This window comes from Nipponia nippon, unplaced genomic scaffold (genome assembly GCF_047370975.1).
Source record: "Nipponia nippon isolate SJK-2023a ecotype South Korea unplaced genomic scaffold, ASM4737097v1 scaffold_20, whole genome shotgun sequence".
NCBI lineage: Eukaryota > Metazoa > Chordata > Aves > Pelecaniformes > Threskiornithidae > Nipponia > Nipponia nippon.
In genome coordinates, this window is record NW_028262337.1 from 2,346,546 (window position 1) to 2,490,724 (window position 144,179).

At 38.1% G+C, this 144,179-nt stretch overlaps 1 protein-coding gene across 2 annotated transcripts; it reads right to left on the reverse strand.

Annotated features, from left to right (window-relative positions):
- Positions 1-319: 319 nt before the first annotated feature.
- On the reverse strand, positions 320-68,184 carry FGF10 (fibroblast growth factor 10). Of its 2 annotated transcripts, none has more exons than XM_087759759.1 (5): positions 67,929-68,184; positions 67,442-67,516; positions 66,783-67,346; positions 7,343-7,446; positions 320-3,316 (listed from the first exon to the last, which is right to left on the reverse strand). In XM_087759759.1, exons 3-5 carry the CDS (start codon positions 67,117-67,119, stop codon positions 3,119-3,121), a joined length of 639 nt encoding a protein of 212 aa, XP_087615885.1. In that variant the 5' UTR covers positions 67,120-67,346; positions 67,442-67,516; positions 67,929-68,184; the 3' UTR covers positions 320-3,118. The 2 variants fall into 2 exon arrangements, with proteins under 2 accessions (XP_087615885.1, XP_087615886.1); XM_087759760.1 differs by lacking the exon at positions 67,929-68,184 and adding an exon at positions 67,637-67,751.
- Positions 68,185-144,179: the final 75,995 nt, after the last annotated feature.

Below are 144,179 nucleotides of genomic sequence, written 5' to 3' on the forward strand. Positions count from 1 at the left end.
CACTGTATAAACTAGGTGGATTTGAATACTTACAGGAAGAATCTAAAGCATTTGGTTGTTATTAATATGGAGATAGCTGACTCGCACATGCAAAAAATTAAAGAAACTTACAAATGTTCAAGTGATTTTTGTTTTGTTTTGGGGTTACACAGCACCAAACCACATCCTGTAGTACACTGGATCTTTTTCCTTTTTATTTTTATTGTGCAGTATTATTTCAGGTTAATAAAACAGACAAGGACAATACTCTTATTGTCTATCCCCATATTTTATTATTTTTATTTAAATATAACATAATATACATTGTTGCTCAGTGATTTTTGTTTCCCTTTTTTAAATTCCTCCCCATTTTCCTTTTACCCAGGAGTCTCTTATGCTGAGGGTGACAGAAAACAGAGCTTATGGTTGAGGATCTGAGATACTCTAGATAGAGTGTCTGCAGTTTGCTCCCACTGCAGTGGGCATTACAGTATACCAAACACACAGGAATCATTGATTCCTTCAAGTTTTTTTTAATTTTGGTTAATTTTCAGAAACCACTATTCATGTCACAAATGGCTCCTGACTTACTTTGGAAAAGTGGTATTTCCCAATTTTAGCCTCTGCGCAGCACTGTATTTTGAGTCCTATGACAATATTTATGCATAATCCCTCCCCAGACCAAGTCATCTAGGTAATTCTGCCAACAGAGAATTTCATTTGTACCCTAAATTTTCTTTAAGTGGTCATCCAATGCTATATTTGCCCAAGCTCACATTGAATGTTCACCGCAGGTGATCCATTTTGTCTTGTCAGTTTTAATTATTGGTTACAAATTTTAAACAACAGCAACTCACTTTTACCATTGTAGTTAAGTTTTGCTGTGACCTGCAATTACATTTAAAATCTGAAATTCTTATTTCCCTTTCTAGAAAAATCTCATTTGTGAAGAAGCAAGCTGGAGATAAAGTACCATGAAATACAATGTCAGCTATCAGCTAAAATACTGTCTCTCAATGAGCTCCTGGTTTTAAAACAGTTGACTTAATTTAAGGACAGGAAATACAATCTGATCAGTTTGTATTTTATGGGAAACCTATTATTTTTTGCTTTTTTTTAAAAACAGCTAATATTTAAATAACAGATTAAGATTGAAGTGCTGGTTAAACATCGACTTAAATAAGTTATAGAAGATTCCAACAACACCAGCCTTTATAGAGGTTAAACATTCTCAAAAAGACACATTAAGCAAGGCTCTCCTTTGTACCAAAATACAGTTTCCAAACAATAAAAATAAAACAAACTTTTTCACAACAAGAAATATTGAAGATAAAACTGCAGCATCAATATAATCTCATAGTTATCACTTAAAGTATTTAGAACAAAATAATATTATACTACTTTTGTTTCTTACTAAAGACACTGCAAACGCTTATTTATTTAGTGGAATACAATGTGAAGACAGTGGTACAAATTGTTTGATGTACTGTTTTCTATTTATCTGCTCTAACAAAATGAATCTCAATATGGTTACATTGGTGAGCTATCCAGAGCTCTCTAAAATTAGAAAGTAAAGCAAAACATAAAACAAACCTTATGTACCTTTAATTGAACAGACTTCATATTATGCTTGACTTTGTTATGCTGCAGTTGCTCAAGTTAAGCCATGGGACTAGTAACACTTCGTAAAAATGTGCTGGATATTATGTATTTTGAGCCTTCAGTTACTATGATGGATATGAAAGGCATGCTAAAGCTGGATACCAGCACAGCTTTTTGGTTGGCTCTCATATATAATATACATGTGAGTAATAATCTCTGATAAATGCATGAGCATGATTTTGGATCTCCTGTCCCTCAGTTCTTAGTTAGGTATTGCTCCCACTATATGTCTGTGATTCTACCAGCTGGTAACAAGCACAAACGTACTGAATGGGCGTATTAACTGTATAAGGAGTGCAGGACTGTGTTGCCTTCTTACTTACCTTTCAGAGGCCAAATTTTACACTTGGGAATTACACATTGTTTAATTTTAACATTTGCAATCTTGGTGACTTTAACAGGGCTGTCCACATCTAGGTTCCAGCCTCATGCCTGTTGCAGAATATCGCACTGATTGCAATGCATTAGATCTTAGTTCCAAATTGAAATCAAAGTCAGATGAATATACACACAGATGCATTGACACCCAAGTACAGATGTGGCCCCTTCTCTCAATTTCAAAATAGCAGAAAGACCCTTTGAACCAAGTATTTCTTGAAGTTTGTTCTTGAGTGCTGATAAGTAAAAAAATTTCTCCAACATAAAGACACCCAGTATCATAAATCCAAGCACTGCTTGTTTGGTCTTTTTGCTTAAGTGCAAGACAGTTTAGGAAAAAAATGGATTATACACATTAAATTCTGCCTTTAAAGCCTTATCTAATACCTATTCTCAGAGTACTTCTGAGGTTTTGACATTTTAACCTATCAACCTCTGTGTGAAGTACTGAGAAAAAAGGAAAATAACAAAGAAGCAAATGAGGAAAACATTTCAAATCAAAAAGATATTTAACATCCTATTAAATAAATAACTTAGAGAGAAATAAAAAGAAATGAAGTTAGAACATACAAGCAAACCATACTATTCGTTTTGTTAGAACAGTTTTACACTACTTCGCTTATATTCCTTAATCCTATCCATTCTTCCACAAGGCTTCTCTAGAAATGTCATTATTTGTGCATATGACCCAAGTGCTTCCAGTAAATGCTTGCGTGTCTAACTGTTCATTGGATCATTAGGCTTGAATGAGCAATTAAGGTCTTTGATATGAGTTAGTATTCCATAAATAACTTTCCCCACGAAGATCACTCAACAGATTGTCTCATGTTGCAGAGATAAAAAAAATTGTTCACACTGGCAATAACTTCCATCCCATTTGATCCAGCTTGTATCTTGATTATAAGATATGACACTGAACTAAATAAAAGTATTTCATGTGCCAGCAATGAGTACAAAACCTTCAAAGGCTTCCCCTGCTCTCTTTTCAAACAAGCAGATGTCTGCACTATTTCTTTACATTTACTCTTCAAGAGGATTACCAAATATTCTTGACATAAGAGCCTTTGGTTCAACTTCATCAATAAAATTGTTCCTTCATCTATGACATTACTACCATTGGAAGAAAGTGAGCTGAAGTGTTTTTCCTTCTTGTTTTCTGCCCTCTCTTTGTGGCTCCTCTTCCATTCAGGGCCACAAACATTTGCCTTCCATTGTGCTTCCAATTTAAGGATGCATATGTGTTATACCCATTTTCTTCTATTCTTTCCTTCAATTTGCAATCACTGTTAAATTCCTTCTGTTAAAAAGAAAACAAATACACAAATTCAGAATAAACATAATCTTTCAGAGTTGCAGCATACTGAAGGTAAATAGTTTTTAAAAATGTTTTGGAAGATTTCAGTGTTCTGTATGTGACATCCTTTTAGGATTCTAGTGTATTTAAGGAAAAGTTTCACTGTGTCCACGAGATTTAAAGCAACATCAGTTAGACTGCAAAAAGTGCAGATGAAGAAGAAATCAACAAAAGACATAATCAATTATTCAGTGCGTAATTATAGCAGTGGAATTATATAATTCACTCACAGCTGAAATTAAACTTCTCTGTGTTGGAGTATGGCAAAAATATTAAATCAAATTCTCAGTCATAAACTTAAAGTATGAGGTAGCAATCTTGGAATCATTCATCATATTATAGTTCTAATAAATACAACCCTTAAATATCTGAAACCAGATTATTGACACCATATGTTAAACAAATATGCATGTCATAGGCCTACTTCTTATTTAAAGTAAGATCCTTTACAGCACACTGCCCATGAAAAAGGGCTTTTTCGGATGGGTACAAATCACTGTTATACTGCTGTTGCAATGGAGGTGAGGCCTGTTTACTTTGCTGACCTGAAGAGGGGCCTAGCCTAAAAAAAAATCATGTATGATCCAGTATCTTATTGACTAAATAAACTTGAAAGCAATTTTGTGTATGGTACCAGGGATTAAGGCTTTCTATTTTTAAAGGAGAACCAGTTGTCAGTTTGTTAGAAAGAATAAAAAATACAAGCATGTGGAAGCATGTAGGGGGAGACTATTTTTTTTCTATAATGTTAAATGCACTTTTACTGAGATCTCCTTCTCTATAATGAAGACAAGAATGCTTTGTTTTCACACACAAGTAACTCCTACATATGAAAACCCCCCAGTTTTATCAAGATACTTAGATTCCATTTAGAAGGCTTTTGGAAGTGGGACATTTACAACATAACTAAATTGCATCCAAAAATCAGCATTTTATTGTTTCTGCATTTCAGAAAATAAGATGTTATTTCACAGCTCAGGCAGAAGCATGTCAGAATCTCAGAGTCTGATATACTAACTACATGTGGTATTTTTAACATGTCTGCGAACCAGAAAAGAAATATGTCTGAATAATAAAACAATTTTCATAGTACAGATAAGAATTTCAGGGATGTTTTATCTTTTATTACAATCAAAATCCTTAGCTAGTAAATTCAGCTAGTAAAGATATAAAAAGTATCCACATTAATAAAAAAGGACATAAGAATATTAAAAAAATGTATTTTCCATTCCTATTACTTTAAATTTGATTTTTTAAACTAGTTAATGTTCGGTATTTTGATACAGTAAGAATTTTTGTGTCTATAATTAATGTTTTACTTAGTTGCTGTTAAGACCACAGAACACATGCTTACAGAACTGCACATATTCAAATTCAATTTGGCTCCCAAAATGCTCTTTGACTTTGGGATTAGTAGTTAGTTGAGCAATGACTGTTGGGGAAGACACTACCAAGAGAAGATTCTCTATGAAATGACTCTTGATACTTCCTGTATTCACAAAGCTACATACAGATCATTTAATACTTATTTTCTGTAATGTGCCACCTCTGGCGTCAAGGTATTAAAAGGCAGGTGACTATCAATCACAGCAAAAAAAAAAAACAAACGCAGTAACTTCTCCTATCTGCCAGCAGCTTACTTTATTAAAGAAACCAAATAGTGAGTCTTCTTTTGCTGCCTTGTTCTAAACAAAGTCAGTCAAATGGAAACTTATTTGATAAACATAGAAACAGTCTTACTTGACTTGTTTTCCCAGATGCAGAATTGTACTTGAATCCAAACTTTTATCTCCATTCTTAGATAATACAGAGAGAACAGATGATGTTGTGATGTGGTTAAGAAGTTTTCTTGGAAGGGGTCTGAGTCTTAGCCCAGGACTGCTTTGCTCATTTCAAACAAATTTCTGCATAACCCTGCACCAATGTCTATTGTGCACATGCTTAAGAGTGTTTTCACAATTTTTATTGGTTCTGTTTTTCATATCCATCTGCAAGCTGTCACACTGTAGTAATATGAGTCTAACTGCAAGTCTTGGGAGGATGGGAAAAATAATAACAGAAGCATTCTTGAAATCTCTGAAGTATTATGGAATAGGTTTTGATAAGTCATTAAGTTGTGATTTTATGATGTGAATATTGAAAAATTATCTCAGCTGGAATTAAAAAAAAGGCTGTCCACATTCTTATCCTCCTGTCAACACTATTTCTAATACACTATGAATTACTGAATCTTATGGCAGCAGTTTCCACCTATGGTACATGAAAGCTGCTTTGACTTCTTTTGTGTGTATATAGGGTTGGGATGGAGTCTCACCACACCAGATGCAGCTAACAACTTGGGTAGGAAAACTTATCTCATGCTTTGGGATGGATCATCAAAAATGACTAAATTAAATGCTGTAAACTGAGATGTGTGAATTGAAGATAGTGATTTATGCTAACACCTTCACATATGTACAGAAGCATACCCATGATCCATGAGCGTAGCTTAACTGAGAAATGGTAACTTTGTCAGCAACTCAGTATACCCTTATACCTCTCAATGGTGCACGACTGAGTACTGCTTATCCTGTATTTCAGACCAGTGTAATCCTATAAGTTAAAATCCACATTTACAGGAATTTAAGAAATATTTCTCTGTTCTGGTCTTCTTTAATGTGATTCTCCAACACTGCCCAGGAGTTTAGAAAGTCAGGAGTAACTGAACCAGGAGTGACTAGCCACAGTGCAGATGAGGGAGGACAGTTTATAGTTTGTATGAACTAAACCCACTCTGTAGGAATGCTTCCTTAAAAAAGAAGGCCAAATGACTTCAAGCCCCTTCAGTCTCAGTTGAAACTGGCATTACTTCATTATTTTCAGCAGAGGTAGGAAGCTTAGCTACATTGTCCAAGAATAAATGCAGCCCCAGTACCTGTCTGTGACTTGCTCTCTTTAAAGCCTATGGATGTTCTGAATACTGAGCAATCTGAAGGTTGGCTCATAACCTTTGCAGATGACTTGAATATATTTACATTTATGTGGGCTCATACTCACTGGAACTGGCAAAAAGGTGCAAAATTACAAAGCAAACCAGATGTAAAACCAGAAAAATTTGGTGTTTGTGTAATAACGTGGTTGTGTGAGGGTACACTTGAGTTTAGTAGTCAGATTTATAGATCATATTGCTTCCTATTAAAAATATTTGGATAGTTACTGGGTTTTATTGTTGGTTTTTTGTGTTGTTTTTTTTGTGTGTTTTTTTTGTTGTTTTTTGTGTGTGTGTGTGTTTTGTTTTTTGTTTTGTTTTTTTGTTTGTTTGTTTGCTTGGTTTGGTTTTGTTTGGTTATTTTTTTTCCCCTGAAAGTATCACTAGCCCCAAACTTACACAAATACAAATATACAAATAGAGTATATATGGACAATTTTCAAATGATACTCAAATTCTGCTCAGTCAAAGCTTGTCTATGTGCTGATATAAGTCTATATCTCTCTGTACTGTCCATAATCTTGTGCATTAATTAATACAGTCAATTTAAAGCTGGCTACTCTAGAAATCTTCTTGGAAGACATAGTTTGATAACTTGGTGTGTCTGCTCCATCAGTTGAAGTTTCCAAGATTTCATTTGCAGTTTATCCTCCCCCAGAATCACTGCTAACTGTGACTGTACTGCAGAAAAATGGAAAAACAGCCCTAAAGACTACATTTTGTAGGACCCTCACCATCTTATTAAGTTTCTTATTACTTAATAAGAAACGCGGCTGAAGCAGTAAGCATGATAAATCTCAGAAGCTGCTTTGGTAGGATATGAGCTTAACCATCAACAGGGAGCTTGTGGAGAGGGGAGCTGCTGGTTTGCCAGAGGATGAAATTTTGATGAACACCTCATTGCAGCTCTAATTACTAGTAATACAGACAACTGGGGTTTTCAGTAGGTAAGAGAGGGAACTATGCGGACTACTACATTTGGAAGGTAAAAAAATACTTACAGAGCCGTAGACTTTTCCTTTCTTGTTCATGGCTAAATAATAGTTGCTCTTAATGGACTTAACTGCCACAACTCCAATTTCTACAGATGTTATCTCCAATATGCCTAAAAAATAAAAATTGAGCTATTTAATCACTTCATTAGAGGATTTTCTCACTGCAGAAATCACAATAAACCTGAAAAATACTAAAATAATATTCAGAACCAACAGACCAACAAACTTTAGCAAAATTCTTCTCTAAACCATTGCAACAATATACACAATCATTGTTTCAATTAATGTTTCCTTTGCTAACCCTGAATTTTAAACCCCATAAATGCTGAAACAGCTCCATTCTTCTTAGCATAGATTTTGCTAAAATTTATCAGAAGAGACATCTGAACCACAGCATTAAATTAAATCTATAGCACATGTCAATAGAATTTTAGATTCACCCTCATCTTCAAAAACAGTGGTAAACTATTTATTTTTTGTAAGACATTTAGATAAACTAAATCTCTTGGCTGCACTGAGCTGATAAATCCACTTTTGGCAAGTGTGTTGACATTTTGGGATATAGTAAGACTAACCCTAATGGCCACATTATCTTTGTCTTTCAGATATCAGAAACATTTTGCTCTGTTTGTAATAAATATGATTAATTTTTTTTCTTTGAAACAAACTCTTTCTGCGATACTGGATGGCTAAAGGGGCCAATAATGGGAGACAGAGCTTTTGATCTCTATGTTTTCTGCCCAAGAACATACTGATTTGGGAGTAGTAGAAGTTACTACAACTTACACAGTGACTTTAGAGATCTCTTTTCAGCTATTACTAGACTAACTGGATGGCTATGTTGTTTGCACATCATGCCGTAATACAGGGTAAATATGGCTCCAACCAAATAACTTCTAAATGGTTGATGCGGGTAGTATGCCTGGCTCCAACATTTCTCCTGATATTAAAGTAGATATTATAGTAGCCAGAACAATAGCCCATCTCACTCAGTGGTCACTAAGGGTCTACCAATGGGGAAATTACAGGAGAGACAAAAATGTTGAGAAATTGTAAAGAACATCCTAGACCAAACCAACAAATAATGTGATCAATAGATCAGCTGGAAAAACCATTGGTGAGTTGCTACCTGCTTGAAAAAAAGAATCTGGAATAATTTCCTCCTAAATATGTTATATGTTTTTTGTCTGAGCAGGTTAGTGTTGGAAAATCCCTATGTTTTTTTATTTACTTAAAAATTCCTTATGGTAACCACACATCAACTGAAGCCAAGAGTGTAACTTGGTATTCAGTGTGTTTTCTGGAAATGCTGATTTTGTGTCCCTGAAAACTGAATGCAGTCTGTTCAGACTGTGGAACCATGTGGACTTTAGTGTGCAAAGGAGGAGGAAGTCCTTTCACTGTAAATTTTTTTTAAAATGGCTGCTTTATATACAATGCAAAAGCCATTCTCTAAGGCCATTCAACTGGTCTATGCAACTCAGGATGGAGGGTGTTACTTGTTCTGTGACTAGAAGTAGAGGCTTTGCTGTTAGCTGGGCAGTGGCTGTGAATCAAGCATGAAAAAATAATAGCTGATTTTTATCGGGAAGTAAACTGATGGCATAGTTTATGCACGTGAAGAAGAGAGAGAACATCAAACTAGGCAATTTAACATGAAAGACCTCCTTTTATTATCAAGAAAGGAGAAGTGGCCTTTCCTGGATGCATTTTTAAATACATATAAAATTCTATACTTTTATAAACTACATACATTTTGATATGAAGAGATATAAATTCCAGTGCAATTACCAGACGTTTTGTGTTTACTTAGCAAGAAGCATTATGTTGGCCACAGCTACAAGGTCTATAGTCCTTGCATGTGAGAAAGACTTCAGTGAGAACTGCAAGATAAACAACAGTAGGTCTAGGATCTAGTAAAGCTGTTCAGAAAATGGACCATATTAAACCAGAAATAATAATACTAAAAAAAAGGTGTCTCATCCAAACCTATAAAGAGCTGAAAGTGGAGGATTATTTTGTTTAAATATTGATATCAAAATGCAAATGTAAATGTTGATAGACACAAACAATCATGTATTACTAAAAAAAAACCCCAACATGATAAAGCCTTCTGCCATAAGATTTTCATTGTAAGATTCTTAAATGCAGTATGAAAAATCAGCAGTGCTAAGGATGGTGTTGCACATATAAACTAAGAAAGCTTCAACCGTGCTGCGAAAGATCTGAATAGCCACTGAGCTTCTTACAGCCGTGTGAGAACAATGCTGCACTAATCGCCTCTCAAGCTTGAAACCCAGATTTGAACAAAATGAATACACAGTTACATATGGCACTGCAAGTCTGCTACCTGTGAGGGGATAAAAGCAACGGTTCCCAGATAAATTCACTCCATCATCAGCAGTATCCAGCTCAGTAGCAGCAAAGGCCCCTCTGATATCTGGAGCTGCCTAACTACTGTCAAGCAGAAAAGATACAGCCAGTTATTTAAATGAAAACTTTAAACACAGCTTCCATTAGTTACTTATATGTAATGTTAGCTTGAGAATTAGCACAAGGTTCTTAGGTGGAAGTAAGAGGAGCTATAACTTAGGGCAACTCTGTAATCTAGGAAGACCGAGAGAATGTGAAGGAAGTCAGTTAAGACCCATGACCTACTTTTAAGGCCATCTTGTCTCCTGTTGCAATGAGCCATATATCATTTTCCTTATGTAAGATGAAGGGAATTATACTCTCTAATCTCAAGAAAAGTTGTGAGAGCTCTTTAATTAGGTCTTGATAGTCAGCTCATATATATCAGTGTCATGCCATGGATACAAGCAGATCAGTGAGTCCATACTAGCCAAGGCCTATCATGCTTGTATTACTCTTAAATGTTGCTCATTTTCACAGCAAAAAAAAGCTGAAAATGCTTTCTTGATTTTCTGCAAGACCATTAATACAGAGCAGCGGTCTTTAGTATTTCTCTCCCATGGGACATCTCCTAAAGTCTTTGTGCTCAAAATGGGAGTTAAGTGGAGTGCCTTAAGTGATGTGGATGACAAACTATTAGAGTAACAATGTGATGCGAACACTGCTACAATGCCCACTTCTTTTTACATGAGTGACATGGTTTTTTGTATTTTCCATGCCAAAAAGTGATGAGAAGAATTTAGTTAAGTCTTTTTACAGAAATTAATTGCCGTAACCCAAACTGTGGCACCAGTAAAACTAGGCTGGGTCCATTTCTAACAACACCAGCAGTAACAAAAAAAAAAAAAAAAAAGATACTGGCATAACGTGCCATTATTAATTTTTATGTTGAAATGGATTAAACTGAGTTATATTTTGTCATATTATCCTTGTAACAATAACACCATATTCAATGTTATATGTTATAGAATATGTGCTTAAATAAGAAACTTGCACTGAATTAACCCATTTTAAGTGTTTTGCACTTGAATGATGGAGATACACTGCTCTTCAGTACAATACGTAAGTTAAAGTAACAGAAGTATTCATATAATTAATGAAAATAGAGTAATTTTTTTCTGGTAAAGTTTGTTTGCCGTCTCACACTTCATTACATCCCTGGTGGGGCAGCTGAAGGGAGGTCACGAGGAGAAATGTTACTACATTTACATCATATCCACACTAACTAGCTTGATTATACCTAGTTATGCTATTTAACTTGAGCCAAGTGTAGCTGAATTCTTCAGAACTATCATCAGTTTGATCTCATCACCAGCGATCCTGGTTTTATTCTCACTGAGTGTGTTTTGTGTATTTGGAAGTTGAAAAATGCATAATTTTCAGTTACAATTTTGCATATTCTAACCTCTGCAGTATTTTGGCAGGAGAAGGGGACACTTTAATGGCTGTTTTTCTTTCAAACGAATTTAATACTCTTGATCTACTACCCCTTGGGTAACAGGGACCTAATTTGGTACTTATCTACCCTGCTACTCTCTGTACACCCCAGAGACTTCACTGGAGTTACATGCTTGTTACAAGCACAGAACTAGCTTTTGTCTAGATTACAAATTATTCAGTATTATTTACATATTTTCTCAGGAGGAGATTTTCTCATGAGTTTGATAGTAATCTACTGAAGGCAATCGGAATCTTTTCATAGGTGTCAGTGATGTAGACACGAATTGCCAAGGTCAGCATGAGAGCACCAACTCATTTGACATGGATCTACAAGCAGAAGTCACAAGAACTTTTCAGAACTTTGAAATAGACTGGATTTAAATCAAATGCTTTTTGTGTAAGGGTGAAAATACGTATTTGATTATTCTTGAGTCATTATTAAATTCACCAGGAATGTATATAAAAAAAAAGAAAGACATACAGTATGAAGCTCAAAACTGTAATGTTTTCACCATCTAATGAAACTGACTTCTTTGAGGGCACAAAAAATTTTGTATTTTCCTCAAGGTTTATGTAGTAGAGTCACAGGCTGTGATTGGACTTCTATACTACTGCAATAAAAAATAAAATTTCCATGGGCTCTCAAGATTAACTCTAAAATGCCATATTCTTCAAGTGCTGCAGGCTTGGAGGTAGGAGCCTATGTGTAGTCATAGACAATACGGCTGAAAAGATGCCAGACCACTGTGGGTACTCCACTGGCCATAGTGAGGAAAGGTATTTTTGACAGATGATTGTTCTCAGACACCTTCAAAAAATGAGATTCTATGGCCTCCTGGGTAACCTAGTCCACTATATACATTAGAAAGTTTTCCTAGTATCCCATTTAAATGGCTTTGTTGTAATTTGAGCCCATTAATTCTTGTTTAAACTGTAAACTTACATGAAAAAGAGATTTTTTTCTTTGCAGAAACCTTTTACATATTCAGGAATTATCATCACACCTACCTATCTACGTACCAACTTTTGCTCTTCAAACAAGCCCAGTTTTTCAACACTTTCCTTAAAGCTTTCAGCTTTGTCTAGTCTTTTGAACACTTGTTGCTCATGCCCACAGCATGGCCATAATACTGTTACTAAAATCTTACCAGTGTTGATACATGAAGGAACATTTTGTATTTCCTGCAAAGGATATGTGCATACTCATACATTTATGCATGCTTCCTGTTTTTTTTACAGTACTATGATAATACTGATTCATGTTTGACTTGTGATCCACCACCCTCGGATACAAGGAAGAAATGTAAGCAATCATTCCTCATTCTATAGTTGTGAATTTGTTTACTCCTAATTAAAGGTCATGCTTCACACATGCCTCAGTTAAGTGGCCCCTTGTTTATTTCATAATTTCTCTAATTTGTCAATGTTGTTTTGAGTTCTTATTCAGTCCTCCACAATACTTGCAACTATTCAAAGTTTCATATTGCCTGCAACTTTTATAAACATTTTTTCAATTCCTTCATTCAAGTTATTTATGAATTTTTGATTAGGAGATACCTTGAAGAGACTCTTGTGGAACTTGATGCCTCTATTCAGATTGTCAGTGAAAAACTGCTGATTCCTGAGTATGGCTTTCCATACTGTAAGACTTTCACTTAGATTTTGCTTGCTGATCTTGGTTAAAAGAATATCATTAGACATATTAGTTTCAAAAATCTTTCCCAAATTTATGGTAACTGCTGCTTCTCTCTTATACATGAAGATTTTTATCTCATCACAGTTGAAAATCAGCTTGGTTTGGTATTACTTCTCTTTGATTAATTCTTTGATTAATTCTTTTTGGTTGATAATTTTTTAGGTGTTTACAAACATATATTTAAAAATTACTTTTCCCATATTTTTTCTCAGGAAATACTGACTTGTCTCTAGGTCTTTTTTCCCTTTCTAAAGACAGGTATTATATTTACTACTTCCTCAGTTATCTGGGGAGTCGTTTTTCTTCTCAGGTTTTCAGAATGAATCTCTAGAGGCTTGGCCAACCTACTCCATAGAGCGAGTAAATTTTATCAAGTGAAAAACAGACAAATCATCCAACTGATTTTAATTTTGTTCTTTTTCTATTCCAATCAACGTTACCTTCTCTTTGGAGTATGTTTCTTGTATCTGATTTTATACCATTGCTTGGGCTCAGGCATTTCCATGCCTTAAAACATTTCACTCCAAGAAAATGTGTAAAATAAATAATTTCCATGATATAATGTGACTTGTAATTAGGCTTCATAATAAGCACTACAAAAAATTAATATTCTTGGGGGGAAAAATTCTCATTAGTAGTTACTTATTTCTGGTTTTGTGCTTTTTAGGAACTTGGCAAGGAAAATACAAGAATTAAAAAAAACCCAACCAAAAACACTGTGGCCTCCATTATGGGTTTAAAACAGATAGCACACTATTATTTTACAGCCATAACTCTGTAAACTTCAACAATTACAGCTAATCGCCTTTGACCACATCCACTGTAAAAGCATAGTTTTCAAGACCCAAACCATTTCCAACTCATTATAATTAGAAACATTTTAAATATCAACTTGAGATGTGCCCTGTAGCTATGCATGTACTCTCTTTACAGGTCCCAAAGGCTAGAAACATATTCCCAATAGAAACCAATAATATTTAACTTAAATAAACTGTTTTTTTATAGTTTATAAAAATGATCATTATATAAATGACAAGGCAACAGAAAGCTGACTGGCTGTCTTACTCTGCACAGAGAAGGACTGTAAAAAACACAAGTGAAAAACTGCACTTAACATAATTCTGTATGCTAATTCCAAATGTCCTATGTTTTTATAAAAATGCCAGTAATATGAAGCAAAAAATTTACAAAATATCCTAGAACTCGAGTGAAAAAATGTCAAGCAATTTGTTAGGAAAGACAACTTGACAGAGTACCAGATGTATTATTAAGGCAATACTGCAATGGATCCAAACATACCCTGCAATGAGAACCACTTGATTCTGGGACCAAATTCAACTTCTTTGCAGTGTGAGGCAGTGACCATTTTTATATAACTGCGTCATTTGTGTAATAAGTTCTTAAAACACTTTAAATTTCTGCAACTCTAGTTGCAGTCCTCTTAATGTAAAGGAACAGGACCACCTTGCATCTTCCTCCCCCTTTCAGAGATTATCCACGTATATGGATACGTGGCAATCCACAGGCAGTCCCTCCCTCCCTTGACTCTTCTTCTGTCTGCAGAAATATCGCAGATGAAGAGTGAGTTCAGCTGGATGGAATGTGATAATGACTGAGAACTTCCGAAACTTTCCAGTTTCCCAAATGGTGACAAGAAGCTGTTGGGCCTGTGAAGGCAGCTGCTGTTCTTGGTAGGTAACTGGAGAGGGCAGACTTTTCAGAACTTTGGCTTGCGCACCCTCCAGGGAGCTTCTCTGAAAGGGTACCTTTGACTGGCATTTGCTTGGGTCACACAAAGTTGGTGATAAGGCATAACGTGAAAGATTTGGTAGTTCAAAAAGCTGCTCTTAGTAGGTGGCTTGAAAAAGGGTGGTTTGAAGAAATGAGAAGACTGGTTGGATGTAGTCATGAAAGAGTGAAGTGCTAAGAAATATGAGGCCAGTGACTCTGTTTCCACTCTGTTTCACCATTTACATCTGTGCAAAGCAAGTTGAAAACATCCCAAATGAGAAGTTACACTGTTACTCCTTTCTTTTATTTGTTTGGCATAAGAATTATTGACAACAGAAAGAGGAAGATGGTGGAGTAGAAGACAAAGCAAATCTAGGAAACTGAAGATTGGCTAAGGAAGACTTGCCTTTGGAAGCTTTTTCAATGGAGCAAAGTAGTTCCACTAAAATGTAATCTTACAGACACTGCAGTTGTCTTTGGAAGGCAGCTTAAGATACAGATCTCACAACCCATGATGCCACAGTTATGGGCAGAAATCTCAAATAATAATCAACCTGAACCATAACCTGAGCTTTGACTCAAAACTAAAACCTTATTTGAAGTTAAAATCAGTTTGGTGCTTTTTATTATTATTTAATATTTTCTGAGACCTCCAACCTTCCTGCTCTAAATCAGAAGTGGAAGTACTGAAAGACCACAAAGCAAGCTGCTAATGTGTCACATTTAGATCAACTATAACCAAAATGTGAATGTCCCATGAGATTTCCAGTCCAATTCCCACATCTGATGCATTTGGATAAGCCTGAGATATGTATCCAAACTTCTGGAAGGCTGTGGGAACCGGACCTCTGAGCCTCCTGCATTAGCACAATATCAGCATATGATGTGAAATCTCCATGGTGCATAAAGACCATGTAAAAGACTAATTATTAGAGCCCTTTCTCAGACCCAGAAGGGGATAAAGGAAAATAAACTGCTTCTCCTTTCCTTGTCTACTGTTTTTATGGCTTTAATTTCAGAGCAGAGCAAGGCCTACTCAACCAACGGTCCTCTGTAGACCAAGTAAATGGAAGGGTGGCAGCAGTAGGGTACATGGAAAGAGAGAACCTCATCAGTGATGCAATAGTGAGAGCTGTTGGTTAGCAAAGGAGGAGTTTAAATTTAGCTACAAGAATGGCAGGAATCAATTTAGCTAGTGTACATCCTGACATGTAACAGAAACAATTAGTTAGTCTACATTTTTCCCTCTTGTCAGCGAAGGAAGGCAACTCCAAAGAACAGTTCTAAACACCACCACTCCTTCTGCTGAATGTCCAAAGTTAGATGGGTTAAACTTAAGCAAAGGAAATGCAGGAAGTTATTTTGAAGACACATCTATGCTGTCAGTTGAGTTCTGACGTGCCCTCATGGAAAACCTTGTCCATTACTGTCATGCAAGCATGTCATCAGATTTAGCCAAAGCGTTGGAACTATCTTGCAGGAGGGAAGATAAACATAGAATCATAGAATCATAGAATCGTTAAGGTTGGAAAAGACCCTTAAGATCATTGAGTCCAACTGTCAACCTATCACTGCCAAGTTCATCTATACCATGTCTTCAAGCACCGTATCTATCCGTTCTTTAAATACCTCCAGGGATGGAGACTCAACCACTTCCCTGGGCAGCCTGGTCCAATGCTTGACCACCCTCTCGGTGAAGAAGTTTTTCCTAATATCTAACCTAAACCTCCCCTGGCGCAGCTTGAGGCCATTTCCTCTCATTCTATCACTCCTAGGGAGAAGAGATCGACCCCCACCTCGCTACAACCTCCTTTCAGGTAGTTGTAGAGAGCAATAAGGTCTCTCCTCAGCCTCCTCTTCTCCAGGCTAAACAACCCCAGTTCCCTCAGCCTTTCCTCATAAGACTTCTGCTCCAGACCCTTCACCAGCTTCGTTGCCCTCCTCTGGACACGCTCCAGCACCTCGATGTCTTTCCTGTAGCGAGGGGCCCAAAACTGAACACAGTACTTGAGGTGCAGCCTCACCAGTGCTGAGTACAGGGGCACTATCACCTCCCTGGTCCTGCTGGCCACCCTATTCTTGATACAGGCCAGGATGCCATTGGCCCTCTTGGCCACCTGGGCACACTGCTGGCTCATGTTCAGCAGGCTGTCAACCAACACCCCCAGGTCCTTTTCCGCCAGGCAGCTCTCCAGCCACTCCTCCCCCAGCCTGTAGCGTTGCATGTTTGCTTCCTTCACACAGATTTAATTCATGCTGTGGAGATGGGATGGCTTCAGGTAGAGCTAACTGTGCCTAGCTCTGATAATGACAGCTCAGATTTCTTGAGCTCCATGTTTTGATCCAAGATAGGAAGACATATAGCCAGCTACATGAATGTTGATGGAAAATATAAGGATCTGAACATCTCAGTGTGCTTGACCCCAACATTGCAAGATTTGCAAACTTGTAGATTAGATACAGACAGTGTCAGAATTCATTATCTGATCTGTTTCTGGGATGGAGGAGTTATAACTGATGACTAATACTGATCAAGGAATGGCAGCAATTCATATGCCAAGAGAAAAAAAGGAAAACAAAACACCCCCACCCCCACCTAGTATCTATAGTTAGATGCAGGGTTGTAGTTATTTGATTCATTAGATGTCTTGACAAAGATGGCTTAAGGAGTTTCAGCCCTTCCTTTCCCCAGATACTCTTTCCTGCCTCTGTGCTGAAGTTCACTAGCTCTTCAAATATAACTGTTTGTGGATCAGCACTATAAACAAAATCATTGGAATGATCTGGCTTGGAAATAACTCTCAATAGAAAAGATATCAACCTAAAACCCTAAGGACTAAACAATCCAAGTTTTTGCAGTCAATCCTAGTAGTATATGTTTTCTAGACCTCCGGTTGCTCTCTTTCTGGTCTCTTTCCAATTGGCTAATTTTTTTGAAGTGAGGTGCCCAACACTGGACTGATGTTCTAACTAAGCCCTGATGGGTACTGAATTGAGCAGAAAGATTACTTCATGTGTTTATAAGGAAACTTGGATCCCTATCCAAATCCTAATCGAAACTTGGCAGTCCATATAAGTTTCCATTTAGTAGACAGGACCAGGCACTCAGGACTTCTGCCAGATCTTAAATTTCTAGGTCTCCACAGAAATACACAGGAGAACGCAAAGCTTAAGAGAGACTGGTACAGCTCCATAAATTTTCTCAGAGGTGTGTGGAGCTGCCTATTTCAACTTGGGTGGAATCCTGAGTTATATTTCACATGCATGATCATTGTGTTCACCTCCTGCATTTTACCATTTGCATAAGTTTCAATGTGAATAATTGCAAATTGGAAGAAACTGGATGGAGTTAAGGCTCTTACATTTATTGCCCATCCAAACACACAAGGAAGGGATAATACATAGGCAGTGGCACTGCAGGAGAAACAGTCAAAATGCATGGTGACTGTCAGAAGTAGCTGTCCATCACCTGCAATTGCAGGAAAGGCAGGTCTTCACTGCTCAGGCAGTCAGCTGCTGCTCAGTCAGTAGCTTCCATCAGATACAGTACATATATTTGCAAATGGGACACAAATTATAATTAAATGGATCCAATTGCTACTTAGGCACTGACAGGTATGAGCAGATGGAAATGAGCCTGGGTGCTGAAGTGGTCAGAGTATGTACAAACAGATGAAAAAAGGTATCCCTATGAGACACTGTACGGAAGATGTGAGACTTATGAAACTCAGTGTGCTGCAGATGGCCTCTGCTACTTGTCTGTCAACAATATTTATCCAAATGACAGGTTTGTCACCTCCTACTGAGTCTGTCTGACACATACTGTAGCTGTTGTTCTAGCTAAGGCTGCTCAGCTGCACATCAAAATGAGACAACTGTTTCTTTTTACAGTTACGTTTAATTTTGGGCCTCAATTTGTTCTTATGATGGATCTCAAATTTGTGCAAGTTGACTCCCCATTGTGCAAGCCAACAGGACTGGAAAAATATGGTCTCTCATTTGCTAGTCTCAAATACTTATCTTCTTGTGGAAGGTAGGAGACAGAAGGAAACTCATTGTACTACAAAGCTTGGCAATGTGCATTGCACTGCCTGTGGCAGGTAGGATCCGCTCTTAAATCTGTATGGGCATAATGACCTAATAATGGGGTAAAACAGAAAAATCACAAAGTTCTACAGGCTCCTCTTTAAGGGACCATAACTAGGTACAGTTCCTAGCAGTATCCTGGTACTGCTATGTTTCTCTAAAAAAAAAAAAAAAAAAAAAAAAAAAGGATATTTCAGTGTTTCCTTGCAAATCAGAAAGTTGCCAAACAATCCACCACATCAATTAGTTGTTGCTTCTAATGATTTATGTCTGTCTTTGCTTCACACAGGAAAAAGGAATCCATGGTATTTTAAAATATGGGATCCACATGTTTATAATGCAAGACTACTCCTGGACGGCTATAACGATCACTCTTTTTCACATAATTATCTTTGGTGGCAGTTACTCATCAACACTTTCAGCAGTTTTCTTCTACAATGCCACAAATATTCCTAATATTGCTTTGTCACAATAATCACTTTTTTTAAGGAAACTTTATAATGACTGTGGTAACAGAATGAACATCTGAGAAGCATAGATTAGGGCAGCTGTATGGTATGGGTGATTAGTATTAAGAAAATGACTGCAAACAGTATTTCAGTATATCTTAACATTCCCAACTGCTGTTTGTCCCATGTAGCTTTTTTCCTCCACAAATTCTTTTCTTAACTGACTTGGATGTGATCAAATAAAAGGCAGGTCATAGACCTTAATACTCATATTTACATAGTTTGGGTCAATCTTGTATATGATTTAAGATGACCAGTCATAGATTGTCAGTAGCTCATAACCCTGTGAGTACTTTGCAAACAAACTACTGTCTAAACTTTTTCAGCCAAAATACTTACTGAAAGACATAATTATTGTAACAATTGTTATTGGAGAGTCTTGCAGTAAATAAAGAGAAATTAATTGCAAGTTGTTACTATATGAGAAGATGTTAAGGCCAACAAGTTAGCAGCTGAAAAGAACTCCATGACCTCTAATCACCAGTTCATTGCTTTGTCCATTCATTTTTTGTTTTCTCTGACATAAATAATTTTGTGTACTTAATTAATCCTAAATTACAACCAATCAAAAGGACACCATTCAATAACTGTATTATTCTTACTATAATGCTATGTGATCAGCTTCTCATGTTTTAATGCTGGATTTGTACTTTGTCTTACATATTCTGTACAATTCTTTCATCATCAAAGGTATGCTGAAACACTAAAGCAAGTAACAAGGTCTGTACTCTTGCACACAGATGTAAACTATTGCCTGCTATAGTGCAAGCACCTGATATATGTCTTTCACAGTGTTTTCATCTTTAATACTTGACTGTCTCCCAACCTGGCCGGACCTGGTATCTTCAGTCTTCTAGTACAAACAGGTTTTTTTTAAACTTTGATGAGCAGTGATAAGTGCTGTCTTCTTAAACATTCATTCAACACCTCTTCAAAAAGCAGGATGACAAAATCGTCAATCTTGCACAGAAACTTAAAAGGCTGATCTGCAGAGCACAATCACTTCACACCCTTCTGCTTTCATTATCTTCAAGTCTCCTTCTATATTGTTTCCCATCTTCCCTGCTGACATCCTCAGATAGCAGCTAACAAGCATGTTTTGCACACAGGATTATGTAATCTAATTGCACGTGCTTGCGCCTCATGTCTTGTCCATTTATACAAACTCTGATTCCCTAGCCTGGGTTGTTGAAATCTTTTCAGTTTTCCCTTTCCTTGAACTATGTAAGTCTCTTGCACAAATACTCACAAAACTACGCTTGGGACACTTAACGGACAATACAATTCAGAAGGTTTGATATATTCTTTCCAGCTTTTCTACTCAACCTTCTGTATTTATATTGGGGTTTCTGCTCACTGGAGTCTAACAGCACAAAACCCCACCCAGCCAACCAATCCCAATCAACCACTCAACTGACAGTGAGTGGGATTTCTGCTGGGATCCCAGCAGAATCCTTGTCAGGAGACATGTAGAGGGCAGGCAAAGACCCTCCCATCTTCTCTACGTACTTTTATGTCAGGCTCAGAGATACCTTTGCTTACACTACTGTCTAACATTGCAAAGAGCACCTGGAGCCTACGCCATTTGGTGAAAACTGGCTGACAATCATATTTGCACCTTCTAGGGTGGTCTGGTGCACCCCTGAGAGTGCTTGGTTCAATTTTCCTCAGACTATTACCTCTAGAGACTTTACCCATAGCCCTCAGACACATCTGTGTTTTTTTTGTTCTGAGTGTCTGACATATTGTGAAGACTTTGTGGCAGCCCACCAGTTTGCTGTTTGTTTGTATAGTCTGATGCCAAGGTCATATAGACATCCTCTTGCAGGGCCTGGCATGAGAGTGTATAAAACCAAAGGAACCAAGCCTGCCTTGGTCTTGTCCATATTCCCTTTTAGGAGCAGTCCCTGCAGTGAACTATCCTGAGAATTTTGTGGAGGTTCATCTCAGGGGGAAATAGTTCATGCCAAAACAAGCTAAGTGTGAACTAACATGTGCAAAGGGAAGGGTCAGGAGTGCTGGATCCAAAAGCCACCCGGGGACTTAGCTTATTTGACAATGGAGACCTAGCCTTAGACAGCTATGGAGATGAGTAGCTGAAGAACAAAGCTACCATATTTCTGTCTGGGATTTTGCATGTGGAGACAGACATTTCTGAGCAATATCAGAGCAATGGTGCGTGTGCTGCTTGTACAGCCTGGGCACAGACAATGAATATAAAACTGTCTATGTACAATGCCTTAACGCTTGTGCATGAACCAACTAACTCCATATTACGTTCCAGGAAGTATCAACTTTTCTACATGCATGTTGTGTATCTGATGTATAGATAACAATAAATAAATAAGTAATGGGTTTAAAATAGGGAACAAAAGTAATCAGTTTTCTCAGGAAAGTAATCAGCAAAGTCCTGGTGTTGTCTGTGCTCAACATATCCATTAATGATCCAGAGTAATGCCATGACAAACCCTGTTGATTATACTAAACTATTCAGGGTAGTAAATCTGAAGGAACTGGGAGTAACTGCAGAAGAATCTCAGGATCCAAGCTGACAAGGCAATAAAATACCAGATAAAACTGAATGTAGGTGAATGTTGTAGAAAGTGGTGCACACAGGGAAAGTAATTGTAGGCTTATAAACATGGAATGTGTTACAGAATCACTTATGGCCCAGCTATCAATTCTTAGTCTTATAATAGCAAAACAAAAATTAAGAATGGACAGAACAGGAGTAGGTAATGTTTAAGAAATGAAAAATACAGCAACAAAGTTTAAATCCATCTGAGCTTGCATTTTGAACATGCACGCTACGCTAGTCTCTCATCTCATAAAAGATGGAGCAGAACTGGAAAAAGCTACAGGAGGGCAACATGCATGGTCAGAAATAAGGATCGACTGTTGTTTGAGGAATAACTAAAACTTAGGGCTTTGCAGGGTGCAACAGAAACGGCTTGAGGAGGGGGCAACCTTGAGAAAGTGAAGAAGGAACAACTATGCACTGAATCTCAAATGAAATTATTGGCCAGATGTTTAAAACAAAAGAAGGTATTTTTCACACTTGCTAGACTACAGCAGTCATTGGTGGGATGTCATTTTACATGAACTGAAAAGCAACCAGAACAATTAATTTCAAAAATGTGTTCCTAGGACAAGTAAATAGATACCATCATTAGTCTCTGAATTGCATACTGATGGACACTAGGGAAGTATAATAGGCAGCTACCACTATATGCTTATTCTACTCCTCTTCAGGCTTCTGCTACTGCTACTGTCAGAGACAGGAAACCAGACTGACCTTTAGTCTGAAGCAGTCTAGTTGCCCTTTAATTCTTACATATACATCCCCTCGTATAGAGAAATGGAAGAAAGCAGAGAAACAGCAAACAAAGACATGTCAAGAGCAAATTCTGTTAAATCTAATTTCATTTTATGACAACGTAACAGGTCATATCATGAAAAGAGTTACATAGTTAGGCTTTTGACACTATCCTATCACATTACCATAAATACACTAGTTTCATATAAGACTGTATTTTAAGTAGGATGAAAAACAGGCTAGAAAACCGTATTTAGAGAATCATTCTCAATGATTCACAGTGAAAATGGAACAAAGTATTGAGGAAATGGAAATACAGAATGAAGAAGAATGAGATATCCATTTTGCAGGAAAGTGTCTGGGTGGCTAGTAGTCCACAACCTGGGCTTGAGTGAACAACATGAAAAGCAAACATCTTCTTAACATGTCTAAACATCAATATAGTGTGTGAAATACAAAAGAAAATCTTTCCACATTATCCAGCACTTGGAAAGCTTCATCTGAGCTCTATGCTCATTTCAATATATGTCTAAGGAAGGCAACCAGCATGGCCATAGGTCTAGAAAATATGATTTGCAATGGCAAATTAAATAAATTCATCCTGTTTATCTTAAGAAGATGAGATTTAAGAAGAGAAAGCATATCAGTAACTTTCAAATAGTTAAAAAATATTGGGAAAGAGGAGGGGAATATTCCATGCAAGAGGCAACAGAAATAATGGGCTCAACAGCACAGAAGAGTAAGAGAGGATATTAAGAATAATAAGATTTTAATAAGGGTGGTAAAAGCTCTCTGTATTCATTAAAGATTCTTCAGAGTGTATGCAGTCCTTAAGGGCAGGTAATGAAAGTGTCCAGCAGAGCTAACAATAGGTATCATCCATTATGTACATTGTGGGACAAGGGGATGCACCACATTATCTCTTGAGATTTCTTCCAAGCCTGTAAAGCTGTGTTTCCACACACAAGAAGTCAATCAAATATTTCTGAAAATGTTGGACTTAGTATGCTACAGAGCAGTATTCTGTACAGTATTTGCATAGGAAGTCAAACACTTCCAGAAAGGTACAGACTTACAGTGTGCATCATGTGCAGCTGATGTCCTGAAATATTCAGGATTACACAGAAACCAGTCGGAACTACTGTATGATATTTCTGATCAATGCATGGAAATTCCAGAAGAAATCCGAAGAATCGTTAAAGGCCCAGGCAGCAGAAGAGGTCAGTTCAGATATGTGGTAGCTCTCGGTGACAGTAGGAGTATGATTATTTAGATTTTGCTTACAAAAACTTCAGGACCATAAATTGTTTCACAGTGCATCATCTTTACAGATTATGTATAAACTTTGGAGATCTTGCTTCTAAATTGTAAACTTCATGTCCCTCGTCCTCATGTTCCTAATTTGCAGGTTTGTGCTTATTGATCCTAATTGATATCTGATCAAATACAACACTAACCATAATTCCTTTTTGTTTTATTAGAAACCATTCAAACACTGTAGTCAGTGGTGTTTGGAAATGAGACACCTATTTATTTCTGTGATGAAAAGCATAATTACGACAACAGTACTAGGCCTGTTATACTGAAATTGGAAGGGACTTCTACTTAAAAAAAAATAAAAAATAAGCTTGCATACTGGTACCTCCTACAGAACTTGGGATTCAGTATCTGAAAGCTGGACTCCCAACTGTAGTTCCTAAAAGACTTACAAATTTGTGGGACTCCTTTCACAAATCAGGCTCATAGACAGTAAGTATTCTACAAAGCAAAGAATGAAGATAGCAGAACCTCTTCTGAAAATTTGATTCCTAATGTCCATGTTCCTCTGCCCACCTCTAGTGAATGATATTCTTTCTACTCATCATTTTCCTGGTGGCTCTTTTTCCCCTCAAGCCCACACTTTAATCTCCTCCTCTCCCCTTGTGGCAGACACTAACAAAAGAACTTGATAGAAAAAGAGTAAGTTGAAACATATGACTAAGAATGACAGTGGCTGCCTTTAAACTGCCAGTCTATTTATTTAATTTATTTATTTTGCTGTTTTGAAATCTGTGTGCCAAGACCACGCTCTGGGAGCTTCTTGCTGTGTATAAACTAACATAATAATCAACAGTAACAAGACACCGCTAAATCTATTGTTATGCATCTGCACAATCATAATTCACTTCCATGCAACTACAAAGCAATTGGACTGACTTACCCCACTCAGTCCCACCAGTTGCATTGTCAGCTGCTTATGAAAAAATGAAAGCCCTCAGAGAAAGCAGAAGATAATAAACCAGTCTCTGGTAGGGAAGATGGAAGACATTTTTGTGTCAGGATAGAAATTATATTGCAAATATTTCCTTTGTTATGTCAATAGAGTAACATCAATATATTACTGACAGTATTTGCAGGTGATTTTTAATTTCTATATCCCATATGTTTCATGTGCATACTGAGCAACAGCTAGTGCTCTGTAACATCTTTAATAAGACAGAGATGGTGAAACCCCAGTTGGCAAAATACCTTCTCAGTTCTCTAGTATCAAAGTGGAACCGTTCTGGTGCAAGGAGTTCTAGCATGTTCCCTGGAGGATCCCAAAGCTGTCAGTGCCACTGCTGCAAACGTCAGCTGACAAGACCCAGTGCCCACTGACCTCAGCAATTGCTTCTAACTAATCTTAACTCTTTGAATATCAGTCTCTGATTTCTAATGTAACAATTCCAGTGCTGTGGGACGCATAAAAGGGAGATCTGTGGCCACATTCCCAAATTGAAGCAGACTACCCACAGTCAGGAAGACTGGAATTTTCCAAAGGCTCACCTAAGTTTATGCCAGATCTATCGTTCTTCCTTAAGGAGGAGATGTCAGACAAATTGATAAGTGACCAGTCTGGCACAGTTTCCAGCTGGTTCACCATTATTTGCTCAAAAACATCTAAAGCTCAGAAATAGAAAGATTTTAATAACCAGTATGCTCTAATTTATGAAGCCTTATCTCTTCTTCTTAGTTAATGTATAACACGTAGAGCCAGTGATCAGTACCGTCCTGAAATATACTGTAATCATCAGCTGATACTTCAACAATTCCTTATTTCTGTGCTGCCTCTGACAAAATATACACAGCTCTGAAAACTAACAAAAAACATTTTTGCAGATCTGTGGCCTGTGGTTGATTAAATCTACCATTTTTCTTAGCATAGAACTAATAATTTGTTACTTATTTGCTTGCCTATTATTTCATAAGAGCTATATCTTTGCTTACATGAAAACTCTGAGCAAACCTGAACATTAACAAACCTGAATGAAAATTCCCAGCAGATGCAAAGGTTATTAGGAGAAGACAACTAGTATGAATACTTAAGCCTTACTTAATCAAGAAACCTGTCTTACCTCTTAGTAACAAGTGGGCTAAGGCAAATCACTGATGGATTTGTTATAGGACCACTCTATAATGTCTTCCCACTCTGCCCTCATAAAATATTTTTTATCATGTACATTAAAAACAGGCTATTACCTGTTTACTGTTAACAGACATGCCCCTGAATGCCATTTCCCCTTTATGTACATATTAGTACATATATTACAATACTCAGAAAGAACTGTGACCCTCGTTCCAGGATCATTAGGTATCAGAGCCAAGAAGATCAGTTTGAGAAGCCAGTAAACTGTTGATTCAGGAGACTGATAGCTTTGCAGCAGACCTGACAGAATAATAGCAAAGCTTGAAATAGGACTCTGCTATCTGAGTTCCATTTTGGTGTTTTATCCAGTGAGGCTATATTGAGCTGATTCCCAGCTTAACAATTCCAGTGTTGTGGGATACAGAAAAGATTTCTAGATGGCTTTTCAATTCATACAATAATTTATGTTGGAAAAGGCCTTTGGAGGTCATCTGGTACAAACCCCAGGGGCCAAATGCAAATTTTTGTTAAGCTGTTCTATTTCTTCTTTTTGATATCTATGTTATCTCTGATGTGGATGTCCTGGAAAAGAGTTAAGTGACTCCCATGACTGTGGATATTTAGAATCCATCTCTATCAATGATCTCTTCCAAAACTGCATCTGCCATATGCAAACTGAAACCTCAGTGGAAGTCACTGAGGTAGAACTGGCATCAGATTCAGAATCTGGTCCTCATTCCACTGTAAATGAATTAGAAGCATTAAGCTTGGAGATGATCACTGACTTTTGACAAGAAGGTGGCTAATGGAGCACTGTAAAACATATGCAAGAAGACAGTGACAGCTGATTCTGATTTCTCTTCCAACATGTGGATTATGTTACATCCACCCAAGCGCTAAGCTTTCATCTCAAACAGTTGTGAAGGTGAAGGCTTCTGTGGGTCTCATTCTCTAATTATGCCTGACTTAGAATTCACTTAACTTAGACTAACACGGATAGGAAGTCAAGTTCTGTTAGCTGTTCCACCTTTCACCTTACCACACATCTGGGAAATATTCAGATCAAGATCATAACCTTGCATTTTGGCATTAGCTACCTAAAAAAACATTAAGATATCACCAACAATTTGCCTTTGACTGGGAAAATTAGAAGCATATTTGAGATGTAAACACTGTTGTGGCACTAATATTGCTGGTAATGATTAAAGGCTGCTACTTTAACTATAATGGAATAAACCAAAACTGACAGTCTTAATCCATGCCCATTTACAGTGTAAACAAGATAAGGAAATCCCAGTGGTATATCATATTCTGAATGAGAGGGAGAGCTGGGAATATTTAGAGATGAGTATTTTCAATGAGGTCTACAAATGGAAAGCAGTATGCATAAAGTACTGTAACAAATTTGTGGTTACAAAGCAGAACTGGGGATAGGACCCAGCTCTTTCTTCTCTAACAGGCTTCTCTACCACTTGAACTTAGGAAGAATTGTCTTTAATTGTAAACAGGCTAGACCTATACATACCCTAGAGTCGATGCAGTAGAGGGAAGCATTCATTAGCCAATTTATTTCATATTCATTAGCCAATTTATTAGATTATCATCACCATCATTATTGTTTTACTTCAAGAAAAAATATCAGAAATCAGAAGCTGGTAATACAGGAGTTTGAGGGGAAGAGCAGGTGGGGCTATCCACATGCAGGAACGGGGAGATCCAAACTCCCTTTCCCCTACTGTTTCCAACTTAAACTTCAGAACTCAAGTCTGAAATTGGGCCTATGTTAGGAAGGATTTACTGTTACAATCATACTGAAAACCTTGCTCACTTCTAGGATTATTTCTGTCTTGAGGTTTCTGGTCATTTAAAACAAACAAACAACGACTGCGTAATGTAAAATACTCGGCAACTCAGCAGAGATCAAATGGTAGAAGCTGAAGCCAGGAAAATGCATTAAGAATGAAAGCACAACATTTTGATGAAAAATTGTGATGAGGTTTTGGTACCAGCTATCAAAGAAAAAAATGAAGATTCTCTGTATATTGATGTGTCTAAACCAAGACTAATGCCTATCTGGGATATATGATTAGTCAAATATTAGTTATGCTCAATGTGGAAGTTACTATTCTCTTTGCAGTGTTAACTGTAAGAAATGCAATAGGCTGGGATATATAAGCAGTCAGTCTAGATGCTAAGGAACTTCCCATACAATTAAGAACTTTAAGAATTGCTGTATACTAGCAATTTATTTTCTATTTATTTATTTTTTCTTTTTCTTCGAAGTTGTATTTTAGAATTGTTTTAAAAAATGAGAGTTCCCTCCAGAAACAAGTGTTTCCTACTGTATCAAATTTTCACATCAATAAGCAGCAAAATAGTAATTCTGTCAAATCATGAAGCTGTATATGCTGCTAAAGATGGTGAAATGAGATACAGCACACGTTAACAAAAGCATCTGTCTCGCATGTTTAGTTTCTTAAGCCTTTGATGTGTTTCAAATACTAGCAGAGCCTTTTCCTCATCTTCCCCATTGCAGTGCAAGTTCAAAGAAAATATATTATAAAAAATCTGAATTGTACCAAAAGCTACCTAGCAGCTTTGAACTGCCCCATACAGTTTCAGCATTTATAAGAAACCCTATAATATCTGAGCTAACATATTTTGTTAGTTGGTGACCATTTATCTATCACAGGAAAATTAAATGAGGGTGGTGGAAATAAAGTATAGATGCTTGGGGACATCAAGAATATACGGGCGGTATACTGGCTACAGGATTTATTGTGAAAAATTCAGTTCTATAAATCAAATGTAACAAACAAGTTTAGTCAGAAGAAAGCAGAAAACCGTAAGCATGCAAAAATTTGGTTCAAGATAAAAATAATTCTTTTCCCTGGAACCATATTTGAATATCATTGCTCCTCACAAAAGTGATACACATAGATCATGTATAAAGAAACTACTAAATGTAGGTAACACTGCAGGAAAGGTAAAAATAGATGCTAAAATTTGAAGCCACTGTCCAATACCACCCTACAAAAGGAGGTGGAGGGGGATAGAGAGAACATAATTTGCAGAATCCAAAAGGCAAGGCATTTTCACAGTCTCCTTGCCCACGTGTACATATTTTTAAGTTAATTAAGTTAATCAATAACTTATTACATTTATCTAGTCAGTATATGCTTTAATTTTAATATTAAAAATTAATACATTTGCTCCTTTGATATAAAAAGAAAGTGTGCCTAATTCTGCCATCTTTACTCCTTAAGATTCTCCTCCATTCTCCCTCTGTTGCTTTGCCTGAAACCACAGGATAAATCAGTATCGTAAACAAAGCAGCACATCTACAATTACTTCTAGGTACGCAAGGCTAAAATAGTGAATACTGACTTACACTTAAACTAAAGTAACTTTGGAATTCATTTCCTTCAAACAAGCATTGGTTTCAAATACAATGTTTTGAACATCTGTAACAATACAATTCTAAGTAACACATATGTAAGATGTGCAGAAACAACATGTATCATTGCATGTGTAGGTGCTGGAGGTAGGAGTTTACCTGTTAGAGAGAAATGAAAATATCAAAGTGTAAACTGAAAACAGCTCTTCTGAAATACTTGGACTTCATTACTATTTGTGACTAGAGAAACTTTGGTAATGTCACTTACCAGAACAATTAAAAAAAAACTACAGAGGTTTTGCAACAGTTGAGGTAGTTCAGAGAAATTTTTAAAAGGCATTGTGATTTGTCGGCTTGTTAAGATATCTCAGCATCTGAGAGCAGCCCTGCCTGTGTGACAAACTCCCACCCAGGCTAGGAGCCTGCACTAATTTATTTAAATAATTTGATTTGAATGTAACGCCTTTAGAGGCCTTACACTGTATCTGATAAAAAAATAAAACCCAAGCAAATAATATGTTTAACGCCACCACATTGTTCAGAGGAACTGTCTCTGATTTTGTACTTGCACTGTGTTTAGCGTAACGTGATTAGCACCGTGGATTTCTAGGTGCTCAGCACACAGTGTGTTAGCTCTGCAGAGTGATTCAGCCCAGTGGTTTGACTGCTGCTGATACTCAGGTCAGCTAGTTTAAAGCTAGTTTGAACAGCTCCGTAATACTATGGTGAAGAAATACATTGTCCCTTCTCCAGAATAAGCCTCACCCTTTCTGTTTGACTCATGCTGATTCTCTGTGCTTAGCCATTCTCCTGCATTAGATACTATCTTTCTGTGGACCATTGGTCCAGTTGACCAGTGAAGTTTCCACTTTTGTTCCTATCTTATCATGTCTTCAGACAATATTTATAAACTGGCATCTGGTTGTAAAGGCTAAGTTGTTGTGAACAGTTTTACATGTCCCTTTACTTAAAAGACACCGGAAAAACAGATGACTTTTAAGTTCAGAAACAAAACTGAACTGATAGAGGTCATATCTTTACCTATGCACGTGCAAGTATCTGCAGTCGTTGTTCGCAACATTAAACTGCACGTAGGAAAAGGTCTTTTTCACATGTATATTTTTATTATGTACTAAACATATATATCATTGTATATATATGTACCTCACTGTGTCTCTTACGTAAAAATATAGATCCAACCATATGAACATTAGCTACTGAAATACTGTTTATGAAGACTTCTTATACATATATTGAGCATTTCACATATAATTTAGAAATGTACTCCTAACTCTGAAGTACATCTAACTGGATGTGAAATCTCTGGTGTATTTCCCATCAGAAGCCAAATTGCTGCATAGCTATCAAATTGTTCATACTCTGAAATTATATTGAACATGTATAAAGTGCACTAACGAGTAATGAATATTTCTTATACAGAAAATGATGTAGAAAAAGAAAAGTTACAGGATTCTACATACAGGCAAAACGATAGTGACCTCTTGTAAATACTTCATGTAATCCAAGGGCACAGGGTGAATTTGCTTTTCTTAAAACTTGATATATTTCAGCACAGGCATGAGACACCATTCATCTTCCCTTCTCATATTTCTACCCACAAGACAGATGTCAATGTTGTCTAATGGATTGATCTCGTCTAAGCTATTTCCCATCTGGAGGCAGGCCAAACAAAAGAAATAACAGCAAGAACCAGAGAAGGATGTCTTTCAGAAAGTATTTCAAGCTTTTCACTAATTATGGGTATCTTTTTGGCTCAGCTGTGTTTAGCCAACTTTTAGCGAACATCTATGAAAAACACGATTTGTTTTTGGTGACATCAGATAACACACATGTTCACACTGATATATCCCTAAAGATAATTATATCTACTACTAATAACCTAGTTGATGAATATTAAGCTCATTAATGCACGTGTTTGCATTTCCCTCCACACCACAGAAATTTTCTGCCATTTGTCCCAATGCATGGTTTTTCAGTATAAGTATATTATAAGTAAGGAGAAACATTGTCAAGTGACATAAAAGAGAATAAATACTGAAAACTGAAATTGATGAATTACATTGCAGTGTGCACTTCATCACAGGGCTGAGGTGTATTCATGCAGTGTGCTCACAGGCTAATCCCAAATACATCACAAATGCATCAAAAATTATGTCTGTACAGGGACACTTCATTAATAAAGAAGAGATCACAATGAAACATTTGGCTGGCTTTGCTGAAAAGGAATGGTGAAATGTAATTATGAAATTCAGTGTCTGAAAAAAGGTGCACAAAATGGCTGGAGTGTATAGTTTTTCCTCCTGTGAGCCATGAGCAGCACTGGCAAATACAGTGGTGACAGCAGTTTCAGTAGAGATGTGTCAGCTATAGTTAAATCTCAAGTTTGCTCTCTGACTTCTCCACATAAAATACTTTCACTTTACAGCCTGGAAGCCTTGCCAACACTGGAAAAAAATCTACTGCTTGAAAAAAGGCTCAGGTCCCTGGAAACATCATGAATAATAAAAATCAGAGTTTAGTGAATATTGCAGAATTAGTAGATATCATAGTAAACAAGAACATTTAAAGTTCATCATACAACTTCCAAGGCAATATTATTTTGGCTTTTTTATTGCAGTAATATTTTATTTGTGCCAGTAAAGCGGGCAAATAAGATAAATGCACAGTGACATTTAAGATTGGACTAAATCTAAAAAGTTCATTCTTGTGCTAAATGAGCTTCCACTAAAATCAATGTTGAATTTCTTTCAACCCTTCATCCCTCTTTCCCTTTATAATATTATGCCTCCTCAGTATCTACTGATTGAGCATTTGGCTCTTAGATACATAAACAGGTATTACTTTGATTGTAGTGGAAAGTCTGAATACAATATTGGTTTTTTTACTGGTTTTGGCTGGCATGGAGTTAAATTTCTTCACAGTAGCTAGTATGGGGCTATGTTTTGGATTTGTGCTGGAAACAGTGTTGGTAACACAGGGATGTTTTGGCTACTGCTGAGCAGTGCTTACATGGAGTCAAGGCCTTTTCTGCTTCTCACCCCACCCCACCAGCGAGGAGGCTGGGGGTGCACAAGAAGTTGGGAGGGGACACGGCTGGGACAGCTGACCCCGACTGACCAAAGCGATATTCCATACCATATGACGTCATGCTCAGCATATAAAGCTGGGTTCGGGAGGGTGTTTGGCCAGGCCTGCCATTGCTCAGGGACTGGCTGGCCATCAGTTGGTTGGTGGTGAGCAATTGTTTTGTTTTTTTTTTCCATTACTTGTTTTTCTTGGTTTTGTTTATTTTCTTCTTATTGTTGTTTTTTGTTTGTTTGTTTGTTTGTATTTTTTTAAATTATTAAACGGTCTTTATCTCAACCCATGAGTTTTGTCACTTTTACCCTTCTGATTCTCTCCCCCATCCCACTGGGTGGGGGAGTGAGCAAGCAGCTGTGTGGAGCCTACTGGGGTTAAACCATAACAGTTTTGAACCATGAAAATTGCTTAAATAATTATTGTAGGCAATGTTACAGCACTTCCCAGTATTAAACTGTCCACCATTGCTCACTTTTCTATAATTGGAAAAATACGAACCTGTAGCATTAGATTTGTTTTAATTAAAAAAAATCAATGTTAATTGTTATTTACTTTTAACATTACATTTACTTTTAACATGATATTTACTTATCTGGGTTTTTTTCATTTAATAAATATTATTTAATGAGAAAGTTCAGCTGTATGACAACATATTAAGACTGACACTAAAGTCATGATATTAAATGAAGTAGTACACTTGCTAATGAAGTTAGGTGTCAAACACTTGAGTAGTAAAGGGCATGGATGAAACACTTTGCATCAGAGTTTTAGCAGAGAAAATAACTTCTTGATTATGATTTATCCAACTTATTCATGCCAGTAGGTCACCCATTCAAAGTTAAGAAGTGATCAGGATTTTGAGACATAGTGAAATTTGTAACAGGAGAGAAATCGATGATTAAAAATAAGGTGTCAGAAGATGAGTTCTACTACTTTTAAAAACCCGAAGGAAACAGCAACCAGAAACAGACAGTTTAGTACACTAACTGCATACACTTCTTTTGCTTAATAAATTAGTTCATACTAAATGCAAAGCATGTTTTGACAAATTACTCTTTATGTTTCCAACATAACGTCATTTAATGTAATTTAACTAACAAAACAATGTTAAATTGTTGGGTTTGAGTTTTTGTAGTTACATGTTAATTTCTTTCCAAATGTGGCTTGACAAAAGCCATATGTAAATGATTATCTTGTAAATAACTAACTTATCATTCACCATTTTCTAGCAAAACCAAAAAGGAAAAATTATGAATCTGAACAACTGTTCATTAAGGCATATAACTATGCATATACAAATCTGCAAATACTTAGTGGTTAGCAAAGAGGAGTGTTAAACAGTACCAAGCAGTGAGAACCAACAAAATGATTAAAACCAACAAATGCAAAATGATTATTTTTAAATAAAATATTCCTGTTGGATGCTTTAAATCATGGTAGTATAAAGTGGGCTAGTAAAGCTGAGTTAAGTTACTTGTTATATGAAGCAAACACATCACATAATCCTTTCATAAACTGATAAACCTTAATTCCTCCTTAGGTTTTTGTTGAAAGAGCATTTTAAAAATCTCCTGTATTATACAATTCAAAATTGCAAATTCTAGCAAAATTTTCAAAGGGTCAGTTTTTACCCATTTTCTTCTGTATCATTAGTCTCTTTTAGTGTAAGCAGTCATCTTATCTCTTTCCATATCTGTAGGGTTACTTCTTTTTATCTTCCTGCTTAGATATATTAACAGAGAAGTCTTACATCTTCTTTCAGCCTTTCTTTTGCTTGGTTAAACAAATAAGTTTTTTTCAGACTCCCTCGTAAAACTGCACCTCTCCATTGCAGAGCCATCCACAGATTCATGTCTGCTTCAGCTCCCATTTCCATTTTTTTCTTGACTAGAATCAGGCATTTTATTTCTGATGAGCTCTTAACAGTGCCAGAATGGAACCACAATTACTCCACCTCTACAGGAACTCTCTAATGCAGAACACTAGAGGCTTGTGTTTGTATTTTTCAAGGCTGCATAACATTAGAAATTCTTTTTCATTCTGTGATGAAGCTGTATGCTGAAATCCTGCTTTCATGTTAATCAATAGTTGCCTATAGTATATATTCTTTTTAGTAGCCCATAATGGTATGTCTTGCTCTTTAAACTATCAAATTTTCTCCCACCTCTCCACTCACCAATCTCATCAAATACTTCTTATACACTACTACTGCTTTATATTTTTGAGATTTCTCAATGTCACACCACTAAATTTAATTTGCTTTGTTGTCCAAGTTACTACTGAAAACATTGAAAATGTATCAACGCTCCTGAAGTCCAGCCAGGGAGATGAGATCTCATTGACTTTCTTGTCCAGAAAAAACAATCATCAAAGAAAAATATCAGATTACCCTGACATTATGCCCTTTTGGAAAATCCATGTTAAATTTTATCCCGTATTCTATTTATTTCCATTCATGTAAAGTGAGTATTGAAGAAGAGAATAATTATATCCTATGATTTTTAGATTATATGATTTTTAGTTGAGCAGACAAATCAAAAAGGAAAAATTTGAATGGAATGAACAGAAGAATCTAAGAGCATCCAGAATCCCTACGAGCAGTCTTCCTTCTACTGAATCAGAAGTAGATCCCAACTTGAATCTTCTTTACAATGACAAGAAGAGTTTTCCTAACATGGAAAGTTTGGGCTATGTATGTATGTGCAAGCATAAAAACTATTTTTATTTAGCTGCTATGGTGCTTGGAAATCTCATGCAGGATCTACCACCCTATTTTGCAGACTTCTGTATTCACACTCACTCTTGAAGTGACCCTGGTCTCGAGAGTTTCCACCCTAAAAAAACTATTGACAAGATACAACAAATAGGGTAAGTGAGCAAAAGTTAACATTGTGACAGAGTGGCGAGGTCAATTAGCAACAGTTTTCTGTGTGTTGTGGTATATGAATTGGAAGCAGAGACTGGAAAGGATGGTGTAACGATTTTTACAGACTTTTTGAAAGTGTGAGAAAGGTGAGAAGGAACAGACAAGAAATAGCAACGGCATTTGCAAAAGCTGGAGTAAATGGTCAATAAAGACTAACATGGCTAGCAGAAGCCAAACAAAGCTTTCTGAGGGTAAGAATTTTCAGAATTTGTACTGGCAGACTTTGTTCAATGAGTCATAGCTTTGTACTGTTACCATTTCTTTGTGCAGATAAAAATACTCCAAAAATGAATTCTGGGCATAATAATCCCTGTGTGAGAAAAATGAGTTGGAAATTGTTTGAGGGAAGATTGGTGGGAGATGAGAGTGATCACAGTGAGATCATCTCCAGATGTCAGAGACCTGAATCTTTGAGGGCAGCCATGTGTCCGGTAGGGTCCTTTGAGACAAAACTGTGTTCAGAATAAGATGCTGTCAAGGATGAGTTCAAAGTCATGTTGAAATTGCTAACCAGGATCATTTTTCAGGAGGATGCATGCTTGTCTCTAAGGCAAAGCAAGAAATTTGATACTTTGTCATCCATCCCAAGCATACAGTAATTTGTATGGATCATTAAAGGTTGGAAACATAGAACGGGAATCTTCTGAGGTACTCTGAGAAAGAGTGATATAACAATCTGGGCTTTTCAACGTTTTTATCTAAGCTAAAACACATTTTAATTCTTAGCTCTACTTAAAACTAACATTCTGCCAAGAGAGCCATGTTAGAAGTTGATTTATCTGGAACTGCATTTAAACCTAATTTTAAAACTCCCATTTAAAAGTTAAGGTAAAGAGTAGCTCTTGAAGACAAGAGGCTTAAAAATAAAGCAAAATAAAAGTCAACTGTATGTTTGAAAGATTTTCCTTCTCCTCACCTCACAACAAAGTACCTGCTTTTTAACACCACATTTTAATGATGTAGGGACCAACCTCTCTCGTATAAAATAACGATTTACACAGGAGATCTGAAATTCTACTGTTGAAACTAATTCTTTTTATCCTCCAGTTGTGAACCAAAAGTGCAAGGCAGTATGTTTGAGTAATCTAAGAAAATAAGGCATCTTTAATTTGACATAAACTAGGGACCAGATTTAAAGTTCACTGGAGCCAGTGGAAACACTTCCATGAACTTCAGTCTGGATCCTTTAATGGCACATATCTCAGTGAAGTCCATTTCCTCACAACTCAAACCCAACTCTCAATCAGAATAAATATTACTTTATCACAATCTGAAAATATACACACAACACAGAAAATGTCTGTAAAATAAAACATACCAAAATTACATATTAATGTATGCTGATGATCAGCTATGTCTGTGCCAGATACAGTCAACAGTTGTTTTTTATCAATCTACAATGAAGGACATATTTTTCTTTAAAAAACAATAATTATAATCACTCTATCAACAATTCTCAGCAAACATATGCAAGGGGGCATTTCCTATTTGACCTCTTAAAGGGAAATATTTGAATACCAAAAACAAAATAGCAAAAATACTATCAAGCCTTTCCCACTCACAAAGACAAACAAAAACCTTGTGTAACTCAGTAAAATAAAAAGATCAAACCCTCATCTACTTAATACCAAAGCTGCTCCCCTGGAATCAATAGAGTATCCTCTTTTACACCTCAATGAGGTCTTACTCTGTTTATTAATATTATTTGGGTAGCATAAAAAGTCTTTTAATTAGTTTCTTGGATATGAGGTTGGTTAGACTTTGTGAGTGGGATGATATGTAAAGGCACTGGTGGTACATAACAGCCTAATGAAGTTCTCGGTTTCTGGAATTTCAGTGATTTAGTGACTTTCAAGTGGGGACATCCAGAGCTTTTGTCACCCACTGAACATTGCTACTAGTCCACAAAGAACTAATGCCTAGAAAATGTTTTTCTTTATTTCTGTCTGTGACATGAAATTAAGAGGCTACTTAAAAACACAAAAAAGACCTCAGCAATTTCAACAGAGGTAAATAAGCCTGGAGCTAAAGCACCCAAGAATCTGTCTCAAATTGTCAAGTTTGCACACTGCTATGCTATTGCTATAACTGCATAAAATAAAATGCCACTGTAAGACAAAAAAGTGAAGGTTTTCCTTGCTGCTAATAAAGTGGTCTCTCTACTAAGATTTGCTATGCACCAAGACCACCCCTGGGAATGCCTCTGTTAGTGACTTCTATCTAGGGCAGCATTTTTTCAATGGATTATTTCCTATGAGATAAAATCTGCATGGCTCTTTTAACACCTGAAGATTGTGAAAGGTAGTTCAAGGGTTGCTTTAGAAGTGCTATTCTTCAGAACTCAGTGGTTTACACTCTAGTGAAATGTAAACCAGTCCTACTCCCAATGAAGTCAACGGCAAAAATACTGCTGGTTTGAAGGAGAATAATATCGGGTCCTGCACTTTCAGCTGCTACTTTCTTACTATGGTGTAATACAACAAACAGATGCATAAAATCCGCTGAGGACGTGATACTGACTTTGTCTCTGTCAGAAAACTAACTTTTGCCAACTTAGGAAGGAAAATGAAAGCAATATATTTTCTTACTCTATATCTATCACTGATAAGAGATTGCACCACAGTGTCATAGGAAGATAACTTTGATTTACTTTATAAAGAAAACATTTGCCTTGGATTTAAGCAGAAGGTCTTTAGTGTTTTCCACCAAAGAAACAAGAGGTTAAATCAGAACTATGCAAATTGCTTGAAGTAAAAAAAAAAATTGTTCTCTTTTAAGGTTTATTCTGAGAGTTTTTACTTCTAAAGAAGAGGCACTAACATGCATTAACTGCTGAAATTTCTGTTTCCCTTGTAGTCAAAGTTGTGGTTTGTAATATACTGCCACTAAGTTACTCAAGCAAATGGAGGGGCAAGGGCCATTTCCAGTGCCTTTCAGTGCTCAGTTCCCTTAGTTCAGTCTAATTCTCTGAGTTTGCACCAAGAACCAGTCTCTTATCCTTTTCACCCACCTCAGCACACGTGCCTGGGGCACAGCTTACTCCAAAGCATGTTGCAGTTGTTTTACTCAATCTTCTCCTACACTAAGATTATAAATAGAGAAGGAAACCTTTTGTTCTTCCTAAACAAGGAGCACATGCCTCATTTTGTCAGGTTAAGGTCCTACAATTATTACGAATCCTGAAATCTGCAGTCTGATGACAGTTCCTGACATGTCCTCTTCCTGCTCCTCTTTTCCTTGCTGCTTCCAAAGACACAAGTGAAAGGCTTCACTTGTGCTGAGACTATGCTTTCTTAAGTGCTCGTACAGTACCTCAGAAAGTGGCCCTTGTGGTCCTAGAATCCAACTTCTTCATACAAAGAAAATTTCTCCCACACCACCAAACAACTAGAAACGAAGAAAGAACAGCCTGATATCTTTCAAGTGTACTTTCAAAAATATTCAGTACTTCTTCTTATGAGAAGAGTAAATCAGGATAATGTTACTATAGAGGAGAATCTACCTGAAGTCTTTAGCTTGCAAACAACATCATACACAATTTAGGGCAATCTTTATTTCAATTGCAGCAGCAGAAAGTCAAATTCTTTTACTGGCTGTTTTATTAGGAAAAAGGAAGTTGTATTCACTAGGTTCTTACTTACATGTATGCTTGCAATCAGTTTTAATTCACAACTTTGGTTTTCTAATGGTTGGAAATACAGGGATAACTTACTGACATGAACCAAAATGAAATTAATTATGAATTGCAACTGACTGATTTGCTTTGGTGTAGTTTATTAATTGTTCCTATTTACTTCCTGGTTTTGCTTAAACAGTATCAATTAGAGACAGCTGAATGGCAACATCTGAATGGCAGTGTTTAGCACTTCCATACAGACTTTAAACTCAATCATGATTGTCTTTCCTCCTGTTTTGTTTGTACTTCTATGACGCTAGGCAGTAGCACTTTAGAAACAACAAAACATGGTGAGATGACGATGATTATGTAATATTAAACAGTTGAGGAGAAGAATACTTGGAAAGCAATCTTAAAATTAAAAACAAAAATTCAGACTTGAGCCAGATGATACACATTGGCATGCCATTGTGAGGTTTCTTCATGGACACCCACACCTCTAACAGCTTTTAAAATTTATATGAGATCATCATATAATACTGTTAAAAACTACTGTTTTAAAAAGAGTTTTGGCCTGTGGGTATGAAACCTCCAATGAGCTCAATGAAATGAAGAAAAACTCTTAACACAGTGATGCCTACAGTCTACTTAGGCCCCATGAATATGATGGGAGTGGGATAGTGGTACTCCATGCACCTTACAAGAGAAAGTGAGGTGGTTGCCTGCTGTCTCCAGCCACAATGTTTGCTTTTGGACCAGGCTGCAATGGAAGCCCACAGTGTACATTAAATGCCTTTTGCACCCTAGGTTTCAATGAGGACAGGATATAGGAACCATGCCTTATTCTTTCCCTTTTCTCCCCCAATATAATAATAGTATTTCCTCAAAGTAAGAGAATAAGCAGTATTTGCTAGAAAGGCATCTTCTAACTGAGCTAAGATCTGTATCTACTGAACTGGAACCGAAAGACTTCTCAGCCCCTTGGAGCATATTAATAACAAAAGACAGGTATACATCTCACATTCCTGGATTCAACTCACAAGTTAACAGGGCAAGATATGTGAACACTCAATCTGGTTCCAGACAATCTTTATATAATGGAAAACATTTTCAAACTGGTATTTATCAATTTCAGGGTGACCCTGTTGCTCTTATACTTTTGTGCCATGAATTTCTGGAAGTGCTGACTTCAGAGCTGACAAAGATGCCAGAAGTTGACTGCTGTCTGCCCCCTGCTCCGTACACAGAGCACTGCAGCACTCTCATCTGCAGGAGTCAGCCAGTGGACTCTGCTTTTGTTGGTTCTTCTCTGCTTTCTGCATGGCTGAGGTTTTCAACCCTCAGCGAGTCACCAATTTGCCTCCAGGCTGGAGTTTGTAATGAAAGTCTTGGTGCCAGGATTTTGTACTTTCTATTTTGCCTCTAGTCAGGACGAGGAAATTTTCAAAATAATTATCCAGTTTTAAAGACAAAAAATAACAAATGGGTATCCAAGGAGCTGTAAGGTTCAGTATAGGCTATTTCCTCATACAGTTAATATTGGCCTACAAACACCAGGCCTAAGTTTAGCAGTGATTGATTGAAAACTCTGCAGAGCAAAAGAGAAATAAATCTGTATTGAGGAAAACTGCTGTGGTGGGAAAGCTGCCCTCTACACATTACCACCCACAAAGCCATATGGGCATTCCATGGATAAATATGTGACTGCTAGTGAGAGCTGGGTGGGAAACCATCTCTGTAGCCCAGGAAACGTTTCAAGATTTCAGAAGTGTTCCCATTCTGCACCAAGGAGGTTGACCAAGCCACTGCTACCACTGGAATCAGATAGGTGGGTATTTGTGTCCAAAGTAAAATATGTTATAAAGCAAAACAGATAGTGAAAAGATAGGCTTCAAAATTTAGAGTTGGAAAAAAAATATCAGACAGCAAAATTAGCATAGGAAAAACCTAATTGGAATCCTGGTAGCCTGGCAAAAATAATGTACAAGACAATGGACAAAGCCCAGAAGAGCTACAGCACACTTCCCCTTTCTCTTTTCAAATGTAAATTCTTCAGTGTGATAGCGTCTGGTCATTGGCTAGTTTAAGGCTGGGGTGAGAAAATCTTCAATATCATAGGGCAGATCCAGAGCACCATAATCAAGTTGGTGGCCTGTGCCCTGCTGCCTTCTTTCTTGATGGTCCTGTGACAACAAAATGTGACTGTTCCTGACATATGGTCTTGATCATATAATAAATGCAATTCCATTCCCAGGTCAAAGGGATGGTGATGTGAAGTCCCTCAGTGCTTCTCTACTTTTCACTAACTCTAACCCAAAGTTTGCATCATGGATTGACAACTACATTAGCAGACTGTCCATGAAGTATTCAATACTACATCCTACAAATGCCCTTGACAGACAAATTCCAGTTCGTATTACTTATGAACAATTAAAGTATTTCCTTAACATGAAGACAACATTCAGACTGACAAGAGAAATAAAAAATTTCCATAAGATCCTCACAAGGCTAGTAGGTGTGAGAAGCAAGTTCCCCTGACATCTGTCATAATCCCATGATTTTTCAGTGATATCAGATAGCCCAAGGAAGTCTGGGAGCAGAACAGGACATAAAATGAGAATGATGCAAACAGCAGTGATGATAACAGGTGAATTTTCTGCATTTTAAACAGATATTGATGGCAAAAGCCTGAAATTTGGAAGACTTCATAGAGAAAAATGATGGCTTCACTTACCACACTATTACTCCAGGTAATATTCCAGACTATTCCTCATGAAGACATGTAAGCTGATTATGTTATCCTGCTACATCACAGTCAAAGCACTACAGGACTTTTATTGCTTCCTGTGCTTCCTGAACATTAATTAACTCATGTCGCTACAGCTTTGAAAATTTGAAGTACAAATGCTAAATATTATTCTGTTCAACAGGTTGATTAGTATTACATTTAATTTCACAGCTTTGATACTTCAAATAATAAATATCTAAAATTCAGGATGAAGAGGTTTTTTTGGTTGGTGAAGTGTGGTTCCTCTGTATTTCTTTGGCACGCCTTGTACAGAAAAGAAAACAACGCTTTCTCCAGAGCTTCCTGATCTATAAAAAGGAAGAACAGACTGAAGCGCAGTCTTCTCTAAGGGTAAGACACCTTGGAAAGCTGTGTTTGAAGGCAATGCTGCAACATCATCTCAACTAAATATTCCTCCTGTATATATAGGAAAGAAGCCATCAAAGCACGCTGATGAACTTGAGTGTCTGATGTACACAATGCAAATATTTTAGTAGCAGTGAAACATTGTCCAGCTGTCTCTTCTAAGCTTTCAATCCAGTTTAGCAGAAGCCAAATGGTCCTAGGCTGTTACATAAATTTGGTGACATCTGAAAGAAGTGGTGTGCTCTGTCGGACAGACAGGTTTTGCATGGGAATATGTCGTATTAGGAAAGTTATAAAGCAGCTGGAGATTTAATACAGAATCTGTGATGGATAAAATCCAGGGCTACTGGCTGTGCTACTGCCTGCCCTTAGTCACACCATCTCTACACAACCAACACATGCAACATATTAACAATGCAATAATTAGTACACATTCCTGTTTGCTACTTAAAACTTCACTCCCAGATGCTGCTTTGGTCTGATCTCAATTTTATTACCTTTGATGATTCCCTGCACTTTGTAATACCAGGCTCCATTGCTATTCATTAGACTCAACAGTGGTTAGGCAGACACTAGCTGAAGCCAGGTTTCTAACAGGAATGCCCTTGCTTTTATTTCATGTGGCTAACTTCTGTAAATTACTGTAAATCTTTCCTCCAAATCCCCTGCAATATATGTTCACGCATGTGTGTATCTAGGCAAAACAACTGCAGTCATGAGAACAAAATCAGGCAGCTAGATAACAAGGCAAATGATTAATTAATTAAAAAAACCCCAAACAACAAAAAAGCTGTTTTGCAGTAAACCACCTTGAGTAAGATAACATTTGTTATTTAATCTATTCTTTGTACATACACACACAGTCACGCTACACACATGTACTCTTTTCAATTCTTACGGTTTCTCTACACCCAAAACACTACAAGACACCTAATACTCTCCTACAGCTGGGCAGGCAGACCTGGTCATCTTATATAAATATTTCTGCTAATAAAATGCTCATGAGACATATGTCAATGATGACATTTTTGTTTATAATTTTAAATAACCAGATCTCTCATCTTTCATCTTATTGTTCTGGGCCTTGTCTCATCTTTCTTATCTACTCCTAACTATTATCTTGCAATGTATGTGAGCAGAGTGAAATTATTTGGTGTATTTTTCTGGACAACAGCTATAAATGCTTGAATGTGCAAAAAAGTGTGCACATTTGGACACTATCAGTGGATATTGAAGGGTTTATCTTCCAGCATCAAAGATTCGAAAGTTCTTTTAATTTAAAATAAATATGAAGGGAAAAATTTCATACAAATACAAGCTATCAAGGTTTGGCTTGAATTGATCCAAACAAAATAATACTTTAAAACTTCTTTACCTGCCTCTTTGCTTATTGCTACAGGCAATTATGCTAAGTAAAAGGGAAAAAAAACCCCAACAATTACCTAGTTAGCAGCCAATGGAAATATTCACAGTAAAGCCAGAAATTGTGAAGCTTAGCAGACGTTGACTTTAATGAACATTTTGGGATGGAGTTTTTGCAAGTGTTTATACAAATCATTCAAAAAAGAACAGGGTTAGTATTTTTGTCTATGTGGAAATCTGTCTAGAACTTGAATTTGCTTTTAACATTATTATTCAATGAAACCCAAATTAGAAAGCTAGTGCTCGGAAGAAAGAGTAGTGTACATCTAGACTGACAGTACAAACCCTTTACGACTGCCATTGTTAACCTTCAGATAGCTTTCTTTCAAAATGGCTTAAATACATTGTATTTTCAAATTTTGACTTACTTTCTTTTTTCCTAGAAAAGTATTTATTGTCATCTTCAAACTTCAGAGATATTCCTAGCTACAGTTTCAGTCTATCCCTCTCTTCTTCTCATGTGTAATTTAGAAGAGTGTCATCTCTCATTGCACAATCAACATGAGTTTAAGAATGGTGCAATGGTTTAATGTCTGTTACCCATAATGAACAATTTTTCAACACAGACATTTCACATCATGTTCTGTTTCAAGATATGTCTTACACTACATACTGATGGGATGGAATAAACAAACAAAAACAACACGCTACCCAAATTCCTCAGATCGGACAATGACTAATTAAGTGTTAGCATCCAGGAAGGGTGTCAAACCAAACAAGGGACGAATGGAGCTTGTTTGCCACACTCTTAATCAAAAAACTACTTATGAAACATATAACTGGTCATCTTGATAATGGAAAAATAAACAATAAACATAACTCCTAAAAGCTGGGGTGTGCAGATTTTGTCCAACTGAAAGTGCCTGGGCAATTTGCAAGCAGACGAAAGCTGATCCTGCGAACTCCTCCATCCAAGTGATATTTAACCTCAAGAAAATTATCCACATGACTACAATAGGGGTTTGATAGAAAGAATGAGATCCTTTAAATTGTACATGTACTCTAATTTACAAAAAATGGAAAAGGCCGCACTCATTTTGAGAACCAAGCTCTCATTTGACAGAAGATAATAAAGTGTGCTAATTCCCATGGGCCAGCTTCTATCACTGAATATTTAACTCTCAGTTTTTGACTTGCACTATGAGTTGAAAGACCTTTTCCCCAGTACATCGTTCTCCTGGGACCAGCAACATCTCACCTGTCCAAAAGGCAAGTTGGCTACACAGACGCTTGCTTACAGGAAATAAAAGCTCCATTTTAGACTATTCTATTCTAAAGCAAACTCTTTCCAAGTTGTCTTCTTAGAAAAACCTACCATCACATAGCAGTTAATTGCTGTTTACAGGCATTATTATATCAACAGCTTAGTCTGTTTCAATTAATATGAAATAGAATTCAACTCTCCTTCCACCCACTCTCCCCAAAACCAATATTGAATATAAACTCAATTTAACACCGCTCTGCCAAAATTTAATAATTTCATTAACTGGACTACCTAACGCTCTTTTATTACACAACATACCAGATGATATAAACATAATTTTTGGCACATGTGTATTTTAATTCAAAACCTGAGTTGGACAGCACAATACAACATTTGGCAAATCACAATCTTATCTTGGCTTTTGTAGTAATAACATCTAAACAAAAGTAGACATTTACTGGCAGCAGCAAACAGCAGAACTTGTGTCTTTTCCTTTTCATAATTCACAGTATCTTGCTGGCATTTGTTATACATTTCTAAGCACATTTTGACAGCTAAAAATGTCCCACATCATATCTCAATGTAATGGCTGTTTTACATTATATTTTTGTATCTAATCAATTTAAAAAAAAATGATGATCCAATTATTTTTGGTACAAAAGAATTCCTTAGAAATTCTGGTAATTAAATCTAGCAACCTGGAGAATTCCTTGAGTGTCCTATGATTTTTTTTTGCTGTGATCTCATATAGGCAAATTCAAGACAGCTCCTATGCAAGCAGTGTCCAAGTCGCTTCAAGCGTACGAGTCATATCAAACAGATTTAAAAGATTATTGTGCTGCTGCTCTGAAGAAGCAGGAATGAGGTGAGACAGAAGTGAATTGCCACACTTTAAGCTCACTGGCTGACCTTCCAACCCTTCCCCAACTTGTTCCTGCACACTCCAAAGCATAAAGCTGCCTCTTTTCTTCAAAAAGAGTAAAGAAAATGGTGTTGGAATGTAAGAAAACATCATAACAAGAGATAGCTGGAAGCAGGTACTTGTACTTTCATTTCTTTGTTTTGCATAGGAGATAACCGATTTCACCACAGTTTGGTTTGAAATAAAATAATCTTAAATGAGACATGATTGTCCTGAGGACTGCAGTTTGTTTGAAAACCTTACACTTTCTGCTTTTAACTTAACACCTACATGGATTTTATTAAAAAGAGATCAATGATTTATCAGTATGCTTACACTGCACTCTTGACAACACTTCTGTTTAATCAGTTTTACTATTTTCCCAATGAAAGGTAGTTTCTGGCTCAATATGGAATTTTCATGATACAACAGTGAAAAAATGTTTTTTAAACTAGAAAAAGGTAATCACAGAATCTCAAAAGTTCTTGACAAGTACAATATATGCAGGTGTTCTACCAAAATTACCTCAAGCTATTATTAAAATAAGAAAGACTAGGTACTCTAAATAAAAAGAAAGCTTTCAGAAAGGACTATATCGGTGTTAAATTTTTGAAGGATAGGTAGGAATCTTTTTCCCTGTAGATATGAAAGAAACACCACACACAGGATGTGCAGCTGACCAACAAACTTATCTGAATGCATAAATGACTCATCCAAAATGCACAACCATGTGTGTAGGCTTCGAAATGCAAGCAGATAGTACAGGGGCTGGGCAAGCGCAGCTCTCCTGCTTTGCTAATGATAGCTTCTCCCAGGTTGTTTATGTAGTAAGCTGAGAGTGTCAACTGATGTGAATAGTACTGGAAACTTTCAAGCATAAAAGGCTTTCTGTAGCCTCTTAGCGCAGTTTCACCTATAATCCACAGGTCCGTATCAGAGAAGAGCAAAGAATTTGTTCAGGCCCAATTGCAACATTTCACAGAGAAGTCACTGATTAAAGCCAGATGTACAGACAGTAAAAGAAAAGGAAAACAGAAAAAAAAAATTGTCATGTGGTGCCCATTATCTCCATGTATCAGCTGCAATGGTCCACACTTCTTCTATGACATCTTGATGCATCAGGGGAGTGCTAAGAATAGCTTTGGTTGATATATATATCTTAGAATGGCAGGAACAAGTGAAATTATACCTAAAGGCTTCAGGAAATACTATATTGAAAAGATCTGTCACAATATGAAAAAAAAGTTGTCAACACATTCTTTTCACCCTTCCTCAACACAGAAGCAAGAGACCTGTATGGATTACATAAAATGCAAATACACAACCACATAAAACACTGTTTCCTAAAGTGCTTTTCTAAATACAAATGTGTGTTTAGCATAAAAAAGATATAGCTTCATGAAAAAAAGTCCTGGTTGCTCAGCTTGCACTGTATCTGAGCAAATGGCAGTTGTCTTGCTACTCCTGAAAAAAGTCAGGGGAAGCAGTGCTTTGCTTGGGGAGCAGAAAAAAACCATATTTCCTAATGTTTACCCCAAACCCATTGATAACACTGTGGAATGAAGCCAAGGAAGTAAAGGCAGAAGTCTGCCTGTTCCCTTCTACATGTGGGACAGAGAGATAATGACCCATGGGCAGATTTCCATGGGCACGTTTCTGCATGGAAAGCAACAGCTCTGTGCACAGTGTTAAGCCATTTTAAGTATGCACCCTAATTCTCTAGTATTTCTAATTCAATAATTCAATAACTGTTAGGGACTGAAGCCACCTAAGGACTAGCCTATTCCTTCAGTCACACAGACGTCTGTGCCTTGAGCCTCAAGTATTAACTTAGGCATTTTACAGATGGTCAAACTGCTTGCCTGGACCAAGAACTTGGACACAGGCCTGTGCGAAACACAGCATAGTCATTCTCTGTGCTTAGCATCATGTCAGTGAAGAGCCTGATTATTTTGGCGAAGAGTATTACAACTCTCTTCTGAACATATATTTGCTCACTCTCCAATTCTTCTCCTATTTTAAAATTAGTAAGCTATATATGGAACTTTTATGACCAAACATTATTTCATTTGAAAATATCACTAAATTATAGAATCATAGAATTGTTAAGGTGCGAAAGGACCTCTGAGATCATCGAGTCCAACCTGTTAACCTAACTGCCTGGTTCACCTCTACACCATGCCCCTAAGCACCACATCCACATGTTTTTTGAACACTTCCAGGGACTGTGATTGCACCACTTCCCTGGGCAGTCTGTTCCAATGCCTAACCACTCTCTTCATAAAGAAATTTTTCCTAATATCTAATCTAAATCTCCCCTGGCACAACTGGAGGCCGTTTCCTCTTGTTCTATCACTTGTTACTAGGGAGAAGAGACCAACCCCACCTCGCTACAACCTCCTGTCAGGTAGCTGTAGAGAGCAATAAGGTCTCCCCTCAGCCTCCTCTTCTCCAAACTAAACAACCCCAGCACCCTGAGCAGCCCCTCATAAGACTTGTGCTCCAGACCCTTCATCAGCTTTGTTGCCCTTCTTTGGACACACTCCACCACCTCGATGTCCTTCTTGTAGTGAGGGGACCAAAACTGAACACATCATTCGAGGTGCGGCCTCACCAGTGCCGAGTACAGGGGCACTATCACCTCCCTGGTCCTGCTGGCCACGCTATTCCTGATACAAGCCAGGATGCTGTTGGCCCAACACCCCCAGGTCCTTTTCCGCCAGGCAGCTCTCCAGCCGCTCTTCCCCAAGCCTGTAGCGTTGCATGGGGTTGTTGTGACCCAAGTGCAGGACCCAGCACTTGGCCTTGTTGAACCTCATACAGTTGGCCTTGCCTCATTGATCCAGCCTGTGCAGATCCCTCTGTAGAGCCTTCCTACCCTCCAGCAGATCCGGATCCGACACTTCCACCCAACTTGGTGTTGTCTGCAAACGTACTGAGGGTGCACTCAATCCCCTCATCCAAATCATTGATAAAGGTATTAAACAGAACTGGCCCCAATATTGAGCCCTGGGGAACATCACTCGTGACTGGTCGCCAACTGGATTTAACTCCATTCACTCACCACTCTCTGGGCTCAGCCATTCAGCCAGTTTTTAACCCAGCAGAGAGCGCACTTATCCAAGCTGTGAGCAGCCAGCTTCTCCAGGAGAATGCTGTGGGAGACAGTGTCAAACGCTTTACTAAAGTCCAGGTAGACAAATTCCACAGCCTTCCCCTCATCCAGCAAGCTCGCCACCTTGTCATAGAAGGAGATCAGGTTAGTCAAACAGGATCTTCCCTTCATGAATCCATGCTGGCTGGGCCTGATCACCTGGTTGTCCCGCAAGTGCCACATGATGGCACTCAAGATGATCTGCTCCATGACCTTCCCCAGCACCAAGGTCAGGCTGACAGGCCTGTAGTTCCCCAGATCCTTCTGACCCTTCTTGTAGACGGGCATCACATATACTAACTTCCAGTCAGCTGGGACCTCCCCGGTTGACCAGGACTGCTGGTAAATGATGGAAAGTGGCTTTGCAGCTCCTCCGCCAGCTCCCTCAGTATCCTTGGGTGGACCCCAGCTGGCCCCATAGACTTGTGGGCATCCAAGTGGAATAGCAGGTCGCTAACTGTTACCTCTTCAGTTACTGGGGCTTCATTCTGCTTCCTATCTCCATCTCCCAGCTCAGGGGCCTGAAAACCCCGAGGATGACCAGTCTGACTATTAAAGACTGAGGCAAAGAAGGCATAAAGTACCTCAGCCTTCTCCTCATCCTTTGTGGCAATGTTAATTAATTTAAAAATTAATTTTAAATTAATTTAATTTTCCCACAGAAATAATGGGCTTCAACCAAATTTTCAATTCAACTTTCTAAAAATGATACAATTCATTTTTTATACTTTTAAAAGAAAAAGAGAAACATCTTGTTAAGCTTACTATAGTAAAAAAAGAATAGTTCAATTTGGAGATGTTTTCATTATATATTTCTAATTCCCACAAAATGTCATGCTTCATCTAAACTGACATTATTTTGGACTTTGATTTTGTAGGAAAGTCTGTTTGAATATTTCATATTCACTCTAATTGGAAAATCCTTTGGCACTTCAACATCTTTAAGAAAGTGCAGAAAATAAGTTCCTTCCTCAAAACACTCATAAACCAATATTCTTTCAAATGTCAAGAGAAGTCTTATATGCAAATCAATGAGAATAAACCATTATATGATAAATTGTTCCAATTCACTTTTGTCTACATCAGCTGTGTTCTGACCAGCACTCTTAACAGAGTACTTCAACCTTTCCAACACTCTGCCCTGTCAAACACACTGTAAACCAGGCCCATTTCTATAGTCCACATTTCTTTTACTAATTGGGCAGAGGGCAGCCTTTGCCAAGTGGCAGATGTGAGGTCTGTTTGGGGGGTTTGTTAGTTTTGGCAATCTTGGAATTCTTCTTTCAGATCTGGGACATGGTGCACAGTTCTGGTTTAAGACCAGACACATAGAAGCACTTCGAGAAAGGCAGGAGAATGAAAGCATACAAGAAAAGGGAATGTCTACACAGAACAACCAGAAGAACCACAAAAAATACTTCAAATTAAACTGCCCCAGAAAAGCTATTAACCTTGGGTTTGGAAAGCAAGACAGCTACATTTCCAGGGTATCACACAGGAATTAAAATGCTCCACCAAGGCATATAGCTTATTAGCCTATGTGGATGTAGCTACGTTGCTTCTCATTCAGAACCAGCATGAAGATGGTGGGCTACGTCTCAGCGCACTGTTCTCTGTTTAGCAATGAACTTGGCATATTAAGTTTAGCAGATGAAGAAAAAAAAAGGAGAGAATATAACTGCCTCCTACGTGTACATTGTGGTGGTGAACTCTAAAGAAGAAAAGCTGTGGAGCAGGGAAGGGTGCTACTGGCGCAAAAGAGCGGGAAGAGCAGCACTGATTATGTAGGTATTTTCACTGAAAATAAGAATTATTTGTAGCCTTTAGAGGAGTGAGTTTGTGGAACAGTCTTCAGCTAAGAAGTACAGTGAGCAAACCTACCTGGTGTTAATTGAACTTGATAAGCTTCTGAACAAACTTATATGACAAGCACTGGTGATAACAGGGGCTATATTAGGGTTCCCAGGAGGTTTGCCTTGGTCCTGCTTTTCTGTGACTTGACACATTTTTAATTAATGGACACACACTGACCAAGTGTAACAAATGCCCATGGCAAGGCTGTGCACTCAGCAGAGCTCCTCAGTCATCATAAGCCACACAGCAATGCTGGCTGCTTCCTGATCCTAGGACACAAGGCCTGCCTGACCACTTTGAATCCACTGAAAGTTGATGTTAAAAGAAGAAGCCAGAGAAAAATGAGTAGAGACTTTTTTTTTGGTACGATAAGTTCACTGGTTACATATTACATGGCTTTGCAGAACTTCCCTGTTCTAGGCCAAGAGCCACAAACCAATCGCCCACCTACCTACAGCTCTCAGACTGCCACAGACAGGATGTCTGTAGGTGGAAGAGGCCATGTGGAAGTGCCCATCTTGTGGATGAGGGAGCGTTCTGGAAGTGCAGTAAAGACGCTATTGATACCGTGCATAGACTGCTGTTCCACAGAAACTGTCTGCTGAAGCTATCCAGTAGGAATGGTTCCAATATTAGTGTTTTACCTTTGAAATTTATGCAGATAAGGAGAAGACAGAATTTCTAAGGTAGTTGCAGGGCACAAAAGATGAGGGGCTTATGGTGTGAATTCAGAGTGCTCCTGTCTCCCCACTGCAGCTTGTAGCACAAAGAATTCCTTTTTAATTTCCTTTTTCTCTTTATCCCACAACTGACCTTTTCCTTTGGCTATTTCAGCCTTCTGTAAAGCTGACATCTGCAACTTTTTCCAGGATTGGCACAACCCATAAAATCAACTGGTATTTTCTCCTGGACTAGGTTCTAAGGTGGTATTATTACTTTTATAAGCTGCTGAAATGGTACTTTTGATAGAAATTGAAATAACAGTGTGAATAAAGTGGCTACTTTATATTGCCAATTTCAGAGAAATATGAAAAATGCATAACTGAGGTCCTGGACTGCTGCATTTAGGTACAGGGTCAAAACTCCATCCTCTCTGTTCAAAGTCTAAATGATTTGGTGATTTTATATCAAATGTCACTCCTTTTAACAATCCCTTTATTTTTTGTCCTTCTAAAACAGCCTGCATCCCTGTTATGAATCATGACTAAAGGAAAAAAAAAAATCTATACCAGTCAGTCTTTATGTGATTTCCCCAGATGGAGCTTAGCTGCTCCCCAAACACTCCAGTGTAACACTTGCTTTAGATAATATCAGCCAGGATGGCTGAAGTCTTGTGTTTAAGCTAGTAAAGCTAAGATGTGTGATTTTGCATGGGGGAAATTATGGATGCTAACATGAGTTGGTGAGATTTAGTAACCTGCAGCAGAGGAGTTAGAACAAGTTGCTGGAGAGCTTCTCCTCTACTCATTCACTTCTGGTAGTGATTCCCTGATACCAGTAGTCTCTTCATTTTTTCAATGTCAGACCTGTTTCTCCTGCCTTTCTGTAGACAATTTTCTTTTGTTCCCAGGTGAATACCTTTCCTTCAGTTAAAGCTCTCCTAAACACTAACTCATCCATAAAAGCTTAACAGTATGAGAAGGAAGCAATTAAAATTATGAACTTAGAATCTCTATGCAAAATCTGCTGGTTTTCAGACTGTGCACTTCCAAAAGGACAGACTCTCTCCAGCCAGTATCCGCAGTGAATACATTAACAGCACTTAAAATGTTTATCTTTCATGATAAAACAAACTCAGTTCCCAAACTCTTCTAAAGGATAGCATTATAGGTTACCAGCAGCTCCTAGCTTTACTCATTAAGAACAACTCATTTTCAAACATTACCGATTTTCTTGACTCCACTGGCTGATAGGCATTTTTACCAAGAGAAGACACTCTCCAATACCTCTGTCTTTAGACAGAATTGCCTATGGTCTTTTTTCAATCACTTCTGTAGACTTTTGTTCTTCTTTCTGTATCCTTAACTGCTGTTAAAGTTGTCATTTAATCTGTCATACATGTACATCTATGTTGGAGACTTACTCTGCTGTACAAAACAAACAGTATTACACTTCACCCTTCAATACCCATTTTTATTAAAAACATGAATATCATCCTTTGACTTGTGAACACAAAATAAGGAACAGAGTAGAATCATCAGTCCAGGATTTATGATGGAATAAGCTTGAATAAAGATAAAAGAGAGAAAATCCTGGTCTTTAAACTCTCTGCCTTGGTCCCTGTCTCTGAAGAAGAGGAAAACAACACAACCATATTTCAAGATTTCGTTAGCTAATGTCTGTAGAGATGAAAAAGTCTAACACCGAATAGCAAACCTGAGATCTGCAGCATGATATTTCTAGAGTTTCTTTAACACATGAGAATTTTAACTACTTTTTACTTTCATTTTTGCTGCAACTCAACACAATTTCTGTCACTACTTATCAAAAGTAAACATGGAGTTATTGTTCCGAGTACAGATATGTCACTACAGTAAAACAGTCTGTTGGCCTAACACAGCACTCTGTAATACTGTCTTTTTCTAAAGACCTCTTATCCAGTTGAAAAGTTCACCTTACCATATCAGTTATTTTTGTTTAGAGATATTTTAACTTTTTGTTCCTAATGGAAGCCGATTAGAAAAATGAGGGCAAGAGGTTAAACATACATCTGGTCTCCCTATTTAACATAGAGGTTTATCTTTTGCATGTTGCAGATGATAATTTAGAAGGGCGGCCACAACGGAAAAGAAAAACTTCCCTGCCCTAACACTTGTATATTTTTCTGTTATGAAAATGGCAGCCTCCATTTCTCATTTGACACATGAAATAGCTCTGCCATAAAAACCTGTATTTTTCAGCTTTCTGTTTAATTGTTGGAGCCAAGAAAAGGAGGTGAAGAAATAAGACAGATCTTACTTGGGCTGACACTGTTTAAAAAGTAGGCTATGGCAAGCATGGCTCTCATTATATTTAAGTGAATTAGTCTGTTTCCTTTAAAAAAAGGAGGGGGGGAAAAAGGAGAGATTAACAAGCCACCAAGGGCCTGCTGTAAGATTTTGACACTTTTAGTGGCTTGTGACATATGACTTGTGAATATCAGCTCTCCTTCAAAATCAGAAAACAAATCTACCATTTGGATAAGGAATGGGAAAAAAAAAAAAGGCAACAGCAAAAAACTCTGCTACAGGCTCATGTTAACTAGGATTCATTAGCAAGGTATTTATTGAAACAGGAGACTGAGATAAGTTCTTTAACTGCCTAAACTCTGGAATTATTATTAGATATCTAGAAGTCTCTAGCATTTGTCATCCTTTGCTAGGTAAAGCATATGCTATGGTCCTCCTGAAGACATTAATCTAATCTGTCCAAATACTGCAATAATGACACAGATTTCTACTTATTCTCAAGATGTTTCACATCATGAGAACTTTTACATCATAAACTTGATAGAGCGAGCTCTCAGAGGAGCTCGCAGCAATAGCTGCACAAGGATTACACCTGAAGATGTAAGTATGCTCTTCAGTTAGGGCCTATAGAGATTCTTTGGAAACGTCATCTTATGTGGTACATTAGCTGCACCATCATGCAATCTAGTCTTGTGTTATCAGTATGTCTGTGAGCACGTAACAGGAGTTTTGCATGTAGAACTTCCATAGCTTGGCAGACAAACCACATCTATAAATGAAGAGCTTATATATACATTTATGACTGGCTACTGTGAAAAGCAGAAAGATTCTGAAATTACCATGAAAAAATATTTAGTTGAAAAACCAACAATAAGAATATTAGAAAATGTCAGACTGAAGCTTACTCAAACACCAAAATTATGTTCCCGTCCCCATTACAGACTTAATGAGAAGTGTCTGGTAACCTCAGCTATTCTTGTATTAAGCGCAAAGTAACAGAAAGTAGTTAGATGTTTTTACCTACTGGTTTTCCTTTTCATCATTACACATACCTCTTGAGTCTGCATTGGTGTGTGAGCACAGGTACTCGTACACCTCACATCCGTGGCTCCCTTTTTAAGGATTTTAAACTCTGATTAAAGTTTGGAGGTCTCCGGATAAGAGAGCTGACTAATACTTCCTCCATCCACACTGTGGCAATTTTTTTTGTAGTGTTATTGAATTTAATAGTTCAAACAGCACTAAAGAGCTTCCTGAATATAACCACTATGGTTTTCTTTTTTTTTTTTTTTTTTTTTTTTTTTATTTCATTTTGGACACGGGAGTTACTATAATTCCGTCTGTACTGAAAAGCTACACCAGTCTTTGTTACGCCCTGAGTACAGCTGAAAGCAAAAAGGTTACATCTTGCTGACCTTTATCGTCTACTGTGTACATTTATAAAATCAGCAAAACCAAAAAGGGAAGAGTTCCACAGAAAAAATTATTATAGATATTTTACAATTGTGTTTGTCTCCAAATCCTCATCTTTGCAGAATGTTTCCTGTTTCATAAGCAGAATCAGCTGCATGCAGAGTCCACAAATGCATGTGTGGCAGAACTGAAGGCATAAAGCAAGCATGGTGAATTTTGAGCAAATCTGGATAATGCTTTGAGGAATTATTTGGTGTGTGGTCTGAGGCAAGAAGCCACAGAGAGGCGGAAGTTAATCTTATGTACTCCCCAGCTGCAGATATGTCTTTTTGAGAGCAGACTGCAGCAGGAGACACAGAAGAAATGACCAAGAGACCAGATTAATACCACATGAGCCAAGTGTCAGCCTCATTATATGTGTTTTTACTAAAGTTGAAAAGACTTTAACTTGGATGGCTGTCATTTCAAAGAGAAGTTGTGACATGTAAAAGTAACTGTAATAAATTAAACTGAAAGAATAATGTCTGTGACACTAAAGTGGAAGTATCAATAATAAAAAAATGGTAGGAAAAGAAATGAAAATTGAACAAATAATTCCAGTAGCTTAACTTCAACACATAGACAGCACTTCAGGGAAATTAAGGCAGTCCCAAAAATATATAATAAGGCCAAATACAATATGTATTAGGTGGAGATCATGCTCAAATTTCTTTGACTAATAGGCCTGACAGTAAAGAGAAGAGAATGAAATTGCAATTATATTTTAAATGTTTAATGATGGAAATTATATAGATCCTTGAGCTGAAACATCCTAATGTTCATACCTTTAAACCAAAATAAATTTTCACATTGCTTATGACTATAATGTTGATGCAGCACAACCAGATCTAGAGCTCAGGTTGACAGAAGGAGAGATCCAATTTGCGCCTATGCCCATGCTGTTTGGTTAGGAGCTATTTTGCCATAAACTTTTGTATTATGCTATGCAACAAATTTGTTGAGTAATCTTGTCAGAGTACTTGCAAGAGAGGCTATAGAATTTTTTTTTTTCTAGGGAATCTTAAGTTTTTTCTAGTCAAAAGACAAGCACCTAAGTCTGCTAGAGTTAAGAAGTAGCCTGCTCTTTCCTGTTCCATAAGAGGAAAAAACTGCCCTTGTTATTCCTTATATCCAAACCTTTATAAAAAGTGAATGATTACCATCCGGGTTTTTTTTCTCTTCCCTGGCACTTGTCACAGTGTTACTGGTGTGTTTCACAAATAATTTGTTTTCATAACACCCTTGCTTATGTAGGAAGTATTACTATCCTCATTTTATAGGCAGCAAAGAGACAAAAAGAGATTAGAGTCAACTACATTTATAAATTTCAGGGTACAATGGATAACAAACATATATAGGACCTGAGATTTTATAATGCCTAACACTTTATGGCACTCCCTATTCTCAAAGTTTAGCTCTTGCAGACTATCCTTGTGCCAAATTGTTCAGTCTTCCCTCTTTCTTTAAGTAGATTCCTCCTCTATGTTTTTTGACCACCAGCAGGAGGAGTACAGGGAACTCAGAAGAGTCCCCAAGCTCTCTTTATGCCCAGCGTATCTTCACAGCACATGATGAAGGACATGAGCCTTTAGTTTCCCACAATCCTACATCATTATTTCAGCCCTTATGCATTTCAGCCTTGTTTTGGTAAAGAAATCCATCATGGTCATTAAGAATCTTTCTGAAGTTCAAAAAAACCCACAAACTCTTCTACAAAGAAAGCTTGTGTTGGACCTTTTCTTTCCCAACCAATTTAGTTGCAACCTTGGTGGAGTAGCTGTTCTGTGAGGTATACCAGCCAGCTGGTGTGCATTTCCTCATCCAAACCCCTGTAGCAAGGTATTTCACACACTGCATTTACTAATCGTAATCTATGTCTTCCATAAACTTATCTCAAAATGTTTTTAACAATGTCAGTGGGTTCAGTCTTGTAGATCCTTAATACACAATTGTCGCCAGCTTTGAAGCAACCTGCAGTCACTGTTCTTGACCTATTTATGCCATATGAGAAAAGGAAATACCAATGAATAACTAAGTAATATATACCTGTTACATAGTCTAAATGTCATGAGATGTACAGACTGGGTTCCAATTACCACTCCTCAGGTTATTCAGGCATGTGAAACTGTGAGAGAAATGGTCCATTTCTCTACATAGTACTTCTAGCAGAGATTTTTGTTAGTATTGTCCCCCTCCCCCTCTCCTGCAGTATCTCCCACCGTATGCTGGCAATAGGAAACATTGTCATTGCCAAGAGGGACAGAATTGCCAGTCTGCATTATCTCAGCACCTCACTCCAACCTCGTTGGCCTAGGACTAGGACTGCCCACAAAGTAAAACCCAAGGGAAGCAGCGAAACTGCTTGAATTAAGTCCACTTCTGGGCCTCAGAAAGAGCATAATTTGCACCTCCCAGTGTTAATCTTAGTAAATTTTGGTTTAGCTGCTTAAGTGGTTTAAACTATGCATTGCCCTAAGTCAGTCATGGCTTGTGTGCGCTCATGGGTGTTTGGAAGCAGAGGTGGTGGTGGTCTATGAATAAAAGCTAACAGACAAAACAGTAAATGTTACTGTTAGTAATAATCGGCATACTTGCACAACACGTGCTTCACCTGTAAGAAGCTGAAACAATGAAACATTAATATCTGGTTGTAGCCCAGAACACCTGGTGAAACTCAGCTCATACTAACTTTCTGCTCCAGTTTACACATGGTGGTGCCTTAGCCCAGCCCTTTGGCCCAACTACCTACTGCTGACCCGAGTAAGGGCAGCACCAAAATCACACATGTATCTTTTATGGGAGGAGGTTCTCTTTTCAGCACCTGAAGAGCTAGCTGAGCAACCAGGCCTAGACCCTGAAGCAGACTAAGAAAAAGTGGCCTCAGCTCAGTTCACCTCACGTGGTTAGCTCTAGACTCTTTCTGCTGCTTCTTTTCATGTTACCATTAGTTTTGCAGTTACAGATCCTCAGTGAGCACACAATTTATGTATTGCAGTTATTAGCACTAGTGTTGTGACAAAGGAAAGGTGGCCTGTCATCAGAATGTGGGCCATGTGCGCCACTGCTTCCCCTGAGAGAGGAGAGAAGGAGAAGGACACAGCTAAGGTTACAGTTCAGGGGAAGGACTTCATTAGCTTCCTTGCCTCCAAGGATAAGGTTCCACTAAGATACTTCAGGCAGATGAGAGAGGTACTTCCAGATTGATGTGGTTTACACTTTTAATGTTTACCTCCAGGAAAACCATGAGGAAAAAATAAGTATCTGGGACAGACACAGAGAACAAACTTTATTCTGTTGAAATCAAAAGACTGTTTCAGCGAACATCAGGAGCTTTAGCATCTCCTAAAATGTCATAAAAATGTATGAAAAGAAGCACTAAAACCGCAGTCTTATAAAATCCACTTCATATTAAATAGTAATCCCGTATCCCAGTGAGCACATATTCCCTTGCTCACTGTAGTAACAGTTACTGAATATATGAACTTGTAACTATGTAACTACTTCAAATCTTAAAGATAAGCTTACAAAATATGACATACTTGATAACACTAAAAATATCAGTCATAAAAATACCCTATTCCACCCTCAGAAGATTAAACCACTTAGAAGTTTAGGATATCTTGATGTCCTTCAGGTGTGTGTTTCTCATAACAAATATAGTGGATAGTACTAGCATAGTGAAAAATTGAAGAAAAAACAATCAAACAAAACCCCAACTTTTTTCTTCTTTAATACAGGTTTGCTTGTGGCTGCTTTAAATAGCTTATTACTTCCAAGGGCAAGTTTGCCCACCTTTCTGTTTATAAGTAGTCCGTACTGACTTTGACATTGGGAATAAAGCAGGTTATTAATCCTCTTGAAAAGGATAATGTAAAGAAGAGAATCCCAGAGCATGTACCAAGTAGTATCTAGTATCTATACAGTAGGGTCAGAGAGGACACAATGAAATTGGAAGTGGGAAGAGTTTATATCCCAACACCGATTACACACTTTTAGACAAATTCAACACGCACCTTAATGGCTTCATAGGTTCAGTCTGTGAGCAAACTGATGACAGAGTGAGATGAGACAGGACAATTCAACATCACTGACAGTTCACAGCTGCCAAAAAGGGTAAGCCACACTCCCCCTCTCCCCACTTCTCTCCCACCCATGACACATGCTGCCCCTATTTCTTTCTTGTCATCCTTTCTAGTGTTGCTCTGGCACTCGTCACACTTCCCATCCCTTTCCTCTAATGCGGGCATGATATCATTGATTTATACCCCTCCACTTAGCACTGTGCCTTAATTCCAGTTAAACAACATCCTGAATGCTTCCAAAATGCTTCAGTGTTTCCCCCCCAACTCACACACACACTGACCACAGCTGCACGGATGTGCGTCAGGAACCTGAAAAAACTTTCTATTTCCTGTATTTCTATGCAATTTATATGTTTGAACATTTCTATGCTTGAACCTCTAATATCAGTGGCAGAAGAAGGAAGAGCAACTAGACTTCTCTGGCCCCCCATTCTCACCTCTGCTCCCCATGCAGGAAGAGGAGTTAGGAACTACAAAACCCAACTAAGTTTATTGTCCTTCACATATGTTTTCCACCATGAAAGGAGTAGGCATCGTATTGCATTACTAAATCAAGGTTTATGAAAGATCTGATCTTTGTTTTTATATAAAATTCATGAGCATTCATGTTTCTAATCTCTGTAGACTTTTCCTCTCTTGCACAACAACAGAAATTACGGAAGGGAGGAGGGAGAAAAGGGATGAAACTTTTTGGTCTAGTTTCAACGTTTCCTTTTTCTTGAAAGTCAGCTTCGATGCATGTGAAAATTCCTCTTTAACTGTAGAAGATATACACTACTGACAGATTATTTAGAGGTAAATGTGAAAGGGGACAGGCTAATAATTCTTTAGACTAACTATAAAATAGGGGAATGCTTTACAGTTGACACTGTGAGTATATCAACCCAGTAATTGGATGCACGTGTTAGTAGCAGTAAAAAGGCACTGTCCAGTTGTCCACCTTACATGGGAATCTACTTTGAGTGTATTCTTTGATTTATTGTTGCAATTAGAACTGAATGTTCAAAGAAAGAACACAAGTGACCTAATTTAAAAGCACAGAGTGCCTTTAAAGCCATTATTTAACGTGTGACCTGGCTCACTTGTAACCATTTCTTTCCCCTGCAACTTCCACTTGTTGCACTGTACTCATGAAGTAGCATAATCAGTTTTAATAATCCACTCAGATAATTAATTCAGTTTTAATATCCATTCAGTGATTAAGGATTAAGCCACTTCCTTCTCACTCCTACCCTTGAAGATTTTAATTTTCTTCATAAACATAGAGAATTTTCCCAGGCTGACTTTTCAAAACTTCATATAACAGTGTTTCCTGTCTCCTTTTTACTATGTTGTAACTAACAGAGATGTTCTACAACAAGTTGGCACTAGAAACAGAAGTAGTTAATACAGCTAGGAAATGATCTTTCTAGTTAATAGAACTAATGGTTGCCAGTACCATTGACTACTTTTTTTTGTTCAAAGCATCTGAACAATGAAAGGCTGCAAGGTATTAAAATATTGCATCAAAACGAGTTGTCAAAGCAAAAGGAGAATTTGTTTCATAAGTACAATTAGACTAGCGGTACTAGTATACCTACTGACCGAGAAACATACGTGTGCTAACGTTAACTAAATGCATCCTCCATATCTTATCTGATAATTTGGTTTTCATAGCCCAAAGCAAGCAAAGGTTATTTTTCCATGCAGTCTCATTAAGCTGATGGTGGTTGCTAATGCTGATAAATGTTCAAACTATTTGTGCTGTTCAAAGTGGCAAAGAGGTCATTATATGATAAACCCCAGAATACAAGGTAGTTCAGTGTCTTATGGCAACTGCAAGTAATGGTAGCAAGTGTCCAAAATATGCAAACTGAAATTTCAACTTGCTGCTATCTTGGGGAAGAAGGGACTGTAAGAGCTTGATTCAGAAAGCTCTTCAGAAAACTGAGAATAATAAACAAAAACAGGCCATGAAGAGAATGTTATAACAAATCCCAAGTTGAACGAATAATTTGTCTGCTTTGCTGACACTATTTCTAGCATCCTAAATATTAAGCTTAAGAATAGAAATACAATATTATTTACAAAGATATTTTTTTTTCTAATTTAGAAACTTCTTGTGTGATTATATTACTTGCTCAGAGGAAAAGTCAGGAATCCACTGTGACAGGAGATGCTGCCCTATGTCCATACAGGTACCTGCTATTTTTAACTTAAGACACACAGGTTAACAAGATTTGCTCATAGAAGGTTTTTTCCTTTTCCAAAATGAAAGGCTTTATAGAATAAATGAAAACTCCCCTATTGCAGGATCTGATCTGACTCCCATTTGAAGTAAAAAGGCCCCTATTCACATACACAGCTCAAAGACATCTGAAAGTCATCTTAAAATGCCTTATTTCAAAACAGAGGATCTTATCCTATGAGTGAATGCATCCAAGATGTTTCAGAAGTGTAAGCAGATTCTATAGTGCTCACTCAGCTAACGCCATCTTCAAGGGAAGCTTTGACCGAGCCACTACCTGAGAACCCTCCCATTAAAACAGCAGCACAGCATCTATAAGCCTGTGTGCCCCTGGTTTCTTTCTTCTGAGGTTTTAAGAAGAACAAACTTCCAATTGCTCCTAACTCTTTCTTTTCTTTGCAAGTGGCTGTAAGTTAGATTTATGAAGACAAAAAGACTTCTTACAACTGTATATTTTGAACAGATTTATGACAAGGCTACAGTATCAGCATGGAGGGTCCACAAGGCAGGAATGCAGCAAGGGTAACAGGAAAGTGTCATGTAGACGTTAAATAGTACAATTCTTTCCACATTCATAAATCCTAAGTGCCTAAGGTTGTACACTGCTGGTTATAAATTATGTAACGGAGTTCTGCGGGGGGGGGGGGGGAAGACTTAAAGTGAGAAATCATCTCCATAAGAACTCATACATTTCATAGTAAAGAACCTAAGATTCAAATTACTTCACTAAAATATTATTATTTCCTATTTTAAGTCTTTTTGATTGGTAAAAAAATAAACCAGATCTCTATGGAGAGTAAAACAACAAAACACATAGGTCTACTAATCAGCCTTCAGAAAAACAGAGAAAAGTTCTCACATTAATTGACAAACATCAGCTCACGAGGAGCTGATAACCCCAAAGACTTAAAAAATATTCAGTAACAAAAGAACATATTTTACCAAGTATTCTAATCTGGTTTGAGTTTTACAGCTGAGGTTAAGGTACCTAGCAAGCTTTATGGTTTTATTACACCTGAGGGATAATCAAAAAACTGAGTATGAAACTGAATATACTTAATCAAAACAGTTTTAATGCTGTTTTTATGTATTTAACCTGATATATAGTATAAATCTGTATTTATATGTTATGTACATGCACACACTTAAAACTCTCGGTGGTAATGTTCAGTATTTTTAGTAATTAGAGTGGTTGTTTACAATCTTTTGGGCTACAGAATGAGGCTCAAAACTTTCTGGCTATTAGTCACTACGTTGCTAATCTGATCCCACACTAACTAAAGCAAAACCAAAGACTAACAGGCCTTCAGCAGATCCTAAAGCTATGTATAAAAGATAATTGCATACTCAAGGGAAAAGCCTGGAATAGGTTAGCTCATGAGAAGTAGCTAATTTATTTCATGCTAGCTCCCCCCGTGAACTCTCTTACTCTGCAATTGCAGTGCCTTTGCACTGTTTGGATTAATCCATTTTGGATGCTCAGAAGGCCAATTAATAGAATCTCAGCTGGTGTAAGCCCTTTTAGCTTTGCTTGAGCTAAATTAACTCATACAGCTGAGGATCCAGCTCCTTTTTGTCCACCTACTTCGAGCAGAGGTGACACCAGACAGTGGCTGTGCCGCCATCTACCGTAGGTTTTGCATAGCACTGTTTGGTCCAAAGCCCGCAGGAATTGCTCCAGCAATTCTTCCAATTAATATCCAGGCTCAATGACACAACACTCCACTCCCTAAACACGTACCTAAATAATGGCCTGATCCTGCAATCCTGGCTCAGGCAGAACTCCCTCCACAGACTGCAGGTTAGCTGCTGCTAATCAAGCATCACATATTGTGTTACTGTTCTTCAGCTACTAAGATCTGTCCTGTAAATTTTAAGTCTGTGTGCTTCATAGCGCTATTAACAGTTGACTTAGAAGTCAGTTGAAAATAGTATAACACTCGAAAATATGTTCAAGTTTTCCTGAACCAGCTTATCATATATCATATAGCCCAATGCATGCCATCCATTAAACCCAAACACTTTTGCTATCTTCCAGAAAGCTTTCTGGGTGCAAGTAAGGTCAGAATCTGCACACATGCAGTTATCTCTCCATTCTGATACATAGCTTAAGCTTCTCTTGGTCATCGCAGATCTCAAGTTATAGTGAAAGGTTTTGTAATTGCTCTTTGGAGGGTTTTTGGCTTTGTTTTCTCCCCAACAAGTACTTAAGTCACCAGAAAACAGTACAGCTCTCCTTATTCATGCATGCAAATGGCTCTATCAAGAACAGGGGCAAGGAACTTCAGAGCTGTGCTGCTGTGGGACGAGCTAGTAGTTGCAGTTTGAGGACAAACTTCCAGATGTAAGGAACAATAAAACAAAACCTAAAAAGTGTCCTACTTCTATGTAGTGACAGACACCCTCCAGCTATGCCAAATGCTGAAGTTCCCCCAGCCTCCCCAGACATAGCGGTCAGAAGCCACCTCTGTTCCCACTACCCTATAGGTATAGAAAGACTGATGGAATAGTCCCAAGCAATCAAGTTGGAAAACATCTGCCAGAGTAAACTTTAATTTAGCACACACTACACAATATTTATAGAGCAAATCTATGAATGCTGCTTGAGCCATTTAAAGGCTGGAGACTAAATTCTGTTTTCTGAATGTTTATTCTGACTTTCTTCAACTGTTCTTGTTTCTTGACAGTGCTTAATTGGCAGTCAGCCATGAAAGCTGTTGTCTAATTACACAACATATCATGATCTTACAGCCCTACAGATAAGGTTTTACTGCAGCATAAATAGATTTTAAACATCAGCATACGAGAGAAAGAAAATTAGCCTCCAAATTAGAATATTTCAAAGTCTTGTGTGTGAATAGTCACTATTTTTTTTTTTTAGGAAAGCAATGGTTTTGAAAGAGGAACTAATATTAGAGATTAAATAGCCTTTAATGTTAAACAGGCTACAATTCAGTGGGCTGGCTGGCTGGCTAACCCTTTATGCATGGCAGAAATCTATTCACATGTAGTTACATACTTTGGACTATCTTAAAGATACCATATACTTGCATGGAATCAGTCCAGCTAGGGATTATGGCAGCTTTATGATGACACAGCTACATGTGAGGTTATGAAAAGCATAGATTTTGTGAATCACTTGCAACATTTTGCTACACAGACACCCTTGAAATACAGGCAAGTACAGTAAATATGTTCTTAAATGATGTCAGACCATGTACTTCTACAGAAAACACAATTTCATATTGCAAATGATAGTGACTATTAAAGAATAACACACAATTATTTGACTTATCTTCTGCTAACAAGATCATAGTTGTTTTGTATTTAAAGGTGTTGTACACTAGGTCTGACTTTGTGATATAAGTTAGCATGTTGTAAGTTTGAAGATGATGGGAGCCCTTTCTTCACTGCACATAAACTTGAGGGACAGGATACAAGTCTGTATAATAAAGACATTGTTTTGCTTTTATATGAAACAAATTACATTATCCTCTCTTTCAGTAGATACTCTGCGGACGTGACAATAACCATGACATCACCAAGAATGCCAATTCTCTTTCTGATGTACTGACTGGAAAACTAGGAAAAAAGAATCACACTCTATAGTTGCAGGCGCTTGTTCTTGCATGTAGACTGAAAGAGCAGAAAGACGTATATGTGCCTTTCAGTGTATTCTACCTCTTCTTGGCATGATCTCGCAGAAGCTCATGCATGTGTGCAACTTTACTCACTGAGCAGTTCTGCTGGCTAAGTGTGACTGCTCAGAAAAGCAGCTACTTCTCTGAGTACACTGTTGTCAGACTGGGCCCCTTATCACCTTTTTGGCAACAATGTTCTACACAGAATGGCTGGTGTGCTCAGAGATGCACACAAAGCTTTCAGAATCCCGTTTTAGGGGAATGATGCTGTGCTCCTCCACAAACAAAAGTAATCTAAGAAATACAGTGCTAGGACCTCATTCCACACAAATTCATCAAAGTGAAGCCTTCATCATAGCTATGTTTTTCAAGAATCTGTCTTTCTACGAAATATAGAAAGAGAGGTGGTAAGACTCAGCTGCTTTGACATCTAAAGCTTTTACAAACATTAAGTGCATGATAAAGTATGAAGTTGCAAGGTGGAGCAAGTGAAGTAGTGACATATGATACAGCAGCCCTCTCCTCTCTCTTTGTAAGCCTGTATTATGGGTATTTAATAGAAATACAGCTGAATTAACAGTAATGTCTATCATACAGCATGGCAACCTGCTTAAGTACTCCATACTTTACACATTAGCTAAGAAGGGATCTACTTAAGTCACTCTAAGTTGTTTTAATTTAACAGAAGATTTATCCCCAGATTTATCTGGATTTATGTAAAACAACCCAAGAACCAAAACGTGTTTCTCCACCAGCGAAGCAAGTCAGAGAGTTTCCTCCAACACTTGCATAACAGAGCTTACTTTCTCAGCATGCTACTATAGTGGCACGCAGTCACTTAAGAGTTACAACGCAATATATCGTGATTTACTACAGTTACTTCAATTTGAGATTGCACAGGCAGGAAAACCGAATAAAGGTTACATTTCTAGCACTGACAGCCAAAAATACATTACCAGAAGCATGCTGTTATTAAAAGCCTAATTAGTACTACAGAAAAGCTCGAAACTTCAGCCATGGGAACAGCCATACGACTTTTACTTTGAAATAATTTCTTTAGGAAAAAAAAAAAAATATGACAATGAAACGCGTGTGAGGTCTGTGCGAGCCCAGCCCCAGATGTTTACCAGGGAGCGCGTAGCGGTACAGCGGCGCTGCCGCCCGGGAGCGGCGGGGCGCCGGCCAGCGACCAGCACCGGCACCGCCTCACCGGCTCCCAGCGCCCGCCGGGCACCCCCGCGGCCGGGAGCAACGCCAGCAAAATCCCAGCCCCGGGGGGAGAAGAAAAAAAAAAAACAAAACCCCAAAAAAAAACCCAACAAAAAACCCCGTTCCGTGCTCGGGGAGCAGACAGCGCTTGTGCGGGTCGGGGAGAAGAGTGCGTGCGTGCGTGTGTGTGTGCGTGTGCGCGGGGGATACCGATGCATTGTTTCAGTACAGCGTTCTCGTCAAGGCACTTTAATGACAAGGCACTATAATGATTTTCAGATCCGGGAGACAATGCCCCCCCACACACACACACTCCGCGCCACATCCTTGCAAATCTTTCTAATTCGCTCTTCTGCCAGGCAAAGCAACAGACTGTGCTCGGCGAAGCCATTTGCAAAACAAATGTAACCGGGAAGACCTGCAGATAGGGGCTGGCGGGGAGCGGCGTCCCGCAGGAGCCCCCCGCACCCCACCTCTGCCCCTTCCCTTCCCTCCCCAGCGCCGGGGCCGGGGCTGCCGCCGCCGGGGCGCTGGGGGGCCGGCAGCCGCTGCCCGGCGGCGCGGCGGCAGAGCGGTACTTACTGAAGGGGCAGTTCTCCTTCTTGGTGCCGCTGACCTTGCCGTTCTTCTCGATCTTGAGAAAGTACTTGTTGTAAGAGTAGAGCTTCCTCTTGCGCACGTCTCCTTGGAGGTGATTGTAGCTCCGCACGTGTCTCCCCGCACTGGAAGGAGAGGAGAAGGACGAGGGGAAGGAGGAGGATGATGAAGAAGAAGAGTTGGTGGCCTCCGGGGACAGCATGTCCTGGCCGAGGTCATGGCAGGTGACAGGCACAGAAGACACCAAGAAGAGCAGCAGCAAGCAGCAACAAGGCAGGTGGGAAAAGGCTGAGGCACCATTTGTCAGTATCCATTTGCACATTGTACTGAAACTCTGGGCGCTGGAAAATGTCTTATCAAATGAAACATACTGGAAGGGTAAAACCTGGTAAAAGGCAAGTGGAGAGCCGGTGGTTGCTGCTTCTGGTTAGATCCCTCTGAGCTCTGATCTGGCCTGAAGTAAGTGCACCAACATCCATAACTCAGGGGACAAATCGCCTCAGAAGTTGCTGCCTTTTAATCCTTCGAGTCCTCCCTCAGAAAAAAGAGCTGTTGGTTTTTTTGGGGGGGTTGCTGTGGTTAATCCTCTTTCCTTTTTCTCTTCCCCACCCCACCCCCCCCCACATACACACACACTCCCCAACCTGGTTTGAGACTTCCCAGTAGTTATTTTGTTCTCTTCCTCACTCCTTTCTTCACCATCTTAGATGCAGAAAGGTCTGAAAAATAGATGACAGCAAAGTGAACAACAGCAACAACAAAAATAAATAATAACCAGCGGAAAGGGTGCTGGAAGGGATTTTTCACACATACCCCTTTACACACACACATGCACTCACACTTTGTGGCTTTGCACCTTCTTCTGATCCCCACCCCCTTGTCTTTTTGCAAATCCCAAACCAGTTGCACAACTCGTCCTTTCTCACTGACAACCCCAGAGGAGGCAGTTTCTTTGTTTTGCTTTGAATTCTCCAGAACAGTATTAAAAAAAAAAAATCCAGTGAGAGAGAGAGAGGGAAAGAGAGAGAGAGAGAGGGAAAAATCCCAACTTGTCTCCCCCCCTTCCCTTCCTTTCCCTCCCCCTTTGGTTGTAAACAGGTTGGAAGCTGTAGCCTAAATGTCAGCGATTACAAGTCAGAGATGGGATGTGCCTCTGGTGGTCAACCCTTATTTGCAGGGGGTCAAGCAGCGGTAGGACATCTGAAACCCTTTTGCAGTTGCAGCGAGCGGTGCCTGCTGCGGAGGGAGCCCCGGGAGCTGCCCTCGCTTCCTCCCAGGCTGCGGCGGCAGCAGCAGCCGCCGCCTTCGGCTCGCTGCTAATTGCTCCTAAAGCGTTCTTCTCCTCGGAGCGCCGGCCACCAGCATGGCTTGGAGACTCATGCTTTACTAATTTCCCTGTCTCACAGGCTGAACCAATGCCCTCTAGCGAGCCTTCCCTCCCCCCTCGCCTTCCCCCCCCCCCCCCCCAAGAAACTTGTTTTCTAGCCGAGGATTTTATTTTATTTTTTTGGCAGTGGAGTGCTTGAGAAAGCCACCTGGAGCTTGTTGCCTGTTAGATGTCCCCCTCCCCCCGCTGGAGGAGGGGTTGGGTGGAGAGGTTGGAAAGAAGTATATACTACAGGCAGACCCTGGAAAAGCAGATTATATACTGGTCAGAGAGAGTAAAAAGGGAAGAGACATAATTAGCTCCTTTTCCTCCTTCTTTGCCAGCTTCCATGGAGGTCTTTCTCCCTCCTTTAATGAATCACTGATTTCTCGCTTCCGTTGCTGAAATAAAAAGTTCACACTTTAGCCTGCTCTTCCTTTTAAGCCTCTCAAGATTTATTGTGTCTCTTTCCCCACCCTCACCCTCCTTGTCTCAAAAGAAATCAAGGCCCTAAATGACCATTTTTCTAATTGCTAACATGAGTCATTTACTGAATCACGTGTCTGACTTCAAAGCAAAAGGGACTTTATGGGGATTGCAAAGGTTTCCCCATAAAATCTGTCTGAATATTTTGCTGTTTTTTTTTTTTTTTTTTAACTAATGCAGTTTCCTTTCCCAGAAAGAAACAAATTTTCCATTTTCAAGGCTATTTTAAAGTGATTTTTCAAGCTATTATTTTCCGGGGGGGGGGGGGGGGGTGTATATGTTGTTGGTTTGATTCCATCTCTCCTAATGGATTTGTCATTTCATGTGCTGAATGTTATGACAGATTCATGTTTCTAGCCTGTCACTGAACTATCAACTTTCCCAGTAATTAACAGGCATCTTCCATAAGATGTACTATCTTTTAACACCAGAATAAGGGATCAGAGACTGACAGGATATGGGCAGCATGCAAGACGTTAAATTTTGGTTCAGTATTTAGTATTGTAAAATAACTGTTTTGGAATGCGAGTAGGTGGAATATTCACTAAGAGAATGGAGTAGCAGAGAAGTGAAGTGGTACAGAAACACACTGAGTAGCTCAATACGTAAACCCAGAACTTTTTTGAAATAGAGTCAGTTTAATAACGCAGATCAGTGGAATGCAATGGAAAATTGCCTATGCAATTACATTTGGCATTTGGATTAGATCTTAATTTAAACAACAGAAAATGCAGAAAAGAACAAATAGTTCTAAAATTAGACTGATTCATTAGATTAGGATGTTAAATATACTGTTAACTTCACAACAGAAATTAGAAATTATTTTCTCCAATTACGGTGTTTATTCTGGAGAATGTCGGCTCCTAAATTTATGTGTTCAGCTTCTGGGGGTGACATTTAAACAGCCTTAAAAATGAAACCATTTAATGTTAGAATCAATATGTTTTATGATGTTGTTTATGGTACTTCAGAGTATTTATTCGGCTTGTATTTGCACTAGAGTGCAAAGCATTTCAGATTTTTTTTGTGAAACTGATTTAGGCTTTCCTTTTGTGGCAACTAATAAAAAAAAAGAAATAAAACCGAAATGAAAAGCAAAAGCCTGCTTTTCAGTGAATGCCTGACAGCTTACATGTATGTCTACAAAGCTGATGTCAATGTTTGCTTGCTGTCTAGGTCATGAAGGGGACAACAGGTTGTTTCTAAAATTGAAGTTTTCTTGATTCCATCAGCTTAAATCATAAATAATTACTATAACACCTTAAAATTATACATTTAAAGAAACCTTTCATTTTTTTCTCCTTTTCTTGTCAAATCCTGGAAAATACAATGAATCGGCCTTTTAGGATCTCTGGTGGAGAAAATGGCAGTTTGGGGGTCAAATAGATATATTAAACCCCTACTCATTAAAAAAATAGGTACTGTCTTGAATTTACTCAAGAAGAGTTCTGCTTAGACCTATTTCTAGCTTGCGATTGGCTGTATGTTGGTTGTAAGATCTTGTGGTTAAGAACAAAACCCACATATCCAGAATTTCATATTAAATCTGCTTCTGGCTGGTGTAATATTCAGTGCAGTACTTAAAACTACTGCAACGCAGAGAGTCCTTTTCTGTCCCGTGTGATGACAGGGAGGGCATTTACAAAACAGAGTCCAAATGAAAAGCTGACATAACTTTTTAGATTATATCTCATTCTTTTTTCTACTTTCTGTATAGCCTTTCTTTTATAGCACAGTTGAATCCCTAAATACCCCACTACTTTGTATTGTCAGGTCACCTCTTAGGTTAGCCTGAGAAAGCCTGAGAAAAGTTCCACAGGAAAGATGCACTATTTAACGGAATTCAATCTGTCCCAATAGATTTGAATCACTAACATAAATGTATGAATGTAGATTATATCTCTGTAATGAGGCCTGAATCATTCTCAGTTACTTCAAAGGACTGAAATTCAACCTTCCTTTTTAGCAGCAACAATCAGACCTTAATGGGTTCCTTTATTAATTGTTCCATTGCTAAGCTTGAAAAGCAGCTACCTTCAGTACAGGTCTTAGACTAGAAATGGTACCTGCTGCTTCTAAAACAGTGTTTCTGTTTTGCCTTTTACCACTCTAAGATTCTGTAAAAAGTTTCCTGTGCTGCAGCTTTATAAATGCTGGATTACACTGACCCATTCCAGTAAAGAAAACCCTTTCTAAAAAATGTGCAAAAATAGAAAATGTATGTTAAGAATTTTCTTTTGGGGCTGTTTTCTTTCCAAAGAATGTTCAGGGAAATGAATTGCACAGGTGAATTTTAATGAAAAATAGTCTAAACAAAATATTTTTTTGATACTTGTAGCAATAGCTTATGTCATGTTTTTGCCTTTTGATCAGCAAGGAGGGATGTTTTGAGGGTTTTTTTGTTTGTGTTAGTTTTTTTTTTTTTCCCTTGTTAAGTAGATGACTTCAATCAGAGAAGGAATATTTTAAGGTAGTTGGAATAGATTTTGCCTTGTATGATTTCCCTTAGGCAAGGCGTTATCTTTTCTGGTGTTGTAAATGAGTTCTGTCTATGCCTTTGACTGTTAAAATAATCAACTTATGCTCAGATGTCACCAGCCCCTCAGTTTGGATTGCTAGATAACAATCACAAACATTTGCTGCTTACAGTATGATGAGAGAGGCACATGCATCTTCTGGTCATGGGACCCAAGTCTGTTCTTATTCAAGGTGTTGGGAAATTTGCCAGTGATTTCATTGAGAGAGATTTGGGCCAGGAATGTCACTGCCAGAGAGACAACTCTGCCAGAAATGAGGTGAGGAATGCCAAATGCCAGTGCCAGGTCAGATGCCTCTGTCTATATGTCAGCTCCAAACTGCAGAACTTGGCAGTGTTGTAAAACACTAATCTTGGTTATAAAGAAAAGGCAGTGGCACATAGTGTCCACAATCACCAACCAGCAATGAGACAAGCTGTTTGGTTTGAGATGCAATGCTACTTGCTGAAATCTTTACATTGTGGAGTTTATGTCCATGAACAACAGGGATGGAAGGCTGTTGCATTTTATCTGAATAAAGTGTCTCTTAAAGCTTGAGAAAAAAAATCATCATTACAGTTGTTTTCTTCTGAGGAATCTGCAAAATCACCATCGTTGTAGTTATCTCTATTTTTCACTATTTCATGTACCTCCATGTCATTTAAAAGTGTCAAAATACTAACATTATTCTAATTTTATGTATAGAATGAGGTATAAAATAAGCCCTTAAGTTGTCAAAGATTAAGACTGAAGGCGGTGTAACTCATCTGTGTGTATAAAGCTGGAATAAGACATGAAATCCGAATACTGTTTGAGCTGCCTGTTGTGGGATTTGGTAGTGTGTGGAGCATACTCCTTGGCTCCTCTGTGCACACTGCTTTCCAACTAAGCATCCAAAACTGGAGAAGAACTCGAGCAGAGTTTAGCAGAGGTTAATAAAATGCTTGTTTCAGCATTTCTTTTTTATTTCAAAATGATTTGCATTTCTAGGTCAGATGTAACAACAGACACATGCAAAATGGGTCTGAAATAACTGAAATGTAGTTCAGCAGGGCTGGTCCCACCCAGCCTACAGTCACTGGTGAGAATGGCCAAGTGCCCTGCCCAGGCTGAGGCTAGTGCTCAGGAGGAGTAAGGTGGTACTCACTCTGTGAGGTCTGGTGGAAGAATGAAGAGTTGGCTAGGTTAGCACTGGCACTGGTGATAACTAATGATTAGCTGGAATATACCCTGTTTTATGTTTTTCTTTTAAGAAACAGAATCAAAATATGACAGCTCTTAGGACTGCATAGGTTGTCTCTGTGTGAACAGACATATAAATTGTGGGACCAGGCAGGATTTACCCCGTTGCTTAAATTAGTAGTATGTGTTTCTCTCTCATGGATGTATTGGCAAAACTGTCTGAATGCTGCACTTCAAGCAGACAATTAAGAAAATTGTTTATTCTTCTTAAAATGCTAATTATAACTATTCTCTTAGAATGTGTTTATAGTTATGCTATGTCTGACAAAGAAATTACAGAGAGATGTATGACATTTGAAAATATCTGTATGATTTTTGTTTGATAAATACAGCTATTAAAAAAAGAAGAAATCATTAAAAAATGCATTCTATGGAGGTCAGCTAGAGGAGACTACAGACCTCCAGACATTGAGCTGTAGTGCCATAAATAGCTATGCACATGGGTTGGACACTGACCATGTTTAGTAATGGTCTGCTGGCAGCCAGTTTTGCATACTTTGCGGCACAAACATAATTAAAATGGCAATATTTTCAAGGAGTTACTTTAATCTTAGGGGATTTGTTTTTCTTTCTGATTTCATACAGAACTACCATGAATGCAGGCCACTTAAATACTCCTATAAATATGAATGATTGAAAACAAAACTCTCAGAAACTGCCAGGAAGAGGCGAATGTCAGTCAGGTCTTTGCGGATTCTTTCTTTTTTCCCCAATCAATCTCATCTGAGCCTACATTTTCCATGGGAAACCTACAAGGACTCTGAGGAAATACGTTGTGCATTCTGATATACCCTCCCTCCACAAAAACCTATATACCTGTGAGTTTTCCTTGTAATGGATAATGCTGATGATGGTAATGACACCCCCCCACCCCACCTCCCCCCGCCCCATGCTGGTTATTCTAACTGTTTAGACAACTTCTTCTGCAGATACAGTATAAACATTTTCACTAATCGTTCCCAGGACCCAAACCTTCAGCTGAAACAAGGTGTTGGCTTATTTGTGACATTGAAGCTCCCGTTCCCTGGGGTAAACTTTCCAGAAATAGACAAAATTTGGTACTTAAATGTCATCTTTGTATCTTTGAATTGTCTCTATTAATTTACTGGAAAAGGTCTTTGTATGGCATGTAACTGAGACAAAACCAAAGAAGTTATACATGCTTTTTTTATGAACAGGGGTGTGTACCCTGAAAGGTGCTAAGTATCCAGTACTCTTCCTGGATCCAACCAAGATCCCGTTTAGAAAGGCAACAAAACCAAACCCAAACTCCACAGCTCTGCTAGGCTCCATCTTTCTTCAGCACAACTGGAAGGGAGCAAAGCAGTCACTTCTAGGCATTGCTTGTGGAGGTATTTGAAACAGAGCTGACAGCTAGGAACATGAGCCCAACAGCTGAACATGCTTGCCTCACCACAGGCAACCAGGGTAGCCAGCTGGACTCCCTCTGAGCTAGTTAATAGCTCACACATTGCCTCTTCTTTGTCAGTTAATTTGTAGCAGTCACTGGAATTACTTCTGTGAGCAAGCACCTCTCAGCGTGAGGAAGGGTGATGGAAGCGAGGCCATTGCTAGCAGAGAAGTGTGGAGCAGGGATGGAAGCAAGGGACAGCTCCCCACGCCTCCCACTGAGCGGGCAGTGCTGGAGCTGCTGCAAGCCAGGCTGGGCATCTGTCAGCCTTCCTAAGTATGGCATTGTCCGGGAGATATGTAGCACAGTATCTCTTATAGGGTACATTCCACCTGTGTTTCCACAGAAATGCTGTGCAGGGTTGAATGCTACCTTTCCTAAGACCATACCTTTCCACATATATGTGACAAATATGTCTCATCAAAGATACTGTGAAGACAATAAACAAATGTGTAGTCAGCTCAAATATACAGGATTTTTTCCTTAGCACTTCATAGCCTAGGACATACTAGTACCCTTAATATTATTAGTAAGAACACCATGACTCAGATATAATTGTCCAGCTAGATACACCCTTCTTATTATTTAGTCCTGGATTTCAGAAAGAACAGCCAGACTCCACTGCTGTGCTAGGCTCTGTATCAACAAACGAGTCTCTCAAAATCAGCTTATTGCTGAGTTGTGATCTTTTAAAAGATTATATTCTTCTGCTATAGGGTACTCTCCAGCTGCTGATTATGGTTTTGGAAATGCAGCTTAATTAGTTCTATATTTATTAGCAGATCGTTTAGCTTTTTATTAAGATCAAAACACAGAGACAAAGGATAACAATATGGTATCTTCTTTCTAGCATTATTTAAAATGTTTACAGCATGTCAAAGATTTAAGCAACTCTGAAGAGCAGTCATCCATTCTGTGAGGCTTAAAGAGATTATTTTTCTTTACAGCCTATGGGTAACAACTGCCCACACAGATCCAAATTGTTGCAGATTTTAACCGTCTTGCCAGTTACTGATGATAATGATTAGCTCCTAAATGCCAGATTCAGTAAACTTGACATCACGTTTCATGTATCCTACATGCAGTTAAAAGCAAGGAACTTTGAACATGATACACATAGGTTTTTGCATGCCAATAATCGGTAAAACACCTTCCTTGGATATTTTTAAATACTAGAAAAACTGCTGCAGTTTTTTTCAGTGCAACTCAGGGATATGTACCCCCTAAACTAGGCTGGAATTTGCCAAACCAAGAGACATCACTGATCATAACAAGCAGCAGAAGCCTGTGTATATGGTATAACCTCATTCTGAGCAATTTTCAAAAGCATACAAGGGCTTCTTGTGCCCAAATAATGGAAAGAGGAAGCCAAAGAAGGAGGGACACCTCCATTTCTTTCTCTTCTACTCTGCTTGTGATGGTGCCTTGCCTCTGGTATTCCTTCCAGCCCTGAATCACCAAGTTATCCTATTCACGTGATTACTGGGAAAAGAATAGCATCTTGGAGCCCTTTTTGTGTATCTGAACGATAGAAATATAAACAAGAGCAAGTTACTCAGTTGTGGCAAATGTTGACTATTGTCTGTGGAAAAGCACTACTTAATACAAAATGCTGTCTAAGCAGAGGAGAGCATATGGAAGGGCTGAATATATAAGCCAGCCTACAATATCCACAGATGATGCAGGGGTCAAGATATTGGCTTAACTTCTGTGACGTTCAACATTAGTGCTTTTAATATCTTCTGAACTTCTGTGAGTCTGTTGTACAATTTAACAAACCAGTGGTGACCCTTGCTTCAGCCTTCCCCAGGGCAGCTTTGCTTGTTGGTGCTTGTGTCAGGCACACACCAAAAGGCAGAAAACTCTTCAATTAACTAACAATCATATCATTTATTTATTTAGCTAGTTAGTTAGTAAAGTGGCAGGTAAATGCTCACTTCAAAAAAATCTAGGCATGAGAGACAGCTAACTAGATTCATGATTACTGAATGGTCATTAGTCAGAAAATTTTTAAAAATTCAGAGCATACAAATTAATTACAAAACAGTCTTTCTGGTCCTGGTTCCCTATGGATATGCATTCAAATTTGTCAACAAATCACGTCATCACATAAGCTACCACAAGTCAGCTCTTGTGGAGAGGGGGGTGAGGGAAATAAAGCTCTTTTTTTCTCTACAGTTTGCAGTAAAAGGTGCTCCTCCAGAAGTCTAAGACTGGGCACTTATGCACAGCTCCACTGGACAAGTTGCTCCCTGGTGGCCTTCAGAAGAAATATCCTTCCATTCTCTTGCAATTGCTTAGTATCCTCAAATGGAAGCTAGGGAGAAGCCATACATCCTCCAAAATGGAAACTTGTCCTTGAAGATCCGTTCAGAAACACACAGTATTGTGGACCCTGAAAACAGCCTATCCTATTCTCGACATTAAACATCTGCAGAGAAGTGATGGCTGGGATGTCATCTCCCCTGTTTTTTGATTGATGGCTGACACAGGTAGATCTCCTTTCTGAACACTGAATAGAACTGGAAGTAGGGAGTGGCCTGGCACCAAGAATGACTATGTCCAGCCTGGATTTCTGACAAAAGCAAATCAATCAACATCAGCTAATGTGTAAAAAGCATTGTCTACACCAGGAGCAAAAGTGCAAGTCATATCTATGAAGAGATAATTACTGAGGTTATTATCTGGGAAACAGATGCAAGTCAATTCACCAAATCATGACATAGAAACCACTATCCATAAATAAGACCCTCTACTGTATTAGCAATCTTCAAGCAAAACTGGGCTTGGCCCTGCAGAACTTTGAGTGCTTTGCCAGCCATCTAGACAATTTCTTATGCTTGTGCTTAAGCACTTGCATATTCCAATAAATTTCAGTATGACAGCACATATGTTCAAAGCTACATGTGTGCTTAAGTACTCTTAGGGCAGGTTTATTCAGCTTTTCCTACTCAGACTTTCAGCTGGCTTATAAAAAGTCCTCAGGTGTGGAATTCTCCTTGTAGAAATCTGTGTGTCAGGAGTGACATTATCAAGATTTTTAAGGGATTGAAAACTACCCAAAATGTGAGAATAAAAACCTATTTTTGCATGGCACTTTTTCAAGTCTGAAAGATACTAGCATTTTCGTAACTGGAAAGAATGGTACCAAAGTAGTTGTTAACGTATCCTCTCAGAAGAAGGTCATTATTAAGGACACTGTTTGGTGTTTTTGAAGAGCATTACAAGGAACCAGTATGTTGTATGACCTTTTTCATGGGAAGTTTCAGAAGTAAGTTAGAAATAAGTTTGTTGGGTTGTTCTAGGTGGACCTGATCTGGCGAGGGGATCAGTTTAGATGATTGCTGGATTCTTTTCCTATAGTTTTCATGATTTTGAAGAAAACAAATAGATCTCAATTAAAAGTTTAACAAAATGCTTGCATTACTAAGTGACATCTGCGAAACTACAGCATAAGCAAGAACACAGCAAGCTCTCTTATCCTTTCACAATAATTTATTTTCCATTTCTTTTTATGAGGATCCTCTCTCTCTAAAACTCTAATTCTGCATAACTTAGAGAATAAACAGGACTCAAATTTCAGTCGATTCTGGGCAGCTGACTTCAACAGATTCTATGTGGTTTTCCTGCACTGACCAAACTGCAGAAAATACATCAGGGCGTGGCAATTCTAGAAATTCCCTGAAAATTCCCAGTGTAGACTAAGGAAGAGAGTAATTAATGCTCATTCAGTGTATGCTGATTTTTTTCATTCTTCCTATATTTTTTCCAGTGTAGTGTATTTGTGTCATGTGTGCACATCCACTAAGAGTTTGATTTAGCAGTTTGTTTTACACAGTGCATTGAATACCTTACAGACAGTATGGTTATTTGATCACATCTGAGTGAAAAAATCAATAGCATAGCAGCAAAAGGCTTATACTTCTATTTCTAATCCATGGGTTTTTTTAGCTATACTATGCATTCCTATAGAGGGTTTGCTTTCTGGTAAAAAAAAAAAAAAAAAAAAAAAAAGAGAGAAAAAAAAGAGAAAAAAGAAAAGAATGCTAACAATCCATTAAATTCTGGGATACAAATTTCCCCTGGATTAAAAATGACATTTGCTTTAAGTACTGTTTTTTTTTTCCATAATAATTGCTGGGTGATTTTGATTTAGAAAGACAAGTGAAAAACATTTAAAGTCTTCAAGACTCACTATTGCATTACTGTAACATATGAATAACTTTGCTTGTTAAGTGAACATTTGTAACCAATTAGTCTGAAGAATGCATCCTTACAGCTGAGAAAAAGAGGACCTCTTCAGCTACCCTTGTTCAGCTGTCTTGGGCATTGGTCTGCTGTGGTAAGTAGGAGCTCTCTGTGCATGTGCTTGGTGCACCAAGGTATTTAGCTGGGGATGGTGGTAGCAGAGAATAGGTAGACTAAGTTCCTTTTACTCCTCTGGTGCTGCATTAGAGGAAGAAATCTTTTGCTGGTGATATTATCAGCCTTCATGGAAAGGGGGAAAAAAGTCACGAGAGATATCTGACTCAGAAGGGCTTTTTCTGTCATGATGCTGTTTATTTGTCACTCTTACTCAAGGCTACATTAACAATCCAGGTCCTGTAGATGGTCCTAGACCAATTCTGCAGCCTGTTTACTTGTAGAGCTCCTGCCAGTTTTAAATTGTGTCAAAAATTTAACTGCGTAAATACTCCATCAGTTAGAGGTGGTCTTGTCTTTGTCTTTTATTGAGCCAGATTTTGAGGTATTTTCTGTTTAGGTAAAAGATGTGAAGAACAGGGAACTATACCAAAAATCGTATCCTCAGATAGTTGGCATTCAAACAAATAATTCAATAATAAAAACTCAGGAAGTCATAATTTATACTGCCACAAATCCTGACTGAATAAACCTCTTCAGTAATGTGTGTGCATACACACACCCTCACTCCCCACCCTTCCACCCACAGCTTTTTGCAACGTTCTTGAATTAGCTGTAATAAATATGACAGTGGGTTAAGGTACTAAGGACCTGAACTAGACATAGACAGTGTTTAACTCATGTCAGATTAGTTACTGATTATGCCTTTACGTGACTGTCAGAATGTAATTTCTCACTAGTAAGTGCAAGACATCTAAAACATTCTTCCTACATATTTTTATGAGAAAACGTATGAGTTACAAAGTTGGAATCTGAACTGAAACACTGTAAGAACCGCCAAAAATTGCTGGGTGTCTAGAGACATCATCATGTCTACAAGTGAGCTCCTGTTTCTGTGCTATATATCTACCATGACAATCTGTTCATAATAAAGGATTTTGGCACTGTGATGGTCGTCATCACAGTCCTTAAGTATCAGATGCTTGGCTCCTCTAGAAGAAGCTACAGCCTGTTCGATCAAGATTGTTGTCTGTATACCTGCGAGACAAGATTCTGACCTGGTTACCACTCTACTGGAGACCTAGGTGCTGTTTCTGTGCTAGAGGAAAATGTCTTCTTCTTTGAATTTATAGATGCTTCAGTTAAATCTTCGTTGTTCACACGAAGTAGGAATCAGTACTTTGAAACAGAGATGAAAGAACAAGTGGTGATTGCTTTTCATCTGCAGGTTCTTATGAATGTGATGGGACTTTTTGGTTCAAATCCCTGTGCCTGAAGAGTATTGAGGTCCGCATGTCCAGTCCAAAAAAATGCTTGAGCCATGTTAGATGAAATAATCTCTCTTCTTCTTACTCAATTCTAATCTCGTTTTCTTGTTTTTCCACTTTGCATGCACTTGTTTCCAGAAAAACACCAACTGTGGCCTAGGGTTAAAGCTTTCCTCTTAAAATAAAGATCCAGGTTCCAGTCATTGCTCCATGGTATGTTTATGCATTTTATGACTGCCTAATGCAAAATAAATAAGCAGCAGTTCAAGCAGGCACTGAAATTCAAGTCTCTCTCCTCACAGGTATGATTGTTAACACCCACTGGATTGAATCCCTCATGGAAATAAGCAGATTTAGTTTCAGGATTCCAGCAGGACATGTGCTTACACCGTGTTATAAGGTATGCACTAGTGTGCAGAGTTGCTTGGTTCTGTCCAGTTTTAGGTGCTTAGGTGCTTTTTTTTACACACTAGAAGTTGATCTGTAGGTGCCAATGCACCTTTGTTGAAGCCTGGGGCCCCTATGAACTTTAAACAATCTCTGAGCAAAGGTTTTCAAAAGTTCAGTGGATTAGATGCGTAAGTCTGCATTTTGGATACTGCAAATAGCCCAGGGTTAACATTATTTGCCCAAGGGTAGTGCTGTGAGATAAATTATATCCCACATGCCCAAATTATATATTGTTTTCAAAAAGGATAAGATCACAGTAAAATAGGAAAACAATAGAATTTAACTATGAGAGCATTACCAAGAGATCTCTAAATGCTTTTCATAGGAAATCCACGTTACATACTATGAAATTGAGGTACACGCTGTACAAGTGACTTGCTGAAGGCAATCCGGAAAGCCAGTAGCAGAGGTAAGAGCCAAATCTCCAGTATCTGAGTCTGCTACTCCATCTATGCAGCAAATAAATACTTTCTTCTCATGTAGTGTCTACTTACTTTGGATTGTAAAATAGCTGACAAAATAAGATTTTACTCATCTGCTTATTTGTTCATTTGCTATTTTGCTCATCTGATGGACTTCAGAATTTTAAGAAATAAACCATTGAATTTGCTTCTGTATTTCTCAATTACGTCTTGGCTTTCATTTTAAATTACTACCAGCTTTGTAGCTCTGCAGCTTTGTACATGGTAGGCTTTCTTTAAAATATGGAATAAAATTTACATCCATTATTGATAAGAATGCTATTTTTTTCATAAACACTAGAACCAGGAATAACTGTTATGCCTATCTGATCCCTCTTGCATCCTAATATATGCTACAGAAAGCTCCCCTTTCCCTTATCTATCTTCCACACAATTCCTGCGGCTAGTACAATAACTTGTGATTAAAAGTAGCTTTCCAGAAGCCTCCAACAGTGGATTCTAGTCAACATTGTGAGGAGGAACAAGCTCTGAGTATGACATCCGCTGGCTTATGGACTAGAAATTAATGAATCTGTACAATACCCTTACCCCCAAAAAATCAAAATTGAAACAATGAAAACAAGTTCAAGTTATATAAAAGTGAAGCAATTGGTGTTTAAGTTCAGGACATTTATTTTTGGATGAAATGTTGAAACTTCTATGTTTTATTTTCTGCTTTTAGTGTATTTTTGAGATTTTTACTTTTTCCATCAGTTAAAAAGAAAAAAACTCAGCTTAATTTGTGTTCATAACCAACAGATGCATTCAGAAACAGATTTTCTTTCTTTCCTGTTTGTGCCATGGCAAATTAGCTTTTAGCTCTGATGAAAAAATTAAAAAGTTTTGTGAATCTTATAGAATGCTGTAGTTTTTCTTCATTGAAGCTAAAGATAGCCGAACTGATTCGGTTTTAATTTTTGTCTTAGAGTATCACAGCTGTGGAAAATATTGTCATATAAAATGAGGGCTGACATTTCTACATCACTAGTCTTTGTGTTAGTCAGAATGGAATGGAAGAAGAAGATGTTGCAGTGAATCAGATCTTACAGTGCCAAATTTTTCATATGCCATTTTCTGTAGAAAAACACACTTGCTTCGTTTTCATGGAAAAAAAAAAAAAAAGGAAAGAAAAGCAATAGACATATCTAGGCTTCTGGGTTGTTCTGGAAGTTTGAGATATTAGACTCAGTTTTTATTTTCTTTTCATGAAAACATTAGAGAGGAGATTACTAAATAGTGAAGACAAGACCAAACAGCCAATTTGTCTTTATTTAAAGTTCCTTGTTGATGTAAGATTAAATGTCAGCAAATATTAGAAATAAACTGAATATTTCAAGGAAAAAAAGCACCCTATATTAATTCCTTTCTAATGCTTTTGACTGCCCTATCCCAACATGTGCCAGGTAGATGCTGCTGTCATAACCTTCATGATTTAAGTTCACACACTGAAAGAAACCCTACTGACACAAACAGAGCTGTTTACAATTCCTGAGCCAAAGGTCTGTCACATCAGCTGGAAAAAGGTCTCCATTAATATCATTTTTTTCTGGATCAGTATGTTAATTTGAGGTTTCGTACAAGTCTTTGCAAGACTAGTGACCCGATTGCAGTATCCCAGCCTGTTGTTCATCGTTGCAGTAATGTAACTCTGTTGGCGAGCTTTGACATCTTTCTGTGCCAATCTCAAGATTTCAGAGAGTTTCCACTGTATGGCTGGCCTGCCATCCTGTTGGCCAAAGTCCCCTGTAGCTGCAAGAACAGTAGCCACAGAAAAGGCATTGACAGGGAATCTGAAAGATTTGGAAAGGAATTTGTTGTGAAGAATGGCTATTTTTACCCTCCTTCTCTCTTGTGGGTAGTTGATGACAGTTCAACTACCAAGCACTTAGTAGAGGCAAAAAATCTCTTTCTTGCTTGAAGATTGCCCAAGACATTACAATACGCTAAAAGTTGCATATCCATATAATAAACGATAGGTCTTGTCCCATAGAAGGACCTACATTTCCTGGGTGCATGACACAAGAAATTGTTATTTAAGTACTATATTCCACCTTCATTAAAAAAAAAAAAGTTACTTGAACTCTAGCAGTCACATTTATCCTTGAACCAATATCATGGTGAAAGGGTCTACTGTGCACATCTTTAATGCAGGACTTTTAAAGAAACCTGAGACTACACTAATGGGCAGCAATTGTAGGACAGCACCTATAAATCTTTGGAGATATTCAAGATACCAAAGGTTGGGAAACACCACAGCATGTTCTCTTTCTCTCACTATTGGTTCTGTGCTGACAGCCTGAGAAATATTTTTTTTATTGCTGCTTTGAAATACTGCCCAACTTTCTTTGCTATGCTGTCACAGTTTGGGTCAGAAGAGCCACACAAGCTTGACTCTTTCATTCTAGGAAGGTCGCAGAGGTAATTGTGCAACTTTGGCTGTGACATTGGTGTCACTGTTGCCCAAAAGAGTCATTTAAAGCACCTGTTGTAATTGATGGCTATATGTTTTCTTTTATACATCTCTATAGATAACAAGCAGAATTGTTCTATGCTCTGGAGCCTGTTACTGGTTTAAAATATTCTAAACCAGTCTCTTTACTAGGTTTGTTTATAACAATATACCTTGAGTTACAAAGTATTCAGTAAAAGTGGATTCATCTAGAAAGGATTGGCTGTATCACTTTTACAAATACACCTCTAACTGAATAGCTGTTGCTCACCGTACAGGGACTGATTTCCTTTCAAGTTTCTTTTCCTTTAAAATCCAACTTTAACATGAAGGGGCAATTTGCCTTGTTGTAGCCCAAGTGGGATTTCCTACTTAAAGCGTCCAAACAAACAAATAACCAGATAGTTCCAACACAAAAGCCAGTTGAAAAACATCACATGCATGAAGCTTACTGAGTGACTATAAGTCTTTTTTGATCTTTCAGCATGGACCTCTGAACCCAACAAAATAAACAACCCAGATTATGTCCTAATTGCTCCTAGTGAGCAGAGCTGCAACACCTGGGCGTGTGGTTTCCCTTTATAAATTAAAAGGTCAAGCTAGACCCTCCCCCCTTTAGGAAAACATCCTGTGCCTATGCTCTCAGTGGCCTTAGGCAGCTAATCAGTTTTGTGGCAGTGGGTTAGTTTTATGTGGGGGTGTGTAGTTTGAATGTATTCCCCCCCTTTCCCCCCCCCCCCCCCCCCGGTATTTCATTCTCTGCTGCTTGTTTCCTTTGGAAACATTCTTACTATTTAAGCATTAAAGGGATGATGCTTAACAAATGGGAGCACTCTCATATCAAGCCCTGAGCTCTGCAGGGATATGATGAGTCTTCTGAATAAAATGATGTGATCTGCATAAATAGCGATACTACTAGTGTATATAAGGTGACTTGCCTCCCTAAGTCTATAAGCAGAGACTCAGCCAGTGGGGATGGATTCCCAATCACACCAGCCTGCTGTAACAGAAATAAAATAAGAAGGGAAAATAAAAATTTCTTAATTAGAACACAGCAAAAAGGTAAGATACTAACTTGCATTTAAACAGAAAGTTGAAAAGAGTGTGGAAAAAACCCCAGACATTCTCTGAGTTACCACCTCACAGTATTTCCTTTTTAGTAAGCTTGAAATAAGCAACTCAGGGCAGAAGGGAGCTCTGTAAAACATCTGCCATGTCTCCATTCCCACATTTCCTTTAGACTCCCTTTCAAAGTGCATGCTGTTCCTTTCTGTTGGTAGGTCTAAATTTAGGGTCATTGTACTGGAAAACACACAGCATGCTGCCACCATTTGTATATTTTTTTTTTACAAAGGTAAAAACATTTTATCAGAGTATGGTGTTGACAATTTGCTTTTCCACTTCTCTAAGTAAAACCTGCTGGTCTTTTTGAAAGTACTGTGGACATGTTATATTTTAAAAATAACTATTCTTACAGAGTAGCATTTCTCTCTTGGAAAAAAAGTGTTTTGGAAAAATAAGCAATCTTGACATGGAAAATGAGAGTATCATGCATATGTATTCAGTGTTTGTATCTGACTCAGCTGAATGCTGTGCTGTAGTTGAAGCTCACAAAGCCTTATGTAATACCAGTTGTAATAAGTAGATAATAATAAAGAGAGGCTTTTGACTGACAAAAGGCACTTGTTCCCTGAAAGAACATCACCTAAATAAATATCCAGATATAGCATTTTTCTAACACAACAATGGTTTTGATATAGTTACAAGTGACTTTACAGTGGCTGACAGTTACATTGACGTAACTTAGTTCATTTTAAACATGTAAGTCAGATGCAGAATGTTATATTAAACTATGTCTTGATAGGTTTGTTTTGTCTGTATTTCTGTGGAAACAAAATTTGCTGTGGTTTGTCATAGACTGGACATATTGGTTATCTGAGCTGGGTGACTGGGCATCTAGACTTGGTGGGATTAGTTTTGCTCCAGAGGTATTTAAATCTTTGCACTCTATTTTTGTTTCTATCCTGAGAAAACTTAGCTAGGGTGGGGGAAGAGTTTTGCTTCATGGACAGCATAATATAGGGTATTGCAAGCTGTATCTGAAATTTATAGTTCTAGATCAATGAAGCTTTTCTCAGGGAACATCCACACAAAAATGCACAGGAACAGGGGAAAACAGTGGCAGATGAAATCTGTTTGAAAGCCACCAAGGCATTAATAATTTTTCACAATGTAATGGTTCTTCAGGGGATTTCAACTGAAAAATTCATAATCCAATTATCTTGTCTGTGATATAATTAATTCCTCTGTTTTATGTAATATGGAAATGATTCTTAGCTATGGGGCAAAGGTGTGTGTCTATATCTGTATCTATACACTGTGTTCTACCAAGGGGCTGCTGTGGCTGAGCTTGTAATAATAACTCATCTCACTTCTCTTTCTCTGAGCTCCTTATGCTACAGTGTCTTCCCATCCTTGTTTGCACTCAAGTTCTTTCTAAAGGCTTGCTCCTAACAATGACAATAATTAACGACTGTGTTTCAAGGCTTCCCAGTACATCCTGTCATTTCAGAGCCTGTCTTCTATACTGTAGGCTCTGAGAGGCAGTATTTGTTTTCATGTTTTGTCTTATGCAATGCCAAGCAATTCATTCTGTTCAACAAACAATAAAAGTGGGTGAAATTTCGCTCACTGTTATACTTTTGCAAATCTTAAGCCTTTTAACTCCATATAGAGAGTAGCAAATGAATACATTTCATATGCATTGTTATATGTCAATATATACCTGTGCAAAGCAGAAGTCTATTAGATTTCAGAATGGGGAATTCATTTATTAAGCCATGTAAAGCAGATGTTTCTCTTTACTGGCATAAGCAAATATTTTCTTTGGTCATCTAAAGCATTCTACATATTTTATATTGCTAAGGAAGAAAACCTCTTGCTGTTCCTTCTTCCCATCTTTATCACCGCTTCACACTATCCATGTATTATAACCCAACATTGCCTGAGTAAATGCAGCCCTCTTCTTCCCAGTCTTAGTTCAGCTCTTTCAAAGGCTAAAGAATTTTGTCTGACACTTTTATTGTCCAGATGGTTTGTGACGTGTACAGATGTTATATTTGGTAATACACTGATTATCAAAACATGTCCTGCTGCTCACTTGAGGGTTATGACTTGATGCATAGATCTATTACAAAGATTGATAGTCTTAATAAATGCTAACCTACCAATTCTGTAACTGCACAGAGATTTTGTTGTTGAGTTTTTTTTTTGAAGATGCTAGATGGCACTGCTAGTCCAGGCTTTATTTTGAACAGCTGGGTTTCATAAAACTAATTCTGCAAGTTACGAAAAGCGCATGTAAGGTATTACTTAAACTTGACAGCTAATGCATTCTGAGAAATATACACCATGATGCATACAATATTGTTTCCACTGTAAAATTATTCAGGTTTAGGTCTATAAACTCTAAATTGTTGTACAAATATCCTTGTGTTTGCATTTTGTCCTCTATGTTTCTTCTTCACATGCCACCTCATTTCATAGTTGTTGAGTGATGATAGCATGGAACTTATTACATATTTTAATTTTTGTATTGAAAATGTTGGTCATGGCACTTTAAATGCTTTTTTAAATTTAAGAATTAGAGATCCAACAATGGAAAAAGTATACTTTTTTTTACTGGAATCATTTATTTCATAAACATTATGCCACCCATGTTCAAAGTCATAAAATAATTATTTTGCAGTTCTACAGGATATTTAAGTATCTCTGTAACCATAGTACTCTCTGTTTTCTTCATTCACTTTAACTTCTATTTAATCTATGGTTTACCTTTCTTTTATAGAAGCTAGAGATTCAATGCCGTTATCTGCCAACAGCTGAGGGTTTCAATTTAGAAAAATACATTTTACACCTAAAAAATGAGGGGAGGGAACAAAAAAAGCAATCTTAGCAGTAAAAGACTCCAGTAACATGCAAAGTTGCTCCTGCTGCGTAAAGATTAGTGACTTGAAAAAGTTTATACAATGTTATTGACTATTCATTCTCTGTTTAGTTAGTATCAAATTCCCCTCTTTTGTTTATTGTGCAGTAAGCTTACAAAGAAACTGCAAATTCTCAGCCTTTTGGGCAGACAGTTGGATACCATGTCTAAGCGTTCGGAGCAACCAAACGGAACCTGCACCGTTCTGACCACTGGCTGGGTCACTGGCTGGGGCATAAAGACTCACCTGAGTAACTCGAGAAATCCCTTCAATCTCCCCTTTTGATTTGCCTTTCACAGGCCAGTACTTTTTATTTCTTCTCATCTGTCTGCTATCATGTTAACAAGCAAAGAAGAATCTCAGCAGTTCATTGACAGCATAATAAAATGGGATTTAGATTTCAGTATTTGAAGAATGGCTTGCTTTTAGGGTTTTAAGCTTCGGTCTCATACTTGTATTGCCCCAGTGATCAAAAAAGCCCCAAACCCCACAATGTACATCATTGGCCCTATGAATGGTTCACCTAAGCCATCCAGTCATAACTGGCAGAACATACAGTGTATAACAAAATTCATGCAAAATTTTGCATATTTCTCTGTAATACTGTAATATTAAACAATGAATATTCTGTAGGGCTTTTCTCAGGTAATTACTTCCATCTAAATAAAGCTGAAGATGCAAAGTCTAATTCAACACAATTGAACAGAGAATAGCCCAAATTCATTCCAGATGTGAATTAAGTGAACTGATGAGGTGAATTTGACCTTGTGTATCTGCATAGGAAAACTCATACTTCCTCTTGGAAACCCAATGCAAATGTAACCTAAGATTATTGCTTTGAAAATCTGTACTAAATGATGCTCTCAGCTGAATATTGTGCTAAATACTTCATGACTGTTGAGAGATGTTGCTTGACAATATTGTGTTTAGTTCCTAGATGAAAATAAGCACTGCTTTGTAAAAACAAGGCAGCAGTGAGCATTTGTAGAAGGTTATTTATTGTTGATGGAACAACTATAGTGCAATGCAGTACTGAAACATTTGCAAGTTAATATATTCTAAAATACTGCAAAACGTTTTATTTTTATAAGGATGCATTATTGCTTTTAAATGATGCTTCTGTATATATTTAAGTTAATTCTAATGTATTTTATCTGAGCAAAAGAATAATGAGAATGGTATGGATCTGAATGACAAATGTTGTGGCATCTATGAAAAAACTGCATCTACATATAAAACTGCACGTTTTACTCAAAACTGCAGTTCATCAAGTATGCTGGTAACAAATACAGTGATATCTATTAGGATAAACAGTTATGTGTATTAGTTCATCAGCTGTTCCTAATTCTGCATAATTTAGATGCTGTGAACTGGAGGAGTGTGCATTATTTATCAATAATGTATGTGTGGATTAGTTTCATGTGAGAGAAAGCTGAGTAAATAAAGCCACTTTAATGTGCTCTATCTATTATTAATTAGTGCAACAGAATAACTCTTAAAATATCCCAGTATGCAATAGGCATTAGTAACAATTTTAAAGATTTGTGACCTATTCTGTACTAAGTTTTTGAGATCCTTGGTTAAATCATTGTGATGTAATGTCTAAAGATACTCTAATGTAGGATTTTTTTTTTTAATAGAAATATTTATTCATGCTGCCTATTCAAATTTTAATACATGTCAGCAAGGGAGAATTTCAAATTAGGGCCTCCATTCTTCAGAAATGCCTATAACATATTAAGGCACTTGCTGAGAATTTCATTGGCTTTCCATATAGATATAGGGTCTAGCTAGGAAGCTTTCAGTGAAAGGTCAGGGCTGAAATTGGTACAGGCTGAGCAAATCTTAAGGAAGCTGTATTCTTCTTATCAAACTCGTGCCTAGAAAATAACCCAGAATTAATATCAATTCAATACAGAGAAAAACCTCAAGATGGAATCCATACCAGCTGATTAGAGTCACCCAAGCTAGTCTGAGTAAAATGCAGTGAACAAAGGTGGGTTTTGTTCTGCTCTTGGATGTGCTATACATTTTATTCAGGATTTCAGAGAGGGATCTCAATTTGGAAACATCATGGGGTGCCAAGTGGGTGGGACACTTGAGCATGACCATCTCATGAGAGGCAGGAACGTGGGTTTGTGCTGAGACGGAGGTTTCCTGCAGAAGAGAAACGATGCATTCCCTTGCTTCTGGAGTCTGTCCAGGAAACTGGGGTTTTGCATGCCATGCTGCAAAAAACCTTGCTCCTTCTTGCTGTCTTCTTCCACCTTGATAAATTTTTTGTTGGTTTGTTTGTTTGTTTAGTGGAACAGTTTCATCAAGAGGGTCTGAAACCATCAACTCCTTATCTGACATAGTCATCAGACTAGCCAATACCTGGAAGGCTTTGGCACATCTGGGGACAAGAATTCACATGTCCTCGAATAGAAAATTATTCTTGCATAATCTGCATGTGTGCTGTGATCTCTTGATGTAAAAGGGAAGGCAGTTCTTCCAGGCATCTTCTAAATGAAAGGACTTGCTACTGCATTTTATGCAGATCCTGCTTCAGCTGGTGTTCAGTAGATGTGCTTCAGAGAATGAGTGCTTAATAAGAGATATAGGAAGAGTGACCCCAAATGCAGAGCTCTTCTTACCTACCTCTAAGTATCAGTGCCTGAGGTACTTGTCCTGTTGACGATAGAGTGAGTGGAATCTATACTATAATTCTTCTGAGCAAATCTTGGGAGAAGGTGAGTTGTGTCCAAACTCTATTAACTACAGTGACTTGCTCTCCCTTGACCATAGAAAGATTCTTGCTGACAACGTAAGAATGGGGCACCAACATTGTAGACCCCACAGTTTGAGGGAAGGGTCTTAGCCCCAGAGCATTGGGTCTAGATCTGGCCATGGGTAAGTGGTAAGTTAAGTAGGGAGCAGTACAACACTTAAGAAAGAAGCTGTTTAGTCTGTGCCAAACTAGAAAGAGATATTCATAATAATAGAGGCACTGCAAAGTTTAGGAAGTTGTTGAAGAAGGATTTTCAGGTCTATTGTTTTGGAATTAAGTGCCTAAATTGCTCTTAAAACTAGCATAAGGCACCTAAAGCCTATTTTTTTAAAACCTGAGCCACTATATAGCTATCCTACTTATTTCAAGTTTTAAGTCTAATGCTAAAGGCCTGATCTGCCTGCACTGGAGATGGACTTTTGCCATTACCTTCAACAGAAGCAAAATTGGCTTTCATTTGTGTGCACACATAGTAAATCTGAAGTATCAACAAGCCCTTCCTGACACTACAGTACTTTTTAAAAAACCGTTTCATTTTTAACCAAGTTAATTAGTTTCCAAGTGAGTAGGATGCTTTTATACCCTCTTAATATTCTCTTTGCAGTGTGTTGGTTGCCTGAGGTTGAAGTGTTTTTGATTAACTATATGCGATAATGAAAACCATGAGAATGACCTTATGCAGAAGTTCTCTCTTTCTGATGTTACATATAAAACGGCGGAAGTCTTACAATATTTAACACACAGCTTTTTCTCTTCTCCTGCTCCTTCCCCACCCCCCTCCAAGCCAGAGCTCAAGCTAATTATGGAAGTGTTAGAAATGGTTGCATACCAAGACTTTAGTGTTTTGTAAGGTGTGCCCAAGCGGAGAATTTGACTATTTTTACAGGGAAAAAGGGACAGCACAGTCTGATAAGGACACAAAGCAACTGCAGTGAGAGCTGCTTTGGTTACTATGATGTCCTACGGCGTGATTGAGCATGACACTCAGCTAAGCACACGTATGCTTTGGGCTTGTTAATGAAGCAAGCGGGACGCCCTGCACCACTTGCTCATTTGTTATTTTTTCAGCTAAATGTTGTTCACTGTTGGATCTTTCCTACATCCTGAAGCCTATGAAATGGATTATAACTAGCCTGTTGGGACTAAGTAAGATGGCCAGATACTAGGGGCTGAGAAAATTGTACTGACTGTCTCGTCTGGATTCGGTGTTATGGGCCTCATTTTTCATGTTATTCCCATTGCAAAAATACTTTTGGATGCAGGAGTTTTGCAATTGCCTTTAATTAGGGAAGGACTGAAATCCTTGAAAGAAGGACACGACCTTAAAAGGCAGGCATATTTTGCTGTCTCACATGGATTTAAGTTTGTATTAACTAGGTGAATTACAATGGCATTCAAATTCACCTTTACAAATATTTTAAGGCTATTAAGTTTGTATCAGACTGAAAATCTCAGCCTCTTTCTCTGTGTCACTAGTGGGAGGAACTCTGTAGACTGTTGGGGTTGACTGTGATCTTCCAGTCTTCTCTGTAGTGAGTTCTGAACTCTTGACAGATAGAATTCCAGCTTACTTTTGGGGGGCAGGGTGCAGGGCAAATGTGATGACCAAAGTTCCTTACAATAACACATAAAGGCTTAGAGCATTAGATGTCTAAAAATAATTGTGGCTCTCATGTTGAAATATATTATGTAGAACATTAAGCTTGCTGGATATTGTTATGTATTGTGTCAAGACGATACGATGCAATGTGGTTTTGTACCCATGACAATTTTGCTGTAGACTATTGCTGAAGCAGGAACTGGAACCCATATATTATGATTTGGCATATGCTACAGAAAAAGATTTGGGCATATGTTGTATTTCCTTGTCATTTTAATTTTTTCACAAGCAGAGCTATGCCCAGAATGTAAAAGAGGAATCAAGTACAATTGAGAATTCATTGATTCTGTTTTATGCTAACAAAATTACCTCCAAACTAAAGCCAGTTTAGATCAAAACAAAACCTGTTGTAGATCGTAGATTTGAGCATTGCAAACTAAAACTGAATGTACTCTATGCATAAACTGTTTTGAGTGAAAATAATTCCACAGCAATTGAAACTGGTATGTATAATCCTGCTAGGGCCATGCTATTAGGGCTTTGTAAAATGTTGCTGTTTCAGGCTAAGAACTTCTTATAGCTTGTTATAGTTAGGGGAACACTTTTGTTGGTACATATTTGCTAATTAATTTCACATCATTTGGCAAATGGGCAAACATTTCAGTGCAGGACTGTATGTAATCATTCTTTCTGTAGCCAGAATCAAGAAGGTATTACGTAAAGCTGAAATAGCCTTTGTCAACACCAACAGAAGAATAGTGGGTACTACAATGATTAGACACAACTGGTGCCATCCTTAAAAAAAAAAAAAAAAAAAAGACATCTCCCTGTCTTATTAAAATCCTTCCTCTGAAACCGCTTAGTTATCTGTTCCTTTACAAATGCTGTACTACAAAGGTGCTAAATTGCAGGGATCAAATTAACTCTCCATACATTCAGATTAGTGTTTCTCTGAAGTAAACACTGCCTAAATGTTCAAAGTAAGAGCAGTGGCTTTGAAAAGGTGTTTGGGATAACTGTAATATTAGTTTTTACCACAGCAGTATCCTGATGGCAAACAGACACATCACAGTGTGTCACCTTTTGGCAGATAGCTGCTGGGCCGTAGTTTGCATCCCTACTGGCTTTGCTTGGTATTCCGGAGTGTAAATCTGGGTAGACTTTGTCTGGTTGTGTCCAAAGAACATTGCTGTGAAAGTCAGAGGGAAATTCAGCAATAATTTTTACCGTTGGGAGGAAAAGCAGGAGATCATGCCAAATATGACTCAAAGCCAATTCTCAATTCCCATTTAAATATTAGTAGCCTGATACAGCTTAACATCTTTTATTGCTTTAAAAATCAAAAGTAACACTTTATCAGATGTGAGAAGTATAAGTCAACTTTCTACTGCCTAATTGCAAATGGCACAAACCAATATTTTAAGAACATTTTTGACTAATTTGATGTTACTTATTTGTTTAATTAGATGACCTTTAAATACAAGCCCAAATTATTTTATAAATATTTAGCTTTCCAATAAAGCTATATCCAGATAACAGTCTTTTGATAGGAACCATCTGCAGCATTTGAACTTTCTGCATATTCAAGTTCTTATTTATTCTTTTGCTTTAATTCTGAAAGCAATGCTTTTTTACCAATGTTAACAATGCAGCACGTAAATGAGATCCCAAGTTTGTGGCATAATACAGGCACACAACTCAGATAATTAAAATCAAGGCCAAGCATGGATAGCAACTTTGAATTAGACAACTGCTAAAATTCCTTGTAGGTCATGCACATTTTGGAAATGCAAGTACTGTAGAAGGGAGACAAAAATCACACGCAATATATTGATATAGACATAATGGTTTCTTCTGAACTTAAGTTTTATATGGTAAAATCTGTGTATTCCATGAAAGTTATTTTGAAACCAGATACTTAATCATGTTTATAAGGATAGCAAAACAACCCATAACTAGAAAGGTTCTAGTGATAATAGTTTTTCATCTGTCAATAACCAAAGAAACATTTTGCTGGAAGCTACTGGTGTAAAGCAGTAACAAATACATCTTTCAGTCACTTACAACTGTGTTCATTTTATCTTTTGTGCCTTCTGTTGATATTCCCTTTAACTATAGCAATGAATTTAAAAGATAGGCTATTAACTGTTCCTTACTGTTTCACCTGTTCAAGTTAGATTTAATAAACCAAAATATTCCATTACATGAGATGAAAGGTATATATTTCCTGACAATAATACATACAGTTCAAAAGGGCTCTTGTGTTTTCTCTGATGTGGTTTGTGTGTGTCGCTGTTAAACTTTAGGATAAACGTCTGTTGTCTGTGTGGATTTTCCTTGATGGTTTGATGTCAGGTGCACAGATTAGGACTTAATCCTTCTAACCTCTGCTCAAAGAAATATCACCACTGATCAGTGGCTACACACAAGCCACAATTTTCAGAATAGGGCCCTCTCTGTTTTCTGAACAGAGAATGTAAATTGTTTAGTCTGAATAGTTTGTGGCATGCAGTCACTTCATATGTAACTCATATGTAAATGATACTTGACACTAAGCAAACTGTTGTCTTTAACGTAATTGCTCACATTAGAAATGGAAGAATTTTTTGAAAAGACAAAGCTAAAAAAGCTAGAGAGTCACATTGCTTTTTCTCCCTCAGATACTTTTGTTATATTTTTCAGCTGTGATGCTGATATTATGTAAAAATACAAAGTCATTTCATTAACCAGTATGGTAATATCTGTATCTGTTCATGAAAAACACGTTGTTAGTGTAATACACAATATAGACATAGAAATAATTTTTATGAAGTATTTTTGGAGCTTAGTGCATCCTCAGCTTTTTTGCTGGTTTGTATTTCCAGAATCTTGACTTTATCAAAGAAATCCCTGTGTCAGCCTCCTTATGTGTATGTTTATCATCTCCTGATTTTGCTATTTGTAAAAAGCTTCTGTTTCTCTGATCTTAATGAGTGTATCTGTTTAAAAAGTTGGTGAAGTTGGAGTATCTTTACAGCAGCCTCTCTAAGCTTTATCTTCTCAGAGGAGGTTTACAAATTCTTACTAATGCAAAATTAGGGCACTCATTTCTCCTGGTTTTCCCCTTGCCCTGAGCACTTGAGTGGGGAGAGGGAACATTATAAAGGGGATGAAAAGCTTTAGCGTACTCACCCTGCAGGGCAGAGGATACGGAAGATCACAGCTGTCTCTACCTCTTGGATCTGGATCTTATTAATGTCATCAAGCAGTGAATCCTCTATAGCTGTAGGCTGGACTTTTCCTGCTGTTAACAGGCCTCAGAATGAACTGAAGTTCACCAAACTTTCTGCAGCTAAGTAAACTCAGCGTTACTCAAAAGTTTTCTCCAGAGCCTAAGACGACAACAAATGGGATAGTGTTAGTACAACAGCCCCATGGAGCTGTTTGATGTCTGCAAATTGACTGGAGTGTGAAAGCCTATCTCTTGGGGGCTGCCCCTCCTCCCGGCCATAACCTGCCCCTCTAAAAGTGAGGAGAAGTTGTGCAGGCTGCAGCACTATGGAGGGGAGGCATGGCTCTGCTCCTGCAGTGCGCGTTAATTCTTCTGTTGTCTTAACCATAACAAGATCTGCCTTTGCTACCTGGCCCATTCTTGTTATCTTTCATGTGAGATGGACAAATTGGAGACCAGGGAAGAGGAAGGCAAAATGCCCTTCTGCAGGACAGAATATATAAGAAAACAATCAAGCTAGCAAGAGAGAGGGGTGGGTGGGAAAAGGACAAAACAAAACTCACTCTACCCACCCTGGATTTCACTCTGCCCTCCCTTTTTTTCATTTGGCGGTTAATAAAGGGAGAGCTCCTTTCCATGGAAAGTGTTCATGATAAATTTGATACCTTTCTATTGTAGTGTATTATACTATTTATAAAGACAGTCTAAACCTGGGAATGCAGCTTCAACAGATATCCTATTATTATAAGCTGAACCTGAAATGCCTGGGAAAATATAGCTTTAATGTCTACAGAGTTCTATGACTTTTCTATCATGGAAACTGGTTTTCTGTTATTAAAGGATTTTTTCAATAATGTGCAGTATTTAAGAACATCATTGTTAATTAGCCCAATCACATTGCTTGCCTAATGCCAAATGTTTTCAGAATGTCATCAAATTGCCAGTAAGAATGGATGGCAAGAAATAAATGTAAAATAGCTTCTCTTTTATTAGAGGTCCCCAGCATTGCTATTTTTAAAAATCTTGGACTATAGTAAGAAGTTGAGCTAAATGCAAGAGATTGGTAACCCTAAGGGTATTCTGGGGAGACACAGGAATTACAAGTGACTACAGATGGAAGCATCATCTGAAAGTGGTACTACATTAAGTGACAGCAACACCAAGACACAAAAGAAATTTTGGAAGATTACATGATAAGGAAGTGGGATTTTTTTTTCCCCTCATTGCTGCTTTACATTTTTGGAAAGCAAATCTGCTTGCCTATATACACACTGTTTATCTGTGAAATATGGAAGGGATAATGAGACATTTGGATGCCACAGTTTAGTTATGTCTAGACAAGTCATAAGCATGGAAAAATATTGCCCTATATTTTTTTCTGGGTGAAACTGAGGCACACAGATTAAAACTGTCACAGGATGTTAATGGTACATTTGATACTGTAGTCCAAGTTTCTGGCTTTCAGTCCCCTAAAGAAACAGGTGTCCTGTCTCAGTGAATTCTTGTTCATGGATCCTTGTACAGAAGTGATGCCCACAAAGAAAGAGGAAGAAGGAAGGTGTACACTGCAAAGAATCATCCATATATTCTTACAGCAATCAGTAGATTAGCGAGTAGGGCAGGATGAGTCTGAATTACCTATAGCACAGGGCAAGAATTTTAAATTTTGTCTCATTAAAATATTCTTCATACAGATCTGGAGCCTTTCTTCTAAAGGATCTCACAGAGCTTTTACAAATGAATACTATATTGAATGTTTTCAAACATTTCAGAAGTTAAGTTCCCTTAACTTTAATGGGACCCCACTTAGAAAGTAAACGCCCTTTAAAATATACTTGAAGACTTATATCCTCTCTAACAGCAGCAGTACATGAAGTCTGATATATGAAACAGCTCATGCCCTGGATTTGCCAAAGAATGGGTTAACGCCACACTTTCATCAAACAGTACAGTGGTATTTAGTGATGAAGAGTTATATTTTATTTGGAAAAGAGTCTCTTCACAGAATAGTGCCACCTAGCACCATATTAGGACATCAGTTGTATGGCTGGAGGAAAGAATGTGACCTATCCACCAGCCCTACGCTCCGCAGAATCCTGGCTTGGAAGTCTTCCACCCAAGAGCTGGCTAGACTTAGCTCTAACATCCTTATGAAATGTCAAAGTCAATCTAAAATGGGGGTAGTTTGTGAGTGTTTTTTAATTCCTCCCAGAAAAGCTCTCTATTTGAAGTCTGATTTAGCAAAAAGATGGTCAAGGGGAAAAAAAGTTTGGCCTTTGTAATGCAAAAGCCTGTTCAAGGTTTCAGTGGGGGGTTTTGTGGGATGTAGTATTTTGGTACAGACTGGTTTTTGAGACAGAATTTCTATAAGAAAATTAAATAGGGTTTGGATGTCTGAGTCAAATTCTGATTTGATATCCCTGAAATCAACCTCAGATACTAGTTTTACTTAGCTAATTTATGATGTTGTTGACTTTTAAGTGCTCTTGGCCGTTTCTGGATCATGAACTTGGAAGTCTTTTAGCCACTAAGTAAAAATTTTCTCCTGGAACTGAAAGCTGCTTTCCTAGGGGGGCTTACTGGAATTGGAAGCCAGTTTACTACAGTTTTCCAGACATCCCAGCTGTAAGAAAAAATGAGTTAGAGGGAAAAAAAAAGAAGGTTGTAAAGTATGTTTCTAAAAGAACTATGTTGCACATCTTTTTATTTTAAAAGTCTAGGGTTTGGCTCATAGAGAAATATATTGCTGGTTTTCCATTATGTTTTCTGTATCTATTTTCTGATACCTGTTGGAGTGAAAACGGCAAGAAAAAGTATATCTTCCACCTATCAGAAGATAAATCTAAAATGTTTATTCAACAGCAGTTTAAAAGTTCAAATCAGAAGCCTGAAGAGTAGTAAGTCAAGGTGGTCAAAACTGGGTTAATGAGCTTAGACTTTTAATTTCACTTGCTTGTGGGAAAGTTCCTGATAAATCCTCAGCTTCCATTTATGTTTTTCATAATTGCTCCTTAACAGTTTATCTAGATGACTAAAGAGTTGCTTCTGCTCACTTCACATTGGTATCACCTGTTTTGGGTTTACTTCAGTTTTTTATCTTGCTTTGTAGATTTGGTCTGCAGGTTGGGGTAGTATGGGATCCACACAGCTGCAAAACAAACACTGCTATAATATCTCATTTGAACAAATCAGAATGCTGGAAGGAAGAATTAAACTGGTGATAAAAACTGCTAAGAGAGTGGAGGAGAAGGTTGTGAGGAAAAAATTATCTTTCACATTTTCTATGTGAGAAGAGAACAAGTACTACTGCAGATTATTTCTTCAGCTATTCTATGGCCCTGGGGTGTTATCCTTGTGATTTCTTTCAGGGAAGTCTCTTTGATGTCAGTACAGTTTGGAAGAGTACAAATGAGATGAACAAAGAGCAGAACAAAAGTTGTTCTTATGAAATACCAGCAAAACCAGAAGGCTTGCGTCTTCTTCCTTTATTGAATATTGAACTTGTTAGACACCAATCTCCCCCCATATTGAAAAAGAGGAAGTTTTCCCCTGACATGATACTTTTGTGTCTTTTTTTCCTTTTCCTATGGAAAGCTTTCTGCTTTTTCTTATTACCCTCAAGACAGAAAAGGTAAATAAGAAAAGCAGCAGTCAGGGGACATTGGTGCTAAATTTACTCAACACCCTCACAAGCAGTGAGAAAGCACAAGTTTAAGTCGGAATTTTGAACCCTTCTTGTCTACATTCCTACTAACTAGTTGCTGAATCTCATGATCCAGGCAGCCTTTTTGCAGGCTATCTAGATTTGGGTTTTTTTGTTTGGTTGTGTTTGGTTTTTTTGGTTTGTTTTTTTTTTTTTTTTTTCCCAATTGTTACCTGTCTTGTGGTAATTAAAGTGCTAAAATTTGTTCTAATTAAAGATGTTGCCAGTGGCCTGAAGGAGAACTTAAAGGCTTGGATTTATATCCTGAATGAGGTCCCTGGAGGCATAGGGTGAATATAGTTCTCAAGGAAGCTAATAAAATTTCCTTATGCTTACTAATTCTGGAAGCCAAAGCCTAAATATGAAAATATGAATGGCTAACAAGTACATGTATTATAAATGCTGGTCCCATTTATCACTGCATTCTATAAATTTGCCTTCAGAAAGATCCTTGACATCTTTGAAGGTAAAACATTACACAGGCCAAGTGTTAATAGCCACACTAAGACAAATTCATCTTGCAGTTCTACCAGCATAAATACAAAGTTATAGAGTTGCCTTTCAGTAGGCCCTGGGGAGGAACAATGCACATCCACAGACACTTCAAAATAATTGCTGCTGTTGTTCTTGAAACATTAAAGTGAATGATGAAAATGAGGAAACGAGTGCTGGCAAGAGGTTAGCAAGAAGCAAACAGTGTGCAGCCATGTCCATGCAGCTATCCTGCTTCGCCTCCTTCGCTCATGACCTGCAACGCCCTGAACACTCTAGTCCTGGATCTTTGCGGAGAAGCAGTTGCAAGCTGTGCCAAACTGTGTGATGCTTTTGTGCTCTGAATACATGTCCTCCAGGGGCTAGGATGAAACCACCGCATTCATTTGCACTTGAGTAAAAACTACATTGTTTTTGCAGTCATTTGGCATCATGTTCAAAAAATATAAGGTCAAATCCAGCTCCAGTGTTGCAACTCAAATGATTTCAATGGCATTTTGCCCACCTACATCAGAGCTGGATTTGGCCCATCATCTGGATCTACTTAGTGAATACTGTGCTAAATGTTCAATGCCTTGCACAGGGTTTTAGTTATGTGCTTACCATTGAATTAAATGGGAATTGTGTTCTTAGGATCTTATCCAAATTATGAAACTGTAGGACTGTGAAGGGAACTGTATTTTTGTTAAAGTTTGTGCAGCACCAAGCACACTAGAACTTAAACTGGATGCACTGATAATACAACTATTAAGCATGATAAAATACCTTGCTAGTACCTCTATGAAGAGAACACAATGATAACAAACAATGAAGAGATTAAACTTTCTGACATGGGATTACTTTGCTTCTGTTTCTGAATAAGTGATGACTTCATACATTAAACAGTGTGAGTGTATAGTTTTCTTCAGTATGATCCTTCTGATTGCTTCAGAGAATATCTAAGGTTTTTCCTCTTGCAAGGCAATGCCCAGAAAAAAGTCTTGCTTTCTTCATGCTTGAGAATTCAATATTGTCCAGTTTATATTTCTACATATTTTTACTTTTTTTTTAAAGGAATGTATTTTTAAATTTTGCCTAGATTTCTTAGTTAATGGATATCTGCAAAGTTTTGATGATCAAGGGAGCAACACAGTAAGTCAGAAGCCTTCACAAATAGATTCACCATGTGTCCAGCCAAAAGTGATCAAGTGGTTTTAGTCATATTTGTTTTTCATAGAAAATTAAATTTTCAAATACAGGATTGTTTTTGCAAAAGCATTTAATTTTCTAGGAAAAAAAAAAACCCTTGACTTCCTCTTCGGACTTTGGAAATGCTTTCATTTCTGATGGTCAAAGTGTCTTCCTTTGACAGAGAACACTCTCACTGGCTCTAGCCTACGTAAACCAAGTGCTTGACACATACACCTCCAAGTTCTTTTTAAAAACGATATGCCAATGGAGTATTGGAACAAGATTTTTCTTCCCATTTCTAAGATTCTGATTTCTCTAAGCATGAAAGCTTTCTAGAAAAGAAATTAGCAAAAATTTCAGTTTTAAGAAAGGAATATAGATTTCTTTTTCCCCTCCCACTCTTGGCCGATATTGTTTCAGATTTGTTTAAACCAAATAAAAGCAATGATGTGAAATTACCTAGTTAAGGCACTTAGTTTTAGATTTATCTGGTGGTTGCTTTCATGTAGTTGCAATTTATCTGTCCTGTCTTGTCCAAATTTAATCAATGGTGTCCATAAATCTTACAATTTGGAATACTCTTTGATGATGTTGTAGCCTTTTTGAAGCTCTAAGTACATGTGAAATACTTGTGCTGACTCTTTTTTCTGCCCTGGCTGGCAGCTTAGTAGCTTATAGGGTCTGTGAGGAATAAAAGAAAACATGGAGTGGGGGAGGAAGGATGTGGTGAACATGTCAAGGGTGAATTCTGCAGCAATTACACATACAGAATACTGCTTAATCGTGGCAAAATGATCCTCTAAGCTCAGTGGAACAACATATGGAAAAGGCCAACTCTACATGAGAAGGTTTCTCAAACCAAAGTAAATGAAGTAGGTTAATGGTCAGACTCAATGATCTTAAAGGTCTTTTCCAACCTAGATGATTCTATGATTCTATGATTCTATTCTAAGTAGAAATACAAGTGCATAAAACTAGCATTGGATTGTGGCTGTGAATGCACTGGCATTTGAAATTAAAATCTTTGCTCTGTAAAGGAGAGCTGTACTCCTGAGGGACTTATGGTTGAGAATACTGAGGCTGACCAAGAATCAGTCAGGCAGAAACCAGACCAAGGATACTGGGTTCATTGCAGCTTATGCTGCAAAGTTAATCACAGAAGAACAAGAACTGTGAATCTGCTGTGAGTCAGAGATCTAGAGGATGGCTTGGAAGAGAGAACTGAAAAAGCAGGAAGCAGCAATTGTAACTACAGTTCTCAACATACGCTATTATATTTTCCAAAATAACAGAAAACTTGGGAGATTTGATGTGGTGCATTGCTAGCTTAAAGCAGAGTGCGTTATTGACAGAAAGTCACTCTCTAGGATTTTATGGTGTATCAGAAGATAAAAGATACTAAATCATAAGTTGATTAGACATCCTTTAGGGCAATAATTTTAAATGTATGACAGAAACTGGAGGACATGTGCTGACCCTGATCCCTAATGCACAAGTAGTTCAAGATAGTTAACAGATTTCTCCTGTAGCAGACAACGTAAAACATCGGGAGTAAAATATGTAATATATTTTGTTTCTGGCTATAATTAAAGTGAGGAAAAACTCAGTGTGTAACGCTCTTTGGATTCGCCAGTGGGCAGTAAATGATCTAATCCAGGTTTTGCGGAATGGAAGAGGTTCTCAAGTACTTAGATTATTTCAGTTGTTTATATGGAAGAGAAGAGAGCTATTTGGTAGGAACTAGAAGGATCCTGAAGCTATCCAAATGCATGTTCCCAATTTAGAGTTCACACCTTAACACACAGGAAGAGAAAGCAAGTTTAAAGTAATGTCATCTGTGCTCCTGCACCTCCAATTACAGAACTGACCATTAGAAAGGGCTAGGAAATTTCTTCAAGACTGGAAAAAATTCATTAATTTGAAAGTACAGAAGACTTGTATGCAGTTTGGATGAGTGGGCAATGCCATTGTAGTACCAAATAATTGAGTGACTTTTGATGGAGGACCAGCAAAAAGGATTTGAATTGGTGAAGAAAGGTTTTGTATGAACTAGATTGTATTTAAATTTCCAAATTGATCCTAGCCACTTGCGGCTTCTGTATGGGAAATTACTTTTATGCAATGCTAAAAGTTGCTGTGGGATTTGCACTCGAAGAAATTGAGCTTGATTGGTGCGGAGTTTGGAGGCTGCAAATTAAATGCTTAAAGTCTTGATGAAGACTATAAATGCTAGAATATAAAAATAACATTTGTTGTCTTTGCTAGTGTTCTATTAGCCATTACTTTCCCAGAGCTTATTTTTGCACTTCTTATTTCCTGTGCCTTCACAAAAAGGCACTGATAATTATCAGAGTCCTCTCTAGGTAGCTGTCGTCACAGTGTTGTTATATCTCTGCCTTCAGCACAGTATTCCTGAATATAAGGCAGTTCTGAGCTGCAAGTAAAGACAGTAGAAGCCCAAAAGAAATGAAAAGAATTATGTTCCCATCCAGGGAGCAGAAAATGCTTGGCTCTTGATTAGAAAAAGTAGCCAGGAAAAGAATTCCAAACTTAGTCCCTTTTGGAGAGAGCCTAGCCCAGTAATTAAGAAACTAAACAGTTTATTCTTGTTGATTCCAAACCCAAGAGCTCATTCCTTTGTTGAGAACCTGGTGCAGAGATTTAAGAAACATCCCAGAGGGATGAAGAGGGAATTTGGAACAATCCCAGCAAGTTTTATACTTAATAGTAGATGGCTTGTGGAGGAGAAATTCCTCAGGACTTGAGAGGTCTCCGTGCAGCTGATAGATCTGGCTAAAAGTCACTGATAATCTCAAAGAAGAAGCAATGCTCTCCAGCAGAAATTTAGCAGAAAACTAACAAAATCTAGTCAGGAGACATGCTGTTTGGATTTCAGGAGTTTGGAGAAAAATAAAACTTCTGTAGATAATTTTCCTTAAATGAAAGGGAAGGGTGCTAGAAAATAGGCTGTAATTGAAAGACCGGGTATCAAAATCTACCAGTTTTTACACCAGTTTTACAGTTTTCATAGTATGTCTGTTTTCTGTTCAGATTGGGTAGAAGGAGATTAAAATCTGCTTGTGCTAGTGGGATGCTTACTTGTAAAGTCCTAATGAATAATTTCATTTCAATAAACAAGCGCTATAATATGGTGCTGTGAGAGTAGAGCAGTTAGGTTTCAGGTATGGTTATGCAGATGTATTGATTGTCAGGACTCACAAATATGCTAAGAGATAACTTCTGAGGTTATATATATATACTGCTAGAGCAGCATAATGCTCTAGCTCTAGAATCACTGATTTACTCTCAAGAGCTGTTCAAATTGAACATCAGTACTATTCTGAGCACTGGGTTAATGGAGGCGTAGCTATACATTTTTCATATATGTTATTAATCTACAAAGCATGCCTGGTTGTTTTATATTGCCTCAAAAAATGCATCTAAGAAGGATTGAAAGCACAATGAACAACACCAGTGATAACTGGAAGGGAGTATAAACCCATAGGAACTTTTCCACTAAGTAGACAGTGGAATCATACACATTAGGGCCCATAGAGTTGCATTTCCAGACATCACTTTCAACTTCTGGGCAAAATTCTTTCTGAATTTTTTAGATACTTAATTTGCTACACAAGTACTTGCACTTACATAACCTGTAATGACAAACTTAGAGTAAAAATTTCTTTGCCAGTGTTGTGGAAGTAAGATTACAGGTTTTCTAGGGCTCTTACCTTTCAGCAGTTTACCCACTTGACTAGCACGCTCTAGGACTGGTTTACGACTTGTTTTGAACAAATAACATTTTACATATATCCCCAAATTGGCCTTCTGTTTTTTTCTTTTACCAGATGGCTTTTTTAAAATCTGGTTGTTCCTGTTTTATGCAGGTTGTGTGTGTGAAATGGAAGTCTAACATCTCTCTCCCCTTCTTGCCATCTTTCTCCTGCAAACCCCTAACGCCAGGACCTCACTACAAAGGTCCTGCCTTCTCATTGTGCTTTCCCATTCAGACTCAGCTGCCTTGCCAAGGCTATTGTACTGTTAAGCCTATACAGAGCATCTTGACTCCCTCCTCCAAGCAAGCTACCTTGTCTTGGCCCTGCTGCCATGTGCTGAGCCTGAAGAGCAGGTTCCAGTGCTGGTTGTATTCTTGCACCAAAAGCTGCAAATCACACAGGCTGCCAAGAGGTGACCTCTGCAGCACCCAGAAGTGACATAGTAGGGATCAGCTGGAACTGCTTGTGTAGAGGTGCTTCAACTCAGGTAACCCATCACCATTGTCTGGGGAACTCTTCAAGCTCTGCTCAGCAAACCAGTTTGGAAACCTCTTCTCCAAAACCTTTGCTTGTGGTAAGGTTTTAATGATTAGCAGCCCATACGGAAAAATACCTTTCAGGTCTATCTAGAGTCAAATGGTTGGATGGTTCAGTGTATGAAAGCCATATTAAGAGCAAGAATAGCTCGTATCATTAACAGACCCATTCATATCAGTACGGTAATATATGTGCTTTCTTGAATAATTATTTAATTACTTAGTTTTATTAAGATGGTTCCAAAAACACAGTGGTGTTTAACTAATAGTACGAGCTTGTAAGTGATTATTTTAGGTAAAGGAGTAGTTAAAGGATATATTCTAACAAATACTGCAGTAATTGATTCATAACTTTAAAAATTTGGAGTGTACGGCTAATACTTATGCTAACACCTAAGTTTTGTGGTCATAAGAACAATTCTTCTTTTCCTAAGTATCTCTTCTACCTACTGGCATGTGTTATACTGTAAACACTTAGCTATTTTCTTTTTTTCTGGCCTGAAATTGAATTAGCCTTTTTGCTTCCCATTGTGGCAGGAACATAGGGAAAGTCCTGTTCCTTCCCGTGGAGTGTGATTTCAAAGCTAGATATATCAATTGACATTTCTTAAAATTGCTTTCTCTGTTCCAAAGAAACTTAATTTACAGTTTTCTATATTTACAGTGTTTCATAAAAAGAAATTGTGTTTGGATTTGTTGAATAAAAGCTGAACAGCTTGAAGTGAGGTATCTTCAAAGTAACAAGAATATTGTGCAAATACTTCAGAAAATCAAATAAAATAATTATAATCAAATGTTGCTTAACTGTATTTGGATACTACAAGCTACACTCTGATCAGACTGTACAAGCAAAATGCTGCAAAAACTTGCATGCGTTTACTGGTGTTCTCTCCTCTGGGCCAAAAGCTTAGAGACTGGGATTCCAGCTAGAATCATTCCAAGCGCTTTGTGAACAAATTTAATCAAGTCTGCTTTTGATGCTACATTAGTTTTTGTGGGGTTTTGTTTTGTTTTATTTTTTATTTTATTTTTTTTAAATAAGGCTTTCATATCTTAGCCTTGGAAAGGTTGAACTGCCTTGCGAGCTTTCATGCATATGATTGCTCAGCTTTGTGCTGCTACTTTATTTTAGGCAGACCTCTTCAGTTAGTTTTATTTTTTGTAATGCAGTGCTTCTTATCACTAAGAATCTCTGTCTCTTGAGAAAAATCCAGAGGAAAGAGGAGACCAGTATGCCTACTGAAAACTTAACAGGTATCAAAATATTTTGGCATTAGTATTTCTGCTGCAAACTCTATATTGTCAGAAAGAGACTCACTTCTGATGTGTGTTTCTTTGGGAAAACTATGTGTTTGTTCTGTATTCCCATTCTGGCATGGATGTGTTATCTTCAAACAGCATCATTTTTCATCTTTGCTTTGTCATTAGACTATGATGGTTTTGTGCATGGAGGACACATGATACAGGGAGAGACATTTTTTTCACATCAGTGTTCTTTTTCTTCGTTCTACTTGTTTCTGCTTAGACCATCATGGAGGTTCCTCTGTGTGCCTGAAGCTTCACCCAAGAACAGGGTATGTCATTTTTGTCAGCATCCTGGACTAGACTAAGGGATAATACAGTCCCATATCTCCTCTGTGTTGCAATAGGTGCTCTTGTTGAAGAGGAGCTTTCAAGTATGAATGCGCTGTGAGGGGTGGTCAGAGCTCTGCATCCAAGGAGCAGGTGCTGTAAGGGTGGCCTTGGCCCTTCCAGTAACACATCAAAATCTGTAGGACTGAGAGATGAAGTCTGATGTCTGTTCATGAGGATAACCACTTGCACTCTGTGCCCCCCAGAATGCCCCAGTGCTTCCTTCTCTCTGAAAAGCAGGTCAGGTTATATTAGTGAATATAACATGAAGAGAGGGCAGCAGGTTATTTTGATAGCTCTTCTCCTAGTCTTTATTATGCTGTAAAGGAGTTTCAACATGGAAAGTTATTTTGTTTCAAGGCATTTTGTATTTTTGTTGTTTATTGGCACTTGTGTCTTGTATATTTTTAATAAAGGATTTTATTTCAATAATCACTTTGACTATTTGATAAAGGATAAGGTAAAGAGCATAATTTCTTTTAAATGATCTTGCTGGACTCAGAATTTATATTAATTTTTAATCTCACAAATGGTTCTTTGTGGTACTAGCTGGAAAAGCCATAGAGTTAGAGGATTTATTTAAAATTGCATGTTTTTATCTGGTGTTATAGAGGAAGGGAAAACTTGCAAAATTATACAGTTTGAAAAAAAAAGTCCACAAGCTGCTACTAGTCAGAATTCTGTATAATATGAACCCCCCTTAAAGTTATGGGAATGAAACATAAAGTATCCTTAATAACCAATTTTTTTTTCAAATTCCATAGTTTAAGATCAAAGTTGGTATTCACATCTGAATCTTACAATGGCTTCCTCTCTAGTGAGCCACACTAGCCATGGGTGGAGACCTCACATTATGTGAAGTTTAGACACAGTTAAACCCGCTGGAGCCGATCCTCTCCTGGGTGTAACTGTACCTGTAAGACAGCAATGTGTTGCATCTTTCTGAGACTTGATTTTGCATGTGAGTGCAGAGCTGCAGAAAACTAGAAGAATTTTATGACAATGTGGTGACATTGGCTTTGGGACTGGTCTTTGCACAAACTTCTCTGCTTTGGAGGTCCTCTGTCTCCTAGGATGAAGCTGCCTTAGTTTCCTAACCCCACACTTCTACTTGGGATGACTGATGGGTGTTTCCATTCAATTTTTGCCATTCTTGGCCCCTCCCACTTCAAATCAGTCAGCTCAAGAAGGAGGCAGGTTAAGATGGGATTCTAAGTAATTGCTGTTGGAAGGATAGCTTTCATGCCTGTCCTAAGAAGAAAGAGCATAGAATATGCAGACAGGAGATGTTCCTCTTCTCTGTAAGCCCTGCATGAACAAAATTACTCCTCTCTTGGTTCACGGACTCCTGTGGGTCTACTTATTTGAGTTAGGAGAGTTTTGCCCATATGAAATTTGAGTCTTAGTGATCTCCTTCTGATTCAAAATTATTACAGTCCATCTGAGTGTATTTACAGTTCCAGCTAATTCTTTGCAGGTTCTTTAAACTACATTATCTAATGTGTGTTTTTAGTTTTATTGTTTTTCCTGAAACTCTAATGTTCATGTTAATGCTCTTCTGAAAATAAAACATCTATGCAACAAGACTATCATATTTTACATTTTTGGGACAGTTTCAAATATAAAAAGCATGTCAAGGTGAATTGCATAACAAAATGAGGAATGCAGACCTTCCTCATTGTCCTCATGGGAAAATAATAATCATGAATCCTAATCTGAGGCCAGCTGAAGTGACCTGGGAAAGGGAAGGGGAAGCCTTTCCACTGGCTACAGGTCCGTTGTGTTCTATACTTGAACAGTTTCAAAGCTGATTGCTTTAATCAGCATCACTTTGCATTGCTTCTTGAAATCTCAGGATCATCTATGTTATAAATTCACACGTGGGGATGTAAAGTTTCTTTTGGGATGCCACTAAAGTAATTTCTGAGAAAACAAATACTGGTTTTGGAACAGTGTGCCCTGGAGAAAGAGATCTGGAATCCTTGGAATTGCTTAGAGGGTTGATTGAGTGAATTTGAGCTAGGACGCCAGGAAATGCATCAATAATGACATACAGTCAAACTCCAGGAACCAACTGAATTTTACATAAGATTATTGTTAACTGACAAAATGAATCAGGGCAATGGCCATCCAGTCTTCTATATTTATCTTTGTTATTGGCCATTTCTTCAATGAAAAGAAAAATAAATTGGTTTTTTGTGCCTGGTTTTCAGCAGTCAGTGCTGAGGGTACCACGGAAAAAGAAAATAAAAAGGGAGAGAATAAGCCAACAACAGCTTGCAGGTGTACATACAAGGTTTCTCCATGGTCAGGAGGACTTATGATTTCCTAGTTAATTTTTTGGCCAATGCAGGAAGATAGAACATGTTTTGATATTTGAAGAAACACACAACTTCTATGAAAACCATTGCAATAATCAGAAAACACGAAAATGTCTAAGACTGTTGACAAAATGATCATTAGATCATCTTACAGATTTTTTTGAATTTCTGTTGTCAATGATAAATATGTCCGTATATAACTAAGATAGAGCTATTTCAACACAGACTTTATAGAAAACCTCCTGGTGAGTATTTTGTGTAGTTTTGTCCCTTTCTTTATCCGCAGAGGATAAGCTGTTGCAGACCCTGACCATAAACTTTGGGCTCTCCACATCCAGGTGCTGCAGTGTGTAATTCAGGATCCCAAGGTCATCTCTCTGGGTTTTTTTTTTGTTGTTGTTGGTTTTTTCATTACTTTTGTTTATATTTAGAGGCTATAGCTGAACATAACAGAGAATGATTAAATACTCTAGTTAATTATATGTAGAACTCAAACTATTATGTGACTGAGTCTTTGCAAGTGCAAAGAAAATCTGTTTCTCACCAAAATGTGACTTCTTAAGCTTCACTGGGTTGCTTCTCACAGTGTCAGTCAAATCCAAAGTCCTCTGTGATCATTATACAGTGCCTCTGAGCTCAGACTACTAGCTAGGTCGTACTAGTTATTGAAGTCCTGGGAAGAATATTCTCCATCCAAAGTAGAAGAACAGGCATTCTTCTCTCAAAAATCATCTGTCTCTGCTAGGTCTTTTCAGTGTCTTCTTCCACCCTCTTCCCCACCACCTACCAATTTGGAGTGATAGGCCCAAAGGAGTGTCCATAGGAATCTAGACACTAGGAATTAAATTCAAGGTCCCTTTGAATTCTATCTTATTTCCAGGTCCAGCAGATCATTCTATTTTTCCAAAATCTCTGTACCTGCTTACAGTTTATCCTTTCTTTCTTTAGGCTTTTTCTTCCTAGACATATTGTATTCTGGTTGTGTACGTGGGTGACATAGTGAAGGTAAGACAATAGCATACACTTGACTCTCTGGTTGCATTTTAATATTTTTAATTTTAAAAATCCTAGCTAGACCCAGTGACAATGAAGCCATGGATATGCAGAAACAGTTGAAGTATAGACTGTCGAGGGAATCTGAGTACATGCTTTGATTAGCATATGCTGAAGTTTACACCATTGTTTCTGCTGTCTGAATATACATAAAAGTAATATCCCAAGGTCTATTAAAATTCTTTAATCCATTTCACTTTATCAACATGAACATTTGGATAGCCCTTTTATTGCTTACAGCAAAAATACTAATTGACTTAAAGCCAATTAAAACATAGAGTAGTTCTTTTTTTATAAGTGAAAACATACCATAACACCACAGCGGCCAACTCCTGCTTTCCTGCTCCAGGTAAATGACTCATCACCTTTAGCAGTGCTTTGACTGAATAAAAGTTAAGCAAGGTTTGCTGGAAGCACTGCCAAGTAGATTATGTGCAATTTTTTGGTCCTACGTAGTATAGTTTGAGTACAGCTTTCTCTCTGTGCCTTTAAAAGAAAGAGTTCTAAGAAGAAAGACATAGATCTCAATCTCTATTAAAAATAAAGGACTATAATTAAATAATTTCTCAGGAACATTCTGGACTGAAAAATTTCAAATTACATTAGAACTTCAAATATAAGTCAGTCTTTATACAGCGAAGGAGTCACTATAGTGACACTACAGTGGGGAGCTCCTATTTATCCTCTGAATGAGAGGTGTGTGTCTGGATACACCTGCTTGAGAAGCCTGCACAAGAACACCACAAACAAGTGAATAAATCTGAGATGCCTCATGCAATGCTAGTGCTTTTTGTTGTAAAACTAAAGGAAATCTGAGTCACTGCAATCTTAGAATGTAATGCCAGATAAATGAGAACCAGACCACAAACAATGAAGCCAAGCACATCATTATAGGTTGAGTAATGTGAACGACTTACATAAACTATGGCTGAAACTCAGGATTTAGCAAAAGACCATCACCCTTAATTGCATCAAGGACAATTAAAAGCTCGTTAGTCTGCAAGTTGTCTGTCAGGAATAAGAATCTCATCAATCTAAGTCATAAATATTTAAGGATGGCAACTTTTCATTTTGATTTAACTATTTTCCTTTATCTTACCTTTCTTCCTATGTTATGAATTGCCTTTCATTTATCCACTCTCTTCCCCAAAATGGGAAAATAATTGCACTTTGTCTTCACCTAGTCTCCATGTCCAGCAAGATTTTTCAGGCCAGGATCTTGGATGAAATCCTCTGTCTCTCTGAAGACCTTTCTTGTTTTACTAACAATGCTCTCTCATGAGATCAGTGTTAGGTTCCTCCTTTTCTGATCCATTGGTTCCACATAACAATAATCCAGGTGATCCTAACACTCTCTTGAAAAAAAATGTGTTATTGGTAGCTGTAAGGTCCATAGGACTTGTGATAACTTTGTTTCTACTCTTCATTTAAAAAAGATAAAAAACACCTATCAACCAGCTCCTGCTAACACTAGCTAACATCACCATTAGGCATTTGCTGTCTGCACTGGATGAAGTAATTCACTAAGAAGAACCATTTATAGGATGCACGCCCACATGATGAAATAAACCACAGATTATCAAAGGCTTTAAGGGTTTTAGAAGACTCTGGATGAGACTGTGAAGAGAGGAGGCATCAAACTGAGAACAAAACTTAAGTCCTGCAAGACCATGTTGTAACATCTCCAGTGTGTTGTCACACAGCCACATTAAGAAACTCTCACTTCTCCTTAACTTGCCTCAAAGACCATGGAAATTCTCTGGTGGCAGGAGGTGGCAGACACTGAAGTCCTACTAAGAACAAATGCACCAGGGATTTCTCTAATGTACATTTGAAGTGGTTGGCCATGTGATTTAAGTGTGTGGAGGCAGACTATCCCATAAGACATTTAAGTGGGGTAAACACTCTTGTGGGAGTCAGCTTAAGGGTTATAAAGATTTTCTAGTGATAATCCTAAAAATGTGAAAAGTCCACTGATTTATGAGCTCTTGATGCTCCTAACAACAACAACAAAAAAATGGCAGAAAATGATTTACAGCAGTGTAAGTACATTTGAAATAGCTAGTGTCCATCTAGCTGAAGAAAAGAGAACCCTTTTTTTTTTTTTTTAAGAAAGAGCTACACTAAATTAAATCTGACAATTGCGTGGTGAAAACATTCCTTGGATTTCATAATCATAGGAGAACTCATCATCAGAATTAATGTAGAGAGGAATTTGTTTGCTGCCATCATGGATAATAAGCAGAACAGAACAAACAGTCTCTAAGTAGTAGCTAGTTCAACTTTTTACAGCTCATGTTTTCCAGTTACCATTTTAAATACCTTAAGAAGCAGCAACAAATTTAATCTCACTTATGAATTGTCTTCCTAACAGAGTTTCTCACAACAGGCACCACAGCATCTGAGTGGCAGACAAGAGACAGGGATTTGTTGACATCTGCTGAAGAGATATTTGGTGGAAGTGATATGTTTTTACAGACTCATTGCAGCAGTTATTTTTCTCTACTGTCCTTGACACCTGCTTTATTGTAGTCTAACTACTTGATTTCAGGTATGAGAAGACAGTTCAGAACCTGGCTTATTCTTTGATGTAAAGCAGAAGCTCTTACCTAGGTCAGGGAGTCCAACTGGAAGAAAAATAGGGAGGCTTAAAACCATTTTACTCTAATTGACAGACAGACTGATGATGAGCTTAGAAGCTAAAAGCATATATATGTGCATGATTGCCACTGAGATATTTGTGAAGCCATGTTATCCGGCAGTAGCAGGGCTTCTCCACATTAAATCATCAGATGGATGTTAACACTAGCTTGGCTGAAGAATACTAGAATGAACAACTCGTGCTACTCATAAGAAGCTCTTGCTGAAGCATGTTTTGATAAATCCTGCTAGATTAAATAAGCTGCTGAAGGCTTCTGCTCCAGTGAATTTTGACAAACTAGGCATTTGCTCTGCTTCTGCAGCTGGTTCATAATAACAGTATGTTCTCTCTGGGTTCTCACAGAGGGAAGATTTGATACTATTGATTGATCTCCCTGGGTACCAGATGTAACACAAACTGAAATATTAGAAAGTAAAAATCTAAACATATCAATTTTTTTAAGTTGAGGTAGCAAAGCATTTTATTTTCTACAATGAGTGTTCCTTGAACTACTTGAAGAGCCAGATGTTCTTTGAAATCTGACAAAAATAAACTTTGAGTTTAAATTAAAATTCCAACACTTATTTCATTATGTCAATTCTGATTTCACTCATTTTCCAAAAATTACAGACCTATAAAATTTTCTGTTTTAATTGCCAGTTGCTGTTCCAGAGGTGGATAACACTGAACTGCTTTTCCAATTCAACTGTAAATGCAATACTGGAAACTAATAACTATGGCAACTTTGTTATCCAATGTCATGAATTTGTCTGGATATTCAACAACCTGCATTTCTGATCCCTTCCAGTGTTTCTTGGCAGTGGAGTGCTGCAAAGGGCTAATGAGAATCAAAACACCTACCAGGGTACCTCTATATCCTGAATAGAAACCAAAGGTTTCTGAATTAGATAAAATGAAAAAGTGAGGCTTGGCTGTACTATCTTAGAGATGACAATCATATATTATTTTTATATTGGCTTACATTATATCTTGTTCTGATCATTTTGTATGTGTCTTTCTGGCATACTACACCTTTACAATCCAGTTCCTAGAAATATAGGTAGGTTCTAGATCAGGCATGGGCACAGAATCTTGCTGCCAAATCAGCCAAAGCACGTAACTGGAATGTATGCTGGCCTTGTGTTTTTATGCTAGTTGTGGAAAGACAGAGTATTTGGCAAAAACCCCAGAGGTAACAAGTTAATTATGCAATATTTTTGGAATGCACTTGAGGTACTGGGTGATTTTATAATGCAACAACACTTTGTCACTCCTGGCTGCAGGATCATTGATCTAGAACTAGGAGCCTTCAAATTGATTTTCATTGTATCATTCAACAGCAATCAAAACTGTACCTTAAAATGCCCATTACCATGTAAAGATTACATATTTGTAGATTTACAAGTGAATTTTGTAAGTACATCTCATCTAACCTAAAGGATTCACAGAGATTTCCAATATTAATCCCAATTTTGTAAGTACAACATAAACATCAAAACATGGTCACAGCTATATAGACATTGTCAAGTGACAGTGGAAGGTGCTCAGGACTACATTCAAAATATTTGCCACTCAGCAAATTCCACTAAGTGTCCCAAAATGGGAACTAAATTCATTCCAAAGCCACTTACTGACTCTGAAGGAGAAAAGGAGGGACTGGGACTATCCTTTATTGCCAAGCCAAAATACCTCATAATTCAGTGATCAGGGAACGCCTTCTAATGAACTCATATAATCAACTTCCAATTTGCTCATACAAGGCAGGGACATAAGTCAAAGTATTGCATATTTTGAAAAGAGCTTTAATACCTGGAGGACTGGGTATACATTGTGCCTCAGCAACATTTTGAATTGCAATGTTTGTTTTATCTCAGTTTTACAATTCTGTGAGGTGGATTACTGTTCCCATTAAATGAGATGTTAAATTCAGTGAATTTTTTGAGTCTATCTGGATTGTGATCCTTTTCATTCTCATTCCCCTGTTTTGGTTTTGCATTTTTTCTGGTATTCAGCTTCAAAACTTTTACTGGAAACTGAGGGAAAATAGCTGTTTAGTTTTGGCGCTCTTATGCAGACTTTTATTTTATTTTATTATTTTATTTTATTTTATTTTCTATCTTGTGTCATAGCAGTCCTACCCCTCTGTTTTTATTCCCTCTTCATTTACGTAGCTAGAGAACTTCCTATGATTTGTATTAGTCTTCTATAAAGTAGCTTGTAGACTTTTGATATTTCTTTCCTTATCCCTATAATTTCTGAATTTTAGCCAGCCTTCTTTCCCCACCATTCCCCATAAGCAGATATCCTTTTTCAGCTCTTTATTCACTGGATTACATCTGAACACCACTTCCTTTAAGTTTATTGTTCTAACTATTTATAATGCAAACCATGAATACTATTTGCATTTTTTGTTTTAAAACCATTTCAGGTCTCCTGTATAGTTCCTTATCTTTTTAGCCCATTTGACTTCATTAATTAGCTCCCAGAGTTTCTTAGTTCACCCATCTGAAAATGAGAGCCTGCATTGCAGATCTGCTTTTGTTTGTCCTTCCATTTAAAGTAAAGCCACTCATTATCACTTGTTCTTTTTTCATGGTCAGCTGTTTTATGATGGCTTTTACTATTTGCTCAAACACAGTCTAAAAGACCCTCATCTCTCACAGATTCAGCTGATTGTCAGCTGAGATCTACCCCATCCAGGGCTAACTAACCCTATCTTATTCATAGATTGGATAGTCGATGTTATAGTCTCCCGTAATAACATATATTTGTGGTAGGATTTGTCTCAAATAAAATTATCAAGATCTTTGTTTATCTCCAAATCTAATAAAAAGGATTCACAGAGATTTCCAACATTAATTCCAATCAACTTGCGCCATCATTCTTCATCAGAGAAGGATTTTTTGATGCAATTAGATTTATTTATATTAATTCTTATTCACAGTGTCTGTCATCACTAGTGTGATGATTGCAGTAGGAATAAAATTCAAGTGTTACTCAACATTTTTCCTTTTAGTGCTAATTAGGATTAAAACTGGATTGACAAAGAGTTAAGTTTTTGTCCCAAGTCACAAAAAACCTCCAAAATTCTTCTTATCTTTGAAACCAAATTTTTTTTCTTGACAAAATTAAATATAAGTACTGGTCTGTATTTTCTGTGTTAGTGTCCTACAGCAGAAGCAGGAAGCCTGGAACTGTCAGCTCAGCGGCAGCAGGCAAGGCCAGGAAGCTCTGCCATAAAGGGGCTGAATGTGGGACCTTGACTTGCTCTGAGGCTGGTAGCCTCCAAGGCTCTCCACACTCACAGTGCTGGAAGTCTTTAGTTCCTGACACTTTCCACATCTTCCCCAAAACGATTTGCAAAGTTGGAATCGACCATTTTCATCCTAAGAAGTGCAATTTTTAAAAATGAAAATATAAATTTCTGCTTGGAAAAAAAAAATTCTGAAAGAAAATTCCAAAACAGCCCAAATAAAAATGCCCTTCAGAAAGGTCCCTCTCCTATTGGAAGTCTTAAACCTACATTATGTTTGGAAGCAGTTCAAACCCATCACTTTGGGCCACAGTTTGGGAAACAAGGATTATTTAACTTGCATCAGTTGAAGGTTTTAATTCTGATAAGGGCTGAAAGCATTTCCCCTTCCTGGAATGTCTCTCTCTGAGCCATTTACTTCCAGAGGCAACTGCCTGCAGCTGGTGAAAATTTGGGTTGCTCAGCTCATCTACCCTAAATATTGCAGTACAATTAGACTTTATTTATTCGAATAATTTCCAAGGAGCAATATCTGAAATAGACTTCTAGATCCACAGGAAAAGGAATTGATATGAATGTTCAGCAGGGGTCTCAGCACAGGAAAGAGTTAAATACAATTTTGTTACTGGAATAACATCTATGAAAGTCTGGCTCCAAACTGTGGTACAGTTCTCAAAGGCAATAGTGCTACAACCTGAATCAGCATTATCTAGCTGTGCAAGAAATTATTAGATAGTTAAAGTGATTGTGAAATCCTGACCGCTGGCAACATCTGTCTGAAAGTTTTAAAGGCCACATAAATGGTTTAATAGCTGCAGTTTCATAATTAAAATCATATCAATAATTAAAATAGTCATTGTAATAAATACAATTACAATTGTTTAAAACATTACGATGATATTACTTAGATACTAAGTTACCATTCACTCCTTAGTTGCCAAACAATAATGTGGTGAAAAACAATTCACAGAATATTTTCAATATTTTCAAAAAAGTTAGGCAGATTTTTGGTTAGAAAAGGTGAAAAACCAGTTCTGCTCTTAACTACAATGAATATGATTAATTCATATTTTAATGTACATGTATTTTTAACAGACATTATTTTAATATCTTAAATAACATCTATTTTAACATATGTGTTTTTAGTGACACCAAATACACGTAGCAAAGAATTAAAAATGAGGTTCTACCTAGTACAAACTTTTCCAGGAAGGCTAATATTATAAGTAGGAATTCCTAGTGGTGTTGGAAGGACATCCTGTAAATACCTACCTGTGAAATAGCACTCATTTGTTCACCTCCTAAATAAATAATTACTATATGATCAATTTTATATTACATAGAATTTTCATAATGATAATTTTAGAATTTTGATATGCTTTTGTAAAATGCATATATATTATATTTAAAAACATAAATCAGTAAGATATTTATAAACATGACTGTATTTTATTTTTTTTAAAATAACATTATGGAACCATGACATTAAAATATATTCATTTCCTGTAATTCTGTTAATATGCAGTTCTTGTAAACACATACAGAAAAGACACAAAATATATCAGACAACAGATGAGATGCAAAAGATTTGCCTACACCATCATATATCAATTTTCAATTCCTCAAAAACTTCTCATGGGTAACCTAATATTGGTAGAGCTTGCCAGTCCTAGCACTCAGCAATTAACAGCAGCCTTCTTATGAAAAACACCATACTGCCACTTGCATCTACTTGAATTTGTCTTTGAGACTGGGCAGATATAGCTTCAGCAACTACACTGATCACACCAAACATTTGGATTGCAGATTTGGCAAAGCAGATTAGAAAAGAAGGGCTGGAATTGCTCACCTGGTGCTTGCTCATGGAAGAAATAGGTAGACTGACTCCTCTTCAGTGGGGTGACCACTGAAGTTGATGGCTGGCAATGATCTATAGCTCAGAAATAAAGCTGAGGAGGTGGCATTGATGTCCTTCTTTGCACTTCCTGAGGGGGACAGGGTGCGCTGAAGCCTTTTCTGAGGAACAGCTTATGCTGCAAGTACAGTTCATCCACCATGGGCTGCATTCAAACCCTGAGGAGATGTAGTTCTTAAATTACAGGAAAGAGCCTTTCCAGAAATGACTGTGTGTTCCTGCAAACACATTTAAAATTAATTTGTTAAAATCTAATCTGAAAAAGCTAAATGATACTCTTCCTGTTTGTTGTTGGTCCTGCTTCTGCTCTTTAGGGACTCCTGATCTAATATCATATTGCTCATGTACCAAGGCCAGCCAACACAGCAATACGAGTCTTTATCTTTTAAGCCAAACATAATGCAAGAATATGGACTGAAAACTCCAACTTTATTAAGAGGTTGGACAAACGAGTGATTATTTTGCTGACAGCCACTCTGGGTCACCCGCCAGGAAAGATGAACCCTGTGGTGAATCTGATATCAGTTTGGGCACTTTTATTTGGCTTCACAATCGTAACAGGTTAGGACAATGTACTACCCAGGAGTTAAAAGGGATTAATCTGTTCCTCGACAGGCATTCCTACGTGTTTAGTTAGATTTAGATTCAGGCAGGGCTTTGGCATAAACAAATGGAAAAGCAAGCGCAGAAAAATTCAGGTTAATGACTGAGTTCTCTTGGGTAATCATCCAGTGGTTACAAGATATGCCAGGTTTAGCAATAGGCCATAATTCTGCAAACAAGATACTTTAATATAAGCTTTGTTATATCAGTTTTTCCTGTTTACTAAGGTTCTGGTCTTCAGATAACTCAAATAATTGTACTTGAGACAATTGCTTATGATGAGCCAACTCTGTTGAAATAAAAAGCTTTTGAAATTTCCTCTTGCTTTCTCTAGGGATTTCTGTTGTAAAAATGGGTTATGATATGACTCTAAGAGGACTTGGTATAGGAGGAGCTTTAAAGGCAAAACATTATTTTTTTTGTATAAGTAACAGTTTGAGAAGGAATTCTGGCAGCGGCAGTTATATTATGAATATTCACAGTATGTCCAGGAGAACCAATTGCATTATTTTACATTATATGTTTTGCTCAGTGATAAAAACTGTGTTTTTTGGGATGCAAACTTGGAACTTCCCTAATTCTTTGTTTTCACATGTTCATTGCTTAAAATGTGATGAAACATCCCATGTTAGCGCCTCAGCCAAAGGAAACCTAAAGGCAATTTATCACTTTTCCATTCAGATATAAAAGGGAGGGGACAAATCCTTCCACTAAAAAAATTGTACTTTTAGTAGAGTTACCAATCCTTTGCTAGATAAACTAAAATACTAAATGCCTAAAGATTATAAACCTGTTTGAGTATCTGATCCTGGCTCCTTTGTGATTACAGGAATGGAAAATTTCCACTTTATCTCACCCTGCCTGACACTGCTTGGTGTCTCTGAATTTTCTGGGCTGCTGTAACAGAGTGACTGAAATAAAGTTGAGAAATAATCCTGAATGTCATGGCCATCCATGACAAGTAAAAGCTGATAATGAAAAACACTATTCCCCCTAGCAACAGTAAGGGGCTCTCACTAACATGTCTTTTTCTAACTGTGAAGTGTATCTATGACAGTGTCAGTGAGGGCTTGCTGTACTGACCCTAGAGAAAAGACTTTGTGATGCTCTAGACCCTGCCCACTTCCCTGACTCCTGAAATTCAGCGCCTTACTCTAATGCTGTGGCTGAAACAATTTAACATTTTCCTCCTTCTCCTTCTGTCCCCAGCTGCATGTTCCTTCTTCCACTCTTTGTGCTAAATCTAACATATATGGACTGACTCCAAAACCATCAGTAAGCCTCTATTTGCAGCACAGATTAATTTACTGCAGGAAGCATAATTTTAATTTACTGACTTAACATTGTTCTGCATTTCATGTTTGGTAGTCTAGTTACGCTATATATGTTATTTGTGTCCTATCTGGAGCCCACCAAAAACTGGTCATTAGAATAGACAGGTTCTCTGCAAGACCCCATTCCTGTAATGTTTTTCTGTTTCTATTGTTATTTTTATCCCTGGGGTAGATGCAAAAATCTCAGATGGAAAACTGAGTGTGAAACTGGGGCCTTAAGATCCCCCGTGTCTGTGGAAAAAAAAAAGAAGAGCTACTTCTTTATTATAGATGTTTAAACTTCTTATTACATAAAATGGTCTGACAAGGGCATACTTTTCAAAAACAAAAGATTGGAGTTCTGGACTTTCACCAATTTTTATTGGAGAGAAAGACTAATGCAGAATGTGTTTCCAAAACACTGGCACTAGGGAGTCCTGAAGCAATTGTATATTTAAAATACTCCCTTTCTTCTGCCTTCCACTTGCTGTTTTGCTGAACAAGCCAGTTTTAACTTTTCAAGATTTTTCAGAAAACATTACAAAGAATGCAACCTCATTAGTATTGTACAGAAAACCACGATAAGTAGGTGTTAATGGTTCCAAATCAGTTTTCAAAGGGGAATAAAATACAGATTCTTCCTATATGTCTGTTTGGAATAGACTTAACCCACCAGAGCAGCAAGGTAAATCAGGCCATGCTGTGTAGCTAGACAACGACTCATACCACAGCTAACTAGTTGAAAGAATGGAGTTGGGCATCTCTGTTTTACACTGACTACTCCCTCTGCTGTGGTGATACTGCAGATAACATTGTAAGTATATATTAAAAATAATAGGAAAAGACCCCATAAAAATAGAATTTGTAATACAGTGGATAACCTGGCAAACAAGATTGGGTAGCAATACATCTGCTGGGTGCTCTTTGTAGAGACTCCCCTCCTGCCAGAGAAAGCTGTGCTGGAGCAGAAGCAGGATGTGTGTCCTTCCTAGAGGTGTCTGTCTCATCTGCTCTTGCACGCTGGTGCTGGAGGCTCCAGGAAATAGGTTCTGTTGTGTCCATACACTGAGAAAGCTCTTACTAACGTATAATCTGAAATTCCTTGATGCAGTTTTACTCTGTTGCTCATTTTGGCTACCAGAAACCATGTCTTCCCTCTCCATCACATTTTATGAGAATCTTATGTTACTATACACTAGGATTTTTAATTGCAGCTAAAACTATTTTTTACTGACAACAAGTGAAACCTGTAATGCAGCTCAGAGGTTACTTGAATATTGCCCAATTAGTTAAATGATCAGTTTGGAATGGATCATAATGAAGTTGGCAGTTAATTTTTTTTTTTATGGAGGAAGGAAGCTGCAGTGAACTTTAGGGACTTCAGGCAGCTGCCCCATGTGCAACTCTGGATAAACCTCTGGGCTTCCTGGTGCAGTGTCACCCCCAGACTCCTCAGACACCTCTTCCCAGCCCCATCTTCTGGCCACCACCCTGCAAGGCATGTGCCCAAGGGCTAAGCCCTCAGAAGCTTGAGAACAAATAATTTTCATACAGGTAAGAGGAGGTGGAGCATATATCTAGGTAGGGTGGGAAAACCTCCCTTCAGACCAACACCACCTAACACGCACCACGCATTGTGAGTTTCAGGGAGCTCTTGCAAAAACCTCTTCAAGGTGTAAAGGTCTGCACAGTCTACGCCCCTTCCCTGACAATTCTTTCCCTTCTTTGGATCAAAGTCACACAGTATCAGCTATTAACAGTGGGAAATTCTAAATGGAAGTTACCCTATGCTTTCGTGTGTTGTGCTTTAAAAAAAGGAATGAAAAAGAAATATTTGCACATTTAGAAGTATTTTAGTTTTTCTTATGAGTTTACTTAATATTTTGGGAACCTTGCCAGAACATATAGGAAAATAAAAATATATGCAAGAAGCATACAGTGTAGTAAATCCACCATACATATTTTCTTCGCCAAAACATTACGAAATTTTGTTCAAAATCTCAGCACTTCTCATCTGCCAAAGCCATGCTTAGGAAACTTTAGCGTGTGTAACCAGTGCTTATCCACTAAGATACAAGGACTCTGGCAGGCATGGCCACAGATGTATTTTATATGGCTCAGTAATTTAGGAATAGAACCACCCGAAAATATCTGTAGAGAGAATTTACGTGAAATGATAATGAAGTTTTGATTTGCATCAGAATGATGTGTTGGTCTGAAAAATGCAAAAGGACAACAAGCTGACAGGTTGTCCAAGGGCCTTTTGATTTTTGTGGTGATCAGAGAAGGAATTAATTACTGAGAATATTGGTTAGAACAGAAATGAGTAAGGAGAGAAAAAGAATACAAGGTGTTCCTGATTTTTACATAATATGTGGCAGTTTGCCAGAGGTCTTTGGGGGTCCTTTTCCTGCAGCAGGGCAAGATTTGTGTGTTTTGTGTGTCTGTGTACACAGCTGCATTGTTGTGGTCTTTTGCAGGCAGATTTTTGCAGGGATTTTTCTTGTGGCAGCTGGACAAATGTGCATCAATGCCAAGAACCCTGCTGTGCATAAGTCCTGTTTTCAGCAGACCATGTCTTCAGAGCACATGTAGAGGTACAATAAGTCATTCCAGTATTTGGGAACTTGTTTGCAGGCTTTTGGTCTGGAGAGGCTGTGAGCACTCGATACTCCTTTCAGAATAGCACCTCTTGGCATGTCCCACCCTTGTTCTAGACATATCCCTAGGTGATCTGAGCTCTGACAGAGTGAGAGGTGATAAAATATGTCAAAGAAATAACTAATTTTACTGCAACTCTTGCACTTTTTTTTTTCCAGAGCCAGTTAAAACTCCAAGTGAACTTTAGTGGTGAATATTTCATAGCTTTGTACAATCTCTGATGTTCATTGCTACCTCAAACAAATTCCTTTTAGAAATGTAAGTGGTCAGAACTTTAACTAAAGAATTTCAGAGTCAGAAGCATTAAAATCTCCAAACTCCCAGTTCACCAGCAACTGGAACTGCCTGGTGCTCTTTCAGTTCTAGGTCTGTAGGAGTAAAGCCTTCGTTGTTAAATGTGGGCCATGTATATATGGAAATGGCCTTTGGCCTTCAGACAAAATGTCTGAGCAAAGAACTGAGTGACTGAATGTTAGAGCAAATGTCTCAAATTAAAGACACATACTCTGGAACTGGAGAGTCCTCAGGCTGTCGTGAATCAAACCCCGTGTTCTAATGGAGAAAGACCTGCAGGTGCTGTGGAAGACACCTCTTGTTCACTCCATGTCTTAGAGCAAAAATAGCTAATAACTCTGGTAGCCAGAATGGCTGAAGCTGTATACTTGGTTCCTACATGAGGTACTGGACATTGTGGTATAAGTGAAGCTGGTGTAACTTTAAACACCCGCAAGGCCCCTGGAGGCCATCTGGAGTCCAGGTGGGAAAGGACTGGGAAGCTGAAAGATACGTTTCCTTCTAACCACCTTCAGTCCTGCTCTCTGAGAAAAGTATGATGAGTCAAGGTGGGTGTGATAACACCTCTGAGGCCATCACCATAACCATGCCTACTCTGAGTGTCTCACAGTTCAAAACCGAGGCCAACCCTTTTTCAGGGATTCTGAAGCTGTTGAAGACTGTTACCTGCATAGGATACTTTACAGTGTACTTACAGTACACCAGACACATCTTGATTTTTCTTATTTATCATGGATCTCAAGAATATGCTCCAGATACTCATCTGCACTTATGCTCGTGTGCATCTGTATTGCCCTTTCAAAGTCAGCGCTCTAAACCAAGCAAGAGGTGCACATTCCAGAGACTCCAGCTGGGGCCTAAAAAAAATAATGTTATTTCATACAAATAAAGAGAGAACTGGAGTTCACCATAGGATTTTTCTGCTATGAGTACCACAAAGGCAGAGCAAATGTTTTTGTCAAAAAGGTATACTCTTGGAAAGTACGGTCTTGTATTTTAAATGTAACTAAAGCTCTTGTTTAATTGCACTTGTGCTTCTGTAAATCAGGAACAATTCACTTGCAACTGATGTAATTCACCAAGCCACTTTCCATCATTTACCAGCAGTCCTGGCTAACTGCAGAGGTCCCAGCTGACTGGAGGTTAGCAAATGTGATACCGATCTACAAGAAGGGTCAGAAGGAGGATCTGGGGAACTACAGGCCTGTCAGTCTGACCTCGGTGCTGGGGAAGGTTATGGAGCAGATCATCCTGAGTGCCATCACACGGCACATGGGGGACAACCAGGTGATCAGGCCCGGTCAGCATGGGTTTATGAAAGGCAGGTCCTGCTTGACTAACTTGATCTCCTTCTATGACAAGGTGACCCACTTGCTGGATGAAAGGCTGTGGATGTTGTCTACCTGGACTTTAGTAAAGCCTTTGACACTGTCTCCCACAGCATACCCTGGAGAAACTGGCCGCTCATGGCTTGGACGGGCATACTCTTTGCTGGGTAACAAACTGACTGGATGGCTGGGCCCAAAGAGTTGTGGTGAATGGAGCTAACTCCAGTTGGTGACTGGTCACAAGTGGTGTTCCCCAGGGCTCAGTATTGGGGCCAGTTCTGTTTAATATCTTTATCAATGATCTGGATGAGGGGATGGAGTGGATCCTCAGTAAGTTTGCAGACAACACCAAGTTGGGTGGGAGTGTTGATCTGCTGGGGGTAGGAAGGCTCTACAGAGGGATCTGGACAGGCTGGACCCACGGGCTGAGGCCAGCTGTATGAGGTTCAACAAGGCCAAGTGCCGGGTCCTGTACTTGGGTCACAACAACCCCATGCAACGCTACAGGCTTGGGGAAGAGCGGCTGGAGAGCTACTTGGTGGAAAAGGACCTGGTGGTGTTGGTTGACAGTCAGCTGACTATAAGCCGGCAGTGTGCCCAGGTGGCCAAGAAAGCAAATAGCATCCTGGCTTGTACCAGAAATAGTGTGGCCAGCAGGACCAGGGAAGTGATCGTCCCCTTGTACTTGGCACTGGTGAGGCCGCACCTAGAATGCTGTGTTCAGTTTTGGGCACCTCCCTACAAGAAGGACATTGAGGTGCTGGAGTGAAGGGTCAGGAGCACAAGTCTTATGATGAAGCTGATGAAGGGTCTAGAGCACAAGTCTTATGAGGAACGGCTGAGGGAGCTGGGGTTGTTTAGCCTGGAGAAGAGGAGGCTGAGGGGAGACCTTATCGCTCTCTACAACTACCTGACAGGAGGTTGTGGTGAGGTGGGGGGTCGATCTTTTCTCCCAAGTAATAAGTGACAGGACAAGAGGAAATGGCCTCAAGCTGCGCCAGGGGAAGTTTAGATTAGATATTAGGTAAAACTTCTTCATTGAAAGCGTAGTCAGGCACTGGACCAGGCTGCGCAGGGAAGTGGTTGAGTCCCCGTCCCTGGAGGTATTTAAAAGCCATGTAGATGAGGTGCTTAGGGACATGGTTTAGGGGTGGACTTGTCAGCGCTAGGTTAATGGTTGGACTTGATGATCTTAATGGTCTTTTCCAACCTAAACGATTCTATGATTATATGATGTAGTAGTTCTGGTGTGATTTCATGCTAGAGAGATCATTATCAGCTGCAATTAACTATACACTCTCTTGTTTAAATGTGGGTATCTCAAGAAGCACAATTTCTCTCAGTAGAGAATGTTTTTTTCTTAACCTTCTCACTCCTTTTCCAGCACATTGTAACTTTTTCAAATAAATTACTTTAGTGGTAAAATTTTTCATTGTTGCTTTTCAACCTAAATACACTAAAATTTGAAAAAAACCCAAACAAACAAACTATTGGAGCTGAGTTATACTAGTATAAGAATACATCTAATGCCATAGTTTCATATCTGAGAAGGAGTCAAGTCACATCATTTGATCCAGATGTGGGTCTAAAACATCCTCCATCCAGACTCAGGAAACACTAAAATTTAAGACTGTTTCCACAGTGTTTACTTGGCCAAGTTGTACACATGTGTTATTTTCTATTCCTGGTTTCCTTATTAAATGGAAACCTTAATGTATCATTTTGTTATTTATGGTCTACCATAAAAACTACAGGATATACAATGTGAAGAGTTAAAACTGAGGAAGTTAAAGCTTAGCATTTGGCTTTCCTGACTTTTGAGTGCATGTTGCTTTATTCATGTTAGCTAGCCAGTATTTTCTTAAGTAAATTTACTTGCTTTATGGAAATTGTAAGAGCTGTGAGGCCACTTTTGGCTCTCCCAGAGCTGTTACTCTGTTACCTCCTTGTTCTTTAGAAGTGATTTCATGTGTGTTCAGGGCACATCCCAGATTTGAATTCTGACCAAATGGTTAAATAAACAGCGATTATTCTAATTGACTAGTATGAAACCTGCTATAAGGGCATAGGGGGAAGCTGTTATTCAGTTTAAGCCATTGCTTGCTTTAAGTCTCAGTTTCGATGTTGTAATGGACGGGAAAGGACTTTGGCAGGCACTCCCGTTCCCGCTACGCGCGTTACCCCCGCGCCGCGCTCGGAGAGGGCGGTGCCAGGGCGCGGGAAGCCGCGCCGCGCGCTCCCTCTGCTGGCGGCCGCGCTCCGCCCGGGCAGCAGCCGGGTCCCCGTCCCCACCCTCCCTCCGCCGCGCTCCCCGGCTCCTCTGGCACCGGCGCTGCCTCACCCCTCACCGCCGAGGTCGCTCGGGCAGAGGAGAGGAAGGGAGAGCGAAGGAGGAAGAGGGGAGGAAGGAGCAAAGGATGGAAAGAAGAAAAAGGACACGAGGAGGCGGGGGGGAGGAGGAGAGGAAGGGCAGGATGGAGGAAGAGAGAGAAACAACAAGAGAAAGGAAGAAAGAGAGAAAAAGAGAAAGAAAAAGAAAGGAAAAAGAAAAAGGAAGGAAGAGAAACCCCCCCTTTTTCTCTCTAGTGCAAAGGGGGGCAGAGGGGTGCGAATAAATAGCTGGTGGGAGAAAAGGGGAAGCAAGATTGCTTCTTCTGGCAGCAGTTTATGGTTAGATCAGTTTAGTTGTAATATCAAGCTGCATCCTTAGATAAAAACAGGACAGTTTAAGTTTAGCTGCATGTTAACCTTATAAAAAGGGTGAAGAGTTACTTGTCAGAAGGAAACTAACAATGTGTAGGGAAATGTTAATTTCCAGTTACTGAAAGAATCACTAGCAGTAATTCATATACAGATATGAAGTATATCTTGGAGAGTGTTAGAAAAGAACCATATCTTTAGTGTCCATGATTGGAAGCGACTTTTGTGTGACCAAACTGCAAATGAAACGTCTGCTTTAGATATTTAGTCGTTTAATTCATTCATTCCTGTTTTTTTCCTGCTCCATGTATAACTCCAAAACAAAATGCCATATTATTGTTTATCAGAGAACATCTCCCATTTTATGATTCTATTGCATTCCTGCCTCTGAGCACTAATACAAGTGCTTGGAAACAGATAACCCTAAGGCAAGAGGGTTCTAAGGCAAGGTTTCTAAACTGCAAGAAAAATTGTCCCTGAAAAAAAATATCCCAGCTTAACATTCTTGAACTATGGGTGCAATTCCAACATGCAGACTTAACAAAATTAATATATTCTGCCCTCTCCATAACTCTGTTCCTCTTTCTTTCCTCATTGCTGCTTTGTTTTCTCTCCTTTACTTGGGAAGAAACAAAAAAGATTGACCTTTTGTATCTGTATCCATTGACATTTTTTCTTTTCTCCTCTGGCTCACCTTGTTGTTGCCATTCCTTAGCTCCTCTCTTATGCACCTAGCTGCCATTTCTCTCTCTGGGGTTAATTACTAAACTGATATTAAAATTTGCAAGGTGTTTTCCAAAGCAGAATGTGGACCATAGCGAAGAGAAAATGAAGGCTACCAGGAATGAAATCAAGAGCTGTGAAAAACATACATAAATTACAGCACCGTTACAATGCGTCTTATGTTATACAGTGATTTATGTTGTTTTTCTGTTTTTATGTTCTGTCCAATGTAATGCAAAACATATTGCTGACAGATACCTATTTTGCTGTTATTTTAAGCAGGCCTAAGATTTGTATCCTCTTACAGTTCACATAGTTAGATTTTATGCCAGTGCTGCAGGAATGGAAAAGAGATCTTGTGGAAGACAGCTCTATGGTGAGTTTTCCTAGAAACTCCTCTTTTTTTCTGGGACTCTCTTAAGTTACCTACCTTACAGGTATGCCTGGAAATCAACATAGTGATCAGGTACGTGAATCATGTACCTAATTAGGGAGCCAAAAACTATGCTCAGGCTAGTCTATACAGGAAAAAGAAAAGTCAGGAGGAACCAACCAGAGCTAATGCACAAAATACAAATTGATTTACCCGTTAGTTGTGAACTCTTAAAGAAATAAAGGATCTTTAATTCTTTTTCGATAGGATTAGTTTAAACTGAAATAGAACCACTGCACCCCTGAATGTGACTAAGGTAAAGGGAACTAAGGGAACAAGAGCTTAACACATTTGCGCATTAAATTAATAACTTTAATTGATTTACACTGTATTTCTTAAAAGTCCTTGTTTAGAGAAGACCTTTATGATGTTTAGTGCACGTATTACTAATACAAACCATCCTCAAGTTTTGCATGACTTCTGAATTATTAATTAAACTATAACTAGTGTTCCACTGGAATGTGATGTCTTGATTCCTTGTTGTGCCAGCTTGTGAAACTACATGGGAAAAAGATGAAAGCAGTCAAAATTTCATATCCTAAGGTTCTTCTGGTACTTGTCTTTTGCCTAAGCTGACTCACATCAAGTTGACAACTGTTTTTATTAGTATCCAACAGTTATCGCTCAGTTAACAGTGTTCATCTTCCCAGACGAACTTGCCTATAGGCCTGGATAAGCAAGGCTGCAAACAGTGTTCTCTTCTTTTCCTATTTTGGAGATACTGTCCTTAATCAGGTTTATGCAGTAGCCATGGCAAGCAAAGAAATGTGTCCTAAACTTAGAATAGACTCTTTCTAACTTCTTAACTCTAGTCTATTTAGAGGGCTAAGTCCATGTCTGATCTAAAATATTTCTGTGGATATGTACCAGGATCGGATTACACCCAGGAACTAATAATTTCCCTTAAATCTGTATAAATACGTATGCATGTGTATGTGTACACACACATACACACATAAAATATACATTAAAAATGGTAGATGATCTGTTGACTAAATATTTGTTGATTACTTTTGCCAAAGCTACATGAATGAGAATTGCATTTGACTTTGTATTAAAAATACTTCTGGTTGAGAAAAAGTCTGTGAAGAGTCTCAGAAGAAGAAACCATTCTGTCGCTCAGAGACCCTACATTACTTACGGTAAAGTTAAAAGTAACAGGGAACCAGTGGAGAAGCTCCCTTCTCTGCTACCTAGCCTTTGTTCAACCAGGTTTCACACTTGCCTAGTCTTAATTGTTTCCTATACTCAAAGTTTGCAACACATTAAGAGGTAACCTCCTCTAAACTAATCTAAACAATGTACAATTGTGTACCATATGCTCTAACCCAAATAAATCAAAGTTTCTTAGAGATTACTTTCTAAGAAAACTTGTACTAGTTGTCTCAGCATTTCCTCTCTACTCTCAAATCTGTAAAAATCCAAACCTCTGTGCATGGCTTGGCTTAAGAATGGCTTATTGCAGGGGTTTTTTTTGTTTGTTTCAAATCAATTTGGATTAAACTAAAAGAAGAAATGATCTATGTGGCGTTTGCAGTGACATAATAACATTACGTCTTCACCAATACAGAAAGTTTAATGAGGATCTAAGTTCCTTGACAGTGGATTTTTTTGGCTAGTACAACATACAGAAATGATATGACCAAAGACCTTATATATAAATTCAATAATGAATTCATAGGTTTAAAGCAATAATTTAGGTAATGTCTCTGAAGTATTTTGTGCTTCATTGAAGAATCTATTTATAGTAACTGGACACTTCTCCAAGCAAAAGCCCACTTTCTGTATGAAGGCGCACTCTGCAATCTTGTTTGCAGAAAGTTATAGCAACATCTGTTTATACAAGACATATGCATTACTCTGGAAACATATAGAGCTCTAAAGGAATATCAGAGAGGAAACCAAGGTCCTAGGAGCCTCGGTTTCACAAATGAAGCAATGAAAAATAAAATAAATCTAAACGGAATAGTACTGAAATAATTTTAAAAGTGCATTCAACTACTCTCTTTAATGCCTGGGTTGGATGACAAGGAATTGGTCTTTCTCAAAAAATAATAGTTTGACTGTTGACCTACTCCACTTGATTCCATTTTACATTCCAGAAGGAAATGATAAATGTAATTGGAAAATAATTAGAAATTCTAGACTGGCCTTGTGGGATATCCGATCTGCTGCTTAGTTTAACCTAAGTTATATTCAAATGTTTAAAATTTGAGTATCTTTTACTCTTTCATGTGCTAAGGAGTTGATGCAGTATCTGTAAAAATGGTCAGCTGTCTAGAGATGGCTAAGGTAATTTCATGTAGGTTTGCAGCACTTCTGATGGAATGAAAGTTTTCAGTTTCTGTTGGGAGACACAAGAAACAGAGGCATAAGCAGAAATGCATTAGCTACTTTGTTCCATACTGGATTTAATGTAAACTACAGTCACATTCTCTCCTGTTTCAAATGAAGCCTTCATATGGATGTGCAATTTTTCTGATTTATAAAGGTTGCTTTCTGAAGGCATTTGGCTCAGGCATACACAAGAGAGAAGGAGGGGTCAGAATGACATCCCATGTGGGATGGTGCTAGTGTGTAGGAAATCAAGCTGCACCAGCCTCCCTGCCATGACCAGCTGGTGACCCATCAAAATGCCAATATTCTACCCTTAATTAGACCCCAGCTATGATTCAGAAACATGGAGTAAGCCTTTACAGAGCCAGGACTCATGTTATGCCACGAATTCTCTGAATTACAGATATGGCTATGCTCAAAACTCACTCCGGTCCAAGTGATGAATCCTTTCCTCAGCCAGCCTTCCTATTACTCTGCCTAATATTGTCCAGACACTAGTATTTTGTGCCAAATTAGCAAAACATGAATTTAGCCATCCACTCTATACTAATCTCATGACACCAGATTTAATGAAATTTTAATTAATGAAAGTACTGCTAAATTCCACTGATATACATAAGAATTTTTTTTCTAGGGTTTATTACTTCAAATATGGCTCTGTTATATAGTTCTTACTACCGAGTAGACAGAGCACAGGTTTATGCCAGCTTGGATAGAAGAAACTATCTTAGAAACAATTGGACAAGTGTCATAAAAACTAGCTGTATCAATACAAGACAAAATATCTGTTTTAGGTTGAATGATGAAAACAGATTTTATTTTGGTAGGATTCTATTTTCTTGCCTGCAGAAATACGTTAAATATGAATTTTACTTCTGGAAACCATTTTAACCAGTAGTTCAACTGAACGTTATTGGGGCAGTCAACAAACCATGTAATTTCCCAGAATAATAGCTGTCTATTTTCTGTAGAACTGTAGATATTCATGGAGTGTTCATGAATCCTTGAAAAATGGACCTTTGTGGTGGCAGATGAAGTTTTGTCAAAATAACCATAGCATATGGTAGAGTTTCAGCATTTCTAGATTAATTTCCTTTTTATATTTGGTTTCTGAGAAGAAATTATAGTTTGAACAGCTGTCGTAAAATCCTGAGAAATAATTCTTGAAGGAAAATTGACAGCAACCTTGCACTGGATATCGGTTGGGTCTAACATATGAATTAAATAAAAATAATAGTTGGACTGAAAATTACATTGGATCACAGTTCAGTTTGTCTTTGAAGCAATCTTATGCGTTCCTTCTTTGAATTCTACAAAATCTTTTAGTTGGTCTAGCTGCAAAATATGAATTCTGTGTATGCCTCCGACAACATATAAGCAACTAACTATGAGTCTTGTCAGCATTCACAGGCAAATTGTTCTTCAGACACTGTGTCATGAATTTTTCCCATGTCTTACCTTTGAAGTTACAAGCTTTCTGCATGAAATGTTCATATTTGCTTCATTTCCTTTTAGCAGAGTTATCTGACGGACATTGCCTGGAGTCAGTGTTGGTTTTTTTTTAAATTTTGGGGTGTTTGTTCTAAGAGCTATTGCCCTAAACCTTCTTTACTTGCACCCCCAGAGCAAGCTAGAAGTAGCCTTCCCATTCTTAGTGTATTGGTATCCAGTCACCACTGACCTGATCAAGTGTAGTAGCACCAGATGTTGAGGAAGTCAACTGTTTGCCAACATGACATCAACAGCAGTTTCAGCAGTACTATAAACTTTTACAGTCAGATTTCTTGTGTGAGGTTCTTAAAATCTTTCTGTTTACAATTGTACTGCATCAATGGAGGCTTTTCTGTTTGATGAATAGGGTGTAAAAATGCTTTCCACATGAGGGTATGTACTGTTACAATAGGCAGTCAAAAGATGCCTTTCTTATGCCATTATTTCAACACTGAAATGCTTAGCTAGACTCCACCCATGGTACATGGTACGTGTCTTCATAGTCTCAAGTTTTGCAGTAATTAATTCTGTGCAGACAATGCACCCTTCTGGTCACGGAGAGGATTTTTAAGTCAAGAATATCTCCTATTAACAATATTTGGATAAGCCCATAAACTAAACCTGAGTAGCTTCTTGAGAAAGTAAATGTAACTTTGATTCAGCTGTACAAGTGTTTGCTATAATACTGAATGATTACCTAAACAAGCTGAACCGTATGGGCTGTCTTCTGACTGTATTTCGGAGGTCAATGTTCAGAGGCCTGCATCTGAGGAGATTCTTTTTCCTGTTACTCCCTGCCTCCAGTGTAAGCTGTCCATGCAGTTTGGGATGAGATTATGTTCACCACAATGTACTCTGCAGTGACAGTTTTGTTGAGCGTGCAATGGTCTAAAGATGTCAAGCAGGCAAGGTATGCAGGGGTAATGCTAAGTGGACTCACTGCTGGAAAGTGAAGACAAGCAAGCTTTTGGGCTCTCTGTTCATACATACACAATCTAGTGGTAGGTCAACTCTCTTATGGGAGTGAAGGTAACATTTGCATCTTGTGTTGCAAGTCCGAATGTGTGGATGATATTGTGAGATAGATTACATAGAGGAAAGACAAAAAAGAAGTGTAGTTTTGTTTTCCTTTCTGTGTACTGGAAGGGCAAAATGGAACTTAGCTTATGGGATATTTTTTTTGTTTTACTATAGCTGACATTTCTTCAATGGGCATAGCCCTGCTTCAGTGAAATAGGTACCTATAGTACATAGTACTGGCTATGTACTGTGTGCCTGTGTCTTCAGCCCTGGGTCACTCTTATACTCTGAAAGGTGTTATATACCTTGTATTGACAAGCAAATATCACGTTGCATTGAAAAGCAAATATCTCCGCATATGGAAAATGTGACTCCCAACCTTTAGCTCCAGCTCACAGGAATACTGCACCAGCACTCAAATGCCAAGTCCTTGTACTACTTAGAATCATAGAATCATTTAGGTTGGAAAAGACCACCGAGATCCTTGAGTCCAACTGTTAATCTAACTGCCAAGTCCACCTCTAAACTGTGTCTCTAAGCACCACATCCACATGTTTTTTGAACACTTCCAGGGACTGTGATTGCACCACTTCCCTGGGCAGTCTGTTCCAATGCCTAACCACTCTCTTCATGAAGAAATTTTTCCTAATATCTAATATAAATCTCCCTTGGCACAACTTGAGGCCATTTCGTCTCATCCTGTTGCTTGTTACTTAAGAGACAAGACTGACCCCCACCTCACCACAACCTCCTGTCAGGTAATTGTAGAGAGCGATAAGGTCTCCCCTCAGCCTCCTCTTCTCCAGGCTAAACAACCCCAGCTCCCTCAGCCACTCCTCATAAGACTTGTGCCCTAAACCCTTCATCAGCTTTGTTGCCCTTCTCTGGAGATGCTCCAGCACCTCAATGTCCTTCTTGTAGTCAGGGGCACAAAACTGAACACATCATTCGAGGTGCAGCCTCACCAGTGCTGAGTACAGGGGCACTTCACCTCCCTGGTCCTGCTGGCCACACTATTTCTGGTACAAGCCAGGATGCTACTGGCTGCCTTGGCCACCTGGGCACACTGCTGGCTCATAATCAGCCAGCTGTCGACCAGCACCCCCAAGTCCTTTTCTGCCAGGCAGCTCTCCAGCCACTCCTCTCCAAGCCTGTAGCATTGCATGGGGTTGTTGTGACCCAAGTACAGGACCCAGCAGTTGGCCTTGTTGAACCTCATACAGTTGGCCTTGGCCCATCGATCCAGCCTGTCCAGGTCCCTCTGTACAGCCTTCCTACCCTCCAGCAGATTGACACTCCCACCCAACTTGGTGTTGTCTGCAAACTTACTGAGGATCCACTCCATCCCCTCATCCAGATCATTGATAAAGATATTAAACAGAACTGGCCCCAGTACTGAGCCCTGGGGAACACCACTCATGACTGGTCACCAACTGGATTTGACTCCATTCACTACAACTCTCTGGGCCCAGCCATCCAGTCAGTTTTTAACCCAGCGCAGAGTGCACTTATCCAAGCTGTGAGCATCCAGTTTCTCCAGGAGAATGCTGTGTGAAATGATGTCAAAGGCTTTACTAAAGTCCGTAGACAAATTCCACAGCCTTTCCCTCATCCACCAAGTGGGTCACCTTGTCATAGAACTTGTTTTATGGGAGGGGTATAAAAGTCAATCTCCAAGCTTTGGAGTACTTTATTTATGGAAAAGTTTTTTTCCTGCTGCTTTATGGAGACAACATTGACTAACTAAGCACATGAACTGAAGTTATTAACAGCATTATAACTGTTATTAGTTGTGTGAATAGGCTTAGAGGATGACTAGCTACATGTTCAGGATGTAAATTAGACGTTCTTGAAAACTGACTGTAAGCTCAAGAGCTGGATGTCATGTTCATGTAGACAAGACCTAAATGATATGGATATGCAAAGATGTAAAGGATAAAGAAGCATGGATCAAACAATGGACTTGACATGAATGATGTTTGGTATGCCCTTTTCCTCCGTACTGCAGCAGCTCCTACATCCTGCTTTGCTTCCTATTGCGAGCTGACAAGAAACAGACATTCTCTGTCTTCAAATGGCAGATGGACCGAGGCACTAAATATCTGCTGCCTTGACTTTCTTCTGTTTGTTTGAAATGGGCCTTCTCTTTATTTTCATTGCATATTTTGTAGTGTCTTGCAGAATGTGAGATTTTCTATCGACAAAATAAATGCTTATAGGAAATGTCACCAATTATAAGGGTGTACAGCTTCCAAACTGAGAACATTAAAACTATTAACTAGAAGTCCAATTATATACAGCTAACATTAAAAAAAATCTAATTAATTGTATTAAATAAAAAACCACATGTTGAAAATAAACACTCGCAGCCGAATCCAACTAGTATAAAACAGCATTATATCTCTGTGACAGAAACCATCTTTTCATTGTGTACGCATGTGTGTCCAGAGGACTATACCTGTACATGCTCAAACTTAGCACTCAAGATCACACACAAGCCAAAGCACTTCAAATATCTACAAATTCTTTTTTTTATCTTGTGTTTTGCCTCTTTTGGTAATCAAGCCCTACTAATTTTCCAGTCAGGGAAACTCTGTTATGACGAGAAGAGGGGAAGCAGAATGATTCATATTCAAATTTTGTTCCTAAAGACAGGCTAGGTCTTAATGTCTTGGAAAATGAGAGCATAGTACCACAGGCTGTGTTGACAGAGTACTAGAGCCTGGTTTATGGCAGAAACACTGAGTTTAGATGAACAACAAAAGTCGTATGTTCCTATATTTCTAGAAATAAATTTTTCTGCTTTTATTATTCTGTGTTGATGGCCTCTAATTGAACAAAATAGCTTTGATCCCATTGTGAGCTCATAGGGGAGATCTGAGTCAGTGTCGGTATATTTTCCCCTGTTTGTTCATACACTTCAGTGTCAGTCACTTTCTCTCTTTTTTTTTTTTTTTAAAAAAAAAAAACAAACACTTTTAAACTCCAATAGAAAAGTAAGGAACCCTGATGCCATCTCAAAATAAAAAATGATTCAGAACATACCATTTAATATGTATTATGTCAGAAAACGTATTTTGTTTTAAAAGCACCAGTTTATGACAAAGGTTGCTGATCACATGGCTTCACGCTCAGGTGGGATGAAGGCCGACTTGTGTCGATAGCAGGAGGACTTCTCCACTTTATCTTGCTCCAGAAGTAGAAGCAACTGTGTTCAAATCTCAGTCACTAGTGAGATCCTTGGACTGATGGTTGATCAGAAGGAGAATGGGTCTTTAACATAAAATTTCAGCTGACAAAAAAGGGCACAGTAAGGCAAATGGCATGTTAGAGGCATCAGAAGCAACTAAGAATATAGTCATCAGTTCCACACTTGCTTCTTTTGCTATTATTTCCCATTCACAGAGATGATTTTGTTTATTTTTTGAAAACAAATTTATTTTCTATTTAGTGATCACGTACATTTGTTATGAATAAAGAGCCAAAGTGAAACTGCTGCATTTAAAACCAGTCTCAAACTCCAGTTACTCCTGACTCATGCTCATGATTCATTTGCGGATTCTTACACATGCATCTGTAACTGTTTGGTGGCTCATAAATCCCTTTTATTACCCTGCATGGTAGGGCTACCAATGGGAAGATGGATATTGCCTAAGTGGAATCTGATGAAAAGTGGAGTGCCTTCTTACATTCATATCACTGCTTTTCAGTGTGAAAGTTATAGATGATCCCGAACTGAAGAGGATGATAGGGGAAACATAGGTCAAAATCAAAACAATAGCACATTTCTGCATCTACATAATAAAAGGCAACATTCACCCTGCTAGGCTGTATATAGAAAAGGAAGTGTTTCTATTGAAACATGAACCATATGTTTTTAGCCCACTATACATTCACCCTAAAGTTGTGAAGTAGCCAGAAAGAGCCACTTCACTAGGGACTAAATCATGCAAAGTACTGAGAAGGACTAAGCAGAGGAAGTTCATTCAGTAAAACAACCAAGCAAAGCTTTAAAATTATATATCATTTAGTACAATTTATACAATTTACTATCTTTGTTCCTGATCACAACAGTGACTATCTTGTCTGTGATGATTCTTGTATAGCTCGCTCTTTAATGCAGAGCAAGCCTGTGAAAGCCTGGGTATTGTCTTGTTTTCTTGCTGTTAGCTTGATCTGTTGGAAGTACCTTAACCTGAAGATGAACATGTTTGAATACATACCAGGCGTATGAATAAAATCTGTAGGGACTGTAATGAAAGACAGGTCACGCTGCCGCCAGATTTTCTTCAAGATGCTCAGGAATAGAATCACTAAGATTCATTATTTGGGAGTATATGCTGTAATGACTAAATTAGGGATCTCCTGGCTCCATGGGAAACATGGAGCCATCCCAAACAACTTTAAGGTTAACTTCTGCCAGTGGAAGCATTCTGCATTTTATTTTCAACAAGCAAATGAAGACTAAGATCCTGAAAGACGAGAGAGTCAGCTACTGCTTTTGTACAGCATACACTTTTGCATGGCTCTAGTCCTCTTCGAAGCCTCTGCGTATTGCCATGTAAAGTTTTAAAAACAATGGGAATAATTTCATGTTTTGCTTATCACCTTGTCTTCATATATGTCAGGACTTTTCTAGCTGAATGTTTAAGACAGGTTTTCTTATCTTAATTTTTCACTTATATCTAATATTATATTACAAAACACACAAATTATGAATTATGTGCAAGGATGAATTTAAAAAAAAAGCATATATATTCAGCATTATCTTCAGCTTGTCTCAAGCATCAGAAACTAAGTGAAATTGAGGGGATGCTAACATAAGTCAAGGAACCTCATGTTGAAGTATGTTGAGTTGGGGTGTCCTTGGGGTCTCTTGCAGAAATATTAGCTTGTATCCAGCAGTGGTATAACTATGTTATGTAGTGCTCCAACTGAGCTAATCATCCCACGAGGAATGCCATAATGATGTGACAAAAATATTTATGATTCTGGAGTCAGCTCAGGCATCTCTTTATCATGCTGCGTTGTAAGATGTAGACATAACCTTCGTGGCTCATGATATGCAGGAAGTCAGATTAGATAGGTGACCTGGAGGTCAGCTTGGGCCCTCAGTTCTATTAATCTATCTACATATCAGAACAAACCATAAACATATTAAAGGAAGCAGTAAAATAGCTCCATTAAACACCACATTAAGGGAACAAATTTCCACACAAGCCTGGGAGGGGGAGTAAAAAAGGCCTTCAAGGCATTCAAAGTTTTGTGTTTAGATAAGGTCAGAAAAGAGGAAAAAGACCTTGCGATAACACATTCATTTCTTCTAAGGTTAATAGAGCGACTGAGATCGTTAAGCTGGGGAAAACGTTGCTGTGAGGAAAGGGGAAAAAAAAAAAAAACAGAAAGCTTGCAGCACAATTACACTTTGCTAGGTTTTGTTGCTGCATGTGTTCTGTTCTCTTCTACTGTATTCCATATGATACCTTATCGCCCCAATATTTGAACACCTTCCAATAATGCATTAAGCAACGTAAGTAACATCTGCCACATGTTCATTCTCACATCTCCTCCCCAGTGGCAGACGCACAAAAAGTGGTGTGTTTTGGGTTCATTTCAATGATAGATTCATGTTGCTGTATGTTTATGGTAGAGGCAAAAAATAAATGCTGAGGAAATTACTTTAGAGCAGAAGGTAGCAAGCTAGTTCTTCATCCCTGGGGAATGCATTACATGCTCTTGGATCAGCCCCTGAAAATGCCTGTCCCTTGCACAGACAATCATTAGGCTTTTCCTAGTGAGTGCCATTGCCTCAGGAGCAGGAAGTTATTAAAGGAAGCCTGGGGTTTTAGGTGATAATGCTAATATACTGCGTTTGGGTTATTGAACTCTTCCAAATTTAATGGGTTATTATCTTTACTGTAGAGAATGGGATGCAGGTTTGAGTTGTTTACAATAGCCAGTATTACTAAAGGACAATTTGTAATGTTTTTTACCAGTTAGCATCTCCTAGGCACTTAATGTTTCATGTTCAACTGAAAGGTGATGAGAGTTTGAGTAATTTAGGCTAAATCATCATCTGCCAGTATATGACAGAATTATTTAGACAGTGACACTCCAGAAAGCACAGACTGGGGATAATACATTGCGTCAGAGCTTTGCATCAATAAGGAATACCAGAATAGGCCCAAACCCTGGATTGAACTGGTCAGTTTTGGGTACAAATACCTTTAGCCAATAAGACTGTACATTTTATAAAGGCTTTCCTTTGTCTTTATAAAATTTGCCTTTTCCTCTGCATTGCTGAAGACCAGCAGTCATTCATCTGGCAGCTGATCTAAGCCACTACGCTACTAAGGATCAGTCATGATAAGTAGTCCTCTATTTGGTTTATGCCCTTTTCTGATATTGAATATCCCTAATTTTACTTTCCTTTTAGAATCATTTTATGTAAGCAGGCAAGTATGTGCATGCAGCCATAATATGTTTGTTTTCAGAGCTTACTGTATTTTTGCCTGAACAAAATTTCACTTTTTGTGCAGACAGAAGCACCTGTGCTAATAATAATGTCTGCATATTACTAGCTGATCTGCTTGCCTGGGCTAAGCAGCTCTTTGAAGTCACCTGATATTCAGACAGTCTTGGAAAAGCTGGCTGTGTGAAACTGTATGCTTCCCTAAAAATAATAATCAAACAATTCCTAACACTGCTCTTCTCTGGCCCTTCAAAAATAGCTGGTTCTTTATTTAGCTGTGACTTTCTCTTTTTTTTTTTTTCAGCTCTGAGTCCTGTTTTTCTTCCTGATTTATGACAATCCTACCTTTATAGTTTCCTTTGTCCTTCTGTCAAGGTGATCTGTGGAGGAATCTAGTGTGGCTTTATGAAAGAAACAAATGTGCTTCTAGACTTCCATGACTAGACCACAGGAAAAAAAGACCACTGAAAAATTTAAAGTATACCTTTAATGGAAAAAAAAAACCCAACCAACAGTCCCAAACAAATTAACATACGTCACCACAGCAAAGGAGATTGCATTAGGTAACACAGATTTGCACACTTAGAGCAGGATGAAAGATGGGTGAAGCACTCTTCTACACAGCATGGGGGACACGTGGTTCTCACTGCCATAAAGTCTGCCACAAGGAAACTCATCTAGTCACTGTTTCTGGAATGCCAATATCTGTTCTCTGCCTTGCTTTCACTGGTGCATTCCATTGGAGAATGGTGCTTCCTCTTGCTTCTTGTGAATCTTTAGCCCCACAGTATAATGATCAGAACATAACCCTAAAGGATGGTGAATCAAGCAAAGCATAACATATTGTGTAACACTTAAACAAAAAAAAGTGCCTCAAGCAAAATAAATGTATTGCATATATTTTATTGTTTCCCTAATTACATGTCGTGTTAAAACATAAAGGTTGTGTGATACGTTCATGGAATACAAATGCATGCAGAAACAATTTATTTTCATAGAGGAGTCCCCCAAAGAATTGAAGTAAAACTATATTCAAATCAAGAGTGCCATAGTGCAATGAGCTAAGTTCCATTAAACTTGAATTGAGCCCATTCTATCACTGCGCATGTAAACTCAGGAAACAAGTCAAGTAGGGACTACTTTTGCTGGCTTTGACCAGCATACTCTCGGCATCCAAGATGAAGAACACTTGTTAAAACAGAAGAGATTCCCAGATGTTTACTGCTAACTGGCTGTTCAAAAGATTCAGTCTATCTGTAGCATAGAGTAGAGAAGGCTGGATGGTCAATTTTATCAATGTTTCCACAGCCAAATGATGAATCTTTTAAGTATCATTTTACATTTAGGTCTGATCCTACCTCCTGGTATTCTGGAAAAACCAAGCATGTAAGAAATAACAGCATTGCTTTGCTTGATAACCAAAGTACTGAAATAAAGGCTGACATCTCAGATTTATTTGATGTATTTTTTTTAATACTGTATTTGTCTTTTCTCTTTGTATTTCCTTTCTTCATAATGTTTTATTATTTGCAGAGCATTTATGTTCCTTTCCCAACGACTAACAAAGAAGGGAATTTAGCATTATGAGCTGAAGCCCAGGTGAAAACACTTAAGTATGTGATCACACTTTCAAAAATGTCAGCTTTAATAGAAGATGCTGGGATCTCAGCCCTTTGGAAAATCAAGTCTAATATACAGCTGCTTTACTGTAGACTCAGAAGCCCAAATTTAGATACTCAGTTCTCAATAGCTTCACTAATTTTCCTTTCATGTTTTTGTTTTTATAAGTTTATTGTAGTATGTCTCTTGGTTTCCCAGTTCTTTTGAAAGGATTGGAAAAAATATGATATGAGTCCAATACTAATTATTTTCATCTTGGAATATTACTCATCTTTTCAAAGAAAAGCATCATTTCTAGGCAACATTGTGTTCCTTATTTGCAAAGTTGTTTGTTGGCTGCATCTCACTCCCATATATACATGCCAAGGATGAGTAGCTGTATGCATCCAAATGTATTATTTGTTTATAACATGTGTGCAAATTGTACAGAATTAATGTACTGAATGAGTGTATTTCAGTTCTTTTCTTCTCATCTTCTGTTTTCCTTAAACCATGTATATTTCTTCCTCAGTGCTCTTCTGGCCAAGATTTTCAGAGTTCACAGCTAAGTAGATGAGTAGAAAAATGTTCTTACATACTTGATTTGCTGTGTATGAAACTCTGTAAGTGAGAACTCTTTTTTTATCTTCTCTCTTATCTTTCTCCTGGATAGAAGAGTTTCAGATATTTCAAATAAAGTTAAAAATCTAAGTTTTATATGCCTCACATGAAAACATAACTGCTTGATTTGGGATTTTGTCCTAGGTTTCCATGTGATTTTTGTTAAACAGAGAAAATTCACAGTGTTGCTTTCTTCTATAAGGAGCTGAATTATTTGATAGTCATTTATTTAGGTCAGCCGTTTTAAAAAGAGAAAGATATCCAAGATCAGAATCAGAATGTATTATGTCTGTGTACCCAATAAAGCTGTTGATCTCCTTACTCCACTCTTCTGAGAAGAATCCATAGCTGGAAATGAAAGAGCAGAAGGAAAACAGAGGCCAAGAATAGCAGACCTCCCACTGGGATCACAGTCTTTGTCGCGTTCTTTCCATTACAATGACTTGGAATGGCTACAGAGCCCATGATGTACCATTACATGTGACTGGAGAGTCCCTGGAAAGACGGTCAAAGACACTTTTACTATTAGAACTAATCATTTATTTTGTAAATGAAAAATATAGGGATGCTAAAATGTTCTCAAGCTTTTAATGAATATTTCTAACTGAAAGATTTCTTCTTCTTTATATAAACACTACTGATAAAAAATAGAATTTCAATTTCAAAATTATATTTTTTAAATTGGCTGTCCAGTGTACTATTTTTAAGGCAGCTCTAGGGCCATATAATGACTAATAAGAATAACCTGCAACACAGAAATTGGCAAGAAGAGTGATTTTTCTTACATGACTGGTGATCCGTTATCTAGTGGCAGCAAAGGGAAGTGATGCTTCTGCAAATATTGAGTATTCCGAGGGATTTTTATGTGTGTAACCAGTTCAAGTGTACACTAAAACACAGACCCTCTGTCTTTAATGAAAACCAACCACTTATTTATTGAGATGCCTCATATATAACTTTGAAAATTACTATTTTGCATACCCGGAATAATAACAAAAAGTACTTTCTTTTCTAGTAATATAGTAAAAAAGACAGTATTAAAGAATGAAAAACAGTTTACAAAGTCTTTTCCAGAGTTACCATCTGAAAAGGTAACAGCTGGCAGGTAATATGGCCTGTCACATTAGGAGATGCTCTGGACTCTACAAGAACATGCATTGTATCCTCCCCTTAGTGATACCAGCTGCCAAAAGAAATTATGGATGAGTTGAGTGAAGAAGAGATTTTCTTTCCATTCCCACCCTACTGGACAATTGAGCATTTGTGGAGGCCTCAGATTGGGGTGACCTGAAGTTATAATGCTGTCGCTCAATTGGGTTCCTCTGGGGTAGGAAGATTTTGCTTTACCTTACAGGTGACAGTCTGCTCATCTCATGTTGTCCCTCTGATGTAACTTCACCCTAAGGCATGCTCTTCAAATCTAATAACCCAAGTTTTCAAGCAATGCAGTCTGTAGTGCAATCTAAACTGGTATTTCTTTGCACACAATCTTTAGAAAACAAATTTACTGTTACCTTGTAAAGTCTGCTTAATTATACTCCACATCAAATGTTGCTTTATAGATGATTTATACATTTTATGATCTGGGAAGTGATTTTTCAAAAATTAGTTTTAATCATATTCCTTATCCATGTAATACCCCTTCATGTACTTTGTACTAAAGAAGAGATTACACCATCATCCTAGAGTCTGATATTTCAACTTTCTCTGTGTCCCCTAATTTTGTCCCAGAAGTATGAAGATGCATTATTATGTGCCTCTTTCTTCTGTGTCCTTCACCCTTTTGGATTTAAGTACATGCAGTCTGGACTTAAACCTGAATTATAAAAACATTTCAACAGAGTAGATCCATTACATGGGAAAATGCTCTAATTAAGGGCAAGGTGTCACTTTTTCTTATTTCATGCAAGTGAGGCCTGTAGGTGAGCAGGCCAATATCTCTAATGGAGAAAGTGACTGTCAGATAGCAGTGTAGAAGGTAACACAGGATCTGGACTCAGTTTCCGCATGGACTTAGCAAGAGAATTAGTAAGACATTCCATATGAATGTTTCCAACTGCTTTTAGCCAAGTCCCACTGATGTTGCCTTTTCTTCATCTGTGCCACTGGGTAATTACCTCCTAATTTCTGCTACTGACTCCTTTCTCCAGCTGCAGCACAGCTCATTAGTTTGGGCTCTGTTTTACACTGCCTCTCTGTCTGAGTGTCAGTGCCATAGATTATAAATCATTCAAGGTCATGACTGGTACTTTTGTGTGTTTTCTCTCAGGAAAACAAGCACGACCACCAAACATTGGTATTAGATCATATTAATTACTTTCATAAGCCTTTAAATGAATTATTCATTATGGTGTGAGTTTTAATATGGGTATATATTAAAATGAAAGTTTGAGTAATTACATCCTTTATTTGACAGGCATACTACATAATGAAAGTATATTTTAAGTCTTGTACGTACAGGAGTCAGAAAAGTGTAAGTGTCATTGACAGCTCACTGCACAGCTTTTATGAAAGATGGAATCCAGAAACAGAAGCTGCTTTTGGAAATCAGCAAAGTGACCCACCAAAAGGGGTCAAACCAGTTCAGTCTCAGAGCAGGGGGCAAATCCTAGTAATTTTGCCTGATAGTCAGACTTTCCACAGCAAATTTGACAAACAAAATGCACTTAGTGTTAAATGCCAACATGGAAACCCCAGTCAGAGGCAGCTAATGGGAAACTTTTTTGCAAGCCTTTCAGCAAGAGCTGAGTAAAAGGCAGGGATGTTTCTTTGCTGAAGTCAGTTTTGCTTTTTTTTCTGTAATAAAACTAATCTTTCAGATGTAATAAAATCTCTCTTCTTTAAACTATTATTAGGAGTTCTGGATTATTGTAAAAATCAGCCACTTTTCTGTTTGAATTATGCATGCTATCAAAAGTGTCATTAAAATGCAAAGAAATCCTGCAGCAGAGAAACAAAAAGTTTTAAAGAAGTCAAGTGAATCTAGCTTTAGTCTTAACTTTCTTTCACCTGTTTCAACCACTAAAACGTCCTCTCTCTGTCTGCAAAATGTAAAGCAGCTTCAGATAAAATATACTCAAGGCATCAGCAACAAAATAAGACAGGCAAGATGTGTTCTTCACAACTGACAATGTCCTGGGCAATTATATTTTAAAGATTAATTAATATGAATGCTAGAGTGAAATACAAAAAAATTGCCTTTGACAGAGGATACTGGAACATTTCAAAAGCAGAGGAAAATACGCCTTGACAGATTAAAGAGCACAGTGCCAGGCTTTGCCTTCCTTAAACTGCCCTTTATCAGATGGATTGATGTGTTACAACCATTTGAGAAGACAGACCAGTCCACGTGACAGAAACAAAATATCTCAGTGAATCTGGTTTGACTTTAACAGAGAAGGAAAGGGAAGCATTTATTTTCCTTGTCAGTAGGCTGACAGAATTAGACAACTACTGGCATATGGCTTATCTTAAATGAGCTTCATTAACACAAAAATCAAGTGGGAAAATTACAAAACAGATACCATAGCAGAACGGAGTTCAAGAGGGTGGCCTCTGTATCAGTTCAATCTCCCTCTCCCCCTGTCCCCTCAAGCAACTGTGACTTATATGATGATGTTTCTTTCCTAAAGCCTGCTGGTTAGAGTGAAGTTAGTCACTCTTTCCATTGGTGTTTTTCAGACTGCGCTATCGTTGCTGTTGTTGTTGTGTGCATTG

What these genes read in the sequence shown, in the direction of transcription:
- FGF10 (XM_087759759.1), bottom strand. Translation starts at nt 67,119, where the DNA reads ATGTGCAAATGGATACTGACAAATGGTGCCTCAGCCTTTTCCCACCTG. An exon ending in GAAGGAGAACTGCCCCTTCA is followed by an intron (nt 7,447 to 66,782) that starts GTAAGTACCGCT and finishes TTTATTTTTTAG; the next exon opens with GCATATTGGAGATAACATCT. An exon ending in AAGGAAAAGTCTACGGCTCT is followed by an intron (nt 3,317 to 7,342) that starts GTAAGTATTTTT and finishes TCTTTTTAACAG; the next exon opens with AAGGAATTTAACAGTGATTG.